General features: G+C 42.3%; 1 protein-coding gene across 1 annotated transcript; it reads left to right on the forward strand.

The window, feature by feature from the left end:
* The first annotated feature begins 35099 nt into the window (after positions 1 to 35099).
* Positions 35100 to 118649, forward strand: Xcl1 (X-C motif chemokine ligand 1). The gene is made up of 5 exons (XM_057770700.1): positions 35100 to 35200; positions 114108 to 114252; positions 114925 to 115070; positions 117547 to 117661; positions 118425 to 118649. The coding sequence occupies exons 3-5, from the start codon at positions 115010 to 115012 to the stop codon at positions 118579 to 118581; spliced, it is 333 nt and encodes a 110-aa protein (XP_057626683.1). The 5' UTR covers positions 35100 to 35200; positions 114108 to 114252; positions 114925 to 115009; the 3' UTR covers positions 118582 to 118649.
* Positions 118650 to 144179: the final 25530 nt, after the last annotated feature.

The raw sequence follows: 144179 nt of genomic DNA on the forward strand, positions 1-144179 counted from the left end.
GCTAACACAAATCCATTCCTATATTATTGAAACAGCAAGAGATGATTGTTTTCCAGCAGAGACGCTTTCACTAGAGCAGTTGGCAGGCTTTTGTCATGGCTCAGGGAGTTGCCAGGAGACACTCAACGGCTGTGAATTGGGCTGTCTTCTCTCTAGAGCCGTAATCTTGTTTTCGGATTTCAGCTTACATGAGAACAGCCTGGTGTTTAACTCAGGTTTCCAGGTTTGGAAACAGTGGTTTTTAGTAAGCGGTGTAGGTGACACTTCTGTATAGAAAGACGCTGTCTTAGTTAGGGTTTCTGTTGCTATGAAGAGACACCATGACCAAAGCAACTCTTCTAAAGGAAAACATTTAGTTGGGGCAGCTCACTTACAGTTCAGAGGTTCAGTCCATTATCATCATGGTGGGACATGGTGGCATGTAGACAGACATGGTGTTGGAGAAGTAACTGAGAGTCCTACATGTTACAGACAACAGGAAGTGGTTTGAGACATTGGGCACTATCTTGAGCATATATGAGACCTCAAAGCCAACCTCCACAGTGACACACTTCTTCCAACAAGACCACACCTACTCCAATAAGGCCACAGCTCCCAATAGTGCCACTCCTTTTAAGGACTATTTTCTTTCAAATTACCACAGAACCCAATCACTTTGCTTGAAAAGCCAGTCCGTGGAACTGATTCTCTGGGGATTGATTGGTTTTTGGTAAATTGATGTCTAAACCAAACTGTGAATTGATGTCTGAAGGAAATTGCCTGGTGTGGCCCCAGGAATGTAGAGTCTACAGCCATTTCTTGGAGCAGATGTGTGTGTGTGTGTGTGTGTCTTTGTTATCAAACTTTCCATGGCCATCTATCTCATAGCTTAACATTCAGAAGAAACTTTTAAGAATATTATTAATTTTAACACAAGAATAAAGTGGTATTTATTTACTTCATACTCTGTATTACTTACTTCTTAATCATAAGAGATTTTGATGAAATCTGTCCCAGGTGATCAAGATGTTTATGGGTGACAGTTCTCTGAAGGACCTCCTCAGTGACAGTCACTGTAACTCTAGACACTTCGTTGGCTTATTCATTCATTAAACAGATATTTATGTGATACATGGTTGGGCCAGAGGAACTGAAGCAGGTGCTGATGATATAATGGTCCAGCTCAGGTGTGGTTGCTGCTTCCTACAGATGATTACAAGGCTAACAGAGTCTGCGCGTGTCCACGGAAGCTCTCAGTATGAGAAGTGACGTATGCCCATCAGATCACCACACCACCAGTGGAGAACTGGAAAAGTTACCAGACCTATGGCAGCTCAGTCATAACGGGGGATTTTGACCCCAGTAGAAGGTCAAACCCATCTTTTTTGAGTAAATGATCATGGATCTAAGTAGCTAGGTAGAAGGAAGAACTTTCTAGAAAGCAGAACAGCAGCATATGAAAGGTCTGTGATGGGAAGGAAGATCTATGTTGTAGTGGGGAGCTGCGGGCCTCTTCCCACAGCCCGGCTCATGGCTGCCTGGCTAGCTTATGCCCCAAAATAACGACACACAAACTGTATTCTTTTAAACACTGCTTGGCCCATTAGCTCTAGCCCTTACTGGCTAATTCTCATATCCCGATCAACCCATCTCTAATAATCTGTGTAGCATCAGTCTTACCAGGAAAGATTCAGCATGTCTGACCTGGCAGCTTGCTTCATCGCTTCTGTTCTGGAGAGGAGAGCATAGCGTCTGTGCCCTGCATCTGAGCTCACTTCCTCTTCCTCCCAGCATTCTATTCTGTCTACTCCACCCACTTAAGGGATGGCCTATCAAATGGGCCAAGGCTGTTTGTTTATTGACAAATGACCTTCCTCTATCACTATGGGGAGCTGAGGGGTCCGTAGGAAATGTAGGTGGCAGATTGGTGAGATTAGGTGTTAGTGTAGCAGTGAGAAAGAGCAGGGAGGAGATGCTGTCACCTGAATGTGGTTTTAACAGTTCATGCTAACCCGGTGGTTTTAACAGGTCATGCTAACCCGTACAGTTGATCCCATACCTGGGTGGGCGGCATCTTTCAAGAAGGCAGGAGACACTGAAGGAATGAAGTCTCACATTATTGTTTTGTTTCTCTGTGGATTGGGGTATGGTAAAGGCAACTTGCCTTTGGCCCTAGTTAATCTGAGTTGCTCTGAGACAGCTAACAGAGTTATTTAGAAGGCATCCTGCCAACGGGCACAAAATGGAGGGGAGACTCTGAGTTGATATGGAAGTTTGTGACCTGTAGGAGTTGCTCATAGTGGAAGCATTGAAAATGAATTTTTCCAGGAATGTAAGAGAGGTAGAATCGTGGCAGCCAGAGGACAAGAATGAGTCCCGAGGAAGCTTACCATGTAAAGTCCAGGAAGAGAAGGGGCGCGGGGTGGGGGAGGGGAGGCACCAAGGAGAAAGCTGAAGGTGCTCGCTTCTTTCGTGAAAGGAGTTTAGTTATTAGAAGTCATCTGGAGGATACCCATTGTTATAGAGGGGTGGCCTGTGTAAGAGATGAGAGAGGAATGCACCGGGAAGGCAGCCAGGGATGGGCTTCAGCATCCTGATGCCAAATAGCTCTGTGACTGACATTGTCTCTAAAATATTTTGCTGTGTTGGTGGCAGAAGACAGGTGTTAGCAGTGGGCACAGAGGTTTTAGTGTCTAGGAGGCCAGTGTGATTTGTTTTGGACTTTCACCTTGTCCTAGTGTGCAGATAGTTCACTGAGCTTGAACGAGTTGTGGATTTGTGCAGAGCCTTTCAACACCATGAGGGGGTGAACCCGGGAAGGTCATATCCAACATCCCCAACAACTGGTCACCCAGGGTCCACGATGCTCTGAGCCCAGACTTGGTTTCAATGAAAAGACCCAACAAGGGCAACTCTTCTTCTTCTTCTTTTTCTCTATTTGCCTCAAAATTCTGCTACGTATAATTCCTAATTTAAATCGCACGAAATCAGCTCTGCCACTGATGAAAGATTTAGCATTTGAGACAGTTTTTTTTGTGTTGGAAATGTTCTGTGGAATGCAAAGTGACAGCTGCCTTGTCAGACAGCTTGATTCCAGCTGCGTAAGCAGTTTGGCCCTCAGAAAGCCATCGGACAGGAAGCAGTCACTCTGAAGGCAGAAGGCAAAGAAAAGTCTGTTCCGCGTTCACGGGTTTGGACCCTGTGAGAGGGTGAGGAATTCTGTAATCCAGTAAGGGTAGTCGGAAAGGCTGCTTGCAGTTTGCTACGTATCCATTTGTACTTTTTCGTGTATGTGCTGACATCAATTTAATAAGTATCGGATGAATGTTTATATTCAAATCCTTGTGGAAGAGTCAGTGACTAAACCGCGAAGAAACTAGGTGTGATCTATATTCCTAGAGTGCTGAGGAAGGGATGGGTGCAAGTGTAAAAACAACGTGATTTTCTTTTCATGATACAGGGGGAAATAGTAGGGAAGAGAGGTGAGGGAGGTGATGTGTGTGTGTGTGTGTGTGTGTGTGTGTGTGTGTGCATGCGTGCATGTGGTGGGTGTGTGTGTCAAAGTCAGGCAAAGGCTGGAACCGGCCGATGTCCACACAGAAGAATGGACCTAGAAGGATGGGAAAGAGTTTGCCACTCAGGGATGGGGATGTGCGAGGCAACGGCAAAACCTAAAAACCTTTGGGTACCGCATTGCACTTCGGGCTGGGTTTCAAACGTCCGTCTGTGGAGCTGGGCTTTATTTTGTGGGTAATGAGAGCCACTGAAGGTGTTGGGACTCGAGGTGAGAGTCCATGAGGTAGCTGGTGGGCAATGGGGTGGTTAGACAGGAGATGGCAACTGAGCTGTTGCCGGGAAAGATAGAGAACAGGAAGGGAGGAGCCAAACTGAAGTCCAGAGTGGTGGCACAAGCTGTAACAGCATCTCTTGGGAATCTGAGGCCGGCAGATCACTGTGAGCTCAACATCAATCTAGGCTAGACAATGAGTTCTAGGCCAACTTGCACTATTAAGTGAGACCCTGGGTAACAAAACTAAACAAGACAAGACACAAACAACATCCACGAAAGACAACAGAATATTGCAAACACACAAATACCGTATTGAGAAGAGGTCAGAGGTTGGCTCAGAGAGCTCTAGGGCTCTTACCTCAATTTATCTCATCTCTGCCGCTGTTTCTGCTGTCTTCATTTGTGTTGAAAGTTTCTTTCTTTTTCTTTTTTTAAAAGAAATAATCACACCAACAAATATTTACTCTGATGTCTTCCCCGCAGTTTAATTTTAAAGGACAATCACCCCACCTCCAACCACATTTTATCCAGTAAACCAATTATTAAGTCCTGCTGTTAGAACACTGGAGTCTAGGAAGGCCTGGGACAGAAAAAAAGGCTAATCCAGTCCAGGGTTGTTTGGGAATGCAGGAGGGGTACACTGGTGTACTGTATCAAGAAAATGAAAAGTGGGGAGAGAGGGACACAGGGAAGAGATGGCAAGAGCACAAGAAGGAGAGCTGGGAGCAGGTCAGTGTATAAACGGAGAGAGCCAGCTCGCTGGAATCTTTCACTGTGACAGGTCCCTAGGCAGGCAGTCTACCTTCTAAAAAAACCTCTGCAGTCTGCCTGCAGGAAAGGAACTGACAGCCAAGATTTGCCAAATGCTATTCTGCAGGCGGGGAGCAAGGGCTCTGCAGCAAGGCCAGCCAGGAGTGCGGTGCTGTGCAGAGGATAAGAAAGGACAAAGGATGGGAGGCAGGATGGGTACTCACTGAGATTCCTGCCTAGAGAGGCATGGCCACACTGCCACCCCTGGGGGTGAGGGGCCTTAGTGTCTTCCCTATGCTCCTTGTATTGCAGAGAGCTTGCTGGAGAACACACACTCTCTCTCCTCTCCTTCTTACCCTTCCCTTCCTCCCTCCCCACTCCTTCTGACTTACCCACCCCTTTCCTTTTCCATATCCTCTACCTTCTCCAGGAGCCAGCCTGCCAGCCTTCCTTCCTTCCTTCCTTCCTTCCTTCCTTCCTTCCTTCCTTCCTTCCTCCCTCCCTCCCTCCCTCCCTCCCTCCCTCCCTCCCTCCCTCCCTTCCTTTTTTATTTTAAATTATTGTATTTTATGTGCATTGGTGTTTTTGCCATGGATGTTGGGTCCCCTGGAACTTGAATTATAGACAGTTGTGGCTGCCATGTGGTGCTGGGAATTGAACCTGTGTCCTCTGGAAGAGCAGTCTCTTAACTTTTGAGCCTCTTATTTCCTTCCTTCCTTCCTTCCTTCCTTCCTTCCTTCCTTCCTTCCTTCCTTCCTTCCTCTTTCTTTCTAGTATGATTGGCCTCTTAGATGTACGACCTTGGACGAGCTCATGTAGGCCTTTATTTCCTTGTCTAGAAAATTGGGACAGCTCCTAAAACAGCTACAGAGGCTAAATTCTCAGTGGTGTCCTTTTTGCCTTGGGCCATGACTCAGGCCTTTTTTTGCTCCTGCAGAATTTGTATGACTTTGTAATTAATGGCTGTCTCACCTAAGGTGCTGCTAGCAGCTTGCCCGATTGCTGCTGCCAGGCTCCCAGACAGCTGAAGATTGACTAGTCAGGGATGCTTTGAAGCCTTTGTTGGAGACAGACAGAGCCTGTTAGCTCGTTTCTTACATGAAAACCCACACCCCAAAACACTTGCCTTTCATGGAACATCCAACCTGTGCCTGGCACCCTGCCAGGGACAACACACTGAGTATGCAGAACTGTTTAGCAAGACCTCTGCAGGCCTTGTCATCTGAATGCAGAGGGGACCTTAGCGCTTGAGAGATTAAGAGTATACATTCTGAAGCTCAGAAATAAATGAATGAATGGATGGATGAATAGGCCACGTGGGACCACAATGTCCTGACACTGGAAATATATATATATATATTTTTTATTTTATTTATTTATTTTTTGAGACAGGATTTCTCTGTAGCTTTGGAGCCTGTCCTGAAACTAGATCAGACTGGCCTTGAACTCACAGAGATCCACCTGCCTCTGCCTCCCGAGTGCTGGACCACGGCCTGGTGACACTGGAATTCTATACCCATATCAAACATGCAGAAGATGCCATGTCTCCATGACAGACATAATCCATACTGAATTAAATGGAATTAGGAAACTTGATAAGGGCCCAATTTTTTTAAAATCATTTTGTGCCAGGTACCACACCTCCATAATACTATACTCTGACAATGATAGAGCCTGGGAACCACGGTTTAGAATACAGAAGAAATGGATTTTGGACCCAATGCTTTACAGCAGCTAGGCAGGTATTTTACCATTGAGCCCCAGTTGTAGCTCTTAAAAATGTATTTATTTGTTTTTGAGACAATGTCTTGCTAAATTGCTTGAGCTGGCCTTGAACTCTTTCTGTGGCCCAGGCTTGAACTTGTAGTCCTTCTGCCTGAGCCTCCCAGTAGCTAGGATTATCGTTAGATGTCTTTTCAAGAAAGTTGGTTACAAATATTTTCATTAGGAGTTATCACTTGAAATTCCTTCACTCATGCAACAAAGAATCTTAGGTATCCTCTCTTTGCCAAATACCGTGGTAGACACCGAACAAAAGACTGAGCGAAATCAGAAAGTGTTTCTGCATTTCAAAGCTCGTGTTCAGTGGGAGAACTAGAGGTTGTCCCCATGTCATTAAGCTGGAAGATATAAAACTGCAATGGTGACAGGGGTGGGGCAGGGGAGAAAATGGACAAATTTCCTGGCTGAAAGAAAGCAGCGGAGAGCAATGGCTGAATGAGATCAGACAGAAGAGAGGAGATTGAGCATACTAGGGTGGAGAGCACCTCAGACTGGGAAGACTGAGTCAGCCTGAGATAACAGAGGCCTGTGAGCCTGAAGGCTGTGGCATCAGAGGCCCCATTCTTCTTTCTGCAGTCTCTGCCAGGTCAGTGGGCTTGCTTCTATTCTGAGGACATACAGGAGATCATCGGAGGAACCAGGGGAGTTTTATGGTGGAGTTTTGCTCTTCTTGCTTACCTTTTTAATTAGATTTTTTTTTAAGACAGGGTTTTATTACACATCCCAGGCTAGCCTAGCCAGAAGCTCACAATCCCCCTCTCTTACCCTCTGGAGTGCCAGGACCACAGAGTGAGCTACTATGCTTGGCTAAATTGTGGTCTGAAGAGTGGCGATGTGTACAATGTTTTGGGGGATCTTTCTCGAAGATGGCTAGATCGGGTGTTGGGTCATGATGTTACTTGTATTTTGTCTTGTGGATTTGGGTTAGAATGAAAAAATGCCTGGATGTCACTGCTCCAGAGACTTCTCAGGGAGCAGGATCTTAGCAGAGTTGGGTGTAGTAAGAGGAGCGGGGCGCCTTTTTTGTCCTGGCCACCCCACTAGCTTACACCGAAAATAATCACACAGAAATTATATTAATTAAATTACTGCCTGGCCCATTAGCTCTAGCCTCTTATTGGTTAACTCTCACATCTTGATTAACCCATTTCTCTTAAATCTGTGTATCACTACGTGACTGTGGCTTACCAGCAAGATTCTAACCTATGTCTGTCTCAGGCCAAAGATTCATGGCATCTGCCTGACTCTGCTCTTCTTCCCAGAATTCTATTCTGTCTACTCTGCCCACCCAAATGCTTGGCCCGATCAAAAGACCAAGGTAGTTTCTTTATTCAACCAATGAAAGCAACACAAATCCAGTTGGGGAAGGGTTGACACCTGTCAGAAGGACACTTAATCAATCATTCTCACCAGCCCTAGCCAAGGATTTTCCAGGATGATTCCACGTGCTAGACCCAAAGTTAAGCTCCAGAGGCATCTAGTTAAAGGCTAAAGCTAAAATTAAGTCCACCTCTCTAGCGTCATGCACACTACATGCTGAAGTAAGTGAAAGTTGATCAGTTGTTGCCAGGTGGTGGTGGCGCACGCCTTTAATCCCAGCACTCGGGAGGCAGAGGCCTGCGAATCTCTGTGAGTTCAAGGCCAGCCTGGTCTACAAGAGCTAGTTCCAGGACAATCTCCAAAGCTACAGAGAAACCCTGTCTTGAAAAACCAAAAAAAGGAAAAGAAAAAAAGAAAATAGACCAGTTGCTAGTGAGGGCATATGGCTGCCACAGAACCCACAACTTGTGGGTTGTTAAGGACTGCGTCAAGTTTAAGCCTTCCCACCCAAGTCCATCTCTTTATTTTGCAGCCCAGGCTAGCAAGGAACTCACAGGTCTCCTGCCTTATCCTCCTGACTGCTGGGACGGCAAGAGTGAGTTAGTATGTTTGACTAAATTGTGGTCTGAAGAGTCTTCCGAAGCCTGAGAAATGCAGCCCCATTTCTAAAGGCCGCTATGAAGACAGCCTTTTTAATCCTGCTCTCGCTTTTCCTGCATGCTCTGTGATTAGGCGCTCCCATACTGCGTCTTTGTACTTGCACCTTGAGCTTCTAGAACATCAGAGCCACGATATTTGGGAAGTTGAATGTTTTGTAGTCACCCTGTGTTTAGGACTCTGACAGCAGTGATGAGCTGAACTGTGGAGAAGCTGGTGCTTTTGGTTGCCACAGAAACCAAATTGAGCTGGATTTAGCATTAAATTACAGGGTACACACAGAGATGGAGTTAAACATTTGTCTACCCAGCCTGGCTTCCTTTGCTTTTCAAACTGAACCCCCTCAGAAAGTGGCAGCAGCACCCATGAAGCTGAATGGGGGTAGCGGAGCACGCAGCCACAAAAGGCGTGGGGTGAGGGCTGTGGAGGCTTTGAAAATGCCAAGGACTCAGATTTTCATCAGAGTCAAGATTGTTGCCTGAACATCTTTCTCCTAGTCTTTAGGGTCTGCCAGGGAAGGAATACGTCAGGGAAGAGAGCAGAGAACTGAGCAGAATTAGAGCTGTTGTTTCTGAGACATTTTCTACTGAGCAGCATAGCTGCCTGCATGGCTACAGAGTCCTTGCATTGTGGCTTGTTCAAGCTGAGGTGTGTCATACAGATGAAACCCATATGCCAGATTCCAAAGGCAGCGTGAAAGGAAAGAATGTAAGATATCGCATGTAAAACAGTCATTGCATTGAGTTGACAATATTTTGGATATGTTACATAAGATATGACATTAACATGATTCTACCTATTTCTGTTCACTGTTGGTAATGTTATTAGAGAATTTAAAATCCCACATGTGGGTCACAGCGTATTTCTCTTTCTGTTCTGCTTCTGCAACTGTTCTAAGGTTGGATTGTTTTCCATTAACTGGAGAAGCTGTTCAGCCTCGAGATCCTCGAGATCCTTTATTTGTCAGATGGAGATGTTACACCCTCCCTAGAATCCCCAACATTTGTGACGAACATTCACTGCTACAGTACGTTCTGCAGGGCCCTCTGCAGATTTTTCTCTTAGGGCCAAGGTACTCATTTCGCCAGTTGCCACCATTTAGCATACAGCTGAGTCACTCTTCAGGAACTGCCTGTAAGCGAAGGTAGAATCTATCCTGAGCTGGGTTCTTTGAGATGAATCTGTAAGATACAAATGACTCATTGGGTATGACTCAGCATGGCCAGAGATTTCAAAGAAGCTACATGAGCAAGTGGCTCAGTTCGCCATGTCCCCACATTCTATTTCTGCTATGAGACACTTGTGCTAAGGGTTTGGATGGACATCACCTTATGGAAATCTTATAGAAGAAGAGAAAGTCAAGTTTGCATTTCTGTGTGTTAGCTTTCTTTCCGTTGCTATAACAAAACACAGTAGGCTGGAGACTCGGTTTAGAGGAGAGGTTTAGCTGGCTTATAGTTCTGGAGGCTGAAAGATGACATAGCTTTGCAAGGGTTTCCTGGCTATATTACTCATGGTGGATGGCATCGTGTGACAGGAGCACATGTGAGCAGGAACATTCATGGCAAGCCAGGAAGCCAGAGAGTAGGGAGGGCCTGTCTTTCTCTGTTCTTCTTAGAACTATTTGAAGTCCACGAGAGCTATATTAATCTCTTTCGAGGGCATCACCTCTAATGAATTAATTATCTTATATTAGGCACCACCTCTCAACATCACCATCATGGTGACAAACCTGAACCCATCAGGGACAGTCAAGCCATAGGAAACTATAGCAGCTGACTTTGCTTGCAAATGAACTGCTATGAATGAATCTTCGAAATATTCTAAATAGGTAATGCTTAGTCATTCATCCTGTAGAGAAAGATAAGTGGGGTGTACGTGAGTTCCTGAGGAAGAGCGTATGGCTGGAGCAGTTGGTCAGGGGCCTGGTAAGAGAAAGGGGGGCAAGAGGAAGCATGCAGATGAGCCCATGGGAGAGAACATAGAGGGCCAGCCTCTTCGTATTACGTATTAATACCCCCTGAAGGTAGCCACTTTGGAAGAAGCACCAGAGAACCCAATAGAATGACGCTCTCTAGCCTCTTTCTTCTGTCACCCAGTATCTGGCAATGGATATATGAGTTATAGTAGCCATGGCCATGGTGGTAGGGATTGGGATGAGCCACGTCTTGTGTTGTAAAGAACCACTGTAGGGGTTTGTGATCTCGAGGTAGAATTCATGGATCCTAGAGAGAGAAGTCTGCACAGGGATGGGCTTGCTCTCTACTCCTCCCTGTGGAATCTGTGACCTCACTACCGGGCAATGTAAACCCCGAGGCCAGAAGAACAGGCTCCCAGATGAGAGCTTTCACCAGTGAATGATGAGGGCTCATTTTACTCTAAGTGGCTACTGCCCCTCTGCTCCAGCTCTCTGTACTAAGACATCAATAGAAGGGGAAAGGACCCATCATGCTGGCAGGTGTCAAAGGCCCCATAAGAGGAGGAGATAGTGCCACTGTCATATAAAGGAGCGGGAAGGAACATGATTGGCACTGGGATCCCTCTTGATAGTACCCAGTTGAGAGAAAGCGGGCAAGAATAGCAGCCATGATTGGAGACATGTGTGATTAGAGGCTCAGTTTCTTCAGGGATGAAGGTTTTATAGCCTCATTTGGAACTTAGGCCATTGAAAATGTTTTGTAAGGGTGAAAAGAACCTAACATAGGTCCTAGAGAACTCTCTACTACCTAGAAAAGAATTAACTGATGTCTTAATGTCAGATGCAGTCATGGTGGTATGTTGTACTCCCACGACCCTCTCCCTGCCCCCAAATTTCCTCAGCTGAATAAAGCAGTCAGAGAAATAACAGAGAAAGGACAAACTATACTATAAGGCTAGTGACCTGGATGATACACTGTGCTGGATTTTGAATATTGCACAGATTTCTCATGCAGAACTAAAGCACTAGTTCCCTAGATACTGGGAGCATTAGCTACTAATGACTTATATCTGAGAACCTCTTTGCTTTACTCTCATTCGAAGGAGCCCACAATTCTAGCTTTCCTCCAAGGGAAACCCATATGCAATGACTGACTGATACGGAACATCATTTGTCTGGATTCAGGACAGCATTGCAGGATGTTCCAGCTCCCGAGCTTCCTGGAAACTGCTCCTTTCCCCAGTCTTGCTTCTGTCACTCCGTTAGTCTTGAGAGCACTCCCCCATACACTTCCTGCATGCCAATCTGGTTTAGAATGCATCTCCTGGACTACCCCACCTGAAAGCTATATTGGCAGCATGATATAAGGCAGTATTGACTTGGTTATGGAATCTCTGAGTTCTAGCCTATACCTTAGCACTCCATAGGTGAGTAGGCTAGACCAGGTTAATCCTGTGTCAAATGGAGATAGTGGGGCAAGGAGTTTGGATCAGGTGATCTACAGCCACTTCTAGCTGTGGCTTTTTACTGGTTGGGGCAGAGTTTCATGAAGTGTATATAGGAACTCTGGGATCCTGCAGGTCTTCTGTGATCACACACACACACACACACACACACACACACACACACACACACACGAGTTGGACAGGTGAGTGTTTTTCTGCTGGCTGTCCCGTTAGAAAGAATAGGAACTGGCACACGTGCTTTCCGTGCTTGACTCTTGTTTTAAGGTTTAACCAGGACTAGGTGCAGGCACTGGACTTGGGTTACTCCAAACTGTGGTCAGAGAAGCTCCTTTTTGCAGTGGGTAGTGGTTAACACAGAGGCTCAGAGCTGGTTAAAGTGTTGAGAATCAATGACAATGAATGATCAGCCATGTATGGGACATCTGTATCAAATCCTTTCCCACTCAAGGCTCAGGGAATGTGGTGTTTTGAAAAGTGAGTGTGTGTTAGAGCTGGAGGAGGGGCAGATGAATTGTGAGATGCTGTCTACAGGACTTGATATGGCTGACACACCCATGAACTCAAGGCTGCTGTGATTGCTTGAATAAGGCCTCCATGAGGTCAAGCCAGTCAAAATTTCCATCATGGATTGGGGAGCCTCCTGAGGGCCCCCCTCCCTAGCTATGGAGCCATTGGCAGTTAATGGCTGCTGGAAGAGTTAGAGCTGTTTTCTCTGGGGATGTGACCACTCTTTGGGTTGTCCCAGTAGATATCTCGACACCCAAGTGTATATGGTTATCACTAATTAGCAGGGGTCTGTTAATACCAGCGATAATAAAAGAAGGCAGGAAGTCAGGAGGAGGACAAGTTAGTGAGTTCTGAGTAGGGGTGGAAGGGAAGTATGGGGATGGGTAAGATCAAAATACATTGCATATATCCTTGAAAAGTTTAAAAACTAAATTAAAGATATTATTTAAAAAAGATAGGTTGGGGACCAGGAGCTGGATCCAGCAATTCAATGTCTGGTGTTGTCTCTTTGTCACCCCTGGGTCTCTGATGTCAGTATGGACAAGACACAGGAGAAGGAAGCTGGAGACTTGGCTAGAGGGTCCTATCAGCCATAGCTCTTGTGTTTAACTCTGGGTTCTAGAAGCCAGCAGGTGAGGCATACAGTCACTTTATTGGCAGGGGCTGCTGGCCTCGATAATCAGGGGAATTCCGATCCACTCACCTCCCGTTTTCCAGGCTTCAGTGTTCAGGTGAACTACTTAAGCTTCTGGGAAAACACATGTTCAAGTGGGCCTGTGGGGAGAGGGACAGAGAGTCGTCATTTCTTTTGTGTGACAGATCTCCTGGGGAGATGTGGCACGTACATGTCTACATACTCCAGATAGGAGGCCCACGACAGACCAAAGCCCAGGTTGGTGAAACATGAGTTTTATTGGGGCAACTCCCAAGAGCAGGGATGACGCATCAACAGTTCTATCAGCAAAGTTCACGCCAGCATGGATGACAGCTCACAAAGCCTGGGAGCCTGGAGCACACTGCACAGCCTGCAGGCAGCTCATCAATTTTGAGAGTGTCTTCTCCAGGTGGCTCAGCTGGTCACTGTTTCTTCTAGGTAGGTTTAAAATTATCTTTCTTTTCAGGCTTGGTTCTTCCAGATGACTGGGATTGCCAGTTAGTGACTCTGTCAGCAGTCTTTTCTGTTTATGTATCTTGGGGATGGAAGGATCTAGTGAATCTGCTCAGTTTCAGGAATTTCTTGAAGTTATTTTGTGTTGTGGGATATTGGTCCACACTGTGAACCGTGAGTTTGTGCTTGCATTGTAGGAGGCAGCCCTGACAAGCTCAATAGAAGCCCGAGTCTCAGTAGTTTATCCTGAGGTAATACCTGGTTGAGATAAAGACCACAAACTGAGATTACCCAGGCACCACCCAGGAATAGACCATGCCAAGGACATTCCTAATGTTCCAACCGTTATAGATAGGATCACCTGCCAGCACACACCCATTGCTTTTCACCAAGACACCCCTAGACAAATGTCAGCCAACCAGGGGTCCTAAACCTTAGAAACCCTTCACCCTACACCCTTCTAATACAACTTTTCTGGTTGTTGCCTTTAAATAATGCCCTGTAGAAGGGCCGGGTACCTCCTTTTGCTGCTGTTGTTCATTTGCTTTGATGAGGTTCCTGCTGTCTTGTATTGTGCACACAATAAACCTTGCTTTTGCATTTTTGTGAGTCGGTCTCCCTGGTGGTCTTTTGGGGTCCCTATAGACTAGGCACAATAGCATCAATTAAATAAAATCATCCTATGGTCAGAAGGCCAAGTTAGCTACTAGTTGACAGAAAGTAATCATAGAGAGTTATTTACTTCCTGTCTTAAGGAACTTCCCAGCGGGCGGAATGTTTGTCTCTGAGGAAACTGTTTTGTAACAATTTCTAATTTATTTCTAGGTGCTCCTGTCCCACTGTCCACATTTAGAGCAACTCTCAAACTCAGGGTGCATTGAGAATGGTTCTGACAGAAACTCCTCTATTCTAAAATAGATTTAGTATAGCTAGAGTTTCTCTAATTTCAACAGAGTCTTATGCAATTGAGGTATCTACCCATATTTTGAGAACTATGAACATTCAGGCTCAGGATTGAGCTGAACAGGCAGCACATGACTGCTGCATGGAGACATTCAGCTGTGCTCTGAGCGTTACTGCAGACGCTGGCTGCTACAGATGGGCCAAGCCTTTATCTTAGGTTGTTATATATAACCCGACCATGGAAAGCAACACTAATACTTTAAAACATGAGTCCAAGAGGGTTGTAGCTGAATCGAAATAATCAAAAGGCAGAAATAAAGATGTGGTTCCTTATAAAGCATATTTCCAAAGTAGTTTTAGCTTTCCTAAAATTTCATATCTTCCCTAAGATTTCATATCTTTGTCTCCATTTTATGTTGATGGGTGTCAACGTCTGCTTGTGACTTGACATGCAGTCATTTTGTAATTGTGTGATTCTGACAAAACTGAGAGGTGATATGGTAGATTGAGGCTGTGGGAGCCAACAGTCCGTAAAAATACCTGCAAGCTTCACGGCAGGGCTTGCGTGAGACTCTACCCTAGCTGGCACCAGCATTCTGCTTACGGCTTTCTTTGCTGATTGACGGTGTGAGTGGGTACTTCAGTGATGCAGCATACGGGCAAATAGACTCACCTCTTCCAAGTGTCTCCAGATGGCTCACCTGCTAGACTGCTTCTCGGAAAGGCTCCCTTTCAACCCCCTGCTCACTGCCAGCTGCATGACGAATAGATGTCCTTGATATCTGGCAAAGAAAGTTCCAGTGCCATGGTGTGCAGGGTTGGCTGGGCATGAGAGTAACTAATGTCCTTGTGGATTCCTCTCGCTGCTAAGTGTAAATGACAACCTCCACCTGCGGAGAGTCTATTGCCTCTGCTTGCTCATCCTCAGAGGATGAAGAAGATGAAGCATGAAGGGAGGCATGCATTCCACGGCAGGTATGCCTTCTCATGGGGTCTCTTTCTATATCAGGGCTTGGGGAGCACAGCTGACCCAGGACCTGCCCAGAGAGTCTCGGCCACTTACTGGCTTTATGCAAGTTGGAAAAGTGCAGATGGCAAGCATCCTTCAGCATGTGGAGCTTGCAAGGAAGGCAGGAGGGTGGGTTGGGAGTTGGGATTCAGCCAGGACAGTAGCTGTGCCTTCATTCTTCATGGAAGACATTGGTCCAGATGTCCACAGCTGTGTCTTCATTCTTCATGGAGGATATTGGTCCAGATGTCCACAGCTGTGTCTTCATTCTTCATGGAGGACATTGGTCCAGATGTCCACAGCTGTGTCTTCATTCTTCAGGGAGGACATTGGTCCAGATGTCTGTGGACAAAGCTCCATGTCTAAGTCCCCTGAGCAGAGCACACAACCCAGGTTCTGCCTCAGGATCACTTTCTACTGAAATGGAAGGTTGAGGCTGTAGACCCTCCCTATCTTCCAGGCTTTGAAAGGTAACCTTCTTCTTGGCACTCCATCCCTGGCACTTTCTCCAAATCATTACTTGGTGTAGGAGGTCCTTCTGTCTATGTGTTGCTTTCATTAATGAATAAAGAAACTGCCTTGGCCTGTTGATAATGCAGATCTTAGCTAGGTGGGGAAGATGGAACCAAATTCTTGGAGGAAGAAAGCACAGTCAGAGAGATGATGCCATTGATCCACCGCCAGAGATAGACATGCTGAAACTTTGCTTGTAGGCCACAACCTTGTGGTGATATACAGATTAATAGAAATGGGTTAAGTTAATATGTAAGTGTTAGCCAATAAAAAGTTAGAGCTAATGGGTCAAGCAATGATTTCATTAATACAGTTATTTTGGGGCTAAGTTCGCCAGGAGGCCCTCCTCCTCCTCCAATTACTCTTATACTTCAGCTGAACACCTGTCAGTTTCCCAGAGGGTTTTGTTTTTGTCCTTTCTGTTCTCATCTGTTGCCATCAAGAGCTTGCTTTATGACATATTTTTCCTAATTAATTAAATCAGCATTCACAGTAGACCCAAGTTTTGTTAGAACTCTGAGGACCAAGTGAGAAATACGGACCGGGTGTAGAGGTGGGGTCTTGTAGAATGGATGATTGCTGTGGTGATAGACAGCCTCCTTTGGGTGCTTATGACATGTGGAATTGAAGCATTAATTACTTCTTTTAATCCTCAATGACAGGAGGATTTTCTTCAAGGTAAGCCCTTTGACTATTCCCATTTTACAGACCCTGAATGTGAGAGACATATACCCAGTGGCGGATGACCATGATTGCATCTTCTTTCTTTCGCGACAAATATGACCAATCAGGAACACCAAGGGACGGGGCAAGTGCAAAACTGGTTGTTCTCTGTCTCTATGTTTATTAGGAGTGATTGGAAACAAAGCCCTTAGCTGGGTGTCATGGTGCTTGCCTGTTATCCCAGCCAACAGAAAGCTGAGGCAGGGAGACCGTGAGTGAATGTGGAGTCAGCCGGAGCAGCTCACTGGGCTTTTTTTCTCTCAAAAACAAGCAAATAAGCAACAAATAAAACTCTTCAAATAGGGGAGGAGAAAGGCAAGAGAAGAGGGCAATCCTGGTTTCATGGGACCAGGATCCTCAATAGATTCAGAAAGACCAGGAATGGGTGTTTGATTTCTGAGGCCCCTGAGAAGAAACTCAGACTTGGGATATGAAGTCCCCAGATGCCAGCAGGCAGGAGGTTCTTAGAAAGGCTGCAGAGATGACTCAGCATTTGCTGCCTCTCAAGGGACTTAGCCCACAAGGGGAAAAAAGATTGGCTGCAAAGCTTAAAGCTGAAGAGGCAGGACTCAAGCGGGGCCAGCACAGTGAGAAGCCGTGAAGAATGTGCCCCCTGAACTGCTACTGCAGACCAGGAAAAAAAAGAAAACCCAAAATGTGCTCATTTCATTGGATGAAGGAAAAGCCTGTGTTGGGGTTAAGTGGGTAACTTCTGTTTTGCATTGGGATTCTTCCCTAAACTCACAGGAAGGAAGGAGAAAGACACGTACTGGAAGGGCTCAGCCAAGGACTCTCCTGGCGAGTCATGGGTATACTGGCTGCCACGGGGCACGGCAGGTGCCAATTCTATAGGTACTGTCCTTTCCCTCACAGACGAGCTCTGGCATCTTCAAGCCCTGAGCAGCCTAAATGACATCACCGTGGGTTTTAAGAAGCAGGATACTTCAGGCAAAGAGGGTTCAGAAACAGCAGGTGGCGCTCGCTCCTTCTCCTGAAACAGATGGCTGCCTGCAGCCTGGCTTGCAGCCTGAGCAAGGGTGGGTGCAAGCACTCTTAAGAGCTTGGCAGCATTTAGGTACTCAAGGGGAACAGGGCAAAAATCAGCTGCGTATAACTCTTGGCCAGATGTAAGCGTCCTGTGATGTGAACACACCTGGCGGCTCTAGCTGCGCTGGGCTACAGGACTGATTAGGGTGGATAGGCACGGTCCCCTTGCCATGATCTTAGCGTAGTGACTGTGTTTATAAAGGGTGATTTCATCTTCAGCTAAAGACACCTCCTGTATCTTTCTGGGCTTTAGACTGTGGTGGAGAAGAGTCACACAGCCTCTCAATAGGGTAAGTCTACTGCCACAGGGAGCTGGGAGATGGCTCAGTGGGTGAGGTGCTTGCTGAATAAACATGAGAACCCCGGGAGTTTGGAACCCTGGCATCCATGAACGATGGGTGGGTGTGAAGGCCTGCCTGTAATCTCAGTGCTGCCTGCCAGGCAGAGACAGGGAATTCCTGGTGCACGAAGACTAACTAGATTAGTTGAATTGCTGAGTTCTGGGTTTCAAGTGAGAAACCTTGCCTCATTGTATAAGATAGAGCGTAATCAATGAATATATTCAGCATCAACTTCCTGCTCCCCCCATACCTGTACATACATGAAAACACACATGCATACATGCTTGTACATATCACACACAAAACAAAACAACAAATATACTTATGATGGGTCATATAGAAGAACTAGAGGCTTGAGCTTCAAGTTGCCATGTTGATTGAGATGATGTTCTCTGGGGAACACAAGAAAGGTAAGACCCTAGAAGACCCTCTTGACCAGAGGAATGGGGCTTTACTTGAGAGATGTTGAACATTTCAGTTGGGAAATACCCTTACATTAGGTCTACTTTGAGGACAAATTAAGAGAAGCCCTCTGCCTTATGAATGACACCAAACAACTCCACCATGAAGGGAAGAATTCATCAAAATGGAAATTACGGAGCTGGTAGGGTCACTTGGTTTTAAGTGTCTCCCTTATCAGTGGTCCTCAGTTGATCATGATTAATTACTAGTGTGTGTGAGAGTACATGCAAGAGACTGTCAAGATGGAGTTGCTTTGAGGAGAAAATTGTAGAAGGCAGGGCAGAAACAACCGTGGAGGTCTCCACTTAGATCCCTGTGTGCAGCCCTGATGCTCATGGTGACCTAGCCCATTGAGAAAGCCGTGGGTAGTGAGACTGATGTGCATGGTGCAGTAATGTGCATGTATCTGTGTTCTTCATTTAGCTGATGAGTTGGGTGCCTGTCTCTAATCGAAGGCCTGTGTCTTCTGACATCGGGGGCAACTTTAGTAAGCCAAGTTCTAGTTGAGAGACAGAGTGAGCTTGTCTTTTGTTCCTAGGAGCACTGGAAGTATTTGGTAGAGCGAAGGGAGAGAAGACACGGTTCTTAGGTGGTAGTGATGAAGGGGTTGATGGCGGTGCATGCGTCTCTCTCTCTCTCTGTGTGTGTGTGTGTGTGTAACTTTACATCCCTACCTAAAAGATAAGGCCATTACTGTTATCAATAATCATCAACTATCAAGAGTACCTGCTGAATACAGGCCAGATGTTGGGGAGGGTGTGGACTTCCACAGAGTTCATTATCAACTTCACTGTCTACTAAAAAAAAAAAAAAGCTGTCACAGTCTGTTTTCCTTTCAGCTCAAATAAGCAAATGCAGCTCACAGGGTGCCCACTTCTTCCACTGAGAGAGAGAGAGAGAGAGAGAGAGAGAGAGAGAGAGAGAGAGAGAGAGAAACAGCGATGGGAGTCAGTTCTCTCATTTACCACGTGGATCCCAGGGAAGCACCTTTAACTGCTGAGCCATCTTGCTGGCCCCACCCCACTTCTGAAGGTTTTGCTGGACACAGTCATGAAAAGATGATTTTCCAACCGAGGAACAGAACATTAACTTCGCTTTGCCCTGGTACTCACAGTGTCCAGGACATCCTGTTGAGGATGTGGCAGGAATGTACTCCGAACTGAAGGCTTTGGGAATCAGACATGACCAAAAGCATACAAGCAGCTAAGTGAAACCCACTCAGCAGAAACCAAGCTGCAGATGCTCCAAGCTGCAATGAAGCAAGTGCCTGACACAGCTGGAGCACCTCAGGCAGATGCTGCCGAGGGTCCCCGTCACAAACATGGGTCCTTCAAGACACACAGCACAGAGGGCCAGTTCTGAGCTGAAGGCTGCACATGAGCTGCTGACTCAACTGGGCAGCCATGTTGCCTTTAGCAACTGGACCGGCGAGGAGGGAATTCTTTGTTATCCAAAAAGAATAGGCGACACATGGAGGGCAAAGGGTGATGCTCTCAGACACGATCTTAAACAGCAGCTGTAAGTAGTCTGGGCATCATAGTTTTGGGGCTGATATTAAAAACAAAACACAGATGTAGGAGAATTCAGCCACTTTGGAGAAGTCGGTTGGCATGTGTGCATTTATCCCCTGGTGTATGTGCATAGGTGATAAGGGAAAATGAGGCGTACAAGCTGGCTATTGTCCACATGGGGGTGTTCCGGAGCCTCACTCTCACGCATTCCACACGTATTCATGTATGTAGCCTTACAGTAGCACTATAAAACAGGCCTGTTATCTCAGGTTCATTCTGGTGTAAGCTGAGAAGCTGGGAATTGGACCCGTGTCTATTCAGTGTCAGAGCTCCTGACCACATACTGTTCTGGTGTTTGGAAGGCAGAATCGACAGAGGTGTCCACAACAACCGCAAAGAGGGATGCATAGCTAGGGGTGCAATCATGTTGCTATGATAATGTAAAGAGCTCAGAACCAATCTCCATCCTCCCACAGTCCCCATTAGCTAAAATGTGCTGAAATGCTGTTCAAGTAGCTATGGAGACCACAGAGGGGCTTGCTGAGAAGGCTGAGGTTCCACCCGAGTCCCTGCAGGGCTGGCAGGTAGAACTGTGGGGTAATGGGACAGAAGCAGTTTTAGGTGGCCTGTCTTTGTGGCTCTGGTTCCTGGGGAAAATAGAGATCATGGTTTTGCCTCTTTGGAGTTGGTCTACTTGTATTTACTTGGGTAATTACTTGGTCTGGGAGCTATTAGAAAAGTAAGTGGGAATAAAAGGGAGGAATTACGTGGTATAATGAGGGTTGAGCCTTCTTAGTGAGTTGACTTTGAGTCAAGGAATCCATGGATCTTTTTTCTGCCTGGACACTCATGTATGTGCTAGGCCTGGTCAGGGGTGGTAGATGATCTTGGGCAGTTGTTGGAACAACTGCTCTCACAAAACAGGTGAAACTTCTTTGCATCCGTGTTGGTAGATCCTTTGCCTCCAGAGACACACGTGTTCGGAATCTCTGAGCCAGCTCCCAAGGTTTCACCCCCTCTGCTGGAGGCCGTGAAGACCCGTGGATTTAGAGTTTACAGTGTTTCCTTTCCTCCCTGTTTCTCTGTGCAGACTGATGCCCTCTGGTTCTATTTCTGATGTGTGCACAGTTAGTGTTTGGATCTGTACCAGGGACCCCATCTACTTTATCCAGGTGGCAAAGATATAAGGCAGAGGGTGGGATGTGTGTTAGAGGCTTAAAACCCACAGGTAGACTAAAGAGATGAATACGATTTGGTGAGGATATGTTCTTAGGCAAAATTCCTTTGGCAGAAAGCCAGGAAAGTAATTAACAGTTACAGAAAGATGCCAAGACAGACCCTGAGATGCAACCCAATAAGGGTTCAGGTATCTATAGAAGGTAACTAGAGCCAAGCAGAAAGAAACTAACTACCTCACACCTTCCAGAAACAGCTCTGGTACAGGTCCTTGGGAATAGAGTAATTAAAGGGCGAACCAGGTGGGTATGGGTGAGAGGAAGAATGGGTCAGGTGACGCTGAGCAGAGGCAGGACTTGCTAGAGGTGTCATAGCCGTATCAGCTGGGCTGAGGCTAAGGGGAATACTGAAGGTTGATTACAGTGATCAAGTTTTACGCCTATATACCATATATACGTTATATATTATATCCCATATGATCTATATTATATTCCAAAGTCTCTGTTCAGAAAAGGAAATGTTTGGCTTTGAATTCCATATATCTTTTCTACAGAGTTTGAATGGCACATTGCTGCAGACTAGGGAGAAGGCTGAGGGCCCAGGTCCTGCTGTTTCAGAGAGAAGCCACATCAGGCCTTGTTCTCATGGTGGAGTCTTGTCTCTGTGCAGGAAGGTGTTCTAAGCAGCCATCTTGTTGGGGTTCCATGAGTCAATTCCTGGCATAATTGCCAACAGAGTGATAACCATATTCTCCCCCATAGCCAAGAACTGGCCTTGGGAATAGAAGGAGACAAATACTTTATGAAACTGTGCCTTCTCCAGAGAAGTTCTGTCTCATTCACCTCTTCATCCTTGGCACCTAAATGAATGTCCACCAAACCAGCCAGTCAATGATGAACTGAGCCATTTCAGGAGACTTGTAGTTTGTGACTGGACATGGTGGAGGTACAAGAGCTTACAAAAGTAGCCCTGTGACTTTGTTGCCTCGGAATTAGTTTTTATTAAAAATTTTAAAAATTAATTATTTTTTGTTTTTTGAGAGAGGGTCTCATTCTGCAGCCCTGGCTAGAAAGAAACTCATTATCCTAGGCTGGCCTCAGATTCAGGATAGTACTCCTGCATCTTCCTACTGGGATTGTAGGTGTGGATACCACCAAAATATTTATAAAGATTTACTTTTAGTAATGTGTATGTGTGTGTTTCAGGGTGAGTGTGTGACATATGTGTGCAGTTGTCCACACAGGCCGGAAGATGGCGTCTGATCCCCTGGAGCTGGAGTTGTAGGCAGTCATGAGCCAGCTGACATGGGCTCTGTGAACTGAACTCTGGTCCTCTGGGAGAGCAACAGTGCTCTTAGGAATTAAGCTACTCTTTCAACCTTAGCAAAACAATTTTTTTCGGATCATAAAATGTTGATGTAATCCTGTTGATTCTCAAGGAACCTTGGCTGAAAAATATAGCAGATAAATGAGTCCCCAAATAGAAAAAACAAATCAAAGTTCCTTCAGGAGAATTTATTATGTTATGTTTTTCTTTCCCTAAGGAGTGCACAGTGTTTTCTCAAAAGGTAAAGTATTGGTTGGATGGGAAAAGACAGAGTGAGGAGATGGGATGAGGCTCAGCACGGACTCTCATGGTGTGAGTGCGGGGCTTGGTGTGGGCAACCACAGGTGCACAAAAGGCTGGAACAGGTAAGTGGTGAGGCACTCCACTTTCTCTTTAGAGGATAAACTGAGACATGTAGAAGAATAGGAGAAGAAGAATCGAGCAGAGGCAACAGGACCAGCCAGGGACGAGCTGAGCAATAACCTGAGTGAGACGTGTAGAGTCTGAGCAGAGCCAGAATCAGGGAGCAGATGGGAATCTGCCCAGATATAATGGTTTGTATTCTTGGCTGAGTTCATAAATTGCCTGGGGTTGGGGGTGTAAAGGGGTCTAGGGAGAGGCGTCCAGGGCTTGAGGTCTTCTTGCTGCAAGGGACAGCATTCTTTCAAGTGGTGTCTTAAAAATGCATGCAAGTGTTGCATTAACATATGCATTTCTGTGGAAATACTGTGCAAAACCCGGTAAGAGATTTAACTTTCCAAAGCTTCCGAGAAAATTGGTGCTTGACTGGAGAGCAGAGAGCAGTGGTTCTGTGTGATTTCTGATGTTCCCAGCAAGGCTGCTTTTTCCTCTGTTAATGTCAAATGGGTCTATTGACAGCCCTGTCCAAGTCAACTAGAAGGGATATTTGGTGTCTCTGTTTGCTTAGTTTAAGATGCCCTTCCGCTTTCCATCCATCCTCACAGCCTGGTTGAACTAACCCACCCCTCAGCTAAGCTAACTCTGTTCTTATTCTATCCCCTACCTTGCAGTTCTCCTGGTTTATTTGTTTTAAGGCAAATAAGGAATTTAGCTCCAGGTGAAATCAAGGATGGTGGCTGGTAAACAGACAAACGCGTGTGGCTGCTCTCATGGCGCCCATGCCTGAGGCTGAGTATTTTGTTTCTCAAACAGATTATAAGTCCCAAGTGGTCCTATGCCACTGCCACAGAGCTCAGCTCAGTAAGAAAACACATAGCCAAATAAAAGGATCAGACAAAAAACCCTCATAAGGTGTTTATGACTTTAAATCCATTCTCTATTCTCATTAAATGAGAAATTTTGTTTCTATTGTAAATCATATTTAAATATGAGAAACTCAATAACTTCCGCATATGTCTTTTCCTGTGATGGGATAAGGGGAAGGTCCTATCAGAATCATCCCATGCCGTGGTGATTGCGCTTTCCCCATTTAGACCACCTGAGGTCAGTTCACAGCTCCTAAAGTCAAAAGGTGGGAAAGTCGAGGGAGATGTGGTGGGGAATTGCTTTCTAAGATCATAACCGTAGAGATGTGTTTTCCTGGGGCCTCCTCTTCTTCCCCCCTAGGCAGATAAGGAGACCCCACTCTGTCGCACTTCACTGGTAGAGTTTGCTGCTCTGTGATCTCCAGGAATACAAATCCCATGAGCAATGTCCATACTCCAGCCTCCTACTTAAGAGTGTACAGAGGAATGAAAATGTACCAGGAATTGGTAGAAGGAGGCAAAGATCATGTGTTCTTTTCCTGGCTACTGAGGCTCTAGATCTGTTAATCACAGAATGAGAGAAAGGAGAGGGAAAGGCTGGGGAAAGTCTTAAGGGCTTTAAGGGAGGGAGCGGGGCGGACCATTGAATACAAGTGTAGAAAATGAAGGGTCAGGGAGGGTCTAATGGGGTTGGGGACAGGGACATAGGGGAGAGGAGTTGGGTATTTAACCAAAATTAAGTAAATATGGAGATCCAACCAAAATACCATAGGAAACCTGTTATTTTCTATCTATGCTAATGAAAAGAAACGAAGGGAGCAAAGAGCAGTGGTCATCCCTAGCAGGGTTTAAGTTAGAGACTGTGATATTTTGAATACATTTTTATGCATTAAGAAAGAGCTCAGAATTTTTGGTGAAGTGGCTGATGCAAATAGGAAGGCTGGAGGCGAGAAGTCAGATGTCAGTATAGAAAAGTATGGGTCAAAGGCCAGGCTACGCACCAGGAGAATCAAGTACGTGCTCTTAGGTCACGAGAACAAGGCGAGACCTCCAGCGTTTCTTTAGCTTCCCTTTCGGTTGCTCCTACATTACCCGAAACCAGTTCCATCCAGGGGCACTGGCTGCCTTCTGAACTTCTGAATTCTAGGAACTTTCGCTCCCCGGAGCATTTTGATTTGTGGCTTCTTCTCCACTCCCGAGCAGTTTGCAACTGCTGCTATAGCCACCAACCCAGTGGCGTAAAATATGGCAGGCATGTTAGTCTTACATGCATCTCTCTGGAGTCAGCTCACCAGGGTCAAAGCACTTGGGATCAACCACCAGGTTGTCTTTCTTCCTGGAGTTTCTAAGAGAGAATTCCTTTCTTTGCCTTTTCCAACTTCCACAGGCTGCTTTTATAGCTCTCAGCTGGTGCCTGCCCCCATCTTCAGTGCCAGCTATAGAGCTGCTCCCTGCCTCTGCTTTACTGCCACGTTGTCTCTGATTTATCCGCTCAGCTTCCCCAGTGATGTCATTGGTCTATCCTGATAGGCCAGGGTCATCCCCTGTTTGGAAGTGAGTGGAAGTGTTTCCTTTACAAACTTAGTCTCCTTTTTCGACAAAGCCCAACACAGCCACATTTTCCAGCAGTTGAGAGGCGCACGTGTGGGGGCGGCACGTGTGGGGGCGGCAATACTCTTCTGCCTCCCACGATCCTTGGTGCCCTACTGAAGTTGAAGTCACCATTGTCCTTATCAGGATTATCGCAACAGCCTGGACCCTGCAGTCCTCTCATAGTAGATGGATGTCGAAAGGGCTCCCAGGCCTCCCTCCTCCCCAGGCTCTTTCTTCAAGAGGACGCTCATGTCTACCTGACAGGGCTGTTGTGACGGGTGGATATATACATGGCACAAAACAGACAATTTTAGTTACTGTCATTGTTCTTTTGCACGGCCTCTGCACTGTGTGCCCCGAAGCCAGAGGGATCTTTCTTACACACGCACTGGCCGCAAGACTCATCAATGCTCTGAAGTTTGTTCTCTGACCGGAGGTCCAGCCCATGTCTACACTGAATTACCTTATAGGATTTGGGGTCCTGAGTGTTACAGATATTCTGTGCCCCTCTTCTTTTGAGTGTTTTCCTTTTTGCTTGCATTTCCTTTACTTTCTTTGTCTGACTTCTCTTCTTCTTTCAGTGCCCTCCTCTGATATCCAGGGCTGGGATCACTGGCTCATCCCACTCTGTCTTTCCCTGGGATGAGGCTCAACTGCCAAGTGGCTTCACACTGTGCTGCCTGGAACCCAACACCACTAGGCCATCAGGAAAGGAGCGCTGAGGGTGTTTCAAAGGGAGCTTCAGTTCTGAAGTTTGCCAGAGTGTCTCCCACAGGAGACGGCTACTACAGCTTCCCTGGGTCTTTTCCCGTGGCACAGTGAGAAGAACCCTGGAACCTGGCCCTTTTCTGGTGACAGAAGTGAGCAGTAGGAGGCCATGCTGGCGTCTGAAGACTCTAGTGTAGGCTGCATAGCAGATCATCTGCTTTCTAGACCAAATGGCCATCAGAGATCCCTGACCCTGCAGGCTTCAGCGAGTCAGGCAGTGCTAGTGAGAGCTGGTGTGGGGGCAAGCCAGCAAGGGGATCGTTGCTCTCTCTCCACACCAGAGAAGACATACTGTGAATCTGACTGCTGAGAGACACCACCTGCGCACACCGACAGGAAGAGCCCTGGCCACAGACAACAGCCATCGTCTAACTGGCAAGCATAACCCACCGACCTCCACCTGGCCTCACATTTTTGTCTACAGAATCATCAGACAGGTCTCCACAGGGCAAGTTGCACAGGAGGGGTGACATGGCCTCGCCACTGTGGAAATCTGAGGTGCCCTGAACAGGTATAGCTTGCTTTCGTGATTGCATCTCCCCAGAGGCTGGTAGTTAGGAACATACCTGAAACCATTTGTGTGCGGAACTAACAGTGTATTTGGACTGAGTCTCTCTCTCCTGGCTGCGTTTGCTATGGGTGTTCTATTGTTTGCTCCTCCAAATAGAGGGAATAGCAAAATTAACCTGGGAGTCTAAAGATTTTTTAGAAGGCGTTTAAGCTGGGTTCCCAATTTGCAGAAGGATTAATATTAAAAATGTAATTTTTCAAAAAAAGTGTTTGGAACTTCCCAGGAATGTTTCTACATAGAAATGGTGTACTTGCTAGTAATTAGCTGAAGTGTAGCTCAAAGACAACTAAAATAAAGTGCATTTAAACTAGTTTCTGGTCACAAGGTAGGAGGCCAGAGATTAAACAAAAGAAGACAGAAAGAAATGAAATTATACCATGTTTATTTTGAGTGGAAACCTTTGAGGAATCACACTTTTAATTAAAAAGGGATAAGAGGCACAAGAAAGCTCTGGGGAGGATTTCTCAGCAGTCCTCAGGAATTTACTGGTTCTTTGCAAACCTAATTTTTACTCAAAAGTCTATAAATCTCCTTTTTTTGTTATTGTTCTTTGACAGGCTATGAAAACAGATCTCACATTGTTTTTGGAAAGGAAAAAGGATTGAGGAAATTCCTGTTGTATGCCAGCCTTGGACCCTGTGGGCTTGGATACTGCAGGGTCAAAAGAGAATTCCTGCCTTTGAGAAAATTTCCTTCATCTGGAGGTGGTCAAACAACAAAGTCAATAAACACCAAGTGGTAACCAGTGCTTTGAAAAAAAAAAATCCGAAGACTTAAATTAGCATTTAAATACAATAGTCAAAGCAGCTGTCTTCCGAGGAGTTGCCAGTCCTTAAGGTCCTTAAGGAAAGCAGGCAGAGAGCAGTGTGTGCACAGGAGGAAGGACCCTGGGAAGCACTGGGAAATATTAGGGGCAGCAGCAGGCGAGGGAGCAGCGTGGGGGTGAGGGAGGAAATACAGTGTGAGTCAGTGAGGCAGGGTGGCACTACAAAGGACTCCGGCTTTTATTTTTAGGATGATTGCCTTGCATGTGAAATTTTGCCTCCCCCCAGGGCACTGAAGCAGAATTGGGCTCAGGAGAAGCAGAGAATGGGAAAAGATGATAGAAGTGGTGTGGTTCAAATCTTAAGTGTCTCTTACTGGATCATATTTTGAGAAATTCTTCCAAGATGGTGGCTTGTTTTTGTTTGTTTTGTTTTCGAGACAGGGTTTTTCCAGTAGACCAGGTTGGTCTCGAACTCACAGAGATCCACCTATCTCTGCCTCTGAGTGCTGGGATTAAAGGCATTAAAGGCATGTGCCACCACTGCCTGGCACTGGTGGCGTTTTTCTTTTCTTTTTTTTTTTTCTTTTTTGGTGGGTGACGATGTGGGACCTGTTGGTAGAATAGGGATGGAAAGGGGAGCTTTTGCTGGTTATGGCTTGGGCTCACCTTCCTGCTCTACCACAGTGGGAACAGCAGCTGCCTCATGATTCTGTCACCGTGGATGGAGTGGCTCCTTTATGCTTCTCACCTTGTCCCCATCATAGTGGACTTCAACATTCTGAAACTGTGAGCTGAAACCAACATTCCTAGGGCTCAGCAGGATGGCTCAGTAGGTAAACATGCCTGCCCTACAAGCCTGGCAACCTCAGTTCAGTCTTTGGAACAGCAACAAGGTGAAAGGAGAGAGCTGACTCCGGACGTTGTCTTCCGATACCTATACTCACACACACCCCAATAGTAACTACAGGAATAATGATAATAAGAAATCTTTCCTTTTCTTTTAGACTGTTTGTGTCAGGAATATGATCCAGAGATTTGCCTTAAAAGTCACTCTAGAGTTTGTCCCACTCGGTGAGATCAGTATGTTCTGTAGCATGCAATACTTTTTCCAGTTCTACCCATTTGCCTTCAAATTCCACAACTTTAATTTTCTTTACGGCTGAGTAAAGTGCCAATGTGTAAATGGCTCTCAGTTTCACCATCCCTTCATCAGGTGACGGACAACTAGACTGCTTCTGTTTCCTTACTATCATAAGTAAAGCGGTAATAAACATGAGTGGACACATATTTCTCTGGTTGGTTATATAGTCCTTCAGAGTGTATGTCCAGGGGTTGCTTTGCTGGATCATATGATAATTCTGTTTTTAGTGTTTTGAGAAACTCTGCCAGTGATTTCTCCAATGTCTGTACCAGTTTACAGTCCCACTCATAGTGAATAGGGCTCCTTGGGGAAGCATTTTTATTACAACCATGAATAACTATGCAGATGCTCAAGAAGTAGAGGGGTAACCACAGCTGTTCTTCCATGTCCATGTACCCTTTTTCTTGTCATTATTTCCTAAGCAATGCAATGTAACAATGTTTATATGACTCTTGCCTTGCATTAGGTATTAATTTAGATATTATTTAAGACACACAAGAGGATGAGAATAGTTCATATGAAAATACCAGTTGGTTTTACGTAGGGTACATGGAGACAGTATTCAAAAGGGAAAACTAGGGGTCTTGGTACTAATTATCTGTGGATTTTATGAGAGACTGAATACCTGGCAAAAGGAACTTAAGAGAACAAAGATTTACCTTGGGTCATGATCATAATGGACTACCTGCCCTCTTAGATCTTTACATTGTACCTACAGTCAAGAGGCAAAGAGAGAGGAGGGCAGTGTCCTCTGTTCATGGGAGCATAGCGCATGGGTGGTACCCATATTAAGGGTGTGTCGTCCCTTCCTAGTAAAACCTCTTTGGAAATGTCTTCACAGTCATACTTAGAGATTTGTCTCCAGGGTGGTGCTAAATTTAGTTAGGTTAGCAATGAAGATTAACCCTTGTGTTTAGATAATCTTCAGCACTGACTGCTAGATGTTGATATATCTTATGACAGCTCAGTTACTGTCCAGAGCAAACCTCTAAGGTCAGAAAGGAACAAAGAATAAACATTTCCTTAAACTAAGAAATCTAGATATGTTTCAGGATGGAAATTTGTTACTTGATGAAATAGTAAAGAATAATGATCCCCAAATATTGGAAACTGTGGAAAAAGATGGTTTCCATTTAAGTTACACCAATGATTCCTCCTGCCTTCTATTATCTTTTTACAGGAATAGGGTGAGAGCTAAGGCCTCCTATCTCCTGGGTGAAACTTCTGAGTTCTGAGGTAGTTATCCTTGGAATAAAGAGAAAGGGACCTACAAGTGTGTTCCTCTGCAGAGACCCTTGTTCTCTTCCCTAACATACACCGCAGTTATTTGCTATAGTACTGAAACCACCACATCTGACTTGGATCCAGCTGATGTGCATCATCACAGACTTCCAGGATCCTTCTGCCACCTTCAGTCTTGGACCAATCCCCATAGGGTCTCCGTATGGACCAGTGAGCCACCCTCAAGCCACTTCTCTCCCTTTCTATATACCCCTACATTACTTTTCCCAGGGGCACTTGCTTCATGCAGACTGGGACTGTCCTACTTTGCTCACATCTGTATCCTCAAGACAGAGGATAGTGACAGACACTGTTTGATAAATACTTGTTCAAAGTTTAGGCACTGTTCACTGGGAAGACAAACATTTGGTTGGAGTGGGTCCTTATATGGGAAACAGAATGCAAGATTCCAAAAGTTGCTATGGACAAGAAAGTGAAGGCTATCCCTTTGAGCTTCTTGTGATGTCACATCCTATGAAGTCTTATTTCAACAACTGTTAAATGACAAGGTCCACATGATAAATGACAGGGCTCATAGTAGTGCTTGGCAATATTTGGCATTTGCCCTTAGGATTTTCATCAATGTTTCTTTTTTGTTATAGTGTGTTATTTTGTTTTTAAGCTATATGTTAAATTTTGCTTTGTGTTGGGGGATGTCACAACAACAAAGGGTGGAGACAAGGGAATGAGGAGCTGAATGGGATCAGGATGAATGATGTAAAATCTACAAAGAATCAATAAAAAGTTAAAAAAAATTCCCATTGACAAACACATGCCAGACTATAAGAAGGTTACCATGGTAATTATACACCCCAATTTCTAAGTGCCTTGGAATATTGCTCCTTTCCTCACTCAGATGAGGACTCTATGGTATAGATTTTTACATTGTCTTTTTCCCAGTCCACTAATAATTAGCACAGGGAGGTCAAATGACATGAAAAGTGACTCAGGTCCTATAACTTGTATAAGATCCACAACCCAACCTATGGCTTGTATAAGATCCACAACCCAACCTATGGCTTGTATAAGATCCACAATTCAACCTATGTCTTGTATAAGATCCACAATTCAACCTATGGCTTGTATAAGATCCACAACCCAAGCTATGGCTTGTATAAGATCCACACCCCAAGCTATGGTTTGTATAAGATCCACAACACAACCTATGGCTTGTATAAGATCCACAACACAACCTATGGCTTGTATAAGATCCACAATTCAACCTATGGCTTGTATAAGATCCACAACCCAAGCTATGGCTTGTATAAGATCTCACCCAACCTATGGCTTGTATAAGATCCACAACACAACCTATGGCTTGTATAAGATCCACACCTAACCTATGGCTTGTATAAGATCCCACCCAACCTATGGCTTGTATAAGATCTCACCCAACCTTAGAGACTACTTCTGAATCCAGACTGCAAATGAACCATTTAAGAAGTCTATTCTCGTTAGGTGGTGGTGGGTCCCGTTTCTAATCCCAGCAATTAGAAGACAGAGGCAGGCAGATCTCTGAGTTCGAGGCCAGGCAAGTCTACAGAGCAAGTTCCAGGACAGCCAAGACTACACAGAGAAATCCTGTCTCAAAAAACCAAAAGAGAAAAGAGAGAAGAGAAAGGAGGGGGGTGTCTCTTTTCTCACAAACTTCATAGACTGTGAGCACCTTAGGGTTGAGCCCTAGCCATCTCTGGAGCCCTTCAAAGCAGGTCCCTTTCTTTCCCCCACCTTCAGCCACACTGAGAGGAAAACATGGCCATTGATGCTGGCCATGGAGGTGGGTTCAGCCAGGAGTGTGAGATCAGACAGCAGCAGTGCTGCATAGGACCCCTGCCTGTCAGCAGCCTCCGCCTGCTTCTTGCTTTGTTCCAGTCATTTTTGAGTTTTGTCTGATGCACTGGACTTGAGAAGGGTGAAGTCAGAAGAATTGGGTGGATCTCTACAGAATATCTTTTTATTCAAAGTTTATTGAGAACCTGCCAGAGAGTGCTTTAAAGGCCCTGTCTTTCCCCATCCCCACTTCCTGCATTTACAACTTAAAGAAAAAATCTCCACCAGAGTTACAGGGAAATGGAGTCTTTTTCTTCTCGGAGCCAAACAGGCCATTTCATCTACCTTTTCTTCTTAAAAACAGACCAACCTGAGTGTGGCATGATGCCCAGGGGCCACAGACTTGGTTCTTTTTTTATTATTGATTTTATTGAGCTATATATTTTTCTCTGCTCCCCTCCCTGCCTCTCCACTCCCCTTCAACCCTCTCCCATGGTCCCCATGCTCCCAATTTACTCAGGAGATCTTGTCTTTTACTACTTCCCATGTAGATTAGATCTATGTATGTCTCTCGAAGGGTCCTCATTGTTGTCTAGGTTCTCTGGGATTGTGATTTGTAGGCTAGTTTTCTTTGCTTTATGTTTAAAAATCACTTATGAGTGAATACATATGATAATTGTCTTTCTGGGTCTGGGTTACCTCACTCAGAATGATGTTTTCTAGCTCCATCCATTTGCCTGCAAATTTCAAGATGTCATCATTTGTTTCTGCTGTGTAGTACACAATTGTGTAAATATACCACATTTTCCTTATACATTTTTTGGTCAAGGGGCATTTAGGTTGTTTTCAGGTTCTGGCTATGACCAACAAAGCTGCTGCTATGAACATAGTTGAGCGTATGTCCTTGTGGCACGATTGAGCATCCTTTGGATATACACCCAAAAGTGGTATTTCTGGGTTTTGAGGAAGGTTGTTTCCTAATTTTCTGAGAAATCACCACACTGACATCCAAAGGGGCTGTACCAGCTTGTACTCCCACCAGCTATGGTGGAGTTTACCCCACAACCTCTTCAGCATAAGTTGTCTTCAGTGTTTTTGCTCTTGGTCTTTCTTACTGGTGTTAAGATGGAATCTCAGAGTTGTTTTGACCTGCATATTTCTGATGACTAAGGGTGTTGAATATTTCCTTAAGTGTCTTTCAGCCTTTTTAGATTCCTCTGTTGAGAGTTCTCTGTTTAGGTCTGTACTCCATTTTTTAAAAATGGGTTATTTGTTCTTTTGATGACCAATTTCTTGAGTTCTTTATATATTTTGGAGATCAGACCTCTGTCCATGATGTGGTTGGTGAAGATGTTTTCCCATTCTGTAGGCTGCCATTTTGTCTTATTGACCATGTTCTTTGCTTTATAGAAGCTTTCCAGTTTCAGGAGATCCCATTTATTAATTGTTTCTCTCAGTGTCTGTGCTACTGGGGTTATTTAGGAAGTGGTCTCCTGTGTCAGTGCATTCAAGTGTACTTCCTACTTTTTCTTCTATGAGGTTCAGTGTGGCTGACTTTATATTGAGGTCTTTCATCCATTTGGACTTGAGTTTTGTGCATGGTGATAGATATGGATCTATTTTATTCTTCTACATGTTGATATCCAGTTATGCCATCACCATTTGTTGAATTTCCTTTCTTTTTTCCATTTGATATTTTTGTTTCTTTGTCAAAAATCAGGTGTTCGTAGGTCTGTGGATTAATATCTGGGTCTTTGATTCAGTTCCATTGGTCTTCCTGTCTGTTTTTATGCCAATACCAGGCTGTTTTTACTACTGTGGCTCTATAATAGAGTTTGAAGTCAGGGATTGTGATGCCTCTAGAAATTCTTTTATTGTATATAATTGTTTTGGCTATCTTGGATTTTTTGTTTTTCCATATGAAACTGAATATTGTTCTTTCAAGGTCTGTGAAGAATTTTGCTGGGATTTTGATGGGCATTGCATTGAATCTGTAGATTGCTTTTGGTAAGATTCCCATTTTTACTATGTTAACTCTACCTACCCAAGATCATGGGAGATCTTTCCACTTTCTGGTGTCTTCTTCAATTTCTTTCTTCAAAGATATAAAGTTCTTGACATACAGGTCTTCCACTTGTTTGGTTAGAGCTACTCAAAGATATTTTATGTTATTTGTAGCTTTGGCAAAGGGTAATGATTCTCTGATTTCTTTCTCAGTCCATTTATCATCTGTATGAAGGAGGCTATGAATATTTTTGAGCTAATCTTGTATCCTGCTACATTACTGGAGGTACTTATTAGTTGTAGATGTTTCTTGATAGAGTTTTTGGGGTCCCTTATGTAAACTGCCACATCATCAGCAAATAGTGAGAGCTTGATTTCTTTTCTGATTTATATCTCCTTGATCTTCTTATTTTTTATTTTTTTAATTTTTTTTGTCTTATTGCTCTAGCTAGAACCTCAAGTACTATATTTAGTAGATATGGAGAGAGTGGACAGCCTTGTCTTGTTCCTGATTTCTGTGGGATCGCTTTGAGTTTCTCTCCATTTAGTTTGGCATTGGTTGTTGGCTTGCTGTATATTGCCTTTATCATGTTTAGGTATGCTCCTTGTATCCCTGCTGTCTCCAAGACCTTTATCATAAAGGAATGTTGGATTTTGTCAAAGGCTTTTTCAGCATCTAGTGAAGTGATCATGTGGGTTTTTTTCTAGTTTGTTTATATGATGGGTTATATTAACAGATTTTCATATGTTGATCCACCCCTGCATCTCTGGGATGAAGCCGACCTGATCATGGTGGATGATTTTTCTGAAGTGTTCTTGGATTCGGTTTGCCAGTATTGTATTGAGTATTTTTGCATCAATGTTCATGAGTGAGATTGGTCTGCAATTCTCTTTCTTTGTGTGGTGTGGGTATCACGGTAATTGTAGCCTCATCAAAAGAGTTTGGCAATGTTTCTTCTGTTTCTAATGTGTGGAATAATTTGAGGAGTATAGGTATTAGTTCTTCTTTGAAAATCTTGTAGAATTCTGTGCTGAAACCATCTAGCCCTGTTTTTTTTTTTTTTTGGTGTTGGGAGACTTTTGATGACTGTTTCTATTTCTTTAGCAGTTATAAGTCTATTTAGTTTGCTTATTTGGTCTTGATTTAATTTTAGTAAGTGATATTTATCCAGAAAATTGTTCATTTCCTTTAAGTTTTCCAATTTTGTGGAGTACAGATTTTCGAAATATTACCTGATGATTCTCTGAATTTCCTCTGTGTCTGTTTTTATGTCTCCCCAGACTTGGTTCTTAGGTTGCGTAACAGAACAACGACTCCCCTGTCTCCTGCTGACAGTTTAAAAACAGCTTTCTAGTTTGGAAACACTTGCATTTTTCTCCCTATGAGCTTGATCATCTCACTGTTCCTGGGCATTCCCACAAAGGGACTGGTCAAAGAAGGGAGGCAGATGGCAAGCTTGTCAACATCACTGCAGCTGGGTCGTGCAAAAAGCATGTGCTGGAGGATGGAGAGGCTGCAGTGATGGACTAGGATAATTTCTTGAGCTTATTATGTACAGTACTCAGTTCTGCTGTATTGGCTGTGCGGACCTCATCCAAGCATCTGTTAGGATCAGATTCTAGTGAATCGAAGAGGTACTGCTGCTGCTGTCACTGCAGGAATGGTGGAGGCTTCTCATCCGGTTTGGATACTAAATAGCACTCAGGCTCATGGGCTTCATCACTTGGCTCTGAGCAGGTGATGCTCTTTGGAAGGGTGGAGACCTTTAGGAAGCGCGGCTTGACTGGAGAAGTAAGTTGCTAAGGGATGAGCCTTGGAGGTGAGGAGGCCTAGTCCCTCTCTTCTCAGTTACTAAGAGGTGGTCAAACTAATACAGACTCCCATTGTCATGGAGTCACCCACTCCATGTCTTCCCCAGCATAATGGACTCAAACCAAGAGCCAAAGAAAATCTTTCGCTGTGTTGCTTCTTGCTAGATATTCATTCACATCAATAAGAAAAGGGACCAATACGACACCCTTATTTTTTAATTATAGTCTCCAAAAGGGGTACAAGCACTCTTTAGGTAAGAAAATCTGCAGTAGTATAGGAGTAAATATTGCAGTTTCTGGTTCTATGAATAATAAGTTGATGCTAAAAATATTTGCTGTGTTATGGATAATTATTTGCATATGAAATTTATACGTGAATACATCTTGGGGCACATGGTGAGAACTTTTACTTATGGGTGGATGATCAAAAAAGTTTATAGAGAGTGATATAAATTATCAGTAGCAGCAAACTCTTCTTGGTTATTGGAAGTGTCTGAATTACATAGTCTTCAAAATAAGAAAGGTGTGCTCGTTAAGTAACTATAATAGGAACAAAAATTTAAAGTCACAATTGAGGGTTTCTTATCCCAGAAATGTTACCTTGAAGCTCATGTCAAGGTGAGGTGTCAAGGCTGACACTGTAAAATGTCATAAAAAGGGTAAATAAAATTGCATGGAATCGTGATTTCAATGTGTAGAACGGCGGGAGAATTTCTCAGATGGTGTAATGAAGTAGTTCGTGAGGAGAGGCTTCGGGATCATGAGTGGACGGCAGAGATTGGCAAAGTGGTCCATGCACGGGTGGGGTGTGATTTGGGCTCATGTACAGATAGCAGAGGTTGGCAAAGTGGTCCATGAGGGGGAAGCTTCAGGGTCACATGTAGATGGCAGAGGTGTCTTCTGCAGGGAACATTTAATTACTGGGACTTCAGTGTCCTCTCTGTATTGTGTCAGTGATGGCATGAGAGCAGTCAGCAAAGTCTATGCGCACCCTTTGTCTTGGCCCTTTCTTTGCCAGCTTTTACTGCTCTTCACCCAGTAACGGGAAGACTTGGGTTTGTGGTACTCTGGCTCTTGCTTGCTCTCTTCTCCCTCTGTTTTCTCTCCCTCCCTTCTTGTTTTGTGTGCAGCATGGCCTCTCCCACAGTGCATGACTCCCTGTTTTGCAGTTCGAGGCACCCCTTGGGGAAGAATTAGAGTGGGAAACTCCTGTACGAGGTGCGGACAGGGCAGCTAAGGGATGGTCAGGTCAAAGGATGGTGGCTCCAGAGAAGGGTGTAGGAAAGATGACTGGGATCAAACTATCAAGATCAAGGCCAGTTGTTTACAGATTCTGTGAACTCCCATTGACACCTGTAATAAGGATACCGCTTGTTTGTTTCCCAGTCACTTAGCCCAGAAATAATCATACAGAAACTGTATTAATTAAATCACTGCTTGGCCCATTAGCTCTAGCTTCTTATTGGCTATCTCTTACATATTAAACCCATTTCTAGTAATCTGTGTATCGCCATGTGGCTGTGGCTTACTACGTAAAGTTCAGTCCGGCTCCAGTGGGGCTACATGGCTTCTCTCTGACTCTACCCTTCTTTTTCCTAGCATTCAGTTTAGTTATCCCCACCTAGCTCTGTTCCCCTATAGCTCTGCTATAGGCCTAAAGCAGTTCCTTTATTAACCAAGGGTAATCACATCATATAGAGGGAAATCCCACATTAGACACCTTCATACAAAGTGACATTGTAAGAGGATACTTCTTGGCATTAGGATCTAGGGAATTATGCCTGCTTTTATGTGGTCCACTAATTTGATAGATATTTTTGACATGTTTCCCTCCCCTTACTAGAGAGACTTTGAAATATCAGAAGCAAATCTTTTATTTATTTATTTATTTATTTTTATTTATTATTTTAAATATATTTTATATATTAATTTATTATCTCTGATCCACCAGCCCAAGTTGACTTTCTGCTTATGGGAAGTCTGCAAGACGTAGGGTATTTGCCAGTGACTTCCTGTTCTTGCAAGGTGTCAAGAACGTCACATCTGAAATGGCTCAGGGGTCACAGTTCTGCACTATTATTGCTCTTTTCTCTTCCATCCTCTCTCATCTGTTTGAAAGAAGCAAGGTTTTGTGTAGCAAGGGCTCCTGGATCACTTAAGCATGGATCTTCCTCCTTTCCAGAGAGTTCCCTCAACCCCATGACTATTCCTTTGTCCCGTCTTTGACTTTATTGCCCCTTGGCTCTCCCATGATGTCACTGACCACACCGTACTATGATGTCCTTTTGGCTGCAGACTGGTTGTCTTGGGTAGAGAGATTTAAGCTGTTTTCCTTGTACCCTTTGTCATGTTATTAGGCATTCCATTGACACTAATTTAGATGAATGAATGAATGCTGATATACGCAATCCAGTACTCACCCACCCTCCGCCCTAGCAAAGCTTCTCTGCCTGATATCCATTTCCCTAGGATACCACACGGGAGGGCTGACACAAGGCTTCAGCTGCCTTCTCTCAATTGACAAAGAGAAATTGTGCCCATTCTCAGAACAAATACAAAATCTGGTCCTGATGAACCTGCGTCTTATCTTTGTGACCCCCAAAGCCTGATCTCAATAAAATTAAAAAGAAAAGCAAGCAAAATAATCCCCCCCCCCCAGTCTGATCTCAGGAGTTCGGGAATACAGGCTTTTGAAGGAAAGTCTGGTTTGAAAACAATAAGGAGGTGAATGAGTTCTCCTCTATTCATAGAGAGGGCCACATTTCAGCCTACAGGACAGGGGTCGGCAGATGGTAAACACCACATCCCCAGGCTCTGGTGGGCTGGTGTCATCCAGGCATCTCTGAAGTGCCCGTTAATCAGTTGAAAAGAAATGATTCCCCATTTCAATTGAGTTCAGGGCCATCAATTTTTGGAAAGTACAAAGAGAGGCAAAATTAGTGGGCAGACGAACAGGTTGACATGAATCGAGGGAGGGAAATTGCTTTCCACTGTGGTTTCTGAGCAGGTGATGGTCAGCTGGCAGGAAGCCCAGGAGGTGTCAGCTGCCTCAGAATCATGTTCTTGCTGGAAATCCTGTGACGAGGCTCACCCCTCCTGCTCGCTACCACCCTGTTTTCCACTGCACAAGTCTCCTGCCCGGCCAGGTTGCCTCCCCCTCGCCCTAACGTACTTTACTCTTCTTGAGGTATGTCTTAGAGTAATTGTGGGTGCATCTCGTGTTGGGGCTTCTTGCTCATTTACAATTGCAGGCAACCTCATTTTGAGAGCTCTCTAAATAGTTCTGTTTGTTTGAATTAAATTTATCTTTTTTTGGGGGGGAGGCTAAGATAAAGAAGTAAAATTCAAGAATAGTTTTGGCTTCCAATGGGGAAGAGTCAGAGTGCAACAGGAATCAGATTTTGGTCTTTTACCACTTACCCTCTGGTCAATGTCTCAGCTCCCCTTTGCCCATCCTGTCACCACCCCAGATTGCCCTGCCTTTATGCTGTTGCCACAGTCCTATGGGTTCAGTTGGTTTTTTTGTCCCTTTTAGGCCATGTCCCCACATATTGCTTGGTTCTCCTTATACTTAAAAAAAATGGAGCTCAGATTAAGTACCAGTTCTCCATAGCCTCACTTCCCTACCCTCTCAGGGGAAAGTCATGACATCTCTGCTGGCTATCCCTGGGGAGAGAGACTGGGACAAAAATTGAATAAGGATCGTAAGAGCTGCTCTTCAATAGCTAACATCCTTTTAGGACACCTGCAGACCCTACTGGTGCCTGAGCTGGGCTCTTAGACATGAGGATGGGACCCTCCCAACACTTTTCTCCAGTATCCCTTAAGTTACATGCAGAAGGACAACAGTGAGGGGGTAATTGGAATAACAGACCCCTATTAGGAACCTACCATCACGCTATTTTATCAAGTCATTCATTTAAAGTCAAAAGGTAAGTGCTATTGAAGTCTCATAATTTGAATGTAGAAACAGAACTTTGTGGAAATTAAGTTACATGTTCAGCATCTCCAGTCATAATGTGATGCTCCTGAGTTCACATCTTGTTGCACAACAATAGTCTTAGCTAATATTCGCTTCCCGATAAATGCCTTTAAAACCCCAGCGAGAAGTTTGCGTTTTTGAGGCTAGGTAAACATCTTGTCACTGTTTGTCAGAGTAATGGGCCAGAAAAAGCCCATTTCTTTCTTGTTAATTTAGTCTAACAGGAAATAGTCTGCCTCATTACTTACAAACCAGTTCTTAGAACTAAGACCATAAACCTTGACTTGGTGCAGGAAATAAGGTGGCTTTGAGAGCTCAGGAAACAGTGACCAGAACAAAATTGATAATTTTCACACCTTGCGAATTAGGGGCTCAAGGGGGAATCCCCAAATATCTTTTCACTCTGCAAAATATTCCCCTTAGCATGAATTCTGATGGCTATGTAAAGCTCTGCTTGACAAAACTTATTACATGGGAAACAAAGGCGTTCTTGAAAACAGAAGAGATTTTACAAAAGAGAAATTGGGCACTGGGCATTTGGTAGTAGCTTTCATGGATTTAGGCATGGCTTAGGGTTGGCTCTGGAGTAAACACATACATCTGGATTCCTTTTCCAGGCTGTGAGGGGTCTGGCTTCATCCCAGACATCTCCAATAAGGTCATCGATCTCAGCCATGCTGTCTTAGAGGTCAAGTATTCAGGTTCAAGCTCTCAAAGCTGCCTAGAGTATAGAGACCTCCTACTGTACCTGTAACTTAGCTCTCCTTTATTAAGTGACAGCAGAGGAAAGCCTAAGAGACCCGAACTGGATGGCCATCAGGAGAAGAATGTCCAGAAAACAATCTTTTCCTGACTAAGCTTGGAAGAACAGCATTTACTGAAAGGAAACATGAGGGCGAGGGACCTGATATTATCTATGTACAAGGAGCCAAGAGACAATCTTTCCAAATAGGAGGAGTCTACAGACTGTACACACTCTGCATTAAGTCATTAACCAAAGGCCAGTTCTAGAGTTGTGTCTATTGTACCTGACCAAATCATTTCCTGTTTTTTGTTTTTGATTTTTCCAGTGTGAAGATTCTCATCAGGTTAGGGGTTCATTAGCAATATTTTGTCTGGGATAGACTTTCAGACCAGATGGTAAGGGTATCTTTTAGGGAAGATGGGAAGGGCAACTGCTGGGAAAGGAGACGGTATCATAAACTCAGTGTCTATAAGTCTTCATCACCTAGCATAGCACCTGTCGTATAGTAGCTCACGCTTGGTTCAAGGCCCAGAGGGTGAAGTACAGCTATGGATCACCCACTGTTACGTTTCCTGCCTTATTAGAATGTATTATGGGGCCACCTCATTCCTGGGTTTGGTCCTGGGCCCTGTTTATATTTTCAGCTTTGTACATCAGGGTTTTATTTCCCACCTTTTAATTTAGCTTTAGTCCTCTATGGGAGAGGGATGGGTAGGAAGAGATGGAGTGTAAATGAATAAGAAGGTATAGAGAACAGTGGTACTTAGACTATCCTGTCTGCCAGCAATGCTTTGCGCTTTGGGTGGAAGCCAGCGGGTATTGCTGGTAACTGCAGAGTAACAGATGATCTGGTTGGCCTCAACTATGTCTAATCTGTTGCAATGGAAAGATCATGGGCTGACCTGGAACTAGTTCTTGTAGATCAATTGACTAAATATAAATTCTTGTTAAAAAAAGATAAATTCTATCAAATGTTTTTTATCTTTGCTGAATTGATCATGTGATTTTTATTTTTTATTCTGTTTATGTGGTGAGTTGTATTTACTCATTTATATATGCTGAACCATCCTTGGATCCCAATAATAAATCCTTTTGGATCATAAAACCAAACACAAAAGCAAGCAAACAAACAAAAAACCATGAGCTCTAAGTTTCGACTCACAGAATTCCAGGTATAGTAAGTGAACTGAATTCTGTATATGTTTGCCTTCTCTTTAGTGGTGTGGGAAGTCCTTCTGTCTATATGTTGTTTTTATTGGTTAATGAATAAAGTTGTTTCGGCCAGTGGCTTGGCAGAATAGGGCAAGGCAGGAATTCCAAGCAGACAGAGGAGGAGAGAGTGGGTGGAGTCTGGGAGACAGACACTAGAACTTTGCCAGTAGGCCATGACCTCGTGGTGATGCACAGATTAATAGAGATGGGTTAATTTGAGATATAAGAGCTAGTTAGAAATATGCATAAGCTAATGGGCCAAGCAGGGTTGTAATAATATAGTTTCCATGTGATTATTTCGGGTCTTGGCAGCTGGGAAATGAACAAGCAGCCTCCAACAACACTTTATCAAAACAAAGGTATCTTAGTAGTGACACATACCCAGAAGAAATAAGATTCATGACCTTTGATTCTTTCTTTCTGTGAGATGAGTCACATAAACAAGGGAGGAGATGATCTCAATTTCTTTTTGATAAAACCAAATTGGTCCAGTTTGTATCCTTCCTCTTTCAAGCTATGGGCAACATGGTATCTTACACAATATGATACCACCAGAGACTTTCATTATGTTGAGAAGAAAGGGAAACCATTGCAAATGACAGTATTTGGAATGCACTCTCTGGGAAAGTACATGGTAGAGACTCAGTCTTCTAACAAGTTTTTTCCCCTGGCCGGTTACTCGTCTGTGGCACTTCCCTTTCAAGCTGTGGATAGCTCCAACAATACATATTGATTCCAAAGAAGACTCAGGGCCCTTCTGAATACTAGACAGATCTGCCTCCAGGTCCAGAGATGGTCTGCAGGCTTTCTTCTTGGGCAGAGGAGAAAGCTTCCACCAACCACAAGCTGACTTGCAGTGACAGCTGGGGCCAGCAGGAGTCACTCCAGGCTCTCTAAACCTGATTTCATCACCTCGTGAAGGGCAGTGCTGTGTAAGGTTCTAGGCCTAGACCAGAACCAGCCTGACTGCACAAGGTCCCTGATCTTCCATCTCCTCTGTGGGGAGAGGTGATAGCATTTACCTCATTGGGTTGTAGTAAGGATGGAATAAGTTAACATGTTAAAGCACATAGAACTCTGCCTGGCATATTTGTTAAGTGTTCATTCAGTATGATCGTGTCATACGTGTTTGTGCTTTGCATGGCCAGCTCAAGGCTGTCCTCCTGGTTTAACTGCAGCATTGAGTTCATGTGTTGCCTTAAAGTAAATAGCCCAGTTCTTTATGCTCTGGTCCCTTGGATTCCAGGCTGATGACCACTGACCAAATAGAACTTGAACTAGATGAAACCTGTGAGTGACAGTTCTCAAGGCATCCTTCCAGTGACCTCTTTGTGACAGCTTGAGTTGTGCTTCACTCTCTAGAGAAAGCGTAATGATCCAGCCCTCAAGCCCTGCATCTTCTCCAGACTGCGGATGCTCCTGGAGTTCTGTTCTGGGATAACGTACACACCCTCTAACTCATTTTCTTAGCTTCAACTTGCATCATTTCCCGTGTGATGCCAGGGACACCCACATCCACGCACTTGCTGGGGCTGGTAATCTGAGAATGGTCTCGTCCTCTCACAGTCACTGTCTTATAAGTGACCAGATCATGCTGATCTCTGTCTCCTGAGTTCTGCCCAATGACTGTCAATGTGCCAAGCCTGCGAAAAAAAATTCTCTCTGGTCCCTTGTACTGCATTCCTATCCTCATTTTATATCTAGATTAAACATAGTCTTGTCTTCCTCCAGTTTGCTACCCAAGTAACTGTTCTTTTATTTTTTAGACAAATGTTTGACACCTAAAGATGCTTTACATTCAAGTTGTACTGTGTAATGAGTTGATATGTATTCATTGTGTGGTGGTTGCTACAGTCAATTTAATTACCACAGCCATGACCACCCATGCTGTACCCCAGATTATCAGAAGTTATTCATCTTGGTAACACAAGTTTGTAGATGTGTTCTACAAAGACTTAAGTGTCAAAGGCTTGGTTCCCAGCTTATGGGACTATTATGGTGTGGTGAAATCTTTTAAGTATTGGGGCCTAGTGAAAGGAAGTTGGAACAGTGGATGTATGTCTTTAAAGAGGACATTGGGAGTCCAGCGCCCTCTCTCTCTCTCTCTCTCTCTCTCTCTCTCTCTCTCTTTCTCTCTCTCTCTCTCTGTCTCTCTCTCTCTCTCTTAGATGCCATGGGGTGATGCCTCACCACAGGCTCAAAAGCAGTGGGCATGTGAACTATGGACAGAAAGTTCTGAAACTGAGCCAAAATAAACCTCTCTCTGTTTGAATTGGTTACCTTATGTGTTTTGTCATGGAAACAAGAGAAGACTAACAAAGAGCCTTGCCCTAGAGCCAACTTTTCTCCATGTTCCTCTGCATCCATGAGTGCAACAGTGTGACGTCACACAGAAGTGGGATCATACAGCATCTGTCTTTCTGTGTTAAGTTTGTTCACTCAGTATGGAGTCTGGTAGGCTCATGCATATTATTGCAATTGGCAGCATTACATTCTTTTTTTTCCTCTTACAGCAGAGTAACATTCTGTAAGTAATATTTCTAGAATAATCTCTTATGCAAGAATTGTCTTTTTTTTTTAAAGAGCAATGGAGAGAATGGGGCACTTAGCCATATTATAATGAAACATTTCAGCACCAGTTTGTCAATACCAAGACAAATCAACAGAACAAGGAAAGCCTCTAAATAACTGAGCATGCATATAAACGTTATCAGTATAGAGATAGAATTTCACATGGGTCTCTCTTATCAGAGGGACCTGGACTCAAAGTCTTACATATCAGGTTTGTGACATGGAACAAATTCTGTGGGGGAAAATGCCTTTAGTTTGTTTGCACAATGAAAAACACACACACACACACCAATGTATGCATGAACACACATTTGGATTCTGCCTAACTCGCTGGGGTCTGGCATCAGATCTGCTCTAGCAGCTGTCTCTTGCTGGATGGGAGAACTAGATATTATTTTGCTGTCTCATATTTCCAGAAACACCTGAGAATGACTACGCCTTGTTTTTTTCTTTTTCTCCTTTCTTTCCTTTGGGCAACACACAAGATTATAGATTGTATGTGTGTGTGTGTGTATTTACCTGACTCACTTAAGCTAAATGAGTAGATCTTCATGATGTTTTTGCTGTCAAGATCGAAAGCATGCCCAGGTCCATCTGGAACATTTTCAGCAGTTATTGGCAGGTGTTGTCAAAAAATGCCAAGAATTTAGAAGAAGAAACTATGAAGGTTTCTGGGCTGAGGTGACGTCTGAGAAGCAGTTGAGCACTTCCTGATTATGTGTCCTAGCTGAGAGGAAGGGGAAGGACTGGATCTGAGAGAAGATGTCCATGTGGGTGGGGAGGCCTTGTATGAATACTTCCGAGTTGTGCAAAACTGTACCGTGAGTGCTCACAATGCTTCAAAAATCATGGCATCTATAATGTACACAAGATTCAATGAGGCAAAATGCTTTATTTCATTTAACAAATGTTACATATTGTTTCTACATTACCCGCATGGTTATATAGGTGGGAAAATATGGTATCAGTAGCGATAACCACTCTCAGGTGAGCCCCTTGGGTCTCCTCAGTGCTTGCTATCTAGTTTTATGGATGGGAATGAGGAGACATGGGCTGGTTAGTGTAACTGAGACACTCAGTCAAGCCTCCCTTGTATACAAGAGTGGCATGGACCAGAGTTTGCTAGGAATAAGAGAGGCAGGTTGAGAGAGAGTAAAACAATTACCAGTGGGTCTCCAGTGTAACAGGAGAGCTTATTGGTCACGTGATCCCAATTACATTAGCTATGTATTTGATGTTTTATGAGGACGCTCTTGATATACTGGTTACTTTACTCATTGCTGTGACCAAGTACCCAAGAAATGATTGGAGGATGGGTGGGTTTGCTTTGGCATGTGGCTTGAGAGGGTGGAATCTGTCAAGTTGGGAAAGGGACAGGGGTCAGAGTGTGAGAATACTCAAATTGCGTTCCAGTCAAAAACCACAAAAAGATGAATGGTAGCGCCAGGCTCACCCTCTCCTTATCCACTGCAGGATCCTGCCATGTGGGATGCTGTCTTCCTCCTCAGTCAAGCCTCTCTGTAAACCCTTTATGGACCAACCTAGGGGCATCTCCTCAGTGATGGTAAGTCCAGTCACGCTGGCAGCGAAGAGTAGCCTCCATGCCCTGCTTAGAGGTTATGAAATTCGGAATTTTTTTTTTCTGATTAAATATTTTTAATGAACTCTCTTTCAAAATGAGGATTGGGCCCAGAAATAAGATATTTTTAATTCGTTCATTTTATTATCTGTGTGTCTTTCAGTCTATTGGTTCACTTTTTGTAAAAAAAAAATCACATATGTAAAAATGAGAAAGTCATACTCATTGTTAGGGGACGCTGGAACATAAATTATGGGATAATGTTGGAGAAAAGTGAAATTTAGTAGGTGTAATATATTTTTTATGTTTCTTATTTCTGTGATCAAGTAACTTACAAGAAGCAAATTGGGGAAGAAAAGGTTTATTTTGTCCTGCAGTTTGAGGTATTCTAACCCATCATGGCAGGGAAGGCACAGTGGCAGGAGCAGGGGGCAGCTGGTCAGTCACAAACAGGAAGCCAAGAGTTCGCTTATCTTTTGAACTCAGTCTATGACCCTTGCTCATGGAATGGAGCCACCTACATTCAGGTTGGGTCTTCCCTCTTAAACTTTTATGGAAACATCTTCATAGATATGCTCACAGGTGTGTTTCTGTGATGATTGTAAATACCATCAAGTTGATAATCAAGATTGGCTATTTTATAGAGTAAGGGGCTATTGGTGTGCTACTTGCTGTTTGTTAGAATGTTTGGGGTTTCACCCCCTCCCTGGAAGCAGCACCACGAGTGTAGGCTTGCAGACACACTGAACTAACTTTTCCTTGTTGAGAAATTAATTGGCCAACAGGCTGAAAAAAACAAAATAAAACAAACCAACAATAACAAAACAAAAAGTCTACGTATATCCATCCGCCTCTGTTGTGAAATTCAGGAGGTACATAACACTGTTCTCTCTATTCTGTATGCTTGCCATTATTCATAATTTAAAACTAACTGAGTCAAACAACCAAATAAAGCCAAACCTTTGGTTACTCTCCTTGTCATTTCCTAAGAGTTCCAGGAGCTGTTTTCTGATTCTGCTTTCATTTGCTGTGCACAATGAGAACAATAAAGTCTACACTGAGCACTGGGGAGAACAGGCTGGATTCCGTTTCTCTCTGGACACAGGCAGAGTGGTTTAAAGCTGTGAATCGTTCCAACAAAGCACAGTGCATTATAGGACCTGTTCCTCCTCCCTGACTTCCAAAGAAAACCCATCTGTTGGGTTATTCCAAAGCTTTCAGTGTAAGTGAATGAGGGTAGTGAAATGATGCAGGGCTAACCACTTAGGTATTGTGCATTTATTTGGATTTTTTCTTAGAGCTTTAAATCCCTTTAGGAAGCTAATATTTGGAGAGAGCATCCTGGCACAGTGCACCCACAGGTGCAGTGAATCTCTTCTTCCTCCCCAGACTCTGAGAGTTATTCCCAAGAGTGAGTAATAGCTGCACACACTCCCTCATATGCTCATGAAAATAAATTGAGGAGCTTGCTATCCTTCTCAGTTCTATTCTCTTTTCATAAAGACATCATTTTTTTCCCTGAGAAGTGGGAGGCACCGTGATTAGTAAAGAAAATCACTTTATATCTGTGTATTTGCATATTAATGAGTCTGCACTTTCTATTACACGATTCATGCATTGGCAACCCTAGATATTAAATTGCCTGCTGTCTCATATTCTGGATGAAATTTTGAATTGGAAAGAACAGACTCTTCTGACTGACTGGAAACCAAGGATCTCTTTCTTTCCAAACCACGGACACAATAGGATCTTAGGTAACCTTGGGGAAAAAAAACCACTTTGATCCTGCAACGTTTTTCTCTACCTTTGTGAAATCAGGGCAATGGCGTATTCAACCCATTTCTTTCCTAGAAAGATGTGATTAATAGGGCGGATGCTTGGGAAGTACCCTGGCCGCTTAGAGGAGATGCTCTGTTGAAAACAGTAATAGGAAACCTCATCAATCATGAGAGCTCTGGCAATGTGCTGTCTGGATACAAAATATTCATACAGTTATTTATATTTTACAAATGAGATTTCTAGCACAATTGGGGCTAAGTGGGACAGGTACTTTGTCATCCTGCGAAATTATCATATATAGTGTTTTGGGTTTTGTTCACAGTTACTGGCTCATCCACCCTCCCTAAAGCTGTTCACAAAATCTTTAATTTCCCCTTACTTGCCTGTCTTGAACCTGGCCATAAGGACATTCTTCAAACTAACCTGGTCTCATAGTTGGACATAAGACCCTCTGAATTCTTTATGGGTCCTGTCTCCCCCCCCCACCCCGAACTCTGATGGAGCAAGCAGTATTCCACAAAGACAACAAGAAGAGTATGAATAGATATCTCCTAGAGCTCTTCTGCTCACAATCTATGTCATGAAGTCTATAAAACCCAAAGGACAAGGGTGGCAGAGCTTCTGGACAGTTGAAGAGGCTGCAGTTCCTGGAGGATGGTGTTCTCAAAAAGGGCACTGGGACTCAGTACCCCTTCCCACGCACATCACGCTGTGTATTGCTTCATCTGTGTCCCCTGAAACACAACTTGCAATAAGCAACTTGTAAATATTAGCATTTTCTCAAGCTTTTTGAGTAGCTTGAGAAAATTAGTCCAGGAGAAGAAGTCATAAGAAACATAGGCAAAAATTAGTGAGGACTGTAAAAGTCACTCAAGGGCAGAGGCAGTCTTGAAACAAAGCCCTCGGTCTATGGGGTCTGATGCTGTCTCCAGGCAAACGTCAGACCCGGACTGAAGTAGAGGACACCAGTGACTGATACAGCCCTGTGGCCGCTTCCAGCTCTGCTTGTGCTGGTAGAGCATAAATGTGCTTTTCCTAGCTGTCCATCTGCAGGAACCATGCTCTTGCCTTGTTTTAAAAACAACAACAGAAAAACAACAGTTATATAATATGGCATGAAAATCAGGATTACAAGAGCACTCACACATAAAATATTTCAATGACTTGAAGGGTAAAACTCTTGAGTTGGCAGTTCCTAGCAGAAAACTACTGTAAACAACTATCAGCATGTTTCCCAAGTTCCCTTGTTAGGATAGACACATGACTTCCATTACCAAAAGAGAAAACATTTTATATCAAAAACCAACTACTTAGCAGGGAAGAAAACATAACCATTGGTTGCTCAGAACATGTCTGCATTTTGGTTTTGGGCAGGAGAGGAGAAGGAATAAACCATCATTTGTGCTGCAGAGACATTATTGGGCATCTTTTCACTCTAGAAGGCTAGTCTAAATTACTAGGATCTTCAGTGGTCCTCTTAGAATTCTGTAGAACAAGGAGCAACTGACATGGTGTTCCTGAGCCACTGTGAAGTCAGAATCAAAAGATTAAGGGTGTGAGAACCCAAGAGACACTAGACAACCCTCTTGTTCTACAGACAAGGAACTTTAGGGCCACAAAATCCTTACTAAAATTTAATTCATTTACCATGCCAAGAGTTTATTAGTTCAACGAATACTTATCGCAATCCACTGTGTGTACGGAGTACCTCCTTTTCCTAGGTATTCTGAAAGGCTTGTCTGATGGAGGTGGGCTCTAGTGCTTAGCAGGGCCAATCTCACACAGGATACAGAGGAGTCCACCACTCCTGGCATAAGATAGCCTAGAAGATGATTGCTTAAAACTACCCACCAAGTAAAATCATCTATAATGCTAGGAGACTTCAGGGAAAAGGTCTTTTGGCTATGTAAGTTTTAAAAATGGCAATTTATTTTCTTCACGACTCACAATGCCTATTCTTGATTTGAAGAAGCCCATTAGTGGAGTCCCGAGGTCAAATGTTTTTTAAATTTATTTGACTGAGAAAAATATCCTTCAACTCAATCTTTCTCCACTATTTCTTATTTTTCTCCTCATTCTTCTCTTGAGAACATTTGTTTACCTCCCAAAGAATGGTCCTGTGTCTGCAGTATACTATTTAGGAAATCAGAAGGCTCTATTAGCTAAGGTATCATTTTCTCAAAAGATCCATCTAATAGAGGTTTACCGTAATTCCAAAGAATAATTGGAATAAACGTCCCAGTAGTAATAAATGCTTAACAATCACATATGGAGAAAGTTGAAGCAATAATGAATATAATTGGGGGAAATTTGATTATTAACCAGAAATGAAGTAATTTGAGATGTAATGTAACAGATAGTTGCTTCCTGCTTTGCCTCAATGAATCTGATGCTTGGCATAAGAAGCAATCCAGAAGCCGTAGGGTTATATAGCAAACATATTTAGAGAAGGTCTTCAAGATGCCAATAAACACAGGATAAGCCTCTGAATATAAGGGCACTTTATTCTGATGGAAAGTAGAATGGGGGATGATGTAGCACTTCCTTCTCCACGCAGTTCTGCCAGCATCAGGGTTACAAAACATCTGGACAAGTCAAGTGACAGGTATTTTTATTTAAATTTCATTTCACTCAGAATGATTGCAATGCAACAAACTTTTGCATATGATTTTACTGAATTTATTTTATTTCCTGTCATTTACTTAGCAGAGCACACACACACACACACACACACACACACACACACACACTCTTTCCGCATAAACCTTGCTAACATTTCTGCAGTGCAGAAATGATCTAAGTTTAATCTGGAAATCACATCTGGGGACAAGTTAAATGAAATGTGTGTTGTCAGGTAAGCATCAATCAGAAGACTAGATAATCTTATTGGTCAGATTATTTTTGCATTGCTCTACTGTGTTTGTTTTCTAGTCTTTTTTTATGGTTGTAGACAATAATTCTAGGTAGCTAGTAAAATCTAATAACTGATAGTGGATAGCTTAACAAAGTGCTCTTGCAATAAACCCTATTTCACGTTCAAACTTTATTTCTCTATCTCTCTATATCTATCTATCTATCTATCTATCTATCTATCTATCTATCTATCTATCTATCTATCAATCATCTATCTATCTATCTATCTATCTATCTATCTATCTATCTATCTACATATAGCTTATTTCTTTAGTGTCTCACATAACTCAGACTGGCCTCAAACTTGCTATATACCGAGGATGACCTTGAACTTTTAATCCTCCTGCCTCCACATCCCAATTGCTGGGATTACAACCATGTATTATTAGACCTGGTTTCCCTCTTAAATAAATGCTCCAATAACCTTCTTCTTCTATGCTTTTCTTTTCTTTCTATTTTCCTTCCTTCCTTCTTTCTTTTCTTTTCTTTTCTTTTTTTTTCTTTTTTGGTTTTTCAAGACAGGTTTCTTTGTGTAGCCTTGACTGTCCTGGAACTCATTCTGTAGACCAGGCTTGCCTAGAACTCACAGAGATCCGCTTGCCTCTGGCTCCCGAGTGCTGGGATTAAAGGTATGTGCCACCATTGTGCCACCAATGATTTTTTTTACTGTCCCATATTTTATTTTATTATAGAATCTGTCTTTCAATCGTCTCTTACAGTAAAATTTGCTGTGTAAATCTTACTGGTCCTGATTTTTCATATTTATAACAGTACTTACTATGATCTATGATATACTGAAGTTATCTGTTTATCTCTATCCCTCTATAGACAGTGAAAAGTTCGGAGTACTATGTGACAAAACCTCTCCTAGAGAGACGCAACCCACACATCTACTCACCCTAGAAAGGGAACCCATGACATATCAGAATACAGATAACCCCAAAGTCCAACTTGGTGAACCAGTGAGTTTTATTAGGGTTACTTACAGGAGCAGAAATGACTCAAAGACAGCTGCATGACTAAGGTCCACCCCAGCATGGTGACAGTTCCCAAAGCTGGGGATCTGGGGCACACTGCACAGTTTGCAGGCAGCTCAACAGGTTGGAAGGTGTCCTTTTCAGGAGCCTCAGTTGGTCTAAACTTCTTCCAGGCAGCTCAGCTGGTTTCTCCTTATTCCAGGCAACTGATATGCTCTCAGAGTCTTCTTTGCAGGTTGGCTTCTCTGAAAGTTTTATTTGGCTTCCTCCTGTCTGTGGAGAATTCTCAGTTTTAATTGTTTGCTCTGTCAGGGAGGGGCCTAGTGAAGCTGGTCATTTTCAGGGACTTCCTGAAGCTATTTTGAGTTGTTTATCTTCCTGCAGGATGGAATGTTTTGATCTCGGAGGAAACAGTTATGCAACAGGAGGTATGACTGTTCATTATAAAACTACCAGACTATCAGGGTAGACAGTGAATAAGTGTCATACACATCGTGTTGGACAGATACCTAGAATCAATGAAGTTGCTACACCTCTTCCCACAGATAGTTTGCTGGGCTATGGCTGCCTTCTTGATCTGGCACTTGAGACTCAAATAGCTGGTTCATGGAATCAAAGACAAGGTTTCTGGATTTAGAGTAGACTGACATGCCCTTTCTTTTCCATAAGCCTTGCACATAAACTTTTTTCCATCTAGGACTACATGCCATTCCACCAAGCTGCCTTTCTGGAATGTCTCAAGTGAACCTTGTCCTCATAACTGGAGTCTTCTCAATACGCCTCCAGAAGACAGATACACTTAGCTTTCAACAGGCCAACTCTATTGAACCAAGTCATTGTTTGTGGCTGACATCCTGTCCCTGACAGAAAACTTACAGTGAATGGGTCTGCATTTAGCAATCTCTAGTTCCTTACCTTTCTTATTATCTATCTGCCAGGAGTTTACATTAATTTTACTTTACCTCTTCATAATTTTTTTTATCTTTGATATAATACCTTTACATCGTGTGTGTGTGTGTGTATTTGGGTTGGTATATTCCTCAGGTATTGTCCAATTTTTTGACTGAAACAGCATTTCATTGGCCCGGAGACCACCAAGAAGCTGGGCTGGCTGACCAGTGATGCCCAGAGAGACACCTGTTTCTGCCTTCCCAGTACTGGGAATTCAAGTCTCCACCACCACACCTAGATTTTTATAAATGTGGCAATCAAACTCAGGTTCTTGTACTGGAAAGAGAAGCCATTTGCCTACTGGGGTATCTCCTCAGTCGCCTTGATGTCTTTTTGAGTACCAGTGCTCCAACTATTTTTATTTGTCTTTGGTTGACTTGAATAATTTGAAGGCATTTTATAGGTTCAAGGCTGTGGTTCCATTTTTAATATAAAATGGTTGTGATCTTACAGAAGCATCTGATCTTTGGGTTTTCAAGGTAGTAACCAGCCTAAATAATGTGCTTCCTGTCTTGGGGGTTGTTGGTTACCAGTACACACAGTGCCCCTCCATCTGTATTTCCAGTACTTGCAGACAGATGATGTCATTGCTTTCACCCCAGAACACCAATGCATACAGCTTGCTTTCTTCCATTTTAACCGTTGCTTTTCTCTCTCAGAAAGGCTCGTTTCTTTATCTGTGTCATTGTTTTCCTTTAAAAGCATGAAACAAAACAAAACAAAAACCCAAAGCAAAACTTTATTTTCAGGCTCAAAACAAATGAAACATACTATTGTGCAGGCGCCTCATACAGAACGCCAGTCTTGTCTTCAAACCACACATTTTACTATTACCCTAAATCGTGTTTTCAAATCTCAGTTTCTCAACCATATAAAGAGTTTTTGTAAACTCGAAGGACAAGGGATTTAGCAGAGATGATGCTCCTTCTCTTTGACGTATATCCATTCCCCTGGTAACTGATCTCTCATTATGAAGCCAGTGGAAGGGGAGAAGTCAAAAACAACTCTCAAGGTGGCCATTTGCAAAAACACCCTTGGAAAATCATGCCCGGACAGCTCTACAATATAGGTCAGAACAGCTGCATGAACACCTAAGACAGCACTTTCAGGCACTAAATGGTGCTCATAAAATATTAAGAGGCATTTAAAGTGGTTTTAAAGCTTAGTACAAATAAAAAATTGAAAAATAATCCAAATGGTAACATAAATCTAATTTCTATATTTAGCGCTGAAAAAAAATCACAGAAATCCCTTGGCCAATGATTGTGGAAAATTTAGGTTAGGGGTCATAAATGTTGAAATTCCCTTAGTGTTAAATGGCCCAAATCAGGTCAAGAACTTTCTGGAAAAAAAAACTGAAGGAAAAATGATATTATAACTGTTCTGTCATAGTAAAGGGAAATTTAGAGTATTTATTTGTTAATAAGATTCTTTCTTTGATTTTCATTTGGTCATTTGTCAAGTGAGATCAATTAGATTGCATAATTTTGACTTTTTTTCATTTAAAGAAATTAAAATACTTATTTCATTTCTCCCTTCCCTCTCAAATTTCCAAATCCCTGTCTCTATCATGATTTTTGTTTTCTTTGTGTATCTTTGATGATCAGGAAAAAGATAGTAAAAAATGTTAGTGATAATACATTGAGCTCTTTGGATCAGGAATTATAGTTTTTAAACCGTTATGTAATTTACTAGTGGGGAAGGCAGGATGGAGTAATGAGAACATTAAGGAAAACTCATTTTCAAGTTTGTAGTATGTTAATAATTTTACTTACAAATTATCTGTACCCATTAAAGAAGTTCTCTAAGGACTCTTAGTACCCTACACTTACCAGCCTCATACTCTCTTACATGTGAGAGCAAATAGCCAAAGTGTGTCCTTCGGAGAGCATTTGCCGCTCGGACTTTTTATAAAGTGGGACATCTCTTGATTTAGTGCCTTTTAGAGATTAGGTTCTGGAAAACAGCTCTGTCCATGAAAGTCACACACTAGATCACTTCGGGTTCCAGGATTTCCAAGAGAAATTAAACATTCACAGAAAAATAGTTAACATCCTGCCTGTCGCCAATAGTCTCTCTGTTTCCCATGGCTCAGGGAAGAGAAAACGATTTATCTCCTCTTGTTTCTGCTCTGTTTTGTGTCAAGCACCATGTGTGGTGTTAGGGCGAAATCTGCAATGTTCCCACAGGTTGATGTGTTGATGCTCAGGGCCCAGCTGGGAGGGGGTTGGGAGGTAGCAGTGGAGAGGCTTAGCTAGAGGAGGAACTTGGGAAGTGTCCTTGGGGTTGGGTCTTGTTCAGGCCTACCCCTGTGTCGTCCTCTACTTCCTGCTCACCACTGGGTGAACAGCCTCCTCCTCTCCATGTCTCTGCCTCCGTGACAGTGTGCCTCATTATGGGCCCAGCCAGACTCAGTAGTTAAGGACTGTGGACTGGACTTGCTGAGGCTGTGAGTTCATCTATGTTTCCTTCCACAAGTTGACTATGTCAGACATTTTGTTACAATGTGGTAAGAAGGGAATTTATCCCCCAGAGACAAGTTTCTTCATTCATCATGTTCAACAACAAAGCTCCACGTTTTAATAATTTACTTGAAAAGGGAAGGGAAGCAACACAGAACTTGCTGTTAGAACTCTACATTTAATACTCTTGCTATGCCTTCCTCAAAAGCAGTATTGTGCTTTGGTTTAGGTACACTTGCTCAAGCGCAACTTTTAGTTTTTCCTATTTCTGGGAAAGGTGATTTCAGAAGCACCAGGGGACCATGAACCAGAAAGACCATTTGCCCGGAATTTCCATTATATCTAGTTCTCTTTATAATTTCATTGGTTCTGTATTGGCCATAAATCTTTCTCTTCTTGCTACAAACCCTATTGAAGAAGAATCCAATCTCACAGAGCATATGTTTTGCTTTCAATTAAGAAAATTGCTTCACTTCCCAAACTTGAGATTATAGTAAGGTTGTCCCCCCAAAAAATTAGACTTTTGTCCTGGAAAAGGAGAGCAGATTTGCAGGGTTGAGTTATAGCTCAATTCATTCCTTGGGAGAAGCTGCCATGGATCTAAGTCAAGCAATACCAGCATGCATTTTTCATCCTCTTATTTATTTATTTTATTATTATTATTATTATTATTTTTTATGTAGAACTTACCACTACTTGACAAAGCATGTCTGTCTGCTTCTGCTCCCTAAAACTTGCCTAGGGTTGGTACCGCCCATAGTGGGGTGGGCTCTTCTATAACAACTAGCAATTGAGAAAATACCTCACACATGCCCACAGGTCAGTCTGATTGAGGCAATTCTTCAACGGAGATTCCCTTCTTCCCAGGTGACTCTAGGTTGTGTTGACAATAAAAATTATCCAGGACATCAAAACAGAGATACTGTTTTTGTTTGTTTGTTTGTGGTTTTTTGTTTGTTTTTTTTTTAATCCTTGGAACACTTTCTATATATATGTCAGGCACAATTCTGTTGGATATCTCCAGTAACACACATAATCCTTACTATTATATATACTGCACATTCTGTTTGGAGAAACTCAGGTGATATTTGTTTAAAGAGCTTCTCAGAGTCTCCCAGCCAGCAAGACCAGGTCTCAGACCCTGGCAGCTAATAATCTGCCCATGGCTTCTTTACCGGCTCACTAAGGTGTTTTACTAAATAAAATGCATGTCAGCTTTGGAAGTTAGGTTAGGCTTCTAGCTGTGTTCCTTAGGGCTGGTATGATCTTAGCGAAGTATAAACTGCCTGCGCCTCCATTTATTGTCTTTCAAATCCTTCCTGAACATTCCAGAATGATGGAGTGAGAGACGTGTGTATCGTCGTGTGCTCGCTGCTCATTCTCCCTTCCCCACAGGGCAGGGTAAGAGAGGACCTTAGAAGGCCTGAGAGGCCCTTTCTAGCTCTGGGAGGTGTCATCTGGTTATTATCTTCCAGACATTGACCCCAGCAGAAACGGCCTTCTCAAACATACCCAGCAAAAAAACTGGCCCTGGCGTCTTACCACAGCATCACAGCTTTGCCCAAGTCACTTCAGAGGAAGAACTGACATTTTCCATTCCCCTCCCACTTCCCCCACCCTTACCCTTCCCACCCCCAAACCCCTATACTTGTCATCGGCAAACTAATTGCCAGTGTGCTCCTGAAGCCTGGCTTGGTGAGCACAGCTTTAATCCCAGCACTCAGGAGGCAGAGGCAGGTGAATCTTTGAGTTCGGGGCCAGCCTGGTCTACAGAGTGAGTTCCAGGACAGCCAGAGCTACACAGAGAAACCCTGTCTCAAGGAAAACAAAACAAGACAGCATGCCGCAGTGCCTGGAAAATCCAACGTGTTAAAGTCTCAGCACCTTCTTACTCCTTTCAGCCATTTTCCTTCCTGTTTGACCTGTGACACCTTCAGCAGCAGAGCGATTGTAGGCAGGGGCAGCAACCTGGGTCTTTCCATTTTGAAAGCCCAGCAGAGACCAAGGAGATGCACAGTCATCTCCACCAGCCTGTGTCGCTGCTAGGTGCAGTGAGCGGCGCTCACAGGACCTGGGCTGGAGGCTTGCTTCTCTGGGTTTCACGACTTCTTAAGGAAATGCCACAGAGAAGTTTTTCTTCACTCTAAAGGCCAAGTTCAAGTTCTAGGGTATCTCCGTGGAGTTTCCCTGTTCCTTTCTAACACAAACGATCTTCAGACTGTCTGATTGACTTCACTTTGAGCTGCTTGATTTTCAGTTTTTCGTTTGACCGTTAGGGCCATCACAAGCTCTGTAAGCACAGCGCTTTTGGCTTCTTCCTTTCTTCACTGAAGAACAAGATCTTTGGTTGGCACTAGGCAGGTGAATGTTTGATAGATGACTATTAGAGGGGGATGTGCATGTCCGGCTGCCATCTTGCCTTCTTATCATTAGTGTTCTAGAACTTTCTGTTTATTTCAGAGATACTTCACTAGGCGCTTGCGGTGGTGTTCACCCCACTGGTCTTGAGTTCCCTTGACTTCCTTTTGTTTCCTCCCAATTCATCAAACATGGAGACAGCCTGGCATAAGGAACAAAATGAGGGAGCTGGCAGACTCTGGTTGCCACCATAAAATGTACTGTGGTGACCCTTGGCAAATGACTCATCATCTACAGTCTCAGTTTTCCGCCAGTGAGTGTGCCAATGATATCCAGAACTGCAGGTAGCTCGGATAACACTTTTGTGTGAGTTAGGAACGCAATACCTTTGACCTGTGGGACTGAAGCTTGGCAAGCTGAGTGTGAGCTTAATTTGAGCCTCCACTGGCAGGCTCGGCTAGCATATCTGATAAGATCATTCCAGGCAGCTCTTTTAGGACCTCCCTCCCAGGGCTGGCATGGGCCCCTATGGGCCTGACTGGGAAGCTGACTTGCTTTTGGGCCTCACAGGGAGATAACACTATATTGCTTACACTGCATCTGCTTTTCTGCTAGCTTTATCACCAGTGCCTGTTCCACCCATCCTGAGTTCTTTAGTGCTCCCTGTAGAGCATCAGAGACAATACAGAATCATTAATAAAACACTTTGGGCAGATGCCCACAAGTGGTATTGCTGGGTCTTGAGGTAGATTGATTCCCAATTTTCTGCCGTACTGATTTCCAAGGCAGCTGTACAAGTCTGCACTCCCACTAGCAATGGAGGAGTGTTCCCTTTACTTTACGTCCTCTCCCATGTAAGCTGTCATTAGTGGTTTTGATCTTAGCCATTCTGACAGGTGTAAGATAGAATCTCAGAGTTGTTTTGATTTGCATTTCTCTGATAGCTAAGGATGTTGGGCAATTTCCTAAGCGCCTTTCAGTCACTGTAGATTCTTCTGTTGAGAATTCTCTGTTCAGATCTGTACCCCATTTTTAAAATTGGATTATTTGGTATTTTAATGCCTGGTTTCTTGAGTTCTTTGTATATTTTTGTATATTTATCTCTGTCAGATGTGGGGTTCGTGAAGATCTTTCCCCATTCTGTAGGCTGCCTTTTTGTTTTATTGACTGTATCCTTTGCCTTACAGAAGCTTCTCAGTTTCAAGAGGTCCATTTATTAATTGTTACTCTCAGTGTCTGTGCTACTGGGGTTATATCAGAAAGTGGCCTCCAAAGGATGCACATTCACACCGCAAGGACATTTGTCCCCAACAGCATTATTTGTCATAGCCAGAACCTGGACACGACCTAGATGCCCCTCAACCAAAGAATGGACAAAGAAAATGTGGTAATTTACACAGTGAAAAAAATAATGACATCTTTAAATTTGCAGGCAAATGGATGAAACTAGAGAAAACAAGCCAGAGTGAGGTAACCAAGCCCCGGAAAGACAAACACAGTGTGTACTCACTCATAAGAGACATAAAACAAAGGATACCAGTCTACAACACCAGAGAAGCCAGGGAACAAGGAAGACCCTAAGAGAGACAGACATGGATACCTTGGGGAAGTGGAAATAGACAAAATCTCATGAGTAAATTTGGAACGAGAGGGTGGGAGTGGGAGGGGAGTCAGGATGGGAGAACGGAGGGGGAGGAGAACATGAGGGATTGGAAAGGTCAAGTTGGGGAAGGACAGAGAAGGAGCATAAGGAAAGAGATATCTTGATTGAGGGAGCCATTATAGGGTTAGCAAGAAACTTGGCACTAGGGAAATTCCCAGGAATCTACAAGGAAGATCCCAGCTAAGACCCTAAGCAATAGTGAAATAGTGAAATAGGGAACCGTCCTTCCCCTGTAATCAGATTGATGACTACCTTAATTGTCATGATAGAAACTTCATTCAGTAACTGATGGAAGCAGATGTAGAGATCCATAGCTAATCACTGGACCAAGTTTCTGGAGTCCAGTCATAGAAAGGGAGGAGTGATAATATGAGCAAAGGGGTCAAGACCGTAATGGGGAAACCACAGAAACAGCTGACCTGAGCTAGTGGGAGCTTACTGACTCTGGAATGACAGCTGGGGAACCTGTCATAGAGCCTAACTAGGTCCTCTGAATGTGGGTGACAGTTATGAAGCCTGGGTAGTTTGTAGGGCCACAGTGGAGCTAATATTTATCCCTAGTGCATGAATTGGCTTTTTGGAGCCCATTTCCTATGGAGGGAGACCTTGCTCAGCCTTGATATAGTGGGGAGAGCCTTGGTCCTGCCTCGAGTGATGTGACAGACTTTGTTGACTCCCCAAGAGAGACCTCATCCTCCCTGAGGAGTGGATGGGGGCTGGGGTTGGGGGAAGATAGGGAAGTAGAAGGAGGTGAGGGAAAGGGAACTGGGATTAGTATGTAAAATAAAAAGACTGTTTATAAAAATAAAATTAAGAAAAACAAAACACTTCCTGTGTCTTCCTGTGTCCCCTTCTGTGTCTACTTCAGGAGCTTTCCTTCTCCTCCTTCCCCCAAATAAGCTTGTTCTGGAAAGAAATGGCTCTCAACAGGAGAAACCTTGTCGTTTAATGGTAGACTAAAGAGCTCTGCTCATAGAGAGTTGATGTGTATTAACACTCGCACCTTAATACACGAGGGAGATGGCTGGGAAATGGAGGCCCATTTCCTGGCCACAGAGGTTTGACTCTTTCTGAGACACAAGGCAGAATCAGAGATTTCCCCAGAAAGGCTATCATATTAGCAGCTGAAACAGATCCTCCTAGTACCATTGTACATACACAGCAGTTTGACAATCCTACCCATAACAGACTAAAATAGACCAACATGCTTTAATCCAAGCAATGTACACGCAATATTCTTTGTATCCTCCATCCTGAGGCCTCCCCAGGCCTGGTTTGTGGTGTGTTTCCCTCCCCCACTTCTTAAAAGAGCATTTAGGATTGCTCACATGCCCCAAAGCTCTCATTTGCAGAACATAGGAGAGTAGTGTGTGGGAGGGGAACAGGTGCTAATTTCATCCTGAAGGCTTGAACAGATGCTAATTTCATCCTGAAGGCTTGATGCACCCTGAATCCCACACAGAATGCATACAGAAGCACACGGTGACCGAGGTTTCAAGACACTAGGATTTCCCAGCTTCACCAGAATCTTGGCCTGGAGATGCGAGAGGATTGCTAGTGGTGGAAAAGATAGTTGAACCTTTTCCATGGTGACAGATGTAGTTTAGGGGGTTGAAATTTTAGATGTTGAGTAGCCCAGGAGACAAAGCAAATCGTGAATAAAGAAATGAAAGGTTCATTCTCCTTGCTCATCTTGGTTAAATTTGGACTATATTTTTGTTAGTCTATTGTTAGCATAACAGTGATTAAGTGCTGGGCCAAGAGGGCAGATGGCCTAGATCTGAAAATTATTACCATAGAGCTCTTGCTGTAAGGACAAGGGCAAGTTATATTTTGATCTCTCAGATTCCTTTTCAGTAAAGTGTGGGTAGCAATGGTCCCCACCTGATAGATTATTTGTAGTGTTGGATGACATGATGTAGGTAAAAAGCCTATCTCATTGAAGAAATGTTCATAGTTGTTAGCTTACTATTGCTTCAGAACTGATGGTGACAGACAGGCAGGAGGATTCTCCTGTGACCCGAGGAAGGCTCATGTGAACCGCAGTTCTCCCTGGATATTTTGTTCTGAATTGTGGGGAGTCCTCTGCTTTGCAGCATTGTTGGGGTGTAAACTTGTGGATCTAATTTACCTCTTAGGCTTGAATCTGGAGACCTGGCAAGTAGTTCTGATTCTGTCTTTACCAGACCAAAACTCTGGGCACTTCATCTATTAAGTGGCCTTTACCTCAGTTCTCTAATCTGTAAAACAAAGGGGTTGCTAAGGTTAATTTAGATTCTTTCCAGCGGCAAAGCTGCAGGGATTTTTGTTTCCACTCAATGTTTTTGGCTCAAGAAAGAGGCCAACCTGAGTTCAGAGGAAGGCTCAGTGTGTCGGTCAGAGCTGGAAGCCCTGGTTGAAGCTCCTCTCAACTGAAGACATTTGTTTCAGTAGATTGAGGAAGTGAAGTTAGAGGTTCTATTGGCTTGGGCTTCTACCTCTCAGCCTGGGTGTGTGGAAAAACAGGAGGCTTCTGAAGCAGTCGGACTAGCGTTGAGACTTATTCTGTCTTCTCTGCCAGCTTGTTTCCTAGTTCCTGGGGAGTTTTAAGTGCTAGAAAGTCAATTCCAGACATTTAATCTGCTTCCAAAGCTGCACCATTTGGAGCGTGACGTTAGTGATACTTAATCTCCACTCCGAAGGCCTTGGCATTTCGTCTATGAAGATAAACTAACTGGTTTATGTGAAAATTAATCTATGCATAACATTTTCCATAAACTAGGAATAATGTACTGAATGAGTGAGCAGAAAGCAAAGCAGATGCAGCCTATGAGGCTCATGGGTCGTTTGTGATTAGAGATTCCTCCACTCTGGTCAACTAGTCCCCAAAGACGTCACGACCATACTTTGATTTGTGAGGAAATCAGTGGCATTTGATCTTGTTTTATGGTGTCAATGGTTACTCAAGAGGAAGACAAGGCATGCAGCACTAATTTGTGTCTTCCTAAACTCTCTCCATGAGCAATCCCAAGTGATTTATTCCACATTTCCTCTAAGAGCTGTGGCAAATAGTCGGTTTTGGTGTAGGCTAAAATTGTCAGCCCAGAAACCACAGAGTTGACTGCAAAGTGTATCAGGGTTCATTCCTGTTTGTTTCTATAGTATATTATCTTCTTATCCTTGCTGTAATAAAGTTCGTTATTGCATTAGTTACAGCAGTAGTTTTTATATTCTGCAGAGCAGGTCAGAGCCAGGTTGTCTTAAGCTAACCCTAACCCACATCCTCCTTCAACAGTGTACAGTAGTGAGTCACTGCAAGGGAAAGTCCACTTCTCACTTAGGTAGCCAGAATGCTATAGAGAGGGTAAATGCCACAAATCCTTTCAGAAAGCGCTAGAACCTCAGCTGTCTGTGTTCTCGGCAGAGCTATGAAAGGATAGGGCTCCACAGCAGTGCCAGGCATATTTGACCTCGACAGCCTGCTGTATCCTTGACCTCAAGCTTGCTTTGGATTCTGCAGATGGGGAAGGGAATTTCTAAAATGAATGATGAGATAGGAGTAGGCTGGGGAAGTCTTGGGATTATGAATTGATCAGCACATCCCGGAACAGGGAAGCCACGGCAAAGCCATTGCTCCTATCAGATGGCTATTGGGGTTGGGAATAAACGTAGGGATAATGGCGGCAGTGCTGAATAGGAACGGTGGGGCAAGGATCCAAACTCACTATCAAGGAGAGTGATGTGTGAAGTATTGGAGCAGGTAGTCGAAGGGAAGGAAGGAAACATGGACAGAGGGAAGCAGGAGGCGTAGGTGGTGAGATGATCTCTGGGAGTGAGGTGACTTCACTTCTGTGCGGTGAATTGAGGAATGTTGGGCAGAGGATGGGGCAGGGCAGTGTGATTTGATGTGTGGCTGGAGATGTGCATGTCACAGTCAAGATCTGTGAGAGGGGACAATGTCATGGAGCAGCCATACCTGTGGAATCTGACTTGGGCCACAGACCAAAGCGATAAACTGAATGGATTCAGATTTTCCTCCGTATTTTAGTTAACTTCATATGAAATGAAGAATCGATTGCAAGTTGTGATTCTCCTTCTTAGTGCCCATTACTATAGTTAGCCCATTCTATGTTTGTCTAACGGCTCTCTCTTATCTGGACTAATGTGTTCCACAAAGACAGGGATGGCATCTGTTCCATTCTCTGTCACAGCTCATGACCTGATGTCGTTTCAAAGGTGTTTGTTAAATGAATATACATATTAAATAAATACTCCCCAAACATAGCTGGTGGTGTAAGCTTTTAATTCCAGTATTCAGGAGGCAGAAGCAAGTAGATCTCTGAGTTTGAGGCTAGCCTAGTCTGTGTTAGTTCCAGGAGAGCCAGATATACATAGTAAGGACCTGGTCTTAAAAAAAACGTAAATATTTCCTGACACTGACCGTGAGAAGGGGCTGAGATAGCTGAGCCTCTGCTCAAAGTGACTTACAGCTGTAGGAGAAGAGTGTGCAAAAGTAAGACACATTGCACATGAGCCTGTGGAGCAATCAGGATGCTCACGGAGAGATGGTGATGATAGAACTGGCCTACAGCTGTCAATCAATCACAAGTCTTACAAACCAAACAATTCATCCATCTAGCTGCAGCTGTCAATCACAAGACTTACAAACAAAGCAATTCATCCATCTAGCAGGAGGCTGCGTGGAGCACTCAAGTGAAGACTATGGCTTTTTTTTTTTTTTAATTTAAGGTAGGCTTTATTTTTATAGCTGGTCCTTGGGTAGCCGCTAGATTCATTGGGGGCATTTTCAAGAACTGAGGTAAATCAGTAAAGCACACAAGCATGGGATTTGTGTTATTGACAAGTATAAAATGCAGTGCTCACACAGTCCCCCACATAGACAGACACACTCCTAGGTGTTCTCTGAATAGAGGCCATGGCTTCTTTGTATTATGAAGTAAAAGCCCAAATCAGAGATGGTCTGATATCTTCTTAAAGTGGTGTTGTCAAACATTTCTCCAGTGTACAGATTTCTTAACCCGTTTAGAACAATCTTGAAGAATAAGAACTTGTTTTTTCTCTTACAGACTGAGAGGATGTGAAGAACCAGATCTTGGTGAAGGAAATGAACATTTAGGGAGGAGAGAATGATGTTAGTAAACCATAGCTGCTGAACACTCTAGAGACTGGGATCATGGTTTGGAGTATATCAGGGCCAGAGAGGATGAGGGTCATCTTCTTCACAGAGAAGGACTTGGGGAGATGCAGCTACCTTGCTGGCAGCCATAGAGCTGGTAAATGTCGGATGAATTACTTAGACAAGGCTAATTGTCTTTGAGAACACTGAGTATACCCCATAGCACCATGGCAGAGCACCCTGAGAAACAGGTCCTATGTGAGGGTTCACAGTTTTGAATCTGTTCCATCTTGACTAAAGGTCAGAGAGTTCAGACCTCTTCTTGCTCCTCAAGGATAAACAACAAGATGTTTGCCCAATGGTGTGGCTACTGGATGGCTTACTCTCCAAAGCCCAGGCAACAGGATGCTTTTTCTTAGGGTGTTGTCACGAGGGGTTTTGAGTTGTAAGGAGATAATTAGGCTTGCTTGTTCTTTGTATCATGGAAGTCTTGTGCCCTCTTCTTTTGATTGGGTATATAAAGACTGTGAGCAATAAACTCGGGGGTCTTTTACAGGATTCACGGGAAGCCCCCTGACTCTGTCTTGTGTCTCTTGTCTATTTCTTTCCTCAATCCACACTCCCCTGTAGGGCCCGTCCAGCCAGACCTGACAGGCCTATGATCATCAGCAGTCAGGGAAATTGAGCCTTTGGAGGGTGGGGAGTTTATCTAAATTCACAACGTGTCTGATGAGCTGAGCTGGGATTAATCCTGGGATTCTGATGATCCAAAGCGCTGGCTCTTAGCCGTATTCTGCTACGATCTTCCCAGGTCTTTCTTGGAGGTTTTGAAAGCCGTTGCTAGGAAACACAGGGTGAGGATCATAGTATAGAAGCCAGCTGAGGAGCTGGAGTTCCTGTGATTTAGATATGCAAGGCAGGGTGATGCTTTTCGGTCACACTGCAAAGTTAGCATCAGGAATTCTGTTTACCTGGAAAAAAAAAAACTTCTATTTGTTTGTATATTTTAATTATAATATTAAAAAAATACAGAGAAATCTTAAATATCACTCTGAGCGAAGACAACTCATTTAATTGTGATTTTTGGGGAGTCAGCTTTAATTGTAAACTCAGAGCCTCCACTAAATGGAAAGGACCTGGGTTAGCACGTTTTAGTTACTGCTCTGCTTCTGCCCTTGACGTGGTAAACTGTGGCATCATTTTCATTTCGGAGAGTTCTTCTCATTTAAGTTGGAAGTTTAAAAAAGTGTGGGGAATCCTGTGGCTGTCTTAGCCCCCTGCAAGACCTCCTGTCACTAACCCTTAGATGCAGCCAGTTCTTCCAGTTGCCGCCTGCAGTTAAAAGCCACCTCCTGTGCTGTGCGGTGGTGGTTAGCCCTTTAATTCCAGTGCTCAGGAGGCAGAGGCAGGGGACTCTCTGGTGAGTTTAAGGCTAGCCTGGTCTATAGGGTGAGTTTCAGTACAGCCAGAGCTGCTACATAGAGAAACCCTATCTTAAAAAACCAAAGCCAAAACCAAAACCCAAACTAAACCAACCAACCAAAGTCACCTTTTGCCAGATTTACATGATCAGAGTCATCAGCTTCTGGGCTTCTATTTCCGGTGGGCCATCTGAGGGCCCTATACAGTTCTCTGATGCCATTTGATGGATGTGTATTTTACTTGGGCATACACAAACACACCCATGTCATGTCTCAGCACCTCTGTCTGAGATGAGGGAGAACTGAGTACCAGAAAGTAAAGAGGAGAGGCAGGTAAACTGTCACGAAAGCATAAATGTCAAGGACGACACTAAAAGCAACAGTGACAACAATGTTAAAGCCGCGGGACAAGGGCTCCCAGCACCTTCAAGCGCTCTTCAGCTCCTGCAAGATTTTCAGCGCCATATAGTACCTGTGACATTTGAATGACAGTGGCATTTTCTTATGTCCTCTGTTTTTAATAACACAATGCCACAGGCTGGCTAGTTTATAAATAAAAACAAGGCTATTGTGGTTCATCCCGTGATGGGTCTTCTTGCTGTCAGGTATAATCCTCAGGTATAATAGGTCAGCCTGTGGTAAGAGACTGGAATGGAACATGACACTATAGCCAAACTGGCTTTTATAGCACAGCCTCTCCTGAGAGAACCCATCGACACATCGTATCATGTGAATGGATTGGCATAGTCACAAGGGCAGAGCTCTAATTACCTTCTAAAGGGGTTCACTGGTCCCATCTCTTAATAGATCATAATAAGAAATATATTTCAACATGAGCTGCACACCAAACTCAAACCACAATGGTCAGCAACTGGCTACCTCATGTAATGCCCATTGCATCCAAGTGCGTCTGGACATCGGCAAGAGTGAGCAGATTTCTGTGATAGCTAATGCAAAGTAAGATGGCGCCATTCTTATTTTAAAATCAAGGTACTGTTAAACACGTAGGACTCTAGAGTACACAAGAATGGACTGTATTTGGGGGCAGTTGCTTCCTGTAGTGGCTAAGAGAGTTTAGGATGGGCCCAAGCCTGACAGAGAGTATGCAGCACTGAGGCTGAGACAAAGCGTGCTGTGAGCAGGGAGAGGAGAGGGTGTTGTGGGGCTCACCCCTTAATGCAAAGGAGCGCTGTGTGTAGACCTGAGTGCCATGGGGTTCCAACCTCTGCCTGCTTCTTCTTTTGCTATGACATCTCTCAACTCCCATTTAGCTAAATCTTACCTACCTGAACCCTCATCTCCATCAAAGAATTGACTCCCTGAATTCTTTCTGTTTCTCTGCTTGTGTGAGGCCTCCAGGAGGCCAGGGGAGAGCAGAGCAGCTATGTCTCTCCTTTGACATTTCCAGATGTAATGCAACACAGGATGCCTGAAAGCCTTTTGAGTAGAGAAGTCTTCCTTATAGTCTGCATCCAGCCTCTGGTCAGATCAAGCGTGTCACTCCCTTGTGTTTCTTCTCTTTTGAACTCAATCTACATGTGCCTACATGCGTCTACATGTACCTACATGTGCCTACTTGTGCCTACAGAGTCCACTGTTTATCCTTCCAGGGGTCATTACATGGGACACCCAAACATCTTCTACTGTCCTCATAATGGCCAGACTAGAGGAACATGTATTTGTAACTTTTTTAATGCCTGGGACATAGTCTGCCACATAAGGAACTTTAAGGGAGGAATTATTTATTTGGCTTATAGTTTAAAAGTTGTCAGTCCAGGAAGGGCATGGAAAAGCAGAACAGTTTAGAATATGACAGAGCAGCAAGGAGAGAGAGAAAGGAATATAGGAACAGGCTGAGGTAGGGAGTCTCCAAAAGCATGTTCCTCGTGGCATGCTTCCTTTAAAGACCCCACCCCATTGCTTGCCATTTACCACCTCCTAAAAATGAGAGGAGAGAAGATCTTCATCAATCCCCTGGGAGTTTCTTAATCACATCCAGTGACAAAAATCAGCCTCTCAAAGTTGTCTCTCCACCCTTCCATTGCATGACCTCTGTTGGGGTGAAGAGGGAGTGTGAGTATTTTCTTAAGGAGTTGAACCAGCTAGAGTGGCAAAAGTTAATTTGGCCTAGGTTGCCTGAGTCTGTACTGTAGCAGTCAGAAGGCTTTCTATTCTGCTGAATTCTTGACTTGGCTTTCTGGAGCCATCAAGAAAATAAAAAAATCAACGGAGAACATGTCTCCCTGCTTCTTCTCTCCATCAGCCTCCCCTTTGGGCACTAAAGCTTACTTTTACCAAAGCAAGCTCCTGCAGGATCCATGCTCTCCGCTGCGCTGCTACAAAATGAAAGAGTTAAAGTGAGCGTTAGAGTTAAAATGGTGAGACCAAGAACTTTGGGCTGATAGGGTACATTGTGTAGCATAGGTCAGCTGAAGAAAGAAGGCATTCCAAGACGAAATTTTAATGTCTATATGGCAGGAGGAAGGTCCAGCCTCTCTGATGGGCTGAACCCCAAACAGTCATACAAAGGCATACTTACTGAAAGTTACACAAAATATTTCTGCATGCCAAGATCCTTAATCTAATTTACATGTCTTACTGAAGGAGGGCATCACAGGCCCTTGTGACTTTAGTCCTTTATTATGTATCATTTGCAATACACAATAATACAAGAGCCTCAGGTGTGCCTAAAGAGTCTTGTGACCAAAGTCATGTGATGGCTGCAAAGCCCATTCAGCAAGATAATCACTGTTTTCCACAAGATTCTTCAAAGTCAAAGCACTTCTAAAAAACGACTGTTGATTCTAATATCCACCCCATACAGTGATTCAGCTAAAGTCCTACAACACTGGGGGCTTGTGAGCGAGTGTGAGATAGCCAAGCTACTAGATAAGGACAGAGCTCTGGGCAAAGAACAAAATGAGTTCCTATAGTTCTGGTTGGCTTTCATGAAGACCTAGCCCACCCACCCCAGGACCCACAAAGCACTACTGTCTTTTCACCTGGTAACATTATGGGTGATTATACCTTTGTACAGACTTTTGTATCCAACACATCTAGTTGTAACAAATTTAATTATGGGTAGGAACAGCTTGTAGGAAATCTTTTGCCAATTTCAGGAAAGAGAACCCAACGGATCACCCAAGAGTGTGGAAAAGCCAGAGGAACGGTAGTCCAAGCCTTGCCAGACAGATAGTAGAGGTGAGCCTTGACTGTAGCTGCTCAGAGCTTGTGTGTGCCTTCCACTCTTGAGACCGAACGTACTTTCTGCTTCTGCTTTCTCAGCTGCTGAACAATCTTGGTCACTGGTTCATCATACCAGGTCTGATGTGAACTTTTCTCCTTTGGGAACACAGAAACTAAGATTACCATGGCTGTGATTGGTGGGAGCGTGCAGGAAGAGCGTCTCCTCATCCTTAACACCACCAAGAATGTCATTCCAGCTAGATTTCTGCCTCCTCAGTATCCTTTCCTCTTCTGGACTTTCCAGTTAGCATCTAAGTACAAACTGCTGCCTCCTGTCTAGACTCTTTCTAGAAGAAGGTTCTTTAGAACTCCCATGTCCCTTGAACAATTGGTTCTATTCTCTGCTCTCTTTTGTGGCAAAGTTCTTCAAAGGGGTTATCTCTAACTATCTTCACTTCCTTTTTATCACCCTGTCTCCTGAATGCACCACTATCAAGTTTCTTTTCTCTTCATAACTCACTCAGAAAACAAAACAAAATGAAAAGCCGACCTGCTTTTGTCAAGGTCAGTAGTTACCAGAGCCAGGATGATTTTCTCTCTGTTCAGATTAGTCAAAGCTTGTACCGATTTCCCTGCTATATTTTAGTCATCAAATCTTTAGCTTGAGCAAAAAAAAAAAAAAAAAAAAAAAAAAAAAAAAATGTTGATTTGGGCAATGATATCAAGACACTATGAACAACTTACTGTGTTTCAAATCCTATAGTCAACTTTCAGTTTTATTTCCCTTAACCCATCACACTCAATACAGTGAATTCTGCCTCTTGATCTAGCATTGCTGCCTTCTCTGGCCTCTGGGGCACCATTTTCCTCACTGTAATGACTGGGCCTCTGTCCTTTCTTTTCTCTCTCGTCTTTGAAGTCTGGTCTTCAGTGTCCATTGGTGTTCATTGTCCGGTTTTAGGATCCCATCAACTTTCTTGTACTTACTTTTTATTTCTTTTAGACAGGGTCTCCCTGCACAGCCCAGACAGGCCTCAAATTTTTGGCAATCCTCTCTCTACCTCTAGAATACAGATGTGCACCTTCACCGACCTCATCTGTTCTGTCTTCTCTAGTATGTCTATAGTAGAGGACACCCTAAGACTGTGTGCACTCCACTTTTGGCCACCTACTGAATTGTCTTTTGCCTCCTACCTTGCTCCTCACATTGATCACGTAGCAGTCACAGCCATTCTTGTGATGGCCTACGAGGCTGGGTTTTCTCTAATGTCACCACCTAGCAACCCATTCTGTGCCTACTTAGCCACAGCCACAGGGGCCTGTTTGTCAAGTACCCGGAATATGTTCTACCTCAGTGTCTTTACACTGTGGTATTTCCTCCTGGGATTTTCTTCTCTTGTGTTTCCCCATGGTGTTATAGCTTCTCTGTTCAAGCTTCATTTTAGGATATTTCCTGATAGTCTTCCCTAAGTCCAACAAGAGCACTGTAATCTTAGTTAGGGGTTCTACTGCTGTCAAGAGACACCATGACCACAGCAACTCTTACAAAGGGAAACATTTAATTGAGGTGGCAACTTTCAGTTCAGAGGTTCAGCCCACTAACATCGTGGTAGGACATGGCGCCATGCAGGCAGACAAGGCAACAGGAAAGTCCACTGAGTGAAACTTGAGTAAAAGAGACCTCAAAGTCCACCTCCACAGTGACTCACTTCCCTCAACAAGGCCACACCTACTTCAACAAGGCCACACCTCCCACACGCTCCCTTTGGGTGCCATTTCTTTCAAACCACCATAACTACCATTATTATTATCCCTTATAAGTACCCTCTGTTCTCCAGATTCTGTTCTTTATTCTTCAAAACCACTTGTCTTCTATCTCCTCTACTTTAAATCTTTATCTTCAACACCTAAACAGTTAATGGCATATTTTAGCAGATATTAGTTATTTGTTGAAAGAATATATTAATTATTGCTAGCCTTGTCAATTATATTGGTGACATATTTTTCAAAAATGTTCTAATGTCTATCATCAACCACAAGACATAAAAGAAAGAAAAATGATAAAGGCTTTCTTTGGTATAGAAAGGTGACAGAAAATCATCAAATGTTCTCACATGGAGGAACATTTGTTCTGCCGCACTATTCAGGTCACCCCCAGCAGGAGAAGCAAGCTGCCAGCTTACAGCTTGAGGAGTTCCTCCCAGGGGCCTGCAGGTGTAGCCTGGACTCTGACTTATGTGCAGAAAAGAACTTCAAGGTAAGCCAGAGTGAAGCAAAATTTGGTTTATTATGTAAAGGACAGTCAGCGTATACTCAGATTTTTCAAGAGAGAGAGGGAGGGAAGGAGGAAGATAGACAGATAAATGATAATAGATAGATAGATAGATAGATAGATGAAAAACTGTTAAAGTATCATACACACACACACATATAGAACCATACACATACACATTGTATGTTTATGTGGCATTTGAAGTTACATTGTTCAAAGGATATAATCTGTACCTGAGTTTAAAATATTATAGTTATTGCAAAAATAGGAAAGGAGTGTTGATAAGATAATAACACAGGCAAAAACAGGTCAAAGGAATTCTTTCTATGCACAGGTTCCACAAGGTCAGGACAAGATTTGACTCTAACTATGATTCATGAGAGTTTTGTTTGTTAAATTTTCAGTCAGTGAGAGCCCTAAGCCAGATCCAGGGAAGCAATGGGCTCCTTTCCTTTTGAATATCCTCTTATTTTTTTCTGCCTTTCTACACTACCTCACTATGAAGACTATTATGTAGTCATAAATGGAACTTTTAAAGAATATTCAATAGTATATAAAAGTGCTTACTATGGAAAACTACCATAATAAGTGAAAAGAAATTATCAACCAGGCCATGGTGGTTCACGCTTTTAATCCCAGTACTTGGGAGGCAGAGGCAGGTGGGTCCCTGTGAGTTTGAGGCCAGCCTGGTCTACGAGAGCTAGTTCCAGGACAGCCAGGGCTGTTACAAGGAGAAAACCCTATCTACAAAAAGCAAAACAAAACAAAAATAACCAACTGCAGAGTTTCAGGCCATCTGGCTGAGGCTGACGATTCATAGCCAAAGAATACTCTTGTAAAGTTCCTGCAGTAAGATTATTTTGACTTCTAATCAAGTGTGTTGAGGGTGTCATAGCATCTTGTTTGTCTATATGATAACTAGGGAACAATTAACACAGTACATAATACAGTGGAGTTTTGAGTACAGTGGGCTATGTAGCAAATTATTCTTAATATTACTTTGTGAGGTTTATTAATTTCCATAAATCTTTTCTCTGCCTCCTGAAACAATGATGCTCACTTAGATTCCCGCCTTCTTTTCCTTCTTGCAATCACTAGAAGTAATAGTCTAAGTATGAGCATTATTTGGGAGAGTCTTGGAAGCATTTTTGAAATTTTAGTTCATCATAGAGGCCACGTTGACCAAATATCATACATATCAACTTTATTCAACAATCTGCAAGTCAAAACCAAAGTAACTCTTAGATCCATTAAGTCAAAACTGGTTCTAGTCTCCTTTGCTTTCTAGTTCATGATGTAAATATTGAGACGAAACTCGTGAGGACCTTGAAGATATTGTGAGCATGAGTATATTTATCTCTTCCTCACTTTCAGCGGTTTTGGAATGAGATCTAACTTTTTAAACGTTATCTATTATCAGTTCCTGTTTCAGAGTCCAAAGAGTTCGATAGGGAAGCCCGAGCAACGCCAGAAGCCTGCGTGGCGCTGTGTGTTGTCCGACTCCATCGACCAGCAACGCCCTGTTGGTCAGAGCTTCACGCGGTGCTTCAGGACCCTTTTGCGGCCCGGTGTTTCCAGAGTCGCGATATCGTACATTCCAGGAGCTAAGAGCTATCCCAATGTTCTAGTTTATGTCCACCCTTCTCTTCTTCAGGTTTTTTTTTCTCCTTAGCTTCATAACTAATTAGAAAGGTTTTTAAAGCTATTTCTGGCCATTCAGCTAAAATAAATGTGACCCCTCTCCCCATGAGACACAATGTGAGGGGGAGTAGAGGAAAGAAGATAGTCATTTCTGGGACAAGAGACTGCCCCTTCTTTATCGTCCTCTTCTCCTTGTTGTGCTTAATTTTCTCGCCATGTGTTATCGCAACATATGTAATATCCGAGCTTATCTGTAAAATGAGCTCCCGGCCTCCAGGCTGCAAATGATTCACAGGAACAGAACTTAAAGGTGTAATTTCCTGTGGCTGCAGCTTTATCAGCAAGTTCTCGGGTAAAGCGGATCAGGTGACCATACAGGAAGCCTGGGGAATGGCAGAAATGAAAATCTCGTGGGACAGGCAGGGGATAGACATGGTCTTGCCCGGTGACCCTTCCCTTGTATCTCATGCTACCTCCGGAGTGCTTCCCTTCTGATGCTACTGCGCTGGCCTAGCAGCAGACCCACGCCACAGCCTGCCCAGTCAGAAGCCTGTGTCAGAAGTCAGGGGGTGCAGCGGCAATGAAAGGCTCTGTGGCTTGCAAGCAGGCAGCTGTGGGTGTGACCAAGCAAATGGGTACCTCATATGTCAGCGTGTGTCATCTCAGTGGTGTGGGGGGCTGTGACATACGTGGTGGGTTTCCTTCTCACACCGTTTAACCTCTTCTAATTTTATCCCGTCCCAGCCTTTGGGCCCTTTGCAAATGTCGCTACACTTTCTCCTGCTTCCCCCCTCCTTCTCTTCCGTTGACCTTTTAAGGGAATCTTATGGGCGGGGCTTTTATGTAGTGGGGTAGGATGGATGTTGCAGGATGTAAACCCCTTCCATACTGAGGGGGCAGTGGGGCTGGAAACCACGGTGCTTACTGCTTAAAAGAAGCACGTCTTCATAAAGTAGCCTGTTTCTTGATTTTACATATCTAACGTTGTGGAAACTCTCTCCGTAGCTATGAAGGAGGAAAGCAAATGTCGCCCAGCTGAACATTAATGGCTGACAAAGATTGACCCACTGTCCATTCGGACTCTGTCCTCACATCAGTCATACATGTGGGTACAATGGACTAAAGAAAAAGAATGTATTTGCCAAATTTTCTTTTAGAGAGAGTGCTGTGTTTGTTTGGAAGAAACGCTGTGACACACTGTTTGGATTTGAAAGGTGGACTTCAGAGCACGCTCATGCAATGAAATGTTCTCCTAACTTCTGGGCCCCATGATAAAGAACAGGATGAGGGAGAGAAGAGGAGAGCAAGAGTGACTCATGAGAGACTCATGGGATGGGGGTGTAAAGTTACTGATCTCACAATTTTGAGGGATGTAGAAAGAATTGAACCTAGGACCTTTATCTTGTTAGGTAAGTACCACTAATCTATATTCTCAGACCTCTGTTTTACTCTTAAATTTAGTGGCAAGGTCTCCCTAATGGCACAGGCTAGCCTTGAACTCATTCTATAGCAGACAGGCCTTGAACTTGTCTCCTGAGGGGTAATAGCTGATATCACAAGGCTGTGCCACCAGGGCAGCTGCTCATCTCCTGAAATCTTGATAGGAGAATTTTTTTTTCTCTGAAACCTTGAGTGTCTTGTGAGCACTGGTGTGAAGTTGACACAAAAGTGTAGTGGGAGCTGCAGGCTGTGTTCCTGCCGCCCCAGCTCCTGGTCGCCTGACTAGCTTATGCCCCAAAATAACAACACACAAACTGTATTCATTTAAACATTGCTTGGCCCATTTCTATTCATGTGTGTAGCACCCCAAGGTATGCTTACCGGGAAGATTCTAGCCTACATCCATCCTGGGTCGGAGCTTCATCGCATCTGCTCTGGAGAGGAGAGCGGCATCGTGTCTGCCCTGGAGAGGGGAACATGGCGTCTGAGCTCACTTCCTCTTCCTCCCAGCATTCTGTTCTGTTTACTCCACCCACCTATGTTCTAACCTATGAGGGCCAAGCAGTTTGTTTATTATTTAACCAATGACCTTCCTCCATCATTTCCCCTTTCTCTGTTTAAACAAAAAGGAAAGGCTTTCACTTTAACATAGCAAAATTACATATGACAAAACAGTTATCAAGTAAAAATTAGTTACAATATTTATATCTACTTTATCTTTTACCACAACAAAGGAAAACTATAACTATAACTAACCATTCTTCAACTCCATCAAAGACTCCAGAAGGATATAATATTACCTAATCAAACAACTTCCAAAACTCTAGAAATCACAGCGACATCTTGCCTGGACAGTCACCCAAAGTTCTTTTGTACTGTTGGGGCATCCATCTTCGGCCTACAGCAGACTTTTTCCATGAAGCAGGAAATTTCAAAGGCAGTTCAGTCACTATCTGCTGTGTCCTGCATAATGTCTTGCAGACTCTTTCATGAGTCAGGAATCTTGAAAGATCATTTCACCTTTAGGCAAGTTCAGCAGTCCTCTCTCTGCGGGTTCTCTGTGTCCAGTTTATGCAACAGTCCAGGCAAGAGCAGTTTCTTGCCCAAATGGCTATCAAATTCCATAAGGATCCTCTTCGATGCCCATCTTCTTCTTGAAGTAGATTGGTGCTGCCAGGAGCAGAGTGTCTCATTGTCATGAAAAGTCCTAAGTTATTAAAACATTTAAAATGCCATATTCTATAATCTTTGAAAGATATGAAGAATGCCTATCTAAAATATATCTATGTACATCTAGAAAATCTAACATGACTACAAACTTGACTATTATAGATAACTATTCATTAACAACTTATATACATAACATTTTTACATGAGCTACACAATCACAATACCTTAATCTATATCAGAAATACATATACATATAACAAAATTGACCTTAAATTTAAATCGCTAAAGCAAAATCCATATCAATGCAAATTATTCATATCCCCCTTTAAATGTAAAAGAACATTTATAAACAATATTTGGGAATATGGACGTAGTTATTTCTCTCCAAACTGCTTCTTGCTGAATGGGGGCGCTGTTATTCAGATCTTTTATGGGATAACCTGTCTGCTAGGTTCATCTCAGTTGGCAGTTGAGCAAAGTAATTTTTTGAGGGTGTTCACAGCAACCTTTTGGGAGGGCGTGGTCTATCATACCATATTGTGATAGAAGTAATCCACAGGGTCTCATCTTCTGTGAAAACAAAAGAAGAAACTCTTTTTCAAAGCATCATATCCTTAGATCCAAATTCTGAAGTCAAGGTATTTTGAAAATATCTATCTTGGATTAGTTCAGCAGCATTTATAAACAAATATCTTTTAGCAACTGTTGCTCCTTCCTCAGCATTCAAACAATTCAAAGAGAGCATAATAGCATACAGTATCAAAATTCTCATTGTAATTTCCATCTTTGTGTAGCTTTATTTTAACCTCTATTTCATTTATTTTTACTTTACTTTTATTTTATTTTATTTTTGAGACAGGTTCTCTGTATATATTTGTCCTAAAATAACTCTGTAGACCAGACTGTCCTTGAACTCTCAGAGATCCTTCTGTCTCTGCTTCCCAGGCATTGGGATTAAAGACGTGTGTGCTACCACACCTGGAAGTCACAGAGGTCTGTTTGTCTCTGCCTTTTAGGCACTGGGATTAAAGGCGTGTGCCACCACACCTTGAAGTCACAGAGGTCAATCTCCCTCTGCCTCCCAAGTGTTGGGATTAAAGGTGTATACTATCACACCCAACTACTTTCTTTCTTTCTTTCTTTCTTTTTTTACTTTTAAGAATTTTAACTTTTAGCCTGCATATATATATATATTTTTAATAGGCTTGATTCCTTGTTTGAGTTACTCTGTTCAGAAACTTAAAGGTTGAGATAACAACGTTAGCCAGTTTAGCAGAGTAGCTCAGTGGCATTTGGTGCATTCAAGATGACATGCAGTCACTACCTCCACATGGCTCTAAAATATTTACCTCACCTCCAAGGAATTCTATCTGCTGACTATATGTAAGTCTATGGATTTACCTGTCCTGGATATTTCTTTCTAATCACACAGGATTTGCACTTTTTGTGTCTGACTTTTTTCACAGAAAAATATTTTCCTTTCTATTCTCTACTCCTCCGTGCCCCCTCTTCTCTCATATTTTTCTTTTTTCCCCTTTCTCTTCTTTTTCTTTAGTATACCTGTTATTCAGTGTGTAGTTCCCCAAAGCAGGTAACATCAGTAGAGCCTTGCTCATTCGAGATCTGTCCCATCTGTACATGGACTTTATTTCATAGTGAAAACTGGTACCTAGAAGCCTTTATTGAGTAGACAATTGTTCTGAGAAAGCCAAAGCTAGACAAAATGATGTTCATATGAAGCTACTAGACCAGTCCTCTCAGGCATACTGTTGTAGAGATGGGAAAGAATAAACACTCACTATAATATTACTTACAATGCTATTCTCTAAAATGTTACTTAAAAATAACTGATTAATAGTTATGGTACATCATTAAATGCAGAATCATTTAATGGTAATAAATGATGTAGCCTGCATATATTTTTAAACACACTGTAAATCATTTAAAGGTTTTCATTGTCTTTGAATCTCTCTTTACTGTATATCTCTCTTTTTCTGACCACACGAGCCTTTAAATTACTGAGCAATGTGGGTAGGACTAAAGCCGTGGCTTTGCCAGCTAAATCCAGCCCATTCCTTAGCTTTCCAGCCTTATCGCGGAGGTACTGCTGGAGCCATTTTAGCGCCACAACTCTATGGTGTTTCAAGGTTCCTGCCAGCAAGCAAGTTGCAGCATTCTGCTCACAGATCACACTCATTTGGACTGACTGCCTGAAAGAGTCAGAGTTTGCCCTGGCAGGACAGACCAGAAAGCCAGCATTTTAAATAAAACAGCACAACTTTTTTCCTGCTATGGCTGAAAACAAACAAGCATGCAGTCAGCTTTTATCAATACCATTTAAGTGTTTCGTGGCAGGACCTCTTAATGAGCTGCAGGAATTTGCAGCTAAAGCTGAGTCAGGAAGCCTCTCTTAGATGAGAGTGCTTGCTTGCCTCTAGCAAACAGAGCAGACCCGAGAAATTGCTGCTACCAAGAAAACATGCTTTACTCGATTCTTCCCAAGCTTTCTCAGGCTTTCTGTAGATTCAGTGCCTCATGTCTGGGCGCCACAAAAGCCATGGAAGTACAGGCAGGAAGGAACTAGAGGCAGGAGACACTGTAAGGCAAAGCCTTTAGGCTATATAAAAAACCATAGGAGAAAGCTGAAATTATAAAGGCTGTGGAATCTGAGGAGTCAGAAAGCCAAGAAGGTACTCTACTGACTCGGAGGCCAGAGCAGGAGAGTGATTTACTTACTGAGAGATGTTTGACATTTTCTCTGTAATAACATAGAACTGTACATTATAATCCTGGATTAAACCTGCATTCACCACCTTCTTAATATGGTTTGATGTAGATCGTGCCCCACGAAGGTCTATCTATTAGAGGCAGGGTGCCAAGAGCAGTGCTATTTGGAGGTGATGTGGGCCTTTAAGAGGTGGGGGTCTATTGAGAAGTCCTTAGGTCCCTGAAGGTATGCCCTTTAAGGGGATTGTGGGACCCTATTCTCTGTCTCCTTCTCTGCTTTTTGTCCTAAGATAATGAACAGTTTGTCAATATCTCCTTGCCAGGGACAGTGGGCACTGCACTAGGGCTACAAAGTAATGAGGTCCCATGCTCTTAGACTGGAAGCTCCTCTGATTTGTAAGTCAACTTCTCTGCTTCTCAAGTGGCTTATACTGTGCATTTTGTCACAGTGATGGAAAATTGATGACTATATTCCTTTTGGGTATTGAATGAATCAAATATGGCAGCATTATTTTTCATTTCTGCATAGTTTGCACACTTAGATTCTTTTATTTCTATGCTTTTATTTAAGTTGAAAATGTTTTCTATTATGTAAATAAATACACAATTGTTCCATTTATCTATTTTTTTTTTCAGCTGAAGGCCCCAGACTACGCAGCCATTGGTCAGAATGCAAATCGCCCAGGGTCTTATTCTTAAAACCAGTCACCAGAGTGGTGGTGTTTGTGGCGGGACAATTCTGACAGGTACCTCTGCCAGGTTGAGGACCATGTGGGCTTGTGTAAGCTACAGGAAGACCTTCAGAATTAATGTTTAGAAAATTTCAACCCTTTGAAGTACCTCAAGTGGTGGGGATGAGGGACAGGGCTGGGAGGGATTGGACAAATCAAATCATCAATGTCTAGAAAGTGAAAGCACAGGTTGAGAACCAGGGCTGCAGGGTGACTTTTCCCAAGGCTGCTCTAACCTCACCATGCCACTGATGCCCATAATTTCTAGCCTTGGGGTCCTCGAATCAAATCAACTTCAACTAATCTTCTTTTCTTTTCTTTTCTTTTCTTTTCAACCAAAGTGTGGTCAGTTCTAAGACTATAAAAACAAAAGAGAAACCCATCAGCTCCCTGGAGGAGTCCACGGTTTTTTAAAGGTGAGCTTACTGTTTGAGACAACATTGCTTCTATGGGTCAGTGAACCAGATTACTGTTTGCACATAGACCATAGAGACTGTATTTTACTATTGTGCACAGAGACCAGTAGCTGATGGTGTTATAGTATCCATCGCTAGCAGATATGTATTGGAAGTATAAGGTTCTTTAATTTCTAGTATGGTCTTTGTCCAGTTCAGATAGCCGAGAGATTGTGTATTACCAGAGTCAATCTTCAGTATTTCTTTAGAAGTTTGGATTTGGCTTAAAAAATTCTTTACAAATTTTTTTGGCTTTCCAGGGCTGTTGTGTTTTACAGGTTAGCTTGTATACTGGATATGTGTATCCAGCGGAGGAGAGAAACAGAAGCTGGTATTCAGAGACTTATTATTTGGACCCTCTGTCTACAGGACATAGAGAGGGCATCAGGCTTCAATTTGTCCAGAGATGCCACTTTATAATTATCATGAAGGTGACAGAACCTGGCAGATGGCATTGCTGACCACAACACTCTCCCAATTCAGCGCAACCCACAAGGCTTCTGTTTACTGCACAGGACCTTTTAGAAAATGAGGAACCATATGTTTAGCTTAAGAGAGACATGACTCAGAAAATATGTTTATGAAACTTTGAAATGTTAGGACAGGGAAGGATTTTAGAAAGCACAATGTTTAGCCATCTAATTTGCCATGTGTAAAAAGGACTTTGCATTTAGAACTCTGTGGAACACTGGAGATTTTTCTGTTTACTTGTAGGTGAAGAAGGCAGTGTCTGGAGAGGTGACTTCGCATTCCTTTAGACCTCCAATCCCTGTCCTTTGTGTTTTGCTGTAGTGTTTGCCTCCCAGATGGCTGGCGGTGGAGAGAGTCCAGATTCAGACCGCTGATAGAATTTAAGTGCTATGAAATGTGTCAGGAATTACATCAGCCGCATCAGGCTTGATGTTCGCATTCTTTCAGCATTTCATAGACCTCTGCAGCACTGCTGTTCTTCCACAGCTGATGAGCTGTGACCACCCCTCGTAGTGTTGCTCAGTCTGACACGGATAAAAGTGTCTCCTGGCAACCCAATAGGATCTGTAGTTTGTGTGTTGAGTGGTGGTGGAGGGGCTAAGTCAATGAGATGGTGATGATGGCACAGCTTTTCGCCACAGTGACTAATTCCAGCAAGTTGTTTCATCCTGGCTCCATCCCAGTCTCTTCATAAACAAAATGAATACATACCCACTTTATCCTCCATTACAAGGATCTGGGGAGCTTCGCATGAGTGGAGCGGTTGTGGTACCAAAGATCTCTGTAGTAAACACATTGCCAGACAGCTGGCCGAGTTCTCCATACTTTAAGAACATAACTCCCAAGCACCATTTATCTGTACTCAGACTTTCTCCTTAATTCTAGGGTTTCTCTCATAGGATCACATTTAAACAAATAAATAGGAAACAGAAAAGCAACAGGTGCTGGATTCCTCTCAGAGAGTGGGAGTACTAGATTAAAACTTTTTAAAATTGATTTTACTGAGCTCTACATTTTTCTCTGCTCCCCTCCCTGCCTCTCCCCTCCCCTTCAACCCTCTCCCATGGTCCCCATGCTCCCAATTTACTCAGGAGATTTTGTCTTTTGCTACTTCCCATGTAGATTAGATCCATGTATGTCTTAGGGTCCTCATTGTCTAACATTCTCTGGGATTGTGATTTGTGGGCTGGTTTTCTTTGCTTTATGTTTAAAAACCACTAATGAGTGAGTACATGGGATAATTGTCTTTCTATGTCTGGCTTACCTCATTCAAAATGATGTTTTCTATCTCTATCCATTTGCCTGAAAATTTTATAATGTCATTTTTCTCTGCTGTGTAATACTCCATTGTGTAAATCTACCACATTTTTCTTATCCACTTTTCAGTCGAGGGACATTTAGGTTGTTTCCAGGTTCTAGCTATGACAAACAATGCTTCTATGAACACAGTTGAACACATGTCCTTGTACAATTGAGCATCCTTTGGATATGTATCCAAAGTGGTGTTACTCGGTCTTGAGGAAGGTTGTTTCCTAATTTTCTGAGAAATCACCATACATATATCCAAAGGGGCTGTACCAGCTTGCACTCCCACCAGCAATGGAGAAGTGTTCCCTTTATCCCACATCCTCTCCAGCATAACTTGTCATCAGTGTTTTTGATCTTGGTCATTCATACAGGAGTAAGATAGAATTACTGAGTTATTTTGATTTGCATTTCTCTGATGACTAAGGATGTTGAACATTTCCTTAAATGTCTTTCAGCCATTTTAGATTCCTCTGTTGAGAGTTCTCTGTTTAGGTCTGTACTCCATTTTTTTTATTGGGTTATTTGTTCTTTTGATGAGCATTTTCTTGAGTTCTTCGTATATTTTGGAGATCAGACCTCTGTCCAATGTGGGGTTGGTAAAGATCTTTTCCAATTCTGTAGGCTGTCATTTTGTCTTATTGACCATGTCCTTTGCTTTATAGAAGCTTTCCAGTTTCAGGAGGTCCCATTTATTAATTGTTTCTCTCAGTGTCTGTGCTACTGGGGTTATATTTAGGAAGTAGTCTCCTGTGCCAATGCATTCAAGTGTACTTCCCACTTTTTCTTCTATGAGGTTCAGTGTGGCTGACTTTATATTGAGGTCTTTCATCCATTTGGATTTGAGTTTTGTGCATGGTGATAGATATGGATCTATTTCATTCTTCTCCATGTTGATATCCAGTTATGCCATCACCATTTGTTGAATTTCCTTTCTTTTTTCCTTTTGATATTTTTGTTTCTTTGTCAAAAATCAGGTGTTTGAAGGTGTGTGGATTAATATCCAGGTCTTTGATTCAGTTCCATTGGCCCTCCTATCTGTTTTTATGTCAATACCAGGCTGTTTTCATTACTGTAGCTCTGTAGTAGAGTTTGAAGTCGGGGATTGTGATGCTCCCAGAAGCTCTTTTATTGTACAGGATTGTTTTGGCTATCCTGTTTTGTTTGTTTGCTTTTCCATATGAAGTTGAATACTGCTCTTTGTCTATGAAGAATTTTGCTGGGATTTTGATGGGCATTGTATTGAATCTGTAGATTGCTTTTGGTAAGATTGCCATTTTTACTATGTTAATTTTACCTACCCAAGAGCATGGGACACTTTCTGGTGTCTTCTTCAATTTCTTTTTTCAAAGATATAAAGTTCTGGTCATACAGGTCTTGTTTGGGTAGAGTTACTCTAAGATATTTTATGTTATTTGTAGCTATGGCAAAGGGTGATGTTTCTCTGATTTCTTTCTCAGGCCATTTATCATTTGTGTACAGGAGGGTTACTGATTTTTTTGTGTTAATCTTGTATCCTGCTACATTACTGAAGGTGTTTATTAGTTGTAGACATTCCTTGGTAGAGTTTTTGGGGTCCCTTATGTTAACTATCATAATATCAACAAACAGTTAGTTTGACTTCTTTTCCAATTAGTATCCCCTTGATCTCCTTTTGTTGTCTTATTGATATAGCTAGGAACTCAAGTACTATATTGAATAGATATGGAGAGAGTGGACAACTTTGTCTTATTCCTGATTTTAGATTAAAACTCTTAAAGTGTTGGTGTAGGAGGTTCTTCTGTTCATGTGTTGCTTTCATTGGGTAATGAATAAAGAAACTGCTTTGGACCTGATAGGGCAGAACTTAGGTAGGCAGAGAAGACAAAACTGAATGCTGGGAAGAAGGCAGAGTGGGAGACGCCATGGATCTTCTGCCTGAGATGGACGCTGGTTAGAATCTTGCCAGTAAGTCACAGTCACGTGGCGATATACAGATGAATAAAAATGGGTTAAATTAAGATGTAAGAATTAGCCAATAAGAAACTAGAGCTAATGGGCCAATACAATGAATACAGTTTCTGTGTGGTTATTTTGGGTGTAAGCTAGCGGGGCAGCCGGGACAAGCAAGGGACCTGACAGTGTTTCCTTTACTGGAGAAGCTTTCTTTAATGTCTAGAGTTAAAACAGTCCAGTGTTCTTCACTGCCCTTCATCATACACTTCAGTAAGTATCCCTGGTGGGAGGAAAGAGGCAGAAAATTCCCTCCTGAAAGTCTTTGAAGATTTTTCCATAGAAATGACATTCATTTGGAGGAAAGTAGATTCCTTATAATGTTTGCCATCTATTTCTTAAATGCCCTTTTTATCCTTTGGGAGAATCAACTATTCTTTTTATAGAAAGCAATATTGCCATGGTATAGAACAGATGCAAAATCATCGTGAATTTTAAGGTAATTTGTAAGACTTCAAAGAATTGCACACTGACATATTTTAACTCTGTCCCACAAAGATCTCACTTTTGAAAGAATGTTGTTTGCCCTTGAAGCTGGGATAGACAAGTTTGGGGGGAGTATTGCTCTTACATAGTTTCCCCTGGGATGACTCTCTCTTGTCTGAGTAGCCAGTTCTGGCAAATCAGTTGTGTTTGCATCCCCAGTCAGTTGTTTCTTACCTGTGTAACCTTGGACAGGTCCCTTCACCTCTTCACATTCCCGATTGTCTGTAATACGATGAGGAATCAAGCAAGGAAACACACGGCCAATGCCAGCACACTGCCAGACAAAGTGTGAGCACTGAGAAAGGAGCTACGGCTATGAGCAGTTTTAAGCTGTGTTTGCTGAAGTCTAGCACATGAAAATGTGTGCGCATGTATAGGTAGGTGCCTGTAAGTGAAAGGCAGAGAGAGAAAAATTTTACCAGACAGCACCTCACCTATGTGAGGCAACTTAGTTTCAAATTATCCCTGTTTTTCTGTTCAAAATGCATAATTATTTACAAAAAAATCCCAGGCAGGAGGGGAGATAGACTTGCTAAGAAAAGGAACTGAGATGGCTCTAAAAGGATGCAATGAGGACTGGAATGAGGAAGAAACTGGCATCGCATTGAGTACTTAATAGACAGGAAGTAAAGAGCTTTGGCTGAGACTCGCGAAACCTTTGTGACCTAATTAATGACACCTGGAGGGAAAGCAGGGCTCTTGCCCTGAGAGGGAAACTCAGCCTCAAATACTCTGCAGAGTTTTGACTGCTTTTGACTTGAGACAAGGGTAGAAGAAATTGCAAGGGAGAGTTGAAGGGCGGTTTATTACGTCTGTGTTGCAAAGGGGCAGGGGAACCGCAACCTTGAAGAGAACATTTTCTGGAAGGAAGTGGCTAAGGTAACACCGTGAGCAAGAAGCAAGGCTATTGCTGGTGAAAGTGACTGCTGGCTGCTGGGAGGGGAGCTACTGCTTTAAATCGCCTCAGACGTTAAAGACCCTCCTTCTCGTTAAAGCCCCTCCTTCTTGTAGGAGAAGCACTGGCGTTGGCAGAGAGGTCAGTTCCACAGGCATGGAACTTTGCTTGAACATTCAGGCTCAAATCAGAGACCAAATAGTAGTAGCTGAAAATGGGGTAGAGACGATTCAGTGTAGCCCAGAGGCGAATTCCTTTCTGGTTTTTGGAAACATCAGTGATTCCTCCAATTGTTAAAGTATAGGAGTAAATACTTCCTGTTACTGTCTGTTTGTGAGACACCTTAAATGAGGTCATACTTTAATTGAAGAAGCAGTAACTATTATGGATGCAGCCAAGATATTATTTATTATTTTTTCTCTTGTTCATACAAGAAAAAAATTAACCATAAACCAAATTGCTTGTATGAATAGTTAGGTGGATATGAACATGATTGGAAGTATTAAGAGCTGGGAACACAGAGCAATTTTCTGAGGGACATGAATCTGTCGATTCAGATTATTGGAAAGATGGCCAATGAGTATGGTCAATGTGCTGAGTGTGATATCAACTGCCAAGCTTCCCACTGGACCAGTCCCAAACTGTCCAAACTTGACACTCTTTCCACTACCTAAAAATCAAAATAAAATTCTCTCTGGTTGACCCCACTTTCACCTCCAGCTGTGGTCCTGCACCTTTTTACGTCTGCACAGTGACACTTACAAGGTGAGAATGGTCTAGAACATTCTTTTCAAACAGTTATCTTGCTGTCACTAAGTCTCCCTAGCCTTTCTGAACCCTCTTCATGAAGTGTTCTGCTCGCCATAATTTGGTGAAACCCCTCCTCTTGTGTCATTTGTGGCTCCCACCTTGCTGAAGCCAGCTGTCGTTTCTGAGCCCCCACATCATTTGACAGAGCGGCTCACTCTAGTCCTGCGTTCTCTTATCTCAGTCTCGAGGACCTAACACCAGCCTGGTGTTCTACCTCATTCCTGTCTCCCTCTCTCTTCCCCTGTCACTTCTTCCCCAGCTTCTAAGCTGAGGATTTCAGAGAATCCCGAGATTTGTCCTTGGTGGATTCTCTTTTCTGTCACCTCTCAGTACCTACTTGTTTTGCCCAATATCATGGCTCCAGCTCCCATGCATATCCGGAAGACTCTGAAAGGGCTGTTTCTAACCCAGACATTTCCCCTGGACTCTGGGTCTATAGACACCTATTTGACATTTCCATCTGGGTGTCTACTAATCATCTCAAACTTAACATGTCATAAACTGAGTTCCCAACACCTCCCAAGTCAGAAACTCTATCATCTCCCTATCATTTAGCAGCAATACTGTTATGGGGGCTCCACACAAAGCTTTGATACAAACCTTTGCTCTTCCTGTACCTATCATTGTGCACCCAGTTTCCCCACCCATTGTCTGAATTTTATGTTTAAGAGAGAACTAACTGGCCCTTTCTCACCACCCACTTGGTATCTCTCTGGTCCAGTTCATGTCATCTCCCATGGGGAGTAGTGCGGTCGTCTCCTCCCTGGTCTTTTGTGTTGATTTTGGTCACCTTGCCATCCATGTGCTGCACGGCAGCCAGAGTGACCTGTTGAAGCCTAGGTCAGATCAAGTCACATTCTTCCCATGATCTCATGTCTTCCTCAGCATAAAGGCCAATGTTTTGACCTCAGTCTATAAGGTTCAGAAAGGTTTTGTCCCATGTCACCTCTCTAAATTTATCTTTCATCCTTCTCTGATTTCTCAAACCAGTCAGTCTCTCTGTGCCGGATGCACTCCTGCTAGAGGGCCCTTGTGCTTCTTCTTCCCTTTGTCTGTCTGGATTGTTCTTCCCAACCTGTCTGTGTGTGGCTGTGTGCATACCGCTGCCATCTCTTCAGCTGTTTATCCCTGAAAAGATTTTCCACGAGGCTTCTTTTCTTTATATATGTCTGTGTGTCTGTGTGTGCCTGAGTGTGCCACATTTTTCAAGTGCTCACGCTTGAAAACCCAGAAGAGGGCATCAAACCTCCCAGAACTGGAGTTCAGACAGTTGTGAGCTACCACGTGGGGGCTCTGAACTAAACTCGGGTTCTTTGAAAGAACAGCCAACGCTCTTCCCTACCCAGCTATTTCTCTTGTTGAGTCTTATTTTCCCAGGGAGCCTATCTAAAGTCTCACTCTTTTCTCAATGTGTTTCCCTCTTCCCTTCTCCAGCTTTTCTCCTTTACTTTGTGGCACCCAGTACATTTTATATACAGGCCTGTCTGTTCCCTTTCCTTCCCACCAGGATGCTTGCTCAGCAAATGATTTATTTGTTTTATTTAGATATGTAGCCATTTTGTTCTTAAAAAACAGCAGATGACATGCCATAGGCCTCAATTAATTTTCGTGGTGAAAATGGATGGAACTAAGTTCCAGGTGAGGATAAACCATTTCTCAGAACTCTAGCTCGGCCTGAGTTGTGTGATATTTTGATCGTGTTCTGACAAATAAAGCTTACTTGGATTCAGAGGGCAGAGTTAGCCACTAGTCAACCAAAATTAACCGCAGAGGTTTTGGAACACTGGGGACAGATGGAGCAGGTAGTACGGCAGGGTGGAGAGGGACCTGGCTCTTTGTTTGGAGAAAGGAAGGGAGCAGGTAGGAAGAACTGGTGACCTTTCTGCTTCTCTGACCTTTCAGGCTCTGACCCAAATATCTGACTCCTGAATTTTTACTAATAAAGATTAATTAGAATAACACTTCAGCCCTGTTAGTTCCAAAGTTATATATTTTTATAAGAATTCTATTGTCCTTTTAAGTTGAATAAATTTTGACATTCATAGCCATAGAACCATTGTAATCTTTGGTCTATAGAGTTTTCAGTGACCATTAATAGCAACAGTCGTGATAGTTGTCTACTTTAGCCATTTACTAAGTGTCCTTGAACTTGCCCTGAATTGTTATTATAGACTTGGTGATGGATAGTTCTAACTCAGCAACTGCGTGACTCTGTTGGTCTCCTCTGTTAAAGGAGAATCTCTCTCTCTCTCTCTCTCTCTCTCTCTCTCTCTCTCACACACACACACACACACACACACACACACACACCCCTCTGAGTTGTCGGAACCTGTATGAACATTCAATATATGCGTAATTTTGATACCACGACAAGGAAAAACAATTTCACTAGGAAGAATGGCTATGTGATAGTAACACTGGCTTGTGTGCTTTTTGCCAGTTGGAGCATTTGCTGTCCATTGCTCTCTGCTTGGGGGGTAGGATAAGATTTGCATTGGCAAAGGAAGTTACCGATCGTAGAACATCATTATAGTATGCATGAACAGTTTTAATTGACTATAGACGCAGAGCCACAAACAACTGCAGTCATAAGCTGCTGCTAGAATCTCTTGTCGCATACAAAGCCTTTTCTCAGGCAGAATTTCTTTTTAAAATCACATTTGGTGGGCATTGACATTATTCTGGGAAGCTGAGACTTCTTAGCTGTGATCTGTTTAAGATGATACAATGAGGTAGGAGTGCATTGAATACTTTATTTCTGATCCCTTCACTAGCTCACTTTCAGAGAATGCGAGCTGTAGCAGAACTCTGCTCTTTGCAATGCTGGTGTTCCCGGCTGAGTTCAAGCTGCCCCGCCTCCAAACACACCTCCTACCCATCGTGGAGGTGTTAACTGAGACGGGTAGAGATGAGTGGAATCACAGAGAAGACCAAGCTCTTTAAAAAGTCTCTTATGCACAGTGAGATGACAAGACGCTCACGCTTTGGGAGTGCCCAAAGAAATGGAACCTTCAAATAGGAATCATTTAAATCAACAAGTCAACACAAGGGTTCTGGTGTGTGTCTGATGCTCAGGGGAATATTAGAAAGCCGGAGTGAGCTCCAGTTTTGGAGGGATGGCTGACAATATCACTTAACCAGGACTCTGCTTTTTCTACCAATGTTTACAGACATCGGCGGAGGCTTCTAAACACTTTGAGGTTAAAATACACGTGTGTTGGTTTTACCTCCTCCCTCTTGCTTTCATTCTCTCCCCCGTCTCTATTTTGTCTCTTCGAGTCAGGATTTTACTATGTAGCTCTGATTGGCTTCGAACTCAAGATCCCCCTGCCTCAGTTTACTGATTCCCAGGATTACAGCTGAGATCCTACCACTGCTGGCTTCCTGTGCCTTCCTTTAAAAAAAGGTGAAGGACTTTGTTCCCTAAGCCCTTTTCACCTCTGTTCTCTTGGTTTGTCCAGCAATATCCACACCTGTCACCTCCCTATCCTCCCTGTCATTGTGTCTTCCTTCATCTGGAGCCCTGGTGCTCCCTTCTATTCTTTTTCTGGATAACCCTTCCTCATTCTTTGAGAGTAGTCTGAGTGATCAGTCCTTTAAGCTCCTTTCTTCCCCATCCTGTCCTCACTAGGGGAGATGCCTCTTCTCTGCTACCCCGCTAGACTCTTTGCTTTCTGTAGTTACTGAATTGTTCTGCTCTGATTCATCTATTGGGCCAAGGGATGCCACAGGGCTTAAAATTGTTAAATGCTCAATAAAACATTGATTCTGGGAGTAAGTGAATTGTAAACTGTGGGGCAATGCCTGGCACAGCACCTTTAATGACCTGTACAGCCTGTGGCGTTAAGGATGGAACTTAGCATACAGTGAATATCCAGAAGGCTCAGAAGCACAACCTCAGTTCTCACATTGGCCTCTGAGCCCCTTGTCCCCTTGGGGATGGACACGGTGGTTTGAATGATTTAAAGAACATCACAGCTCACCTGCTATCAAGAGTGTGTCAAGGATATTCTCAGAGTGGAGCTCTGAGGTGCTTTAACCACTGTATCAGGGCCACACGAAAGCAGTTATCTTGGTAGTCAACAGTTCTGTAGTCAGAATCCAGGCCCCCTCAACAAGAGGGAAATTATGCCTGGTTCTGGAAACCATGAATCTCGGAGAGAATCTACTGCTGCCACTTTGCTAAGCCAGCACCATTCCTAACTGCATTCTGAGTATTTGTCCTTCTACCTACAGGAGAACATAGCCCTCACCCCTCATCAGAGTAACTTCTCTTAGTAGCTGTAACAGATGAAGGTCACTGCAGGAAACCAGAGTGCATCAAAATGCAGAGAACAAGAGATGCTGTGGTACCAGGTCCCGCCTGCTCCGTCTCTAACACAACTGCTGCACGCAAGGCTCAGTGAATATCACAGAAGGGGGCGGGGATATTTTAAGAACCAGAGGAACAAGAAATTCCTGTGAGATGTGTTTCCTAGAAATGACAGGGAAATCTCAAAACCATGGTTGCCTAAACAAGACCGAACAAAACACCAATAGGCATGCTAACATGGAAGGGGAGACTCGTGGAGTCCCAACCCTAAACAAATAACTATAGGTAACTAGGGATTCCGAGAGTAGGAGAAGCAGTCTTTCCCAGGGAGAAGCATACTAATTGGTTATCCAGAACCAAGTGGTCAGTTCTGAAATCATATGTATATAAATAAGATTATACAGAAAAGTAAGTTATACACACACAAATTTTAAAAAGAGGCAATGAATGTGTGTGTGTGTGTGTGTGTGTGTGTGTGTGAGAGAGAGAGAGAGAGAGAGAGAGAGAGAGAGAGAGAGAGAGCGCTGGGGGAGATGATATAGTTGTATTTTAATTTCAAAAAAAGAACAAATCATATTTTTTAAAAAGTATCTATCTGGAAATCATATGAATGTCAAAGGAAAGAGTTTCTCTTCACTAGCCATAAGCACTCCACAGAAAACACTACCTAGAAAAAAAATTGAATCAAAGTGCTGTTACCCTCCACCATACAACAAAGCTCCATGAAGAGAGATTCACAATGTGACCCTTGAACGGTGGTGAATGGAACAGAGATCAGATTTTCCACTCGGACCCCTGGTTTCTCCCGCACAGTCCACCCCCTGCACCCGTCCCATGCCCAGCCTTCAAGTTAGTTTGTCCTACACCCAGGGGAAACATCTAGTTCCACAGAGGGTCTTGAGAGCCCTCCAGTCCCTCATGGAAAGTGGAGTGAGTAAGACTTAAGTCAGGCAGCCGCTGAGGCTGAGAAACTCGGGGGCCAAGGAGCAGGTCAGAGTTTTCCCCCTTCTACTTTTAGCTCTCCTCCACCCCAAACAGAAACCATTTCCACCCCATGTCTCGTCCCCAACCTCAGCTTCTGGTGGTCTACCACAAACACTCTGGCTGACAGTGGGAGAGTCACCCACCCTCCTGCCAGGTCGCACACTAAGCTGAGGAAACCAGCACAGGAAGGGCCGTCAAAAGGACGGCTTTGGCCTTTTGAAAGTCATTTATCTATTTATTTTATGCATGTGAGTGTTTTGTCTGCATTGTGTTCCTATTGCCCTTGGATCCCCTGGGACTGGAGTTACAGACAACTGTGAGCCAGCATTTGGGTGCTGGGAATGGAACCTGGGTCCTCTGGAAGAGCAGCCAGTGCTCTTAACACATTTCTTTGCTTGACTCTTTGACTGTTGAGCATGAAGAGGAAATGGCAGATGGTGGGCTCTGAAAATGACACACTGTTCCTCACGCTTCTGGATGTCATGGAGGGACAGAGGTATCAGTGATCTGGGAGCTTTGTCTTGGGGATCTTTGATTATAGAAGACAATTTGTGCTCTCTACTTCTGAACCTACCTCTAATGGTTACTCAGAAATTCCAAATATAGCACCAAATGAGAGAAAGGGAGCAGATGAGAATATTCCCCAGAAAGAACCAAGGTGTGGAGAGGAACTATTATTATTATTATTATTATTATTATTATTATTATTATTATTATTGTATTGATAAGGAGTGAGAGCAATGGCAGGGATGCTCAGCTGCCTCCTGAAGTTAGCCACAAACTTTGAAATACTTTTCTGTTTATAATTTGTACACTAGGAAGGAGATAAGTCACAGTTAAGAGCTGAACGGGTACCGGACAACTTCTCTCAGGGTCATGAACTTGGTAATTGAATAATAGTCTCATTTGTTGCCCACAGCCAGGACAACAACCACAAAGGAGCAGGTAAGGTTATGAGGATGTACCAGGTCACAACACTAGTGAACAGATTTGATAAATAGCAAAGGCCTGGCATGAAGCAGTTAGAGTCGAGTCTCATTCCGCTGGCGACACAGGAGAGAAGCAGTTAGAACTGGAGTCTTAGTCTGCTGGCAGCTGCAGATTGGTGGGGAATTGGGCATTTGATCCAGAACTCTCTCTGGCTCCCAGGAACTTCTGAGTGGCCCCCAGAAGTTCAAGTGCAATCTGGCTGGGGCTTCAATCACTTAAAATGGAAGATGGTATACTATGTGATCCTTCCTTCATGAGGCAAAGGATGCCGCTTCTGTTCTTCAAGAGAAAGGAAGATGAAGAGAGAAAATGCCCGACCCACTAAATTGTTTCAGGCCTGCTGTCAGCTGGTTGCCTGCCTGATGTATATGCCCAGGGTGTCTGTGAGAGAACTGGATTCACTATAACAGTCCCGTCCCTTTAAGAGCTAGTGCTGCAAGGTTTTCTGTTGTTGCAACCTCATCAGCATTGATTGTTATATTCTACCCTGGCCTCTTCTTAGTCCATTTTCTTTGCCCAGCAAAGTGTTTTCTTTTCCTTCCTTCCTTCCTTCCTTCCTTCCTTCCTTCCTTCCTTCCTTCCTTCCTTCCTTCCTTCCTTCCCTCCCTCCCTCCCTCCCTCCCTCCCTCCCTCCCTCCCTCCCTCCCTCTCTCCCTCCCTCCATCCCTGTTCTCTTAGCTCAGATTTCTGTTTGCATTACTGTGGGCAACTTGTGAGACTGGCATAACGGGGGGATCTGAAGAACCTCAGAGTCTTCTGCATGTATAAGGGTCCAAATGGTTGATGAAAACACCACCTTTGTTCTGTTCAGAATTAAAACCAATGATATGACGTCTATTTAACAGGATATTTCAGGAGAAAAAGATGCTCCTCCATTTAAGGTAAATATAAAACAGACTCCAATTTTAGAAATGCTTCAACTGTGAGAAACAGGTGTCTTAGCATGGTAGTCACGTGGTGATGCGTGGCTATAGATCATTTAAGGACAAACAGCACTCCACACTTTTTTTTTGCTTTTTTCACACAGAACGCTGTTACCCAGCATATAATTATTACGTCACTAATCCAGAGATGCTCTATGAAAAGAACTCAGAGTTAACTACCGCACATCTTTTTTTTCATCCTCCTCTTCATGAATCTTTTCTTACAAATCTTTTTGATGATAAGCTCCAACAAAAAAAAGAAGATAAATTAAGAAAGAGGAAGAAGTGGGCCCTAAGAAATAATGGGGTTTATCTCTAGACAGCAGCAGCGAAAGCCTTAAAATAACCCAAGAAGAGGGCTCTTCAGCATGAGAGTGATTCAGGATGTAGAGGTGAAAAGTCCTTATGCCCGGGGAGAAGCATTGGAAAAATCAGGGAAGTTAAACTCTCAGGCATCCTTCAAAGGAAAGAGAAGTCTAATCTGTTCCTCCTGGATTGCTGGGAATGGATGTAGTTTACAACCTGGTGATCCTTTGCTGTCTGATGAGCCAGGCTCTGCCTATGTCTTCCAGAATTTACATTTAACTCAACCCAGACCCTTCCCCGCCTAAATCTTGAGCATGGCTTCTAGGCCATAAAATCCATGCGTGAGTGATATCACTTGTACTTTACAACAGCCTACATTATCTTATGGCCAGGGCAATCCTGATGCCCACAGGTACCATGTTTGTCTGTATGAATTTAACTGTATGAAAGAAAAGGAGAGGTAGCTATAATTAAAGAATAAATAGCTGGACAATTTGAAAGTAGGACAATTTGAAAGCTGAGGACCAGTGTGATGATTAATCTCACTTTTCAACTCAATGAGCTCTAGGCTTACCTAGATGGGCCTCTGGACTTACCTGTGAGAGACTACTTAACTTAGGTTAATTGAGATGGGAAGACCCGTCCTCTGTGGGTGGCATCATTCCCTAGGCTATATAAAAAGGAAAAAGTGGGCTGTACACAAGCATTTATTGCTCCCTCTGCTTCTTGACTATAGATGTGCTGACCAGCTGCCTCTTCAGTCTCCTCCCACTGTAATGCCCCTCCTGTGAAGACTGTATCCTGAAACTATGATCCAAAATGAAAATTCCCCAACTTGAATTACTTTTATAAGGTTTTTAAATCATAGCAACATGAAAGTGTAAGAAGAATAGATGAATCAACATTCTTATTTTCATTATGAATTTTTGCTTTTGAGGGCTATTTGACATTTTGAAAACCATGTTCATGTTTATAGTGAAAATCTTTGAAGCACATAATTAGGTTGATGTGACTTTTTTAGTGAATCTAATCTATTTATACTAATCAGAGCTTATTTTTCTAAATACTCACAAATAATTTATTTACTAATATAAGAGCTGGATCAAACTGAACACCACGTTGTTCTGGAAACTACCATGCCTTTATGTTTGAAAATATAAACAGTATTCAATGCTTTCTATTGCCTTTCTCTGACTGTTTAGGTCATATTTAGATTCACATAATTTGATCAAGATACAGTATATGCATGGTGAAATTATGAATTAAAAAAGAAAATATATTAGGATTTTAGGCTAAATAAAATATCCTAAATGACAAAAAGATCATGTTGTTAGCTCAAGGAGGGGGCTAGTGTTCTTGAGACATCTCAAGAGCACACCATATAAGAAAGAAGAAATAAGATGCTCAAGTTTCAGTCATCCAGGTGGGTCAATGTTTACAAAATGGCACAAATTCAATTATGATGCAGTTACTAGACCCAAACAGAATGTCTTAGAACAGTGTCATGGGGTCTCAGATGTATTTTGAAAACCAAAGATGCTTCGCATCTCTGTGGCCTGCATATCAAGGAAAAATTAGACTCTATTTATAACTACTTACATGGGGGAGATTTTCCAAGAGCTAAAGGAAGCCATAAGGCATTGCTTAACAGATATTTACATTACTATTCACAACAGTAGTGAAATTATGTTATCAAGTAGCAGCGAAATAATTTTATGGTTAGGGGAGTCACCACAACTTGATGAATTGTATTAACGAGTCACAGCATTAGGAGAGTTGAGAATCACTGTACTAGAGGCACATGTGCCCTCCATAAATAAAATGTAATAAAAACCATAAAATAATGTGAACTAATGTAGATTGAGGGCTGAATACACGCCACAACAATTTTTAGTATTTTGCGTGTGCTACCTCATTTAATTCTTCCAGTACTTTCAAATGATATTTATCAATATTACTTTTATTTTGCCCAGACAGAGAAACTGAGACACAGAGGTTAAAGCCATAAGGTGGCTCACAGAAGGCCATGCAGTTATGAAATGAACAAATCATGTGTGAACATCAAGGTCTGGTTCCAGAACCTGGGCTCTTAACCACTATGGCAGGTCACCTCTTAGGCTTAGGTATTCCACAAATAAACAAAATAGTACTAAATGATTAAATAAATTATAGTGTAAACTGGGTGTTCTGGAGTCTGAAACCACATTTGGATTTACAACTTGAACAGACTGCTTGGTTTTAACTGATTAAATGGCTTTACAGCACAGCACTGCATATGAACCCTGTTACTTTCTATTTCATACACTTAGGAAGTGGACAGACCAAGTTGCCAGACCGTTTGCTATCACTTTTACTCTCGGCTGATCGAGGGAAGTGTGTGAACAGTGGGTAAGCCCTTTGCAGCCCTGGAAGGTTAGACTCTGTTCCCAGGTGCTCCTTGCCTTGGTCCAAACCTTTTCCTCCTTCCCACCCAACCCTCTAGCTACCAGGAATATTCTCATCATGTCGTGTTCTGTGACTGTGCATGGAAGCCATCTCCTTGGACAGTCACCTACCTGTGGAAACTTCCCATTATGGAACTTCAGTGTACGTTCAACAGAAAAAAAAACCCAAAACAATAAACAACAACAACAACAACAAAAGGGCCTGTTACAGGATAGCAGCGGGAAAGCTTTCTCACGTGGGTCTTTGGAATGGAGAATTCTTTTATTTTCTGTGTGCACTGCTCTTTGCATTCTAGATCTTGGCAGTAAAAGATTTTTAAAAAAAATGCCTGATTCATTTTCTTCTTGAAGATTTAAAGATAAAGATTTTATTATGAAAAAAAGGTATTTCCTTACCTTTACTGATTACAAGCTAAATTAAAGTATATCCTTGAATACTTTATCCATTTATCTTTATAAATTCCCCCATTTCAAGAGTGAACCTTTGTATATGAATAGTTTGCTTACGTAGACTGGTATTAGAAGTCATGGAAATTAGTGGCGGCAACAGATCTATTAAGATGAGAAATCTGGTTTTATTGACCACCGATGGAAGAGACAGCAAGAGGTGGCTGGAGATATTTTGGCCCATGTGACTAAGTTTAGCCTCTGTGGAAGGTCTGATGGAGGTTTGAGCTTAAGAGCTAATGGTTTTGAAAGTACTCATCATGACCAGTGAGGACACTTCACTGAAGTCTTGGTTACTTTCAACAAACCACAGAGACACACTGTGGATTCCACTAATGTGATTTAGTTAACTCTCCAGGCAGTATGTACCAGCAGGACTCTGTAAAGAGGCCGTGTGTGTGTGTGTGTGTGTGTATGTGTGTGTGTGTATTGTGTGTAGAGAGACAGAGAGACAAAGATAGAGAAACAGAAAGACAGGAACAGAGAGAAATAGACAGAAGGACAAAGAGAACCAGAAAGTCAGAGAACTGAAAGTGATACACGGAAGTGGTAAGAACTGCCTCTGTGTTGTCAGTGGGGTTACTGCCACTCTCTTAGGCTGAATGAGGCTTCAGCAATGCTCATAGTATGGTCACTTCAACCGTCTTTTTATGTTGCTTTATAAAATACAGCCTTAGGGCTGGCGTCAAGCTTGCTGTCAAACTTGGAGATCTGAGTTCAAGCCTTAGGGTCCATAAGGTGGGAGAACCAACTTGTGTTAAGTCCCGTGATTACTTTCACATGTGTGCTATGGGATATTCCCTATCCTCAAACACACACACACACACACACACACACACACACACACACACACACACACACACATATGTATATACAGGCAAATAAATAAATAAATGCAACAAAAAATCAACCCAAGACTTATTCTTCTTTTTCACTGAGGTGAATATAGGAGTATAATAATTCTTTTATGAGGAAACCAACAGATACTATTTATTTAACCCAGCAGTTGTGCTCCCGTGAGTTTACTTAAAGAAATGATTAGATAAATGCATAGAAATACCTGGGAGTGTTCACTGCAGTCTTACCAATACATCTCCTTGTGTAAATGACTTCAATGTCCATTAGTATGGAAAAAATAGCTTGCACCAAATACCATTTTTTTTATAATTTAGTTTTGTTTTATGTACATTGATGTTTTGCTCACACTCATGTCTGTATGAGGGTGTTGGATCCCCTGAAACTGGAGTTATAAACAACTGTGAGCTGTCACTTGGGTGCTGTGAATTGAATCCAGTGTTATTAACTGCTGAGCCATCTCTCCAACCCCTTATTAAATACTTTTAATGGTGTTCCCTGTGACCATTAAAATAACAAAGTCATATATGTGCAGGCCTGACATATGCACATACTGCTTTCAGGTGAGAATAAAAGCAGGCCAAGGAGCAGGCGCCTGGCACAGCTTCACTCCTGAGTACCCGCATGCACCACACTTGCATGTTTGAGTACCCGCATGCACCACGCTTGCATGTTTGCAGTGCTGGGAATGCTTCGTGCATTCTAGGCAAGTGCTCTACCACTGAGTTATAGCTCAAGCCAAAGATATTCTTGGAATAATCCTCTTTGAGAGATAGCATTCTAGATGGCTTTAGCTTCATTTTACCTGGATGTTTAAAATCATTTCCTATAACTAATAGGCACAAACTTCTCACATAAAAAGAAAAACTAAAATTATTTTAACTGAATAAATAAGTAGGCCATGCAACACACATTTGTTTCTTGAGACATCACTTCTACCATAAGCCACCATCAGTTAGTTAGAACAGATATAAGAGTTCTTCCATTAATAGCTAGAGTAAGCTTGCAAATTATAGGCACCCACTCAAGTCTAAGTATACACGGTTGTTTTCTTTTGGTTGGATGTGATATCAGTTTCTTATCATTATTGAACCATGAAGCTGCTACTACTAAAAAGAAAATCAGCATGCTTCTGCTAAAAATTCTGATAGTCAACTATTTTCTCTATTATTGCCATTGTTTGGATGTTGAAGAACACATCAAATGTAGACCCTTAGAATGTTATTCCGTGTTTGGTAGATAGTAAATGTAAAAACATTAGTTGAAGGAAACCTGTTATCCATTAAATTCTCTTCATTATCATCACTTTGTTCTCCAAGATAACTCCGTTGAGTCAAAATTTATTACTATTTTCAGCAGAAAAAATATAGATGAGACAGTTGTTTGATTTCTTGCATTCAACAGTTTTAGTCAGTAGGAAAGCCAAGACTAGACTCAGGTTGATTGAGCTTAGATCCCATTTTTATCTTCGTTACTGTTTGGCCTCTACAATAAAGAACTGACCACATTTGCAATGTCTCATGGAAACCCTGCAGCTGCACGACTATGGAGATCATTGAGTCTTTTGTTTTTCAGTTTGAATTATTGGTTGCAATCAACACACATGCTTTAATAAGGAACAATTGCCAAGTCACACTGTGGGGGTCTACAGGTGGGTCCTCACCACACTGTCCAGAGGTACAAGTTTGAATTCTGTGTAACATTGGAGCCCTATTTTCTGTGACCCTTACCACAGCTACTTTAAAGCAATCCACATAATTAGGACAGTGAAATAACAGACAAATGCAATGGGGGAGCAAACGAGGGATTCCAGGAGTAGCCTTACCTAAGTAAAGTAAACTGATCTTTGACTAAGAGATGAAGAGATTCATTGGGGAAGTGGGGATAATATCTTCAATAAATTGTTCTGAAAAAATATATATATCCATGTGAAAGCGGCAAAAACATATACACAAGCATGGCAGCTTTTATAGAATCGATCATAGAGCTAATGTAAAATGAAAACTGTTGAGCCCCTAGGAGGAAACAGGAAGCAATCTAGATGATTGGAGTTTGAAGGTGACTTTTCTGCTGATACCAAATGTATCATCCATGAAATATGAATAGAAAGGACATTGGGGAAGTAAAGTTGGTACTATTGTGGTGCATTGCTATATAATACTGATTCAGACCCAAGGGAAACATTACAAACAAAAGGAGATTCAGTAGCAAAATCAAGAGACCCCCCCCAATCCAAATGATCTAGATTAAAAATTAGTAAAGAACTTGAACAAATACTTCTTCAAAGAAGAAATAAAGATGGCCAACAGATACATGAAAAGACGTTCAGTGTTATTATGCATCCAAGATGTTAAGGGAAAACTACAAACTTCTCACCACTTCGGATGTGTATTATCAAATCAAAAGGCAGCAAGTTTGAAAATGTACAGTGTACAAGCACTATGGAAAAGAGAGTGGAGTATCCTCAAAAACAAAACAAAACAACACCCCCGCAAAATAACACCATATGATCAGGTAAATTAATTTGGAGCACATATTCCAAAGAATCAATCAGTCGGGGGTTTGAGGCGGTTTTATACTCCCATGTTATAAAGCACTTCTCATGGGCTTGAAGATATGGGAGTAGCTTAAAAGTTCACCAGCATGTCGACAACTGCTGAGAATGCTGTATGCAGCAATAATGACTCAGTCTTAGAAAGAAGGAAACCCTGTAACATGGGACAGTCCGCTGGGAACTGAAGGAAATGATGCCGGTCACAAAGGATAAACATTACATGATTCCACCTGTATGCAGCATCTAAGGTAGACTTCTAGAGGGGCCACTGGGATTGCTCAGTGGGTAAAGAGGCTTGCTACCTGGTGACGCAGCTCTGACGACCTGAGTGGATCCCCAAAGTCCATGTAAAGATGCAATGAGAGAATTGACTTCACAATGCTGTCCTTTGACCTCAATGTGCTCTATGGCTTGCTACCCCACCCCCCACCCCAGCAATCTGAAAAATAAAACAGACTCATAGAAACAGAAAGTAGAATGGTTACCAAGGGCTACTGGGGGTGGGGTGGAGAGTATACAAGATGAATAAATTATAGATACTTTCTGCAAAAGATAAGGCCTAAATTTAATAATACTGTTTGTGTACTATATTGAGAGGGTAGAGCTCAAAACAAGTTATCTCTCTACGTTTAAACAAGACACATTATATACCATATATCTGAAGTATATAATATATACTGCATAGTACATGAAAAAATATGTATATATCTGATATAAAGTATATCATATTTCGTCTATATGATATGTAACATATGGAAGAACAGCAAGGATAAGAACTGAGGACACTACACTATGTGAAATAAGTTATTACAGATAGTAGTATTATATATAGTATTTATATATAAATATATATGGGACAGAGAGAGAGAGAGACAGAGAGATCCTAAGCAGTAAAGAGAATTATAAAACTCTAACAGGTCTTGTTGGGAAGTAGGTATATCTTTACAATTATGGCTCATTCTGAGAGATGTTAAATACCATATGATAAATTATGAATTAAACACAGTTCCTAGAAGGAAGATGATGACCAATATTTGAATATTTAAAACACTACTCACATAATATTGTTTACAGATGCTAGAGGTAGATGTGCTGGATATCCCAGGCTGCACTGCGTCTTGGCCTTTGTCTTACTCTGAGGTCTGTCCTGACCAAGTGCATTGGAGTGTGGGGATGCCTAGGTAAAAGGAAACCGACGAGCTTTTCTTTCATTTTAAATTTAATTCAGCTTAATATGTTTGGTAGTACTTAAGATCAAATCTAAGTCTTGATGCATGCTGAACAAGCACTCCCCTAGAGAGCCTCACTGTACCAAGGAGTCTGGAGAGACTGGGTAAATAGTTCCTCTATGCCCATTGATCTTTTACTTCCCCCCATTTCAAGAACCGGTTCTGTCTTCTGTGGCCGAGAGAACAGAGAACAAAGGCATTAATCTTCTGGTCTCCTACAGAGATCATACATTCGGTGGTGGCGCTTTGTTTGCTGATGGATGTGACAGGATAGATCTTTGTTTCGGGACATTGCCCGTAACTCTGTTCTGTTTGCCCATTTACCAAGAATAGTAGACTATCTGGATACCTTCAAGGTCTGTTGTAGCTCGTATATTCTTTCCCCTTCTCCCCTTCTAGCCTTCTGTGTCTGGAAAATGTATGTGTAAATTATCAGCAAGGTAGGGCTGCACGGTATTTTGAACAGTGCTCCTGCCTCAGTTCCTAGGAGAAAAGGAAAAGACAAGAAGATCAGTATACTTGCATTTATTTGGTCAATAAATGTTTACTACACTCCCATACATAAAGGATGTGAGGATTTCATAATGAACAATGTCTTGCTTCTCATAGACTTCAAATTTGTGTAGAGAGAGAAGAGAAATATGCCCAGTACAAGATAAAAACTGTCATGTGTTGATGGTAATGTTTGTGAATGACAGAAAAATGCACATAAGTAAGCTTAGCAACGACACAGGGCCTACTGTGCCATTACAGGAGGCATGGGGAGGGTGGACTGCTGGCTGGATTTTCTTGAGGTCACATTCAGATTTATTCCAAAGCCATAGACCCTTTAAGTCAATGCACGCACTCTCAAAATTTCAGGCTCTATGGAACAGGTTATTGGCCTGGGGCAACTAAGAAAATATCTGCCCTTAGCATTTAATGTTTTTAGTATGTTCTACTGGAAAAATATGAAATTCCTATAAAGACACAGATGGAAGTCATTCTATTAATCTGAAAATTGAGAAATTTGTGATTTTTCATGACCTCGTTGTTCTACTGTAGAAAAATCTTGTCTTTGTGACTGAACTTCCCACTGAGAAGATGGAACTGTCCCCCAGGTTGATGTCAGAAGTGTCCAAGGAGTGACATGCATAGTTAGTCCTTCTGGTGTTTCAGATACGGGAAGGAAGTCATGTGTGAGGACTAAGAAAACCACAGAGTAGCTGATATCAAATCATGAATCATTACTTTCAACAAAAGAAAACTACAACCTGCCATGAAAATCTCATGTTGCTCCCTTATCACTGATGACCCGGTTTCAGAGTCTAATGGCCTTCAGTGTCTGTCTTTTGGTTCTAATCACTGCTATTTATTGACCCCTCCCTAGAAATGAGATATATTGAATTTTCCCAACTGTGATGGCTATGAGGTAGGATGATTTTATTCTCTTCCATGTACCACTTTTGGTAGCTGAGCCTGAAGAAAGATGCAGATGTCTGGTTTCACAGCTTATGAGTCCTGAAACAGTATGCTTTCTCAGGCAAAGAAAGATATTGAACATACTGTAGTATTAACCAATAATGCTGGCTTTGGGTCTTGACAGGTATATTTTCCTTTCACAGAAAAACTGAGTTTGTTTGATACCCAGACTAAGCTATCTATAAATGCCTATAATTATGGACCACAGTAGATTTCATGGCTATGGCATTTCACATGAAAATAAAAAAAAAAGAAAGAAAAGAAAGAAAGAAAAATTCTAGAGGCTGGATTGGTTGGTGATTCAGTTGTTAAGAATGCATGCTGCTTTTTCAGAGGTTCAGAATCTCTTCCAGAGATTCCTAGCAACCACGTCTGGTGGCTACAAGCTATGTAACACCAGCTCCAGGGAAAACTTATACTTTGGGCCTCCATGGGCACCGTACTCAGGTATACTTTTGCAGACATACCATTAAAAATAATTAAGACAGAAATAAAAAAGAAACCCAACTTGTCTGTTTAATAGCGTTAATTTCTTGGCACATGGTTGACTTGGCGTGGTAGAGACCAGCTGCCTTTCTTCGCTGGAGACAGCGTTACATCCATTTGTAGACAGTTCTGTCCAGACTCTCTATTGACCTGTGAACAATGGAGAATGTAGCCAACCTTGCTGTAAGCAGTTTCTATGTGGTGGTGGACATGTAGCATTTCCTGTTCTCCTGAGCTTGCTAGTTCCTGGTGCTGAGTAATTCATGCCTATACAGAGCAGAACAGCTTTTTAATAACTTCATAACCATGTGGCACTCCGGAAACTCGAGTTTGTTTTGGTGACGGTGTATGCGAGTAGTTGGCTCTCACTGAATTTCCTGTTCACCCTCCCAGCCCAACCACACACTTTCAGAGAACCCTGTTTTAAAATGCCTGTGTGTATTTTCTTAGTCTTTTCCTTCTCTCTACATATTTCACAGAGTTGAAATCTTGTTAAACATAACTGGATATAAAAATAAATACAAGTAAATGGAAGTTAGATTTTTTTTTTGTTAAAGGCCTAGAGGTCAAAAATAGTTTATGCTTTAAAAACCATGAAATTAAGCGATACTGCCATTGTAGTGTGTATGCTACCAGAGCAGATATGTAAGCAAATGTGCACTGTTGAATTCTTTTTATTGTGAAATGTATTTTTGAACAATATTTTCTCATTTTACACACCTATCCCAGTTCCCACTGCTTCCCCTCCTCCCACTCTTCCCAATCTTCCCTCCATCTTAGTCCCCCATTTACTCCTCAGAAAGGGCAAGGCTTCCCAAGGGGAGTCAACAAAGTCTGACATATCACTTTGAAGCAGGATCAAGGCCCTCCTCCCTGTATCTAGGCTGAGCAAGGTATTCCTCAAAAAAGTTCAAGCATTATGGATAAATCCTGGTCCCACTGCCAGTGTCCCCACAGACTACCCAAGCCACACAACTGTCCCCCACATTCAGGGGGCCTAGTTTAGTCCTTTGCAGGTACCCCTGCTATCAGTCCAGAGTCAGTGAGCTCTCACTAGCTCAGGTCAGCTGTTTCTGTGAATATCTCTATTATGGTCACCACCCCTTTGCTCATATTATTGCTTCTCCCTCTCTTGGACTGGTCTCCAGAAGCTCGGTCCAGTGTTTAGCTGTGGATCTCTGCATCTGCTTCCATCAGCTGTGGAATGAAAATTCTGTGATGACAATTATGATAGTCATAAATCTGATTACAGAGCAAGGCCAGTTCAGGCACCCTCTCCACTACTGCTTAGTGTCTTAACTGTGGTCATTTTTGTAGATTCCTGAGAATTTCCTTAGTGCCACGTTTCTTGCTAACTCCATAATGGCTCCCTCAATCAAGATATCTCTTTCCTTGCTCTCCCTCTCTGTCCTTCATCCATCTTAACCATCTCGTTTTCTCATGTTTTCCTCTTCCTTCCCTTCCCACTCCCCTTTTCCCCACCCCTTTCACACTCCCAATTTTTTCAGGAGATCCTGTCTAATTTCCCTTCCCAGGGTAATTCATGTATGTTTCTCTTAGTAGTTTCTCTGGGGTTGTGAACTATAGGCTGGTTATCCGTTGCTTTACATCTAATACCCACTTATGAGCGATTACATGCTATGTTTGTCTTTCACAGTCTAAGTTACCTCACTCAGGATGTTTTTTCTAGTTCTATCCATTTATATGCAAATTTCAATATGACTTTTTTCATAGCTGAGTAGTACTCCATTGTATACATGTACCACATTTTCTTTATCCATGCTTTGATTGAGGGGCACCTAGGTTGTTTCCAGGTTCTGGCTATTACAAATAATGCTGCTATGAACACAGATGAGCAAATGCCCTTGTGGTATGAGTGAGCATCCTTTAGGTATATGCCAAAGTGAGGTAGATTGATTTCCAATTTTCTGAGAAAATGCCATACTGATTTCCAAAGTGACTGTGCAAGTTTGCATTCCCACCAGCAATAAAGGAGTGTTCCCCTTACTCCGCATCCTCTACAGCATAAACTATCATCAGTGTTTTTGATCTTAGCCATTCTGACAACTGGAATCTCAGAGTCATTTTGCTTTGCATTTCCCTGATGGCTAAGGATGTTGAGCAATTCTTTAAGTGTCTTTCGGCCATTTGCAATTCTTCTGTTGAGAATTCTCTGTTTAGATCTCCACCCTACTTTTTGATTGGATTATTTGGTATTTTGAGGTCTAGTTTCTTGAGGTCCTTATGTATTTTGGATATCAGTCCTCTGTCTAGTGTGGGGTTGGTGAAGATCTTTTCCAATTCTGTAGGATGCCGTTGTGTCTTATTGACCATGTCGTTTGCCTTATAGAAGCTTCTCAGCACTCTTGGATTCTAATGAAACTTTACAAAAAACATTTAATGGATGTTGCTACTTGTTCTATGTTCTTCCTGTAAGCTCGTTGTAGATAGTATCTGCTACTTACAGGTATGCCTGACATAGCTCACTACAATTCTATAATTTAATGCCAAGTTATTAAATATAATTTTACAGATTTTACTATTAGTGACTATTAGTGACTATTCTTTCTACAAAACTCTTGATTTCTTTCTTTCTTTCTTTCTTTCTTTCTTTCTTTCTTTCTTTCTTTCTTCTTTCTTTTTTTGATTTTAGAGACAGGGTTTCTCCATAGCTTTTGGTTCCTGTCCTGGAACTAGCTCTTGTAGTCCAGGCTGGCCTCGAACTCACAGAGATCCACCTGCCTCTGCCTCCCGAGTGCTGGGATTAAAAGCATGCACCACCACTGCCCGGCTCTTGATTTCTTTAGAGAAACATTATTGCTCTTTTCATAGTATCCCAGGTAAAATGAAAAGGAAATCCAAGTGTAAAGTCCACTTAAGTCACTTATTATTGATGATTTCTGGAACAATCAGCTCATCTGGTTACAGAGTAAGACTAGAAGTTTTGCCAAACCCTGAGAAATACAAGAAGGGTATTTTTACATTACCTGGTACTGCAAAATTACCACCACCACCACCACAACCATCACCACCATCACCACCACCATCATAGAAACATACAATAAATCTAACATTTGTACCAGGCTGGGGAATTCATAGATAAATGTATAATCCAACTGACCTCTAATGTTTATCAAGTTCTTATCTCCAGCTATGTTGAGTTCACCACCATGCTCTCTCTAGCTTCTCTCACTCCAAGGCAGGCCTTAGTCTGGATACTGTGTTTAGTGATCCATTCATCACGTACAATTTTAATGTAACTTCAGGAGTTAGAGTTCATGTGCCTGATAAATATTTATGAATGTTTTTCTAGTTGACATTTCTTATGAAAGTCTGATGTAGTCAATAAACTTTCGGAAAGGCTAGGATGGCCACATACTGCTATAGGAATTCTGAGCCTTTAATGGGGAATTTATACACCATTCGCTCATGATACAAAAAGATTCTAGGTGGACAAATTCAGTTTCCAATATAAAGATGGGAATACTGCTTCCTGTTTCACTAGCAACCTCAAAAATGAAATGATTCCTTAAAGGCCATTTGTGATCGAACTTCTCCTGGTAGCCATGGCCTAGCCTTCTCTGTTCAGTGGGCTTTCTTTGTGATGAGTCAGATGCTTAACAAGGGATCCGGTGTAGAAAAGAAAAAAAAATGTATCTATGTTCTTAAGGCTGAGGATTCAGTTAGAACAGACATTGAAGTTTGTTGGTGGTGTATGAAGTTCCTCCTGCAAACAAGGTGCTTTTCATGTATTCCTAACATGCTGTTGCTTGAAAGTTAACAGAAACATAGTTATAATAAAAACATTTTCATCAAGAAAAAAAAGAGAAACTAATGAATAGTAATGAAAACAGAGTTAATAAGGAATGCATAAAAGAATATTAACCTTACTGTTGGAACAGTGAAGACTGAGCATCAATGAGGAATTATCTATATTTGTTTGCAGTGGCTAAATTGATTTATTGAAATCCAGTATTAGTAAGGATTGGAGAAACATCCTTTCATATCTTAATAGTAGGAGTATAAATTAAATATTATTACACCTAACTATAAAGTCATTGTTTCATATGATAATGTCAATATACAAAGAGATAACAATAAAATGCAATCAGGTAAAACAAAAACACTAGGGTTGGATAAGACAAACAAACAGAAGGAAAAGGGTCAAGAGAAAGCACAAGAAGCAGAGAGTCACTAGTTCACACTCAGGAGTCCCATAAAAACACTGAACTGGAAGCCCTAACATATATGCAGAAGACATGGTACAGACCTGTGGAGGCTCCGAGCTTGCTGCTTCAGTCTCTGTGAGTTCATATGAGCTTTGATCACGTTGATTTAGAGGGCCTTGTGTTCTTGGTGTCGTCCATCCTCTCTGACTCTGACACTTTTTCTGCTTCTGCTTCTGTGGGGTTCTCTGAGCCCTGAGTGGAGGGCTTTCATATCACCAGTTTGTTTCTGTAGGATCAGTGGACAAGCCTGATTGTTGACAGGTATCTTTCAAACAATGTTATTTTTACACATTTAACCTTTACACAGCATTTAAAGAAAACGAGCTATAGCACTGGGCTGAGCTCCAAAGTCCAGTTGAAGAGTGGAAGGAGTGAGAATATGAGCAAAGAGGTCAAGATCGTGATGGGGACACCCACTGAAACAGTCTACCTGAGCTAGTGGGAGCTCACCAACTCCAGTCAGACAGGAAAGGAACCAGCACAGGACCAAACTAGTCCCTCAGAATGTGGGTGATAATTGCATGGCTGGGGCAAACTGAGGGACCACTGGCAGTGGCACCAGGATTTATCCCTACTGCTTGTACTAGCTTTTTGGATAGATACCTTGCTCAGACTAGATATAGTAGGGAGGGCCTTGGACCTTCCCCAGAGCAATGTGCCTTACTCTCTCTGAGGAGTGGAGGGGGGTAGGTGGAGGTGGGGTGAAGATGGAGGGGATGGCATGACGGGGGGAGTGGGAACTGGGATTGATATGTAAAATGAAAAAGAAGATAATTTGTTTTCTTTTTTAAGAAAATAAGAAAGGAAGGAAGGAAGGAGAGAGAGAGAGAGAGAGAGAGAGAGAAAGAGAGAGAGAGAGCGAAAGCAGCCTATGTCAGATTAAAGGGAGTCTTAAGCATGCTTCCTGGGGGAAAATTAAAGAGATCGTTCAGATAAGAGCAGAAAGTTTAAAAAAAGTATATTCTTATTGCTATGTGATTGTGGGTTAAATAAAGGAACAATGGGAAGACCAATTAAAAGGTGATGCACTATGACAGAGATTATCTGACAGACCAGTGTGATTTAGTAGCTTGACATTGGAGTCTGGCAGACCTGGGTTTGAATTGTCACTCTACCTTCTTGAGCTTCGGGAGAGCATGTGGGTGACTCAGCCTCTTAACGTCTACAAGCTACAGCTTCTCGTCTATAAAATGTAGATAAGAATTCAGCTTAATGCATCATAATGCTTGAAGAATGAAACAGGCTAATACCCTTTAGTGCTAGCCCGAAGGCCCACACATTGTACGTATACAATGTATGTAATGCCGTAGAGAGGGTGTATGATGATACACACATGGGCATTGTAGGGCCTACACTTTGGGACAGTAGGCAAGCCGGGAACTAATCTGGAGACTTAAAAACACATGCACACAGACAGATAGAGACATGGACACGGGCCATCTTTGATACAAGAATGCCATGTTTATTGTGCTCCAGGGAAGCTTATATAGGGATCCTTAACTGATAGCCATGCCGCAGCTCTCAGGATCTTTCAGCTGCAGGTCTTCTCAGATCTACTCCCCTGCCATCAGGTCTCATGCTCAGAGCAACTGCAGGCACAGGTGTTTTGCTCAGTTCACTCCAGCAGGCAAAGGGTCTGAGGCAGGCAAAGAAAGTCAAGGGGCCAGGGGTCTGCAGCTCCCAACAGGCAAATTTATCTAAGATAACTTTAGAGGAAGGTCCATCCACAATGGTTAAGTGGTTACTTCTGGGTAGTGGGACTTGGATCAATATTACTTAAAAACAAAACAAAAACCAGAAATCTTTTGTAGAGTTTGGAGAGACTGCTCAGTGGTTAGGAGCATTTGTTACCTTTCAGAGGACCTGAGTTTAATTTCAAATACTCAGGTTAGGGAGTTCACAATGTTTGTATTCCAGGTCCATGGAGTCTGATGCCCATTTCTGGCCTCTGCAGGCACCTACACACATGGCACTCTATCCCTCCCCATCCCCCTCTCCCTTTTCCTCCCCCCTCTGTCTGCCTGTCTGTTTGTCTCTGCTCTGTCTCTCTCTCTCTGTCTCTCTCTCTTACACACACATACCAATTTCTACAGTGTCTAACCTTCCTTCATAACAATCATACTATATTTATCAGAAAGCACAGAAGCAAATTCTTCAGGAGTAAAAGTAGCTATGATTTAAGACATATTATAGAGAGGTATGTTTCAAAGAAAATAATGACCTCAGTCACCTTTCTTCAATTTTTGTTCTTTAAAAAACTAAACTTTAAGTACACAATTGGATTAGCCATAACATGTAGTTACATCAGGAAATGACAGACTTTATTTACTCTTGTTCTGGGCACAAATTCTGATTGTGTTTCCCAGGCATACCCATATTGCCCATTCTTCCCTTCTATCCTTATTTCTAGATGACACCAGGTAAGTGCTTCTCACTAATACAATGCCATCAAATAATGCAGTTTCCTGGTGATTAATATGTGTGTCTTTTCTCTGCGGCCTTGTCCTTTCAGGCACCAAGAGATACCATTAACTAAGAGTAGAAGCAGCCAGTTTCCTGGGCCACTTTTTGTAGGAGAGCCTCCAAGGTGGACAACTGATTAGGAGTACTTGCATTGATTTTTGCATCAGTCTAATCTGAATTATACAGTTCTATATACATCATCACCATTGGCGTATATGTGACCTTCTTTATTTATTATTCAATTAATTATATTGCACAGAGTACCACTGATTAATATTTCTTCAATCAGAGCGCTTGAACACTCAAATCATTTTACTTAGTGTGTTTCAAGTTTAGAACTAGAGGCAGAAATTTTTAATCTTGCAACACATGAATATTTGGCTTTATATGACAATGATGGACTTCTCTTCAACTAGATTATCAGTTTCTTTTTTTCCCAGTGGGTTATGAAAACATACATCAATTTCTAATATCCTAAGTGATAGGCTGCTCTATATTTTTGGCATCATAGTGCTATTATAATGGTTATTAATTTTTTCTACTTCTGTAGGAAAATATGAGGGTCACATCGTTACGTTGATTTCCATTTGTGTGACTGCTACTGACAAGACGTTTGGTCAGTTTGATGCTCCCTTTGCCCTAGATGTCTACTGTCTTGCTTGTCACTTAGTTGTTCTGTGCCAATGACTCTACTGTTTGGTTTGGTAAATGCCCAGTGAAGAATCATAATGAGAGCTTAAGAAATTCCATTTTAATATGTTAAGGAAGAGTACACTCATCAGTCACATTGTCTATGTTTTTAATAAAAATGTGTAAAACCACAGCACAATCTTCACATTTTATTTCCATTCTTGTTACTTTTTTATTTAAATTGAAAGACACAGTTGCATGTACTTGTCATATGCAACGTGGTTTTGAAGTATATATACTTTTTAGAAGTACTTAAGATATGCATTATCTCATGGTTATTTTTAAGTGGGAGTTCTTTACATTCACTGTCAGGATTATTCAAGAATATAATAAATTGTTACTGTACTCAGCACACTGTACAATAGATTCCATGAAATCATTTCTCCTGTCACCTGCTATTGGGTGTCCTATGACTAGTGTCACTCAAGTCCTTCTCAGTCCTTGCTAACCGTCACTCGACTGTTTCTATAAGATCAATGTTTTTATATCTGACGTGTAAGTGAAGTTATAGAGCATTTTTGTCTTCCTGTGCTTGGCTTATGTGATTTAACATAATACATTCTAAGAGGTTCACTTACCACATTTTCTGGATCCATCCATGCACTGGTAGACACTGAAGTTGATTCCGTGTCTTGGCTATTGCTAAGAAGGTCAAAATGAATGTTGACATGCAGATGCCCCTGTCACATACTGTTTTCTTTCTTTCGAAAGTCGTGGGATTGCAGGGTCACACGGTAGCTTTATTAAGTTTTCCGAGTCCCCCCACACTGTTCTCCGCAGTGGTTATGATAACCACCATTCTCATTAATGGTGCGTGAGACTGTCTTAAGTGAGTCTAAGATGACCCCCACATGTTTGTATTTAGGAACTGGGACAAAGCAATAATTAGTCCAGGTCAAGGAGAAGAAGCAGTTTAAATGGCAAATGTGTTCAGAATTTGAAGACCAACGGTAGAGTTGTGGAAATAGTCTAAAATACTTTCTGAAAGCACAGAGTGAAGTCTGTTTAAGAGATTGAATGCCATTAATGAAACATTTCTTAGAGATGAACTTATGATGTTAATAGAAATATAAATTTATTTTCATTCTCTAATATTAGTGGCAAAACCTTTCATTTTACATATTCCCTAAGTACATTTTATTGATAGCTTCATAAAATAAGAAACAAAATCAAAATGGATTAGCAGAAAGTTTGGTTAACTCAAATTCTCCTGGAGACACTGCAAATTAAAGCTTCATTCTGGAAAGATTATACAGAGAAAACAGTAACTTTAAATACAATGATATGATTTCACCAAGTATTTATCTTCTAAATTATTAAAGGATCAGACCAGATTACATTACTGTAAAAACAACCTTATACATAAGATCTATGTAGCAATTAGAGTGTTTAATGTATGCGTGGAGACTTTTGCAAAGTAGAAAAGTGAAGATGGAAGAAACATGAGAAGTTATTTAAATTGATGTTAAAACAGCGATCATAATGATCATAATTGTATGTTGTGGAATCTTATTTTAACTAGGCAAAGATGTGTTAAATTTGTTTATACTGTGAAATATTACTTTATTTGAAAATGTGTTACATTTGTTTCTGCTGCCTTTGTTTTTTATAATTTTTATTTTTATTTGTTTTTTTAAAATTGTTTTTATTCAGCTATATATTTTTTCCATTCCCCTCCACTCCAACCTTCTCCCATGGTCCCCATGCTCCCAATTTACTCAGGAGATCTTGTCCTTTTCTACTTCCCATGTAGATTAGATCTATGTATGTCTTTCTTAGGGTCCTCATTGTTGTTGAACTTCTCTGGGATTGTGAATTTATAGACTGCTTTTTCTATTTTCTTTTTGTCTAAAAGTCAATTGTGAGTGAGTACATACGATATTTGACTTCCTGGGTCTGGGTTACCTCAATCAATATGATGTTTTCTAGATCCATCCATCAATTTGCCCGCAAATTTCAAGATGTCATTATTATTATTTGCTGTGTAGTACTCCATTGTTTAAATGTACCACATTTTCTTATCCATTCTTTGGTTGAGGGCATTTAGGTTGTTTTCAGGTTCTGGCTATGACAAACAATGCTGCTTTGAACATAGTTGAGCACATGTCCTTGTGGTACAATTGAGAAGCCTTTGGGTATATACCCAAAAGTGGTATTACTGGATCTTGAGGAAGGTTGTTTCCTAATTTTCTGAGAAATTGCCATACTTAAATCTAAAGTGGCTGTACCAGTTTGCATTCTCACCAGCAATGAAGGAGTGTTCTCTTTACCCTACAGCCTTTCCAGCATAAGTTGTCTTCAGTGTTTTTGATTTTGGCCATTCTTATAGGTATAAGATGGAATCTCAGAGTTGTTTTGATTTGCATTTCTCTGATGGTTAAGGATGTTCAACATTTCAGCCATTTTAGGCCATTTTGTTTAGGTCTCTACTCCATTCTTTATTGGATTATGTATTCTTTTGATGACCAATTTCTTGAGTTCTTTGTATATTTTGGAGATCAGTCCTCTGTCCGATGTGGGGTTGGTGAAGATCTTTTCCCATTCTGTAGGCTGCCATTTTGTCTTGTTGACCATGTCCTTTGCTTTATAGAAGCTTCTCAGTTTCAGGAGGTTCCATTTATTAATTGTTTCTCTCAGTGTCTGTGCTACTGGGGTTTTATTTAGGAAGTGGTCTCCTGTGCCAATGTGTTCAAGTGTATTTCTCACTTTCTCTTCTATAAGGTTCAGTGTGGCTGGCTTTATGTTGGGGTCTTTGATCCATTTGGACTTGAGTTTTATGCATGGTGATAGATATGGATCTATTTCATTCTTCTCCATGTTGCTATCCAGTTATGCCATCACCATTTGTTGAATTTCCTTTCTTTTTTCCATTTTATATTTTTGTTTCTTTGTCAAAAATCAGATGTTTGAAGATGTATGGATTACTATCCAGGTCTTTGGTTCAGTTCTATTTGTTCTCCTGTCTGTTCTTATGCCAATACCAGGCTGTTTTCGGTACTGTAGCTTTGTAGTAGACATTGAAGTCAGGGATTGTGATACCCCCAGAAGTTCTTTTATTATACAGAATTGTTTAGGCTATTCTGGGTTTTTTTGCTTTTCCATATGAAGTTGAGTGCCATTATTTCAAGGTCTGTGAAGAATTTTGCTGGGATTTTGATGGGCATTGTACTGAATCTGTAGATTGCTTTTGGTAAGATTCCCATTTTTACTATGTTAATTCTACCTACTCAAGAGCATGGGAGATTGTTCCATTTTCTGGTGTCTTCTTCAATTTCTTTCTTCAAAGATATAAAGTCCTTGTCATACAGGTCTTCCACTTGTTTGGTTAGAGCTACTCAAAGATATTTTATGTTATTTATAGCTATGGTGAAGGATGATGGTTCTCTGACTTCTTTTTTAGCCTATTTATCATCTGTGTGAACAAGGACTATGGATTTTTTTTTTGTGTGTGTTAACCTTGTATCCTGTTACATTATCGAAGGTGTTTATGAGTTACAGACATTCCTTGGTAGAGTTTTTGGGGTCCCTTATGTAAACTATCATATCATCAGCAAATAATGAAAGTTTGACCTTCTTCTTCTTTTTTTTTTTTGTCTTATTGCTCTAGCTAGAACCTCAAGTACTATATTGAATAGATATGGAGAAAATGGACAACCTTGTCTTGGTCCTGATTTCAGTGGGATCGCTTTGAGTTTCTCTCCATTTAGTCTGATGTTGGTTATTGGCTTGCTGTATATTGTCTTTATCATGTTTAGGTGTATTCCTTGTTTCCCTGCTGTCTCCAAGACTTTTATCATGAAGGAATGATGTATTTTGTCAAAGACTTTTTCAGTATTTATTGAGAAGATCTTGTGGGGTTTTTTTTTTCAGTTTGTTTATATGGTGGATTACATTGACAGACTTTCCTATGTTGAACCATCCCTACATCTCTGGGATGAAGCTGACCTGATCATGGTGGATGATTTTTCTGAAGTGTTCTTGGATTCGGTTTGCCAGTATTATACTGAGTATTTTTGCATCAATGTTCATGAGTGAGACTGGTCTGCAATTCTCTTTCTTAGTGATGTCTTTGTGTGGTTTGGATATCAGGGTAATTGTAGCCTTATCAAAAGAGTCTGGCAATGTTTCTTCTGTTTCTATTATGTGGAATAATTTGAGGAGTAGAGGTATTAATTCTTCTTTGAAAATCTTGTAGAATTCTGTGCTGAAACCATCTAGCCCTGGTTTTTTTGTGTTGGGAGACTTTTGATGACTGTTTCTATTTCTTTAGCAGTTATAAGTCTATTTAGTTTGCTTATTTGGTCTTGATTTAATTTTAGTAAGTGATATTTATCCAGAAAAATGTCCATTTCCTTTAAATTTTCCAATTTTGTGGTGTATAGGTTTTTGAAATATGACCTAATTGTTCTCTGGATTTCCTCCATGTCTATTGTTATGTCCCTCTTTTCATTTCTGATTTTGTTCATTTAGATATTCTCTCTTTGCCTTTTGGTTAGTTTGGATAAAGGTTTGTCTATTTTGTTGATTTTGTCAAAGAACCACCTCTTGGTTTCATTGATTCTTTATATTATTTTCTTTGTTTTTACTTTGTTGATTTCAGCTCTCAATTTGATTATTTCCTGTCAGCTGGTCTTCCTGGGTTCTGCTGCCATTGTTAATGATGCAAAGACGAGTTACATTTGTTTGCGCTGCCATTTGTTTTAGTTATGTAACAATGTGCTGTCTTTATTTTACCTTGTCTGCCTAAGGCACCTGATTGTTCTTATAAAGAGCTGAAGGGCTAAGAGTAGGCAGAGGAAGGATGGGCAGGGCTGATTGGCAGAAAGGGAAGTAGGAGGGGAAATCTAGGCTTGGGGAGAAAGAAGGAGAAAGGGAGAGAACGAGGGAGGAAGAGAGGGACAAGCCCAGAGCCAGAAGCCAGGCAACCACCAGTCAGACATGAGAAGCAGCGAATGTTAGATATACAGAAGGAAAAACAGGTTTAAAAGCCCCAAAGGAAACACAGATGAAGAGGAACAGGTTAAGTTATAAGAGCTACTGAGGCAAGCATAAGATAAAGATGAGAATACATAGCTAATAAGAAGTCTCCTTGTCATGATTTGGGAGCTGGTTGGTGGCCCGAAAGAAAAAGGCTGCTACAATTGTGTGAACATATGAATACAAATAAAAGGAAAGCTATTGGAATTTTATTTGTTTATGTGTAGGTGCATCTACCCACACACCTGCGTCCAGGTACTCATGGAGGTCAGAAGAGAGCATCCCATTCACTGGAGCTGGAATTACAGGTGGTTGTGAACCACACGACTTGGATGCTGGGACTGAAACTCTCATCTTCTGAAAGAGCAGCAAGTACACTTACCCACAGATCCATCCCTCCAGCCCCCTTGAAACTGCTAGTATTCTCTCACGTTCTTTAAAATAAAATTGCAGAACGAGTTTTCAATATGCTTAGATATATTTGCACGTGTTTCCCCCAAACAGCAAACATACATAGAGACTTGCCATAAACACTTATTTAAATGTTTCTCCTCCAGTAGTTTGAAGTTGAAAAAATGGGGGTAAACTGAGTCAGGGCAGAGGAGAAGAATGAGGAGAAAAGGCAGGCGAATCCAGGGTAGCTGTAGTGTTCTTTTGCTGTCCTGGGGAGTCAGGCAGGGCACCGGGAGCTACTGAGCTATGGTTGGAGAAGCCTTCTGTCACAGCAGGCAGGTGGGCTGGACCACAGTGACCACACCACCCCATTTCCTTTGCCCCATTATCACACTGAGCTGTGTCACTGGCTAGCCTTTGGGTCGGAAGATCTGACTTTAGACCCACCGCTGTGAAGGAGACCAGGACATTTCGTCTCATGCACACATTTGTCACTTTAACCACATGGGGGGAGGAAAAGGCCACAAAGTATCATGTTAGTATGAACACAGTCAAGGTACTTGTGTTTAAAGAAAAAAAAATATCATTAGTGTTGCAAAGACTTTCCATGATTCCACACCCGCCCTGAGAGCCCCCTCTCACCACAGGAAGTGTGCTGACCAATGGAGGGGGCAAATAAAAGGGGCTCCTGGGGAGTCTGCTCCACACTCTTGCACAGCGCAGCAAGACCTCAGCCATGAGACTTCTCCTCCTGACTTTCCTGGGAGCCTGCTGCCTCACCACGTGCTCTGTAGAAGGTAAGTTGAGCAGCTGTTGCCGGGACAAGGGCCAGGTGTGCTCAGATACTAGGCTTGATTGACTTGGGTTTTGATTAGAATAAACTCCTTTGTCCAGGGAAGCCTCAGACTTCCCATATGCACAAAAGGAATGCTAGTTTCAACTCTCAGCCAGTCTAGGCTTATGCTTATTTACTTAAAATTGAGTGTTATATTCTGTCTATACACTGAGCACTGTGAGCTGGAATTAAAATGGAATAAATCTGATTGTTTTTTACTGATGACTATTTAAGCACATCCAATCTCCTCATAATGATATTTTATTAATGCTGGCAATGATTACAATGGGTTGCTTGCTTTTGTTTACTTCATTTTGATCTGATAAATTCTCAGTCTCTTTAAGTTTCATTGCACTGGGGAATGAGGTCCAGACGGGAAGCAAATCTATGTTTTCTACTTGAAAACATCAAGCATACAATGACCAGGAGCTCATATTTTCATATTAAGAAAATCAATATTATCCTTAACAAAATAGAGGAATCTGCCAATATTGCTGTGAACATTACCGTTTATGATAGACTTCTTGACTTTGTAAGACAGCCTCTGATACTGAGTGGGACAGATAATCCAGACTCTGTTGACTAACGAACCTGGAAGACATGCCCAGGTGGGATGCAGATGCACTGAGCTGTAGCTGAACGTTTCAGCTGATGTTTCCTAAAGGGTCACCTTCTCCTTCCGGCTGGAGTTATAGACCTATTTGTATTCTGTTCTGCACACTTAGACTATAATACCATAACTTCATCATAGATTCTACAAGCATAAAGGGAATAAAGGGAACACATTCTGGAAATCCATGACATTGGGCAAAAGAAATACTGATGAAGGGAAAAAACTTCAAGAATATTCAGTTAGGTCTCACACTGCTAAAAGGCTGGCATTTTTTGCTGAGATGGGATGTGCAGCTCTCCGCTGCTTTTGTTTGCTTGTTTCCTGAGACCTGCTGGGGTTCAGGCCAGGGCTGACTTGGTGACAGTCTTCAGGAGCTAGGGAACTGGAGACTTGTTCTCAGATTCCCAAGCTTTCTCCTTGCAGGAGTTTTAAAAACCTTACTGGTATCTTAGTGATGTCAAAACAGGCAAAAATGCATCTTTGCTTTGAATTAATCCTTCAGCATGTGTGAAGTGACGCTTTATCAGCCCCCCCCCCCCCGGCATTGCTGAGAAGCTGTAGAAGTCCTGGTGAGGACAATGTGGTTCTGCTGGCCCTTGACATCCATGTACACTCGACTCAGAGACATGTTGTTCTTAAACAGTGAAAGAAAGCTAAAAGAAGCAGATTTTCTCTGAGTCCAGAGAAGTTTAGCATAAAACAATATTGGCAGAGGGCAAAGAATGGGCAGGTTGGCACCGAGAACAAAGCAAAGGAGCCATGAAGGAAAGAGGTGTGAGCACCCAGCCTCTAGTGCCATATGGTAGACAAAGGCCTTCCTGTGGCAGCAGCGCTCCAGTTCAGACTTGATCGTTATCAGGATGACTTGAGGTCTGGCAGCTGTGAAGCGCCCAGCAGCAACTCTAGCTACCAAGGGAATTAGCACTTAGAAACTTTGCCTATTTAGATGTTACCAACTCCTTAGTCTCCTTGACTCTCCCGGAATAGTTTTCCTTGTGTAATGGAGGGTTGTGTTAAGAACTCGAAGAATTTAATCCCTCCTGGGTCGGATCCTTTAATGGCAAATCCTGAGGAAACTCTCCCCTCCCGGTGTCTTACATGTAACTGTTACAAATGAGAACATGTATATTTGTTCAGGCAAAAATGTACTGGGTTCTCCCCTTGACTATAGCTTGCTCAGATCACCCTTTATTGCAACCCTCTTTTACTTAATTTACAGCAAAGTTAGCATTTGACATGATCTCCTTTGTCTCTGTTTTCCTGGCTACCTTACTATAATATGGGCTCCATTAAACAGTCAGTGTCAGTGCCCATCTGAAATAGTGCCTTTGACTTTTGGAACACAAAAGGACACGGCTAAGTAAGTAGCTGTTGAGAGTGTCCCCAAGGACTCTGCTGTCATAGTTATCTTAATGGAAATATACAAAGATGGATACCACCCTGTTACTATGTATTTATTTTTGAGACGATGCCTCCTGGACACAGTTCTAGCCGGCCCTAAACTCACTCTGTAGATCACACAGAGAGTCACCCGCCTCTGGCCCCCATTGCTGGAACTAAAGGAGTGCACCACCACACAAGACCACATTGTTACTTTTACTAAGAAATTCCTGAAACAATACTACTGATCTCTTAAAAATCAGCCAGACATTCACCTCAATATGTAGTGAACAAGAGACCCAGGATGCCAATGGGAATTATTTCTTCCCCAAAAGAACAAGCAGTTTTATACTCCTGGTATATTTTAGAGTAATCTAATAAGTGATTCTGAACTTGATACTTGTCGAGTTGCAGTTTTATTTATGTCTTCATTTTCTTCTTCTAGGCGTGGGGACTGAAGCCCTAGAAGAGAGTTTCTGTGTGAGCTTAAGGACCCAGCCGCTGCCGGTTCAGAGAATCAAGACCTATACCATCAGGGAGGGCATATTGAAAGCAGTTATGTGAGTATCTACTCAAAGATGTTCCTATCTAGAAATGCAATAGGAAGAAGTGTTGCCCCCCTCAGGAAAAATAGGGCACCATGGAGGAACGCTCAGCATAGCCACTAGCCCAGTCTGTTTATATCAATCTTGTCTTTCACTGTCCTGTCCAATGATGATTATTGAAAAAAAATAGAAGAATACACACCCCCTTTTTCCTCTTTTGCTCACCAGATGAGTCTGACTAGAAAATAGATGGACACTGTGTCCAGTTCTGATGGTCAGCCCAGGCTAGGACTTGCTCAAATAGCCAGACTAATGTAAGATACTTAGTGTTTAGAGCAGCACACCTTGTATGTGGTTATACCTCAAGGGAACACATCCAGAACTTTCCTACTGCCTTCCAGAACCCCGTGTTCAGAAGGAGCAGCTCTCTCTCTGATGCATGCTTAGAGTTTCTCTCTTAGAAACTCATGGACATTATCTCCAGTTCCCCCAAGGAGGTGGACAGTTCCAGGCTGGAAAAGGAAGGAGGTGCGGATCAGCTGAACTAAGTGGTCCTAGGAGTCCACTTTAGCTCCAGTGTTTGGTTATATTGGTGAATGACAGCCGCCAACAGCTGGCTGTCACCTGGAGATTTCCCTCCATTTCCTAAAACAGATGACAGAATAAAGATGCTCATGGGTTATTTCAGGGTTTGAAAGATGGTTTCTTCGGCTGACTTCTGTCCAGATCTTCTTTCATTGGACAGTACAGCTAACACTATCTCTTTTTTGCATCCTAGCTTTGTCACCAGACGAGGAGTGAAAATCTGTGCTGATCCACATGCCCAGTGGGTGAAAGCAGCGATCAGAACTGTGGACAAGAGGAAGAACATAACTGAAACTAGTCCCACGAGAGTCCAGCGGTCCACCAGCTCAGCCATGACCGTGTCTGGGTAGTGCTCTCTGGGACAGTGTTCCCTCAACAGCCGAGTAGCTCATCTCAGTTCACAGGCTCATGGACTAATTGTGCTACATTTACTTTTTACGAAATGTTGCATGAATAAAGTTGTTTATTATTATTTTTATGGCATTCATTTTAAATGTTATAAGTAATAAATATTTATTATTGAGGATGGGTCTATATTTCATTTATTATACAGAGGGAAAGGTAATATATCGTTTATTTCTGTCTCTTTGGCCTCTGTCCCTCCTGCTCTCTGTCTCTTGTACCTCTGGTTTCCATGATGGGAGATATTTGGGCGAGTGTCTATGGGGATGAAAGCTGGCTCTATCACTCTTGGGTTCAGCATGCAATAGTTCTCCGCCAGTGAGCTACAAATTGTAGTGTGCCAGTGCCAGTCACCATCCGGTTCAATCTCATAGTAGAGGGTTGTTTATCAAAGTTGTGAGAAACCATCCAGCTGTCCTCACATTGCCATTCCAAGCAATAACAGCTCAGAAAGCAGCTCCATTCCTCCTTAACTTGAGCAAAATCCCTTACCTCTTGGTAAGTTGGTCAAGCAGTGGGAAAAACATTAAAGTATGCAGGGTAATATGTGAACTTGTAGGAAAAGCAGAGCCTTGGGCGCACAGCAACAAATCTGTTTAGATGTTGCCGTGTAGGGGATGTCTGGACAGCTTTCACCTTGAAGAAAATCTGATACCAGAAGGACAAGCCAGAGTATCCAGTTCCATCACCTTCCCGGCAAGGAAAACATGCAGCATGTATGAAAGATTGCGGAGGAGAAAGACCTTGATGCGCTAAGAAAGTGTAAGCATTTACTACACCCGAGAGACAAAATGGAGGCAGCACAACAATGCAAAGGGGCAAAGGGAGGTTGGAGAGACACTGGAGACCTGGGAAGGTCCTGCCTTCCAGACCCGTGAGTGTGTATTTCATTTTAAAGTCACTGGGGAATTCTACTGACTGATCAGTTTACAGTATAGAGAACAAGACAAGGGCCAAGAAGCCAGTTAGCAGGCGACTCTGGACTTTGTGACCTTTGAACCTGGCCCGGCAGGCTCAGCTCTCCATGCCAAGTGCCCAGGTCAACAAACTCCTCTTCACTTTCTCCTGTGCATATGCCCAGGATCAGGATACAAGACAATTGCACACACGGTTTCTTAGGATTTGCATTACTTACTGGTTATGATCAGATCTGCAGGCAAAAATTGTAGCTAACTACCTGGGGGAAGTAGCAGTTAAGGTTGAGAAGGAACACACCCTATATCAGTGTACTTACAGAGGATCCTCACCTGAGACTGTTTTGATTTATTCAATTCTTGAGTGTTTGTAGAACTCTACAGAGCATGCGGGACTAGGATCTACTTAGCTGTCATGATGCAGGTGACTGTCATCAAAGTCATTCCCAGTTGGGTGTTTCAGACAGCCAAACTCATGGCTTCTCTCATCTGATGTCATCTGGCTAGGTGAGGTCCCTCCCAAGTGCTGGATCAGCTCCTGGGCTTCCCTCTGTTAAAGCTTCTATTGCCCTGAGCATCATTTTATTTGAGGTCGTGAACTTGATGTCTAGCTAATACATGGTAAAATATCTGAACATGATAGGTGTCCAATTAATTTTTTATGAACATCACACACACAACTCATACACACACACACACACAACTCATACACACATCTATCTGTCTAATAAATACTCAATACTCAATGTAAAATGGTAGAGTGGTTGAAAAAACACAAAAGAATGAGCTGGACCCAAGTCAGGAGGTTGGGATATGACTCAGGTTTTAGTACTGAGAAAATGACATAGGTAGAATCTATATACTAACATAAAGGAGAGCTGTTTGGTGTGTGAACTTAAATAAACTCTTGGAAAGTTAAAAGAAATAAAACTCTGCAGAAGAAGCGACAAAAGAATTGTGCCTTTAAGTCCTAAAAGATTCTTGCCAGGAATAAATGGCCAGTGTGGGTATTCTTGCCAGAAGAATCACATGAAAGAAATTATGGAGGCGCCCGAGGGAGACTGCTTATGGGTGGGTGGGGGTTAGAGAGCTCAGGGAGGAAAGGTGGCTTGAGGCCAGGTCTGAGAGGTCCCAAGCAGAAGGGCAAGGACAAGACTTAATAGGGTGGGGGCCCTGGGAGGACAGCATGATGCATCCAAGTTTAGGGTAGTCACTTAGAGCAGTGGTTCTCCACCTGCGGGTTGCGATCCTTCAGGGGTTGAATGACCTTTCCGCAAGGGTAACCTCAAACCATCAGAAAACACAGATGTTCACATTACAACTCAGAACAGTAGCAAAATTACAGTCGTGAAGTAGCAATGAAAATAATTTTATGGTTGGGGGACACCACAACATGAGGAACTGTATTGAAGGGTGACAGCATTAGGAAGGCTGAGAAACCCTGACTTAGAGGCGTAGGTTTATGCACAAGGCTGCAACGGTCTGGCTACCTACTGGATATGTCATGAACTTGATAAACTGAGACTCCTCTGAAGTTTTCAGCTGGGGTGAGTGGTTAAGAATCAACAGAGGATTGATAAGATTTTGGTCTAATTGCTGCTGTAGAGTCTGTTCTGGTGAATTCATGGCCACCGGAAGAGAGACAGTCATGGGGCGAGAAGCAAGAACCACAGATTTCCTTGATATGTAAGCAGTTGAGACAAAGCCCAAGCTACATCTTCATTCCCTTTCTCCAGGCAGACCTTTTTAGAAGAACGGGGCTAGGAAAAGCCTGAATATCTGTGAAACTCTCTGTGCCCTTTGGGGCCTGGGGAGAGGGACATATAAATGGAATAAAATCCCCACTGCTGAGTCACCGGTGTTATTTTAGGAGGGATTTGTCACACAGCAGTGGGAGGCAGATGGGAGCCAGAGGATGAATCTATAATGAGAGAAAAGAGAAATGAGGTGAAAGCAAAGGTTTGGAATGGGCACCAGGAATGCCAGGACAGGACTGGAAGGTGGGTTTGGTGGGAGGAGGGGACACAGATTCCCCCCACCCTTGGTAGGGGGTAGCATACATTAGATCAGCGTGCAGAAGGTGAAAGGTGGGACATGTGTCTTGTCTTCCTGTCCGACTGTGCTGCTTGGCATCATTATTGAGACTGCACAATCATCTTTCTCTTTGACTCCAACCTGCCCCCACAGGCTCATTATGGAAGAATTGGTGGCCAGGTTGTTGGGTTTTGGGAAGTGTTTGTGTTCAGAAGACTGTGACCTAATGAATAGTTAACCCCTTGATGTGTTTGTGATATGATGGCATTGGGAGGTGTTTAAGACTAGAAAGATACATCCTGTGCCCTGACCCTTGTTTCTGTTTGCTTCCTGATGGCCTTGAGGTCGTCAGTTCTCTCCCTCTCATTACCATAATATTCTGCCTCACTTCAGACCCCAGGTCAGGGAGCCAGTGAACCATGAACCGAGACCATGAAACAAAAGTACTTTTCTGAACTTCAAGGCCTATCTTGCAGCATTCATTTTATTCTGCCCCAAATTATAGGTATTTGGGGAATTTTCCTGCCTCAGAATATTGGAAGCTCTTGGTTTAGTAATCTATACTTACAACAAGGCCTTCCCCAGTCTCTGTTCAACACCGTTACTTTATTAGAAATACTAAAAGGACCATAAGAATGTTTCCTGATATGCCATTGTGATAGTAGCTCTATTTGGACATAGACCTAAGCACAAAGAAGACAAAGAACACTGATAATCACCTAGTAAGTAAGTAGAATGGACTAAGGATGATAATACATTTTTTCAAAGAATCTGTTCCTCTTGGTTGGTAGTGATATTCTGTGTTCCCTGAGATCTTGTGATTGCTTCCTGGCTTGGGGGAAGAATTCTGTGATCAATTGCTGATGCCTGTCTTGAGCTGTGAGTTACCTGTGGTGGTGGCTTGCACTTTGATCTTTCTGTAAATTTGGTAGTCATTGATGTATGAGCTCAGGGGAGGTTCAGAACATGGTGGGATGGATAGGCTGGTTGGTCAGCATAAATTTGGATAATGAGGTTCTTAGCTGGGTCATGGAAGGTAAGATTTGAACCTAAATAATATGTGGTAAAAGAGACCAAGATAGGTATATTGTTTATTTGATCAATTTGCCTCTCAAACTATAGCCTTCATAAGGGCAAGGTTCACTTTTGATTTGCACATGGCACAAGGCAAATATTCAGTAAATGTGCACAGAAGGGTCACATGGCGAGCAGAATTAAGATGACAACTAGGTAATAATAAAGAACAGACAAGTATGGATAGAAGCAAGAGTTGTTTAGGGAAATATTTCTGAGATTTATGTTAACTCTACTTCATAAGTATTTTAAATATCATTCTTAAGTGTGTGTATGTGGTGTACCACATGAGTGCTGAGAACCAAACTCAACTCAAACTCAACCCCTTTGCAAGACCAATAAATGCTCTTAACTGCTGAGCTATCTCTCCAATTCCAAGAGTTGAAGTAGTTTAGGGGAAAATTTCAGGTCCATGTTGATGTCAGGGGCAGTTGAGGAGTTAGTCTGTAGATGAAGTACGGTAGGAATGTAGAGTCATTTTTTTGTATGGTTGGCTTCATCATAGAGTCACAAGCCTTTGTCTTCAACAGTAAGATCCATAGCTGGAGGGAACTATGGACGTCCTGATGAACCTTTGCAGATATTCAGTGAGACTGATGTTCCAGATACCCCAGGACAATGATGTCTCAGATAAGCAGGTCATTCCCTGGTGATCTACGGACCTCAGGCATACATTGGCTAAGAGTGAAACCTAGGACTTGAACCCAATTTCCTACCCTCACTGACAGAGATGCTGCTCCTCAGAGCTACTTGATGGAGGAGTGTCTACACCGCTGGGCTCGGAGGTGTACGTCACTGTCTTAGTTAGGTTGTTATTGCTGTGATGAAACACCACAACCAGAAGCAAGTTAGTGAGGAAAGCGTTTATTAGGCTCACACTTCCACGTCGGACCACATCGCTAAAGACAGTCATGACAAGAACTCAAGCAGGGCTGGAACTTAGAGGAAGAAGCTGATGCAGGGGCCATGGAGGGGTGCTGCTCACGGAGTTGCTCCCCATGGTTTCCTCAGTCTGCTTTTTTGTAGAACCCAGGACCACCAGCCCAGAGTTGGTGTCACTCAATCACCAATTAAGAAAATGCCATACAGGTTTGCCTACTGCTGGATCCGATGGAGGCATTTTCTTGATTGAGATCTTCTCAGATGACTTTAGTGTGTGTCAAGTTGACATAAAACTACCCAGCACAATCACTAAATGGATGGAGAGGAAAAAGTGCTTGTTTAAACACAGGTGCTTGACACCTACTCTAGATAAAAGCCCTAGCATTGTTACAACACTTACAGGATAGGAAAGTTGATTATCAGTATAATGCCACATTATCTGCCTTATTTTTGTGGTTCTTCTTCTCTTATTCCTTGGCTGAAATTTCCCTATGCTGTCAACATATTATAACACTCCCATTTTATGCCATGTTTATTTGGAGGAAGTTGTCTTAAATCTCAAGGTACCAGAATTATTCAACATTTGGTTGTTAACAGTGGAAGTGTCTCATGCCTGCAACTGTTCAGATAAGCAATTCTTTGATATTTGTCTGTGAAGCTGTGTTTTGCATATTTGGTTCATAACTTAAAGTTACACAGTCAAAAATGAAGATATGGTTCTGTTTTGAATCTGAAATATTCCCCAAAGCTCACATTGGTGCTAAACGAATGATAAAATCCTGGTCCCGAATGCAGCTGTGTTCAGAGATGAAAACTTTCAGAGGGAAATGGATCCTGAGGGTTCTGATCTCATCAATAGATTAGTCTACTGATAAATAATCAAATGGGCCTTTGGATGGGGTGCTAGAAACGTTGGGAGGTAGGAGCTGGATGGAGAAGTAGGTAATTGGAGGCATGCCTTTTTTTTTGTTTTTTTTTTTTTGTTTTTTTTTTGTTTTTCGAGACAGGGTTTCTCTGTGGTTTTGGAGCCTGTCCTGGAACTAGCTCTTGTAGACCAGGCTGGTCTCGAACTCACAGAGATCTGCCTGCCTCTGCCTCCCGAGTGCTGAGATTAAAGGCATGTGCCACCACAGCCCGGCCGGAGGCATGCCTTTGAAAAGTGTATTTTTGTCTTGGTCATTCTTGGCTACTAGTTTGCTGTGAGATAGACAGCTTTGTCCCACCTTGAAGGTTTTCCATAACACGTGTCCGGAAAATGAGACCCAGTTGCCATGGTGTGAAATCCCTGAAACATGAGCCAAGCATACTTTCCTGCTTTAAGTTGATCCCCTCAGACATTTTGCCACAATGGCAGAAAACTGGCCAGTACAATTACAAAAGCTTGCATTTTGTGTGACAGATTTGCATTGGTTGATACAGGAGGTGATGAATGTGAAATCCACAAGTGTTATGGATTATTATTTCAACGATGCAAAGATGCGCTGCGTTTGTTTATGCTGTGGACTATGACTTTAACTGTGTGAAGCGTGTTACATGTGTTTCTGCTGCCTTTGTTAATGATCTAAAGATTTGTTTGTGCTGCATTTGTTTAATTATGTAAAGGTGTGTTGCCTTTGTTTCACCTTGCTTGCTTAAGGCACTTGATTGGTCTAATAAAAAAAAAAAACCTGAACAGCCAATAGCTAGGCAGTAGAGGGATCAGTAGGGATGGCAGGAAGACAGAATAAATAGGAGGAGAAATAGTCTAGGCTCAAAAAGAATGAGAGAAGAAGGAGAGAACGAGGAAGAAAGAGAGAGAGAGGGACACGCCCAGGGCCAGAAGCCAGGCAGTTGCTAGCCAGACATGAGAAGCAGATACATGTATAAGATATACAGAAAGAAAGGCAAAAAGCCCCATGACAAAACAGAGATAAAGAGAAACAGATTAAAATAAGAACAAAAATCGTGCCAACCATTCATATTTAATAACAAGTCTCCATATCATGATTTTTGAGCTGTTCTGTGGCCTAAAAGAAAATGCCTGGCACACACAAGTGGATTGCATAATGTGGTTTAAGTTTTGTTTTTGCTCTGAAGCTAATTCCTCAAGCCTGTTTATATCTTAAGATTCACCTATACCTGTTATATGTATGCTTTCTGACTTGCGTATTGTATTTTAACAAAAACTCTAAAGGGATTCATTGTTTGATTCACCGCGTTCTTCCTCATGCTCAAGACTGGAATGCATTAAGGACACAGGAGAGTTGAAGGTGACATAACTGAGGGACAGGCAATGATCTTCAAGATGGAGGGGAGGTAGAAACGTAGAGAAGCTAATTTTGAGTCATACTTACTCTGAAAAAAATAATTTCATGGCATCAGTGTGCTATTAATCATAATCACCTGTGCGCTTCAGATAAAACAGAATTGTGGGTAAAGATGAAAGATTAAGAGTCCTTTTCATTTTACCCGCTGATGTGTTTCTCCATCCATCTTGTCAATATGGAGCAAGGTCAGTAAACAAAAGAAAACTGCATATAACTGCAAAGGTTCCGGCACACCTTGCAGGTACATTATCTTGATGCCCTGAAAGTCAGGACTCCCCAGTGCCCTTGTCTACAAGTGTTTGTTGGACGTGGATTAATTCATCAAAGGTTCACAGCAAAAGGCAGGCGGGATGAGGTAGGAAGAGCAGCAATGGTAGTGTTTACACAGAGAGAAAGGGAGGCGAGCAGCTTGCCCCAGGCTAAGGAATCAGTATAAAAACGCAGTCATGATGTGTATGAGGGTTTGTGTGCTGTAGCATGCATGTGCAGGTCAGGCCAGGCTAGGGGGTGACTTCCGGGAGTCAGTATCTCCTGCCACCTTTACACTGGTTTGGGGGATAGGACTCAAGTCATTCAGCTCGCAAGTGGCAAGTGCCTTTACCCACCGCCATCTTGCTGGTCCACAGTTTTTCAATTATATTGCATTAAGTATTTATTGTGTTTTAAAGATTTATTTTTATGTGTGTAAGTGTTTTGCCTGCATGTATGTAAGTGCCGCTACCAGTTTACCTGGTACATATGGAGCCCAGAAGGACTGGAGTTACTGCCATGTGAGTATTGGGAACCAAACTCTCTATCTCTGTATTTATTATTTTTATAAATAGGAAAGGTATGTAAATAAGAATTGCCTAGCAAAACACACCCACACACCTATATAGAGCTTCCACTATTATAAGGGAGAATTCCAGATGCCTTAACATCAGAGATAGTCAATAAACCTTTGCTGTTGATTTGCAATCTTTTCTTCCGTGATAATTTTATCAGAAATTAGAGTGGGATGGGTTTTGCTAACCATAAGAAAACTGAAATAGCTCTTTAAAATACTGGAAAACATTCTATGTGTGAAGCTTGGATGACCCAAGACACAGAAGTTCATGTACAATGATGAGGAAGTGAGGAAGTAATTCTTCCTTAAAAAGCACAGCCAGATCAAGTGAGTAGATTAAGGATAACCCAGTTACTGCGAAGAGGCAATGGGTTCTGACAAAAGCCACTAACAAGGTTGATTCCTGGCTTTCTGTATGAATGTAGTTTCCTTTCTTCTCTTGTTGGGAAAGATTTCATGATGTCGGCATTCACCTTCATAGTAGGCAGACTCTAAGGTATCCTGAGAGAGAAACCCTAGAGACTCCATGTGAATATTCTGCAAAAAGCTTATTTTATAAAGACAGTTTAGGTTAAGAACAGGAAGAATGACCTCTTTTGGCAAAGAATCCGGTAACTCTGAAATACATAATCAGTCTTTTCCTCATCAGCTATGATTATGGCATAATGCACATATATAATTAAGCATCGTGTTCGGTTTGTGCCAAGTTCTTACTGAGGGGCTGGGATTGGCTGGTTGGAGGATGCTCACTCTTACTCCAGAAGTAACCATAGTGATGACTCTCAGTTTTAGCTCCATTATCTTATCCCTCATTTTCTAGAGAAGATGGGGGAAGATATTACTTATGTTTCTACAGAACTGGTAAGGTCCTGAAGGCAGACCATTTTCTGTATAAGCCTATCTTTGTAGATTCAAGACTTAAGCACAGCCATTACACAGAAGCATAGTAATGGCTTCTTAAGTGAGTTTCGGGAGGTAGACCACGCTGTGATTGCCATGGGTGCTGTCCTTTTCTTTTCTTTTCTTTTCTTTTCTTTTCTTTTCTTTTCTTTTCTTTTCTTTTCTTTTCTTTTCTTTTCTTTTCTTTTCCTCTGTCACTAAAATGATCAGGCTGAGGATCACTGTGTCCTTGGTATATCTATATATTGTAGCTATTGAAAATACAAAGACACTGGGGATGCAGCTTACCTTGCATTCAAGAGGACCTGAAAAAGCCATTCATGGGAGTGATCTTGTGATCCTGGCATAGAGGAGAAACAGATAGGAGGATCTTTGAGGCTTGCTGGCTAGACAGCCCAGCCTACTCAGGAAGCACCAGGCTAATGGGAGAACCTGTCTCAGTAAAGAGGATGTGTGGTTCCTGAGAAATACCCTCTGGCCTACACACATACACACCCCCACACACACCACACACACACACACCACACACACCACACACACCACACACACACACACACACACACCACACACACACACCACACACACACACACACCACACACACACACACACACACCACACACACCACACACACACACACCACACACACACACACACCACACACACCACACACACACACACCACACACACACACAAATAACATATAAGAAGACACCGAAGAAAGGAAACCCAGACAGAGTCTCTCCACACGTCATGAGAGTGGGTCTAAACAACATTATAACTTTCTTGATTATGTTTTGTATTTACAGATTTGAGCAAGGATGCAGCTTTGACAGTGTGCTTCTCTTCAGATTACACAAATAAATCACACAGATTGCTATGAAGATATGTGATGTATTAGCCTTTGAAGGGAGAAAAGAATTGTGAGGAACTGGGGTCATCTATCTTTCTCCGCCCACATGATCTTGACGTTCAATTGGACTTGTGAGCGCGTGGAATGTTCAGTGCTTCTGAAGTGTGTTTACTTCAAGCTGAAGGATGATAGGGGCTGGATTCTCAAAAGGAATGGATGTGGGGAAGCTAAGCCATTACAGTTTCTTTGTGTTCTACACAGATCTTGAAAACGTGCAATGAATCAAGGAATCCAGAATCAGGAATGCCGTTAAGTGTGATTTAACGGGGACAGAACAACAGAACTTTGTTTAGTGGGATCTGGCTTAGCTGATTTCCTTTGCATGCTGTCTTGGTGTGATGTTCATAGCCCTTGACGTAGTGAGTGTGACTTATAGAGTCAGCTAGCCTGGATCATCACTGGCTGTGTTCCTTTTACTAGACCACTTTATCTGCCTGGACCTAGTGCCTTCTGTAAATAAGATGGCCTCACTTCTATGGTGCATATGGGCATCCAATGAGACATGGGTCAAGACAAAAGTCAATGGCAGGTAAGACCATTGTTCTCATGGGACTTCCGTTCTAGAGGAATAGTGAGAAACACACACACGCATATGCACACACACATGCATGCCTCTCACTAAAAATATTTCAGAAGGTAATGGATGTTATATTGAGTGAGAGAGCAGTGGGGTAGGGCAGAGATGTCATATGGGGATCTAGCAAGGTGCGGCAGTCTATTAGAAGTAGCACAGAGTCAGGATTGATTCTCTGGGAATAATCAGGTTACTAGAATGAAGTGAGAGTGATTACAAAGATATTTCTAGAAGCCAAGTGTAGTGGCAGACAACTGCAATCCTACTATTTGGGAAGGCGAGGCAGGATGATTACCTCAAGTTAAAAGTCAGATATATAGTGAATTTTAGGCTAACCTGGGCTACAGTGTAAGACCTTGTCTCAAAAAGTAATTCCCCAAAGGAAAAGGGCTATCTGTAGTAAACTTTCTAGGCAGAGGAAGAATCTGCAAAGGGCCGAGTCAGGCGCCTGGTAGGCAAAGCATGCAGGGCCTCGCTGGCCACAGAAAGACTGAGGTTCATTTATAATGGAACGAGAAACCATTACAAAAGTTTTATATTTTAAAAGTATCCTTCTGCTAATTTTATGAAACGTAGAGCCTACAGGATAAATGATGGAAGCAGTGATTCCTGTTAGACTATTAAAATAGCCTAGGTAAGAAATGGATATGGGTGAAGTGGTTAGCAGAAGACAGAGTCGGGAATGATCATATTCTGGACTTATTTTTGTCCAGAATTGAGAATATACTTTGTTGAAATATAATCTATAGATCACAAGACTCATCCACCTTAAATAAAGAATAATGTGTTCAGCAAGTTCATAAGGTCTGCAGTAAGCCTCGCAATTCAGTTGTAGAACATTTTCATCATGCCAAAAATTAAGTTTATTCCAATATGCACTTAATTTCTGCCCCCTGCTTCCTATGCAGACAAACATGAATCTCTAGATTTGCCTTTCCTGGGCACTCCATATAGTTGACTCTGTTGAGTCTTGCTTTTTCACTTAGCATTGCATCTTCGAGGTTCAGTCAAGTTGTAGCATGTGGTCATCTACTTTCACCTCTATGTAGTATGAATAGGATCCAGTTGTGCAGATATGCTAAGTTTGTTTAGCTGTTCACCAATTGATCAGCATTTGAATTCTCTTACTCCATGTCCAGCATGACCTTTTCAGGCTCTCAGGAGAGTTCTTAAAACTTGAATGTCTTACTTTTAAAATTCTTGCAGTGGCTTGGCATTTGCTCTACTCCAAATCCACAGTAAGATTTATTGTTGCTTTTGTTTGTTTTGAATAATATTCAGTCTCTCTTAGAACATGTGAAACATGCACACACACACACTATTACATACAAACACAACACACTTACACAAAGCAACTTAAAAATTAACATTTCCTCTCAGAATTCTCTTCCTGTGACTTTGAATTTCCTTTTGTCTGCAATATGACAACCCAGAAGAGGGATGAAGAACCACGGATAACTGATCTTCTCTTTTCTGATGTTGCTTTCTCTGACATCTCAGGCAGAGTCAAGTGTTCAGTTCTAAAACTGCTCAAGTTGATCGAGGCTGGCTCTTGATCTCACCCATGAATATAGCACCTGGGACTGCTGCAAAGCCCTTTCTACAGTGATCTCTGCAGCTCTCTAGGGATCCTTTGCAGCACTCCAAAAGCCCAGCATGTGTCTTGTTGTGGTCTTTGCTCTGTGCAAACTCAGTTATTCTATGAAGTGTGCTCTGACCTGACAGTGGCTTTCTTCTGTTAGCCCTGTCATCTCAACGTGTAAAACTCTCAAGGTGATATACCTGGATCTGTGATGTCTTTGAGCATGGGAATAAGAATACACACTCTTCTCAGATATACTTATGTCCTGAAATGGTCAAGGGAAGCCTACTGGGTAGTAGATTCATGTATATCCTATACTAATAACTTTTCTCATTGCTGTGACCAAATGTCCAAGAGAACCAATTAGAAGGAGAAAAGCTTGTTTTGGTTCATGGTTTCAGAGGGCTCCGTCTGTGGGGTTTTGGCTTTACACACTTGGGCAGAGCATCAAAATGGCAGCAGCGTGTGGTAGAGGTGGTCTTTACTTTTTTTTAACAAGAATAGCAGAATAAAGGTCATCTAGATAGAGGACAGTTTGAGTATGATCCCAAGGAAATTCCGCTTGTGGTCCATTTCCTCCCTCAAGGTCTTCCCTCCTAGCCTCTACCACCTCCTAGCAATGTCAAATGTTGAGAATCCTTCAAGGGATTAATCCACTGATCAAGCCAAGGATCTCATGATCTAATTGAGTAACGTCATCACCAACTCGACTGACTTCCCTAATACCCTAGGGATTTCCTAATTCAATCAAGCTGACAATCAAAATAAATGACCTGGGAGCCCCTTTCCTACTATAAATGTAACAGGGCTGTGGAGTCAAAATAAGTTCCAAGTGTCAGCCATCACAAAAGGTGTGGAAGCTGTGACTCCCTTCTCTCTACTCTCATTGAGTCCAATGCTTCAATTTCAGAGTCTGTCCTGTGCCTGCTATTTCTTGCAGCAAGCCAACTTTAGTGTCTGTATTACACCCTCCAAAGCAAATGTAAGGACAGCCTGTTAGCCAGCTTTGCACGCATCTCAATGCAGTGCCACTGGGGGACATTATAAGATCCCCCTTCCATTTCTCATTTTTCCTACTTTAGTTTTCTTCAGGTTGGCATTGCCCCAAATATCACTGGATATATATTTGAGAATACCACTTCCACAAAGTGCAGTTGCCAGATATACCATTCTGCCTCTGCTACACAAGACTAGACCTTACATTTGACTCCAGCACAAACCTACAAACCAATAAAAACACTTAAAGTACTAACATAAAACCCTTTATATGGAATGGGGTAGAGCCTAGGGATTATTCATTTGACTGAACTACGGTAAGATAGTCAGTCCTAACACAAATCAGATTCCTTATACTATTAGTTCTTATTGATCACATACCTCAGTAACTCTGTATGTCCCTAAAGTTTATGGTGTGTGTGTGTGTTGTGCATGTGTGTATATGATGAGTGTACACATGAAGGGCTCCCTTACCAATGTGTGTGCATGTGTCGAAGCCAGAGGTAGATATTGGCTTCCTTCCTTGTCATTCTCTACATTATTTTTGAGCCAGCTTCTCTCACTGAACTTGAGCTGGCTAAACTGGCAGTCCACCAGAGCTCTTGGGATCTCCCTGTTGCTGCCTCCTGGCACAATTGGCTGCATTAGACTCCTATGTGGGTCTTGAAAATTTCAAATCAGGCCCTCATGCTTGTTATTCATGGAGCTATCTTTCTAGGCCGAGATTTTATGTTTTTAAAGCACATTTTCTCCCCCACATACTTACAGATTTCTTCCTTTTCCTAAGACACAGAAGTTAAAAGTATCATTTTACTAGCAAACCTAGAGAACACACAACAGTCAGTCAAAAATCCCTCTAATTTTACCATCTATAGCTATCACAGAGTTGCTACTACTTCTATATTGTTATCCTACTATGCCTTTGGGATTCTTAAAAATAGAATTAGAATCATATTACAGTAATGTCCCCTTATCCATGGAGATATGTTCTAAGATAGCTAGCTAGTAAATGCCCAAACCTCAGAGAGTTCTGAATCCTGTACCCAACCATGGCCATCTGGCAACAGCCAAGCTGATAATCATGATGGTTTTAGGTGACCAATGGGTGAGTAGTGTAGACAGGGTGAATTCACAGGACAAAAGGGTAATTTATGTCCCAGACAGGATGGAGCTGGAGGGCGTGAGCTTCATCAAGATACTCAGAAGCTTATGCAATTTAAAACTTGTGAATTGTTTATTTTTAGAATTTTTCATTTCGTATTTTAAACCAAAGTTTACTGGAGGTAATTGAATCTGAAGAGAGAAAAAGGAGACCACTGCAGGTTTTTTTTTTTTAACTTATTCTAAAAATATTAAATTACAACTACATATTCCTAAAAAAACAAAACAACTACATATTCCTTAAGATATTATTATTATTATTTTGATTGAAGAATTGCAAAAGTAAAAAACGTAAGATTATACTGTAGGGAATTCAGAGCAGCTTTTGCCACTCTTCTCTTGGAAGGAACCCTCGAATCTCCTTCTGAGACTGACTCCTGCATGGTGTAGAACCTGACCTACAACTAGGAGAAAAATAAAAACAATAAAACAAAACTTGTGGGCTGATGTTTTTCAATTTCCATGCTTCCTCAGTGTAATGGGAGCCTTTTGCCTTCGCTCCATGTGAGTAAGTGGGCAGTTGCTATGATTGGTGGGGTCTGTTTGTTCCCAGAATACAAATCATAGCTGTCTGTCACTCGTTGATTCTGATGTTAGTGAGATTTCTAGCTCTACCCAGAGATGTCTACAAAGTGATTCATGGCTAGCCTGAACTGGCTTGTCCGAATCCTATTTCAAGAGAATTAGGAAAGGGGATTTATGGTGACACCGTCTACCTATTTTCCAGGTTGATGGTGACAGCATTTTATTTATTTATTTATTTATTTATTTATTTATTTATTTATTTATTTATTATTTGAGAGCAGCAAGTTCGGCTGCTGTTCATTTCCCTGGAAGGCCTTTGACTTCCTTGTGTTAGGATCCCTTCATGTAAGAAATTAGCTAACCAGCTTTATTTTGGCAAGAGATTCAGGCACAAAGATCTGGTGTAATAAGAAAACATTAATGGGAATGTCTTTCAGAAGCATATATTTGCTTTTGGAAATTATACACTAATGCCAATAGGTTTGTTAGATAAGGCATCCAGCACATTGATTCCTTTAATGAATGTGGTGTCACTGACCCTTGACATTTTGCTATTTTAACAAATTCTCTGTACTTAGATTGGGAACAGAAATGTCAAATTAGGCACCACAGGTACAATTATTCATTTGGTTCAGCAGGAGCTGAGGCCAATGATGTGTTGACAATCTGACAGGGAAAGCTGGCTGCCCTTTTGAGATTTACTGCCCAATTCTTCAGCTCAAATTGGAATGGGTCAAATTTGTACCAAGTTCACTTTGGTAATAACAGGAAAAGTATCCAGACTGGAGGTGCTCTTCTTGTGACTTGAAGTATTTCATGAATTTTCCCTTCCTTGCCACCCCGAGGCCTCTCACAAGCCAAACTCAGATAAGGCACGTGCACATAAGGAGACAGAGCTATCCCATTCTCTCCTCAAGCCTGCAGTACACACTGTTGGTGCATTTGCAGTCATTTGACTGACATCACATACACACAGATACACACAGACACACACACACACGCACGCACGCACACACATTCATACACACTCTGTTGGTGCGGGAGAATTGTCTGTATTCTGTCAATCATGTTTTAAATAAATGCTGATTGGCCAGGCAGGAAGTATAGGTGGGAAAACCAGACAGGAAGTAGAAATGATACAAGGAGAACAGGAGAATTCTGGGAAGGAGGAAGTTGATTCCTCCCACTCCTGCCCAGACCACTGAAGCAGCAGGATGTGATCTGCCCCACTAAAAAAGGTACTAAGCCACATGGCTAAAATAATCGGAAAAATGTGTTAATCAAGATGTGAGAGTTAGCCAGTGAGAGGCTAGAGCTAATGGGCCAATCAGCTTATATTTTATGGAGACCTATGTGTGATTTTCTTTGGGGCTAAACAGTTGTGGGGTACCGGGTGGGACAAAAACTCCAACAACAAGCAGGCCCCCGTTCGTGTTATACTCTGTTCTATCCTCAAGCTCGCAGCACACACAGTTAATGAGTTCGCCATCGTTTAACTGACACCACACACATACACACACACACACACACACACAGGGTGCATCATAGTGCCCCCTGAAAAGTATGTAATTAACAGTTGTCTCTGCTTTACAATTCCCTACTTAATGGTAATTCCAAGAGCACCTCACCGGGATCCAACATTTCTGCAATCAGTTTGGGCTCTCATCTCTCTCCTGCTGTTGTTCCCACCGTGAGCGAAGGCTCCACTTCTGAGAGCTGTGAGTACCTCTGCCTCACCAGGGAAAGGCACCATTTAGACCTTCGTTCACAAGACATCCCCTGTTCCACACAAGTCACTGGGCAACATCCAGGATTCAAGCCCCTGGGACTCTTTCCTTCTGAAGTCTGAAGTTGTCCTGCTGTTTCTGTGCCTCTTTAGGCATCCCAGAATTCCTACTTGGAGCCGAAGGATGCATCTACTACATATTGTAACACTTCTCAACAGAACAATCAGAAAGCTCTTCCCAATTTCCAATGTCCAGTTCATATCTCAGGTCCTCAGGAGTCCTCTCTTGCAACCCTAAAGGCAGTTTGTCCTTTTTCATTTACAAGTATAATACTCATCTCTAGCAGTGATTATGCACAGACTTTCTTTCTCTTTCTATGAATCTATGCAGAACATTACAGAAATGAATTTTGTTCTCTTTACATTTAGATTAGCATTGACTTGTCTACGAATAATCTGGTACTGCATTTTAACATCAAATTTATTCATGCTTGCTCAGAGAGTTGAAGAAAAGCAACTGCAGGCTGTAGGAAGAGTATGTGAAAACATGCCTCTCTCAAACACACACACAACTGCAGGCTGAAGGGAGGGTATGTGAAAACATATCTCTTTCTTGAACACACACAAACAATTTCCCTCAAACTATAGCATTATAAGTTCAAAGGCAATATTTTTGCAGGCATCTTCCCTTTATTTCTACCAGCATAAAGTCCACTAGCTCATCTAATGGGTAGTAACCCAGCTGTATGCTGACCTAATTCCAAAATACAATGAAGATATAAAAATAAAATGTAAAAAAAAAAAACTAAACATAAATTCCTATCAAACATCTCTCCTGAAGATGCGACACAATGTCATAAAAGTGATAGATGGGTCTGTACAGAGAGTGGATGCCCTCATCTTTTCTTCATTAGCAATTCCTGATAAGAGTTCAACTTGCTCCACCATAAGTTCTTTACATTTTTACAAAATTTTGCTGCACAGCCTTGAAGATGAAGAGAACGTTGAGATCTGCTATGATGTTCATTTAAAGGTTTTAGAATGTATCAGGTGCACATGCTCGTTAGACGTAGACAAGAGCAGAGAAACCATCATTTTCTCAAATGCTCCTGTATAAAGGAGGTTCTTGAGAAGATACCCCGGTTGGAGGAAGAAAATAACACCACAGTAGCATCAGCTGGTCTGGAAGTAAGCTTCAGTCACCCAAGTCAAGACATTCACCAACAGAGACAAAAACAAACCAGCGGCTGTTCATGCATAGTTAGGGAGCAACAACGTGCAGACTGCTGGATCCAGACATCTTTTAAAATCTAGGATCTGGGGGAGAGGGGAGGTAGGGGTCAGCTGGGAGGAGTGGAGGGAATGGAAACTGTGGTCAGGAAGTATTGTATGAGAGAAGAATCTGTTTTCAGTAAATATATATATATATATATATATATATATATATATATATATATATATAATATCTAACAGACCAGTGCTGAGAACAAAAGCACTATTCATAATTGTGGTGTAACAGAAGGAGATAGAAGTCTGAACATAGGCCACGTTAGTCTTTCAGGACCACCAGAAGAGTTGGAAAGAAATAAAAGGCTAAAATGCAAAGTCTCAGAACTGTTCCTGACCTGAGACATTAAACATTGGCTTCACCCGCCGATTCCTTTTCCATCGGCAGGGAGTCAGCCTGCTGCTAGAGTTACCCCACAAGCTCATCAGCTCCTCTAGACTTCACCTTCTGTAAATTCCCTGGCCTGGGCTTTGCTGTTCCCAGATCTGTAGTAACATTTACTCGCTCTTCCTTCGCCTGGAGGGAAAAGTGTTTTATAAAGATGGTAAAATTTCCACGATGAGGATACAGAATTGGCTGGGTATGTTTCATTTCAGGAGGCTTTGGGTTTGTGGGAGATTCTGGGGATTGAATTTATACTTAAGTCCCTTTCTGTAAGCCATTTCCTAACATCACTTGTATGCTTTCTGTAGAGTAGCACTTATACAGTTGTAAATACTGAGAAAAACACAAAGGGATGCACTAAAGAAATATCATCTGGAAACTCAGTAGCTAGGAGATTAGTTGCTAAAGATGTTGGATATATATTGGTAAGCCCAAGATATTGGTATATTTCCATATGTGTATTTTAGATAGTTAAGATTAGGCTGTATATGTATCTTGTATCTGAAGTCATTATATTTTTGTAATGTTCATTTATGACACCTCATATTTGTCTATGAATGATCTCACACACATATATTTTATCAGATCCATGTGACAGGCCTGTGAAGTAGGCACATTTGCCATTTTACATATGAAGGAAACTTGCTTAAGATTTTATTACAAGTAAATACAGATATGGTATTTGAACCAAGTCTGAGTAATACTGTGGCTCAGGGGGCTTACGCTTTGGGCAGTGTTGTCTGACTTCAGTTACAAAATCAGACTCCATTTCTTGTTGTTTTTTAAGCCATGAATTCACACAAAGAACGGAGGGCTTACACTATGATTGTGCTGGCCTCCTGTACTACGATTCTCTTAAATGGACATAACAAGAAACTCCTTAAACTCTTAACAGTCTAGCCATAGTTCCATGGATCGCTCAACCCTCATCAGAGAAGTTTATGTGTATTCAGTACATGCTGATTATACAGAGACCTACAACTGGTCAACATACAAAGAAAAAAAATACAAAGACCGCGTAGTGTTCCTATCTAAAATTGACAGCTACATCACAGGGGGTGGTGATGGTGGTGGAAAGATTATAGGAACCAATGGTAGTGGACATGTGTAGCAAAACAACATTAGTAGGGCATGATAGTGCCGCTGCACACAAGAACTCATGCCAGCTCTGACTGCGTGCAGAAGGCCTGCCAAGACTAAGACAACTGAACTCCCAGCATGGATGGAAAGGAGCCATTGATGCCCTGCCCTAGCCCTAGTGAGGAACTATTGGCAGATGTTGGCTACGGGGTGGAGGAGGAAGTCAGTTTTCTTCAGAGATGCAGTCCCTGAGAGGTAACACACATACCAGTACGTCTCCATATGCCCCTGCGTATGAGTAGCGCTGTGAGGACTCAGTGGGCTTAGGAAAAGAGCACGCGGAGTGGGGAAGGACAGAGGAAGAATTGGAGGAAAGGGAAAGGGGTATGAATTTGATCAGAAAGCATTGTGAAATTCTCAAACAATAACCAAAGGAAGCAATGATCAGGAAAAGCTTAGATGGAAATACACGAATATTGCCGAGTGTTGCTTCCACAGTTGAGCACAGCTGACTGCTGGCCAATGATCAGGAAAAGCTTAGATGGAAATACATGAATATTGCCGAGTGTTGCTTCCACAGTTGAGCACAGCTGACTGCTGGCCCTGAAAGCTGTCTAAACCCCCTGTCTGTCCTGTACTGACACTACTCATATATATGAGTAGATCTTCCAATAGAAAAAGCAGCCTGTTGTCCTTCTGCCTTCTGAACCCCACAAAGTGCCGCTTTCTGAGTATCCTCAAATGGACACGTGTGCCCTGGAAATGTGAGAGATGACAGAACAGGAGAAAGCTGAGAAGAATAGGGAAGGAAACTGAGTCCCTACAGATAATGGGCTCACAGGTTAAGAGGCAAATTGTGATTCTCTGAGTATCCCCCACTGGCCCATGGCTTAGCAGAACAGAGCTAGACAGGGAAAACTAAACTGAATACTGGGAGGAAGAAGGTGATGTCAGGGAGAAGCCATGTAGCCCTGCCCGAGACAGACGCTGGAACTTTACCCGGTAAGCCACAGCCTCATGGCGATACACGGATTAATGGAGATGGGTTAATTTAAGATATGAGTTATCCAGAAATAGGCTTAAGCTATTGACCAAACGATATTGCAAATAATGTGGTTTCTGTGTGATTATTTCGGGGCCCAGCAGCCAGGAACAAACACACGGCCTCCTACAACACCCCACCACAGTATATCTATCTACGTTATAGCCCCTGTGGCTACACATTAATTGTCTCATCCCCTCTCCCTTCTACATGCACCATAGCAACTCATCTTATTTGATTTATAGCAGGAATGATCTGGTTTGTGGCTTCTGGCCCCTTAAGCACGTGTGCTGTCTGCAGAGCCACTTGGGGGCAGCACCAGCTCACAGCCACTGCAACTGGGGCCCACCACTGTGATGCTGTCTCCCAGCAGGCCTCATCATCTTCTCATAGCTGCAGATCCTCGGGTTGCCAATGGATACCTCCAACCAAGCTTCTTCTCCCAGGTGACGACTTCTCTACACTGTCTTCTATTTCAGCCCTGAGCACTGAAGAACACTGCCTTATTTGGGAATAGCTTCTTTGACCTCTGGGTAATTCTCACCCCATTGTAAGAAGGCTGCACTATCTTGTGGGTGGGAGGCAGGTGCTTTGCTGTCTGCCATTCTCTTATCTCAATCTCCTTTCCATCCTCTTAGAATCCCTTTCTTCATGAAAGCCAACTCAAGGGGAAGGAGGATGCCAGCTAGCCGTCAATCTCACACCTCTGACAGGTGTGTTTATTGACTGAATCCTTCAGTGCAGAAATTGTCTCCCTACCTAGGGCTTCCATAACAGTTTTGAACACCACTCTTTTTTCACATGAGTTCTTTAGAGTGTATCTCTAAAACCTAAATTACTGCAGAACAAAGAATGATGATTTTAAAATTACAATGTGTATTATTGGCAAGTTGATCCCCAAAGTCACATTGGTTTATATTTTAGCAGTCAGTGACAATTCTTGAATTTATTCCTTGGATTGCTATACTCCATGCTGCATAGTACCTTACCTGTCTATCTAGACATCATAGTGTATGTGTGTGTGTGTGTGTATTCCTCAGTCTGCTTTTCTAACCACACTAGCATGAATCATGCCTCAATTCTTACATAAGTGTATCTCTGAGAATCTAAAACACTGTACCTTCCATATATATGTGAGACAGACAACATGCCTGATATATTTTCTCAGTTGACTATAATTGTTATCATTGCAGCTGTGGGATGAATGAAAAGCTTTCTTCCAGAGACTGAAGGGATCCAGCACCAAGGAATAGGTTTATCTGTAAATTACCATAAATCCATAGCAGTAGTTTGTTTTGCTTTTTTTCTCCTTGGAAATACATGTCAGGGGTCACTCAGGCCAAGGCGAGTGTAAAATCCTTGGAACTCAGGCTTTTTTTTTTTTATTGTCTATTCCCAGGGACATTTTCCAGAAGTTGCATATGCAATCTCAAAGTGTAGTAGTCTTGGTAGGCTCAGCAATCATTTTTCAACCAAAAAAAATGAGGAAAGCTAAATAAAGAACAGGTAGAAAGGAAAAAATAGAAGCGTCTATTCTAGAATCATGGAAGTACAAGATGTGATATCTGTTCTTAAATTACTCATGGTTTCCTTTTTTCCTAGAACGCCTATGTTCCCCTTTTATGTAGTAGACACAGTGGTGTGGACGACGGACTATTTTCCCTTTCCTTTAATTATAGTCTGCTTTCCCATTGACATAGATTATAGCTTCAAGATGCTTAAAATTCATCTTGGACTTCAAATGGCTGTAAGTTCTCACACCCTGCTTTCTGCTCTAGTCACACGCCTCTGCACGACGATCAATTGATCTGAGAAGAAGCATGCCAAGCAGCTAGAGAGTCGCGAGTCTCCTTTCTGTGACAAGAGAAAAATGAAAATACATCAAAATCTCAGGAAGCAAAGAAAGAAATCAAGAGATGAGGAGTAGAAGACAGGCAATCTTGATGGAGGAAGGTCATTGGTTAAATAATAAAGAAACTGCCTAGGCCCATTTATAGGCCAGCCCTTAGGTGGGTGGAGTAAACAGAACAGAATGCTGGGAGAAAGAAGCCGAGTAAGGAGTTGCCATGATTCTCCCATTCCAGACAGACGCAGGTTAAGATCTTCCCTGGTAAGCCAACTCGTTGTGCTACACAGAATATTAGAAATGGGTTAGATCAATATGTAAGAGCTAGCCAATAAGAGGCTGGAACTAATGGGCCAGGCAGTGATTAAAAGAATACAGTTTCCATGTAATTATTTCGGGGCATAAGATAGCCATGTGGGCGGCTGGGTGCCGGGGACGCAGCCCCGCCGCTTATATTACTACACAATCTCCATGCAGGAGACAAAGAATGAAGACAGATAGTATCCATGAAAAACATCTCAGTTATAATAATTTAACTTTCATCCCCCAAATCATAGAAGCTAATGTCGGCAGCTCATGTGGGCTTCAATGGAAAACACACACTGGGAGATCTATAGACTCAGGAATTCAACCTCAAACAATGCACAACTAGTAAGCAATTACTTTAATATAATTTCCCTAGTTACTTTCCAAATGAATAAAGACAAGTTTTATAGATTAGCGCCATATGCAAAAAAACCAGATTTAGACCCTAGGAGTCTTGAGTTCTTTCTCAACAGCCATAGTTATTGGCAAAGGTCTTTCTGCTGCACGATTAGGTGGGTCAAACTTCCTGGTCAAATTCCACATCCATTTTCATCTCCAGCTTTCTCACCTCTTACCCAAGCTACATAGACACTATGTCTTCCACAGAGGCATTTTTCTGAATATAGTTGATTCTCAGTTTGCATGCATCTATTGGTTGATGACTTTTACCTACTTGCCTGATTTACATGTGTTAGTGTGCCTTTAAAAATCTTTATACCATTTATCACTATATGAAGTAAAAGCAGAAAATAATAGGTGTTGGTCAGGGTGTGGAGAAAATGGAAAGCTCCCTTTGCTGGTGGGAATGTGAAATTATTTAACTCCCATGGGAAATAGTCTGGCAGTTTCACAAAGAGCTAAACATAGAATTACCATATGATCTAGATAGTGCACCTGGGGAAAGGATTGAGAGCAAAATTTGAACTGATGCTCACATGCTGATGGTCACCATAGCATATTTATAAAAAATCCCAAATAAAAATAATTCAAATACCAGCAACCAATGAATGGAGAGACAATGAAAACATTATGCCAAGCATAATAATCCAGACAGAATGTAACAGATCTTATTAGTCTCTTTCTAGTAGATAGAATAAGCAAGTTCACAGAGACAGAAAGTAGATTCGCAGTGCCTGGGGTTAAAGGGAGGAGAAACTCGGCAGTATCAATGCAATGAACTGGTAGTTTTTGTTTTGGATGACAGTGAAAAGGTTAAGGAAAAAGATCATGGTGTTGTTTGCATAATATCTGAACATAATTAATAACACTGATTTATACATTAACAGTAGTTATAACTTTGTTATATGTATTACCACAAAAATATTTATCTTGATCTTTTAAAGTACTTATTTATGTTTATATGCCTTGAATTATGTGTACTTGTATGTACAGGTGTGCATACTGCAAGCACACCCATGGATGCCAGAGAAGGCATTGGATGGCCTCCTCTATGGTCCTTTTCCTATCTTTGAAGTAAGGTCTCTTAAGAACTAGCAACTCTGCTTTTCTCAGCTAGAGTAGAAGCTATCAGGAGCCAGGAATCCTCCTGTCTCTGCTCCTACTCCCTTCAAAGCTGGTTGCTAATTTGTATGAGATGCCTGGCTTGTTTTGGTGCTGGGATTCAAGCTCTGGTCCTTGCTGCACAAGTACCCTTTATCACTGAACCATCTCTCTAACCTCCATTGACTGTTCACATGTAAATGGTTCCACTGAGTAATTTATGATGAATTGTTCTACTATCTCATTTGATACTGGCAGCCCCTTGAACTGGTCAGAATACTAGCCATTCTTGCGTACAGCCCACCCAATCCTGCTTTGATGCTGATAGAGAGTCCACACCCTAAGGTGAAAAGACAGCCTACAAAGCCCTTACATTCTTGGCTCAACTGTCCTATGCTGATTCTTTTAGGGATTCAAGGCCCAGGAAAATCTACCAAGGTTGACTGATCTCTACAAGTGCCCCTACTGTGGTCTGGTTATGAATGGCCACCACCCCACTGCTCATTTGGGTATCTGAAGATCTGTTTGAACATTGCTTAAGGGGTGTGAATTCAATCCACAGAAGCTTAGGAATAAATTTAATACCAGAGTAAAGGAGGTCTTATTTAAGAACATGAAGATGTACAAAACAAAAATACTCACAACAATCAAGGATTTACCTACAGTGGATCTATGACTCCAAAAACTGGGACAGAAAGGAAGATATCCAGGAAAGCAAGGACTTAAGACACCCTGGGACTTGTTGGATAAGGTCTTTGGCATTACAAATAATTGGAAGTCAATTTTATATCATTTAATCCTCACAATAATGGAGAAGAGGGGTTGAATCATCCCACATTTTATAGTTCATCTGAGAAGGTCAAGTACTTAACTAGGGTCACATTGTCATAGGGACCAGCCTGAAAATAGAACTCAGGTATCTGACTGTAGGCCAGGGCTCATTCCATGATGGTGCATCTGGCTGCTTCCAAGAGACGGCATCTGTTGATGCCCAGGAAATGCCACACAGGAGATGGCTGTTTCTATTCTAAGTCCCAGGTGGGGGTAGCAGCAGCCAGGGGCATGTGTGGGGATGCCATCCTGGATTTGGAGTTCTTTTCTATGCCTGTGCCACTTCAATTGGCACAAACAAGGCATAGCTGAAGATTAAATGTCCCGAACATTATTAGCCCATTAGACGTCTTGACACCTACGTCTAGAACGCTGCTGTTTACAGTCCTCTTCAAGTTCTGCCGATCAAGTTTCCAAAATGCTCACAGAGCATTGTCTTCTTTCTTACTGTAATTCGCAGGGAGAAAATACTCTCATTTATTTTGGGAAAGAAAAGAATGTCTTTTTAATGTAGAGTTCAATTTTCTAAGAGGAGAAAAAGAAACCCATTTAGCATTCTGTCCCTGCCCTGAGCTTGTCCCAGTCTGCCCATGACATTCCAGGCTGAAGGTCCCATGTCCTCTCCTTAATCCAGGGTAAATTGGGCAGTCCTGATTTTCTGTATCAGGTCCAAGTTATCCCCATCTGACCCTGCTGGAATAGAAAGCTTGATAATAACAAATAGCAGTCCTCGTTCTTAACAGAAGGAGATGCCATTTAAAATTTAAATTAATTGATGGTTTATTTACATTTGCATGTGCATGTGTTAATGTACGTGTTCTGTTGTGTGTGTGTGTGTGTGTGTGTGTGTGCCACAGT

Source organism: Chionomys nivalis, chromosome 5 (assembly GCF_950005125.1).
Source record: "Chionomys nivalis chromosome 5, mChiNiv1.1, whole genome shotgun sequence".
Classification (NCBI taxonomy): domain Eukaryota; kingdom Metazoa; phylum Chordata; class Mammalia; order Rodentia; family Cricetidae; genus Chionomys; species Chionomys nivalis.

Coding starts and splice junctions, on each gene's coding strand:
- Xcl1 (XM_057770700.1), top strand. CDS start 115,010: ATGAGACTTCTCCTCCTGACTTTCCTGGGAGCCTGCTGCCTCACCACG. Junction 115,071..117,546: donor CACCACGTGCTCTGTAGAAG/GTAAGTTGAGCA, acceptor TTCTTCTTCTAG/GCGTGGGGACTGAAGCCCTA. Junction 117,662..118,424: donor GGCATATTGAAAGCAGTTAT/GTGAGTATCTAC, acceptor TTTGCATCCTAG/CTTTGTCACCAGACGAGGAG.